This window comes from Pinus tabuliformis, chromosome 2_2 (assembly GCF_031772625.1).
Source record: "Pinus tabuliformis cultivar Carrire ecotype Pingquan chromosome 2_2, CPIR1, whole genome shotgun sequence".
Lineage (NCBI taxonomy): Eukaryota > Viridiplantae > Streptophyta > Pinopsida > Pinales > Pinaceae > Pinus > Pinus tabuliformis.
Genome location: NC_142300.1, coordinates 1,166,099,980 through 1,166,244,158, shown reverse-complemented (window position 1 = coordinate 1,166,244,158; position 144,179 = coordinate 1,166,099,980).

The following is a 144,179-nucleotide window of genomic DNA, read 5'->3' as shown; positions in this document are numbered from 1 at the left end:
GTCAAGACGGATAACCGACTCAGATTTCCGATGCTGGAATGAATGGAGGAGGAGAGCTGATTTGAATCCAAGTATAAAGCAGTTAAACTCTGCAGATTTCCGATGGATTGTGGAATAGCACCGGTCAGCCGGTTTCCCGAGAGAGACAGAAACTGCAGCTGGGGCAGATCAGCGATGGCAGAAGGTATGGAACCGGTCAGATTGTTATTATCCAGAGAAAGATGGGTCAAGGCCGAGAGGCCAGAAATGGCAGATGGGATTGTTCCTCCTATATTTTTCCAGCTAAAAATTATAAACTTGTTGAGATAAGAGAGTTTACCGATGGAGTCTGATAGGGTTCCACTCATGTATTCGTTGCTATTGCTTTGATCTGCGTTGAGATTGAGATTTACCACTCGACCGTTGTGGGTGTCACACAACAGACCGTTCCATTGACAGCAATCGTTGCCGGTCCATGTTTGAACCGTTCCATTGACAGCAATCGTTGCCGGTCCATGTTTGAAGAGCTCCAGTGGGATCCTGAACGATGCCCCCTTTGAAATCTAATAATGCAACCAGGTCTTCTTCAGCACAATCTGCATTTTGGCCTCGGCATAATGAGTTTAATGGCATAATAGGCAGTAATATAAAAAGTTGCAGTAAGCCGGGAATTACTGGACCGCGCTCCTCCATTGCAGACGACAATAGAAAACTAGAAGACCAAATCAAAGCAAAGCAGAACAGAATTTACACTCATACTTCGTACCCTCTGGATTACACAATTTTTGTGATCCAACATTACACAATGTTATTTTTTTATAGAATTGAGTTGGTTGAATAACATGTCTTTTCCCCCACCGATGAGATTTGATTGTAATTTGAAGACGGACCGCGCTGCGATCTAGGGTTGGCGACTGCTGATCCGCTGCCTCGGCCCTCTGCGCGCAGTCCCCTTCCTTCCTTTGGTGATCCGGATCCATCCTTGTCCGATCTGAGCTGCTCTGGGGGCTATGCCCGCTGCTCAAGGTTGAGCTCGGCTGGTTCGAGCAAAATTTTGATCCAATGGAGCCTCCTGCGGCCCCCTCTGAAGCCGAGGCTTTTGTCAGCCTGCTGAGATCTCTTCCCAAAAAGAAAACGACTGAGGCAACGAAATTTGTCAAACGCTTGGATGACATCCCTGAGATCTCGCTTCCTCCCGAGAAGCCGATCCAGGTTGCCCTCTCTCTTGCTGAGCGTGCATTAGTTGGACAGTTCACTGGGCTCTGGCCCTCCCCCAAATCCACAGAGAGTTGGGTCGCAAGGAACTGGGCGCCACTCATCAAGAGCAGAGTTACCTCGTATTTCCTGGGGAAGGGTTTCTTCCTGTTTGAATTCGCTGAAAAAGAAGACAAGGAGCTGATATTCCGCAATGGCCCTTACTTCATGGGCCCTCAAGGGCTGTATCTGAACAAATGGACGCCTGATTTCGACCCAACAGTGGACGTTCCCTCAGCCGTCCCCGTGTGGGTTCGTTTGCCTAATCTGCCAATGCATTGCTGGAACTGGGAATCCCTCATGCACATCGGAAATACCCTAGGTAAATTCATTGACCGCGCCAACAACAAAGATCAATTTGACTGCGCTAGAATCTGTGTTGAAGTTGATCTGGAGATCGGTCTGCCGGAGGCGATAAAGATTAAAGTGGGCAGCTGGTCGCATGTCCAAAAACTAGACTATGAGCAGCTCCCGTTTAAGTGCAGGAAATGCCACGTCTATGGCCACTTTGCTAGAGACTGTCCGAAGAACAGTGATGCAGAGAAGGGTAAGGAGGAAGGATGGACTCAGGTTAAAAGAGCCAAAAACAAAGCTCCAAGATCCGGCAATAACAATACCAAAGCCCCACAGGCCGGCTCAGGGCTTCAAACCCCTCACATGGAGGATCAAGGAAACAAATTTATTCAGTTAAGTTCAGCAACAGAAAACTCCCAAGGAACAGAGACACAAAATGAAGGACCATCTCACAACGAGCCCCAGCCGGAGTCAAAGCAAGCCGATAAAAATACAGTCATAACGGAAGAGATACCCTCAGAAGAGACTGAGGATGGGCAAAGCTCGGAGGATTCAGAAGAGGAAGGAGAAATAGCAAGTGCACAGGCTTCGCCCAGACGGTCAATGAGAGGCCGAAAATCCGCCCGAGAAAAGAGAGAGCAGGAGACATACAAAGACAAAGTGCAAGGAAGTCAGCCCACCCTTGAGAAACTCCTGGCTAAGACTCCGAAGATGACTAGAAACCAGATCCAGAGCTCCAAAGGAGCTCCCCACTCCAAAAGCAAATAATGAAGATCGTCTCCTGGAACTGCAGGGGTATGGGGAGCAAAATAAAAGAAGAAGCCATTAAAAGTCTGATAAGATCCGATTCTCCTGACATACTCCTCATCCAGGAGACTAAAATGGAGGATAAGGCCTTCCTCCACATAGGCAAAAATCTATGGAAAAGAAGTGAAGGGCAAGCAGTCTCAGCCCGGGGTGCCTCAGGAGGCCTGGGAACTCTATGGAACACAAACAAATTCATGAAGGTTCAAGAAATCGCCAACTCTCACTGGCTGTTCACAAAGCTGAAGCATGTGGGCTCAGATGAGACCCTTTGCCTTATTAACGTGTATGCTCCAGTCAACGCTGGAGAGAAAAAGGTCTGCTGGGAATCCATTAGAGGATTGGCAGATTCTGAAATTCTGGAAAACATCATCATTGCCGGAGATCTAAACCTCACCTTATCCTTGGCCGAAAAACGCGGAGGAAGCATAGTAAGGGATCCGACGCGCGAATGGGTGGAGGACTTGCTTCAGGATTGGGACATGATCGACATCAAACCCTCATCAGGCAAATATACCTGGTCCAACAGAAGACTCGGCCCGGGTCACATTGCTGCAAGGTTAGACAGATTTTTTGTTCAAAGTTCTTTTCTTCTTCTTGGTTTAGAATCTAGAATGCACATTCTTCCATGCAGTGTGTCTGATCACAGACCCATCAAGCTAGATCTCGTGGCCCATATGGACCAAGGCCCCATTCCTTTTAAATTCAGCCCCCTGTGGGTCAAGGAGCAGACCTTCATGCAGTTAGTAAAAAATACATGGAAGCAGCCTGTCAACGGCTCAGCCTTCTACGTTTGGGAAGAAAAGCTCAGGAGAGTGAAGGCTGCTCTGAAAACATGGGCTAAACTCCTACCCAATCCAGCAATGGAAAGGAAAAAGATCCAAAAATGCCTAGAGATCCATCAGTTGAAGGCGGAAAATGAAGTGATCACAAAGGAAGTCTTGGATAAGGAAGCTGAGCTTCAGCAAAAGCTTCTAAAAGCAAGCTTGGCCGAGGAAGAGTATTGGAGGGTCAAATCTCGTAGACTCTGGCTCAAGGCAGGAGATAGGAATTCTGCTTTCTTTCACAAGCAATCCCAGGCTCGGAAAAACTTTAACTCCATCTCTGAAATTAAGGAAGGGAATAACACCCATAGAGATATCCAAAGCATAAAAAATGCCGCCTTCTGTCATTTCAAAAGCCTGTATAGTGAAAAAGAGGACCAGGGACAGATGTCATCCTTAGTGGATGAGGTTCCAGTTCTGATTTCGGCCAGAAAAAATCAATTATTGGAAGCAGATGTCACTAATGAGGAAATTAAAGCCGCCCTCTTCGCCATGGAGCCCGACAAGGCTCCGGGCCCAGATGGTTTCACCGCCAGATTCTTGCAAACTTGCTGGCAGATAGTGGAAAAAGATTTAGGCAGAATGGTTCGAAAATCTCAAGCTTGCCAGAAAATAGGAGGAGGTACCAACTCGGCTTTCTTAGCCCTTATCCCTAAGGAAAAAGGAGCCAACACTTTCTCCAGATTTCGCCCTATCTCCCTTTGTAACATAGGTTACAAGCTGATAACAAAAGTGATCGCCAATAGGTTGAAAGCTATCCTTCCGTCCATCATTCCAGAGAACCAGGGAGGCTTCATCCAGGGAAGACAGATTGTGGACAACTTTATCCTGGTCCAGGAGGCGATACACTCAAGCTTGACCCGAAAAGAGAAAGGCATGGTGGTCAAATTAGACCTTGAAAGTGCATTTGATAGAGTAAGGCACAGGTTTCTGTTGGATGTCATGCACAAATTTGGGTTTAGTCCCAGGTTCATCAACTGGATCAAGGCTTGTATCAGTGAACCTTGGATCGCCCCTTTGGTGAATGGAAGGGCCACAGACTTTTTCAAGGCCTCCAGAGGGCTGAGGCAAGGGTGCCCTTTATCACCCTTGCTCTTCGTGATCCAAGCCTCCGTCCTTAGTTTCCTCTTGAACAAAAAGCAGGATGATCAAGAAATAATGGGAATAAACATTGCAAGAGGTGTCAAAAGTATAAATCATGCCCTGTTCGCAGATGATACTCTTCTCCTGGGCGCTGCCTCCCTTCCTTCAGCAAAAAATTTCAAGGAAGTGTTGGATGACTTTTGTGAGGACTCAGGAAGTAATCTCAACAAAGGCAAATGCCACATCTACTGCTGGAATATAAAGGCCAGAATGATTCAAGCTATTTCTAACTGTTTTGGTTTTGCAGCCTCCTCTGCCTGGTCATCCTTCAAGTACCTGGGACTCCCTATCTTCCAAAAAAGAGCCCTCAGTAAAGACTGGTTGCCTTTGCTGGATAAAATCAAGTCAAAAATCTGTTCCTGGGGATACAACTGGCTCAACCTAGCAGGTAAAACAGTGCTAATAAAAGTTGTACTAAATAGTCTTCCTATCTATCAGGCTGCAGTGATGATGGCTCCTCTTGGCATCACAAGGAAAATTGAGGAGTATATCAGGAATTTTTTCTGGAAAGGAGGGAAAGCCAATGAGAAGAGAATACCCTTAATAAACTGGGATACAATCTCCCTGCCCAGAATGGAAGGGGGTCTGCAGTTCAAGAACATTAACAATCAAAATATTGCCTTGGGTGCAAAGCTGCTATGGAGGATAATCGCGTCAAAGCCGGGCTGGGCTCAACTTGTGTTGTGGAAAAAGTACTTCCGTGGGCAGAGAACCCGCTGTCTTGACAATCCTATCACCACCTCTGGAACTATGATCCATAAACTGTGTGACAGAGCCTCTGCTTTAATCAAACAACACTTGCATTGGATCCCTGGGAATGGGAAACGTATTAAAATATGGGAAGACCGCATTATGGGCAGCGACCCCATTGTGGATGACTGCTCTCTGTCCCTGCTAAAAGACTGGATGGACAGCGCTGGAGTCAAAACACTGTGGGATTTATCACAGTGGGAAAATAACAATTGGCAGCGCTGGAGAAACATTGAGGTGCCTTCGCACCTGACTAAAGACTACTCCAATCTCCTTAATCATCTAAATGGCAAAGCTCCTCTAAATATCAGCAAGGCAGATACACGAGGTTGGGGATCGATCCCAGGCAAGTATACTGTCTCACAGGGATATAAGCAGCTCATTCAGAAACCATACGCGCCGCCTGACCCGAGACCCTGGCAGGGGATTTGGTCTCATCCTACGATCCCCAAGATTGATGTTTTCTGTTGGCTTCTTGGTCACCATCGGATCCTGACGGAAGACAGATTGCGCAAAAGAGGATTCAATGGCCCCTCGCGCTGCTCTCTATGTGGAAACTCTGAGGAATCAGCCGCCCATCTGATGCTGTCATGCAATTTCGCATCTGTTCTCTGGGAAGAGGCGCTAAGTCCACTGAACGCTGAATTCATCACGCCCAACCACTGCTCAGATCTGTTTGCTAACTGGTTATACAGGTATCCTGGTGGCACTCAAAACCAGCAGATTAAAACAGCCTGGATCGCTCTGCCAAAAATCATCTGTTGGCACATTTGGTTGGAACGAAACAACAGGATATTTAATGACAAAAAGAGTGACCCTGCAATGATCTGGATCAAAATCAAAAGTCATCTGAAGGACTGTATGGGAGATCAGTTGGACAGAGAAGGCCTCAGTGATCAAGACGCAGCTTGGGGAAATTCTTTGGGCCTTCAATTCATTGACAAAATCAGGCCCCCCTCTCCCCTAAAGCAATGGCAAATCCGCCTCAATACTGAAGATCTAGATGAATTATGCAAAATAAAGGCAAGAAAAACTCTGTTCTTTGACGGAGCCGCAAAGGGCAATCCCGACAATTCTGGAGCTGGTGGGGTCATTAAAAATGCAGATGGCAGAATCGAATCTAGATATGCCTGGGGAGTGGGCTTCAACTCCAGCATTCAAGCTGAAGCCTTGGCTCTCCTTCAGGGACTCAAGATGCTCACCTATCTGGGCATCAAAGATGCAATCATCTTTGGAGACTCTCAGTCCATAATTAAGCTCATGGTGGATAAAACCACTCCATCAGATGTAAGACTAGCAAGACTCCTCAGCAGAATTAGAGTTCTGATTAACACTTTCCAGAATCTGGAGTTCCTGCATGTTAAGAGAGAAAACAATAAAGAAGCCGATGCAGAAGCCAACAAAGCGGTGTTTCTCCCTCCTGGAACGCTCCTAAGAGATGGAGAGGAAAGCTGGGACCCCATACCTTAAATCAGTCTGTTTAAAATGTTTTATTGTCTTTTAATGAAGCAGTTTGTCTGTATTAGCAGTCTAGGAAAGATAGACAAAGTTGTAAGAACTGCAGCTAGTAAAAAATGCAAGCTCAGTGGAGGGGAAATCAAATGGATTCGGATAGAAGAGAAACCTGATCATTGTGCATCTCTATGTAAACCGAATTACGGCTTTCCAGCCAAGAATTAATACAACAACCTACTCGTTTCTGAAAAAAAAAAAAACATGTCTTTTCCCTTAATGGAATAAATTACAGAAGAACACGCAATAATTCACTCTCTGTCGATTCCCGAGTGTATGAGTCTGATATTTGAGTGTAGGTGGACTCCACGTTTACGGGCGAGATCAAGCAACGACGGTTACTCACTCCACCTAAAACGAAATGGTCATAGATTTTTGGAGGGTTTTCCAGCGGTCTGTTAGTGATTTGCTGAAATGGAACTTGCCCCATAGTTTTTCAACCTGCTGAATTTATATATATACTCAAAAATCCATGTTAAACCAAAAAAAACATTAACAAATTATTTTTAACCGTTTCCGACCAAAAACTCCAGAAAGCATAATTGAATTAAAGGCCATTATTGAATTTCTGGAATGTATAAATCTCTTTTATAACAGTCGGTTGTACATGGAAAATGACTATCCCGATCCCTTAGCGAGTGAACTGCGCCTTTTCAGAACACCCGTGAAGCATTTGCAATTTTGTGCAGTTTTATTAATGTGTCATTATTGTTTTTAGTGTATTTTGTTTATATATATATATATATAATATTTTGAATTTATTATAATTTAGTTGTAAAATTAATAGTTGGATATTTATTTTTAGTTTTTATTATTGTTATTTAATGAAAACCATATTTATTGATGGTTTTTAATGGTTTGTAAATAAATAGAGTTTTATTCTTATCACTGCCTTTAAGTGTTGAATTTAAGCTTCTGTGATCTATATTAAGTTTTTTGAGAAGATTTTTTGGCGTTAATGACATTTGAATGCATTTGTCGATGCATTTCAAACCAACTTGTTTTTAGGATGAACCACACTGGTTGGTTCTAAACGCGTCGACAAATGCATTCGAATGTGATTTACTCTGAAAAATCTTCTCAAAAAAATTGTCTTCAAGTCTTAAGCAGTTAACATGGGAACTTTCTAATCCGGTTGAAAAAATTGAGGTGAAATCCTTATTTGTGTTATTTAAACTGTTTTTTATTGTATATATGGATTCAACACCTATATATATATATAATATTTTGAATTTATTATAATTTAGTTGTAAAATTAATAGTTGGATATTTATTATTAGTTTTTATTATTTTTATTCAATGAAAACCAAATTTATTGATGGTTTTTGGTGGTTTGTAATTAAATAGGGTTTCATTCTTATCATTGCCTTTAAGTGTTGAATTTAAGCTTCTGTGATCTATATTAAGTTTTTTGAGAAGATATTTTGGCATAAATGACATTTGAATGCATTTGTCGATGCGTTTCGAACCAACTTGTTTTTAGGATGAACCACACTGGTTGGTTCTAAACGCTTCGACAAATGCATTCGAATGTGATTTACTCCGAAAAATCTTCTCAAAAAAATTGTCTTTAAGTCTTAAGCAGTTAACATGGGAACTTTCCGGTCGAAAAAATTGAGGTGAAATCCTTATTTGTGTTATTTAAACTGTTTTTTATTGTATATATGGATTCAACACCTTGAAAAACCCCTAGGGCACTTCAATTATGCAGGGGTTACCCATCAAGCTTGTAATTTCAATAAATTCCTGCTGGATTTGAGAGAAATTAGAACAAAAAAACCCATTGGAAAAACTTAAATAAATCTCACTAAAGACCACTGTAAAGACCACTGGGTTAACATGTTTCCTTTAATCCAAAGAAAAACAACTCTTACCAGCCAAACACAATTTTAAAACATACTCCAAATCCAATACATTTTTTTTTTTCTAATTATTAAAAAAGCACTCTTACCAACCGAACACAATTTTAAAACATACTCAAAATCCAATACAATTTTTTTTTTAATTATTAAAAAGAAAAAAAACCCTTACCAACCAAACACAATTTTAAAACATACTCCAAATCCAATACAATTTTTTTTTAAATTATTAAAATTATAAATTTTAACAATTAAATTTATATAAATTAAATATTTTTAAAAAATCAAAATTCTAAATTTATTCATATATTTAAAAATATATTTTAGATAATTAAAAAAATAATCTTATTAAAAATTTTATCATCAATTTTTATATTTAAAATATAAAATACTGCACATACTTTAATGTAATGTGTTTATTTAAACTTCATCATAACAAATGTTAATATAAACTTTGATAATCTAATTAACTTAGTCACATTAAATATAAAAAAACCCGTGAATTAAGTTAAAAAGGGCACATGTGGAAAACTAACCCTGGCTTTGATGCCCATCTATCAGTAAACCAAGCGCAATTGTCTTTCATAGAGTAAAATTACCTTTTAAGATCGTCCATTTAAATGGGCATGTATGTTCAAATACTCGAATGTCACAAGAGTATATATAAACTTAAATGCAATCAGCAGCGTAGTTAGAGTGAGTAAAACATCTCCTATTTTATTTGCTTTCTTATTTTGATTCAGTATTCTTTGAGTTTTAAAATTGGAGTATATGTATATGTATATGTATATGTATATATATGTATGTATGTATGTATATAAAATTTCAATATAATATACATAACAAATATATCTAACATATAGTTAAAGCAACGAGAGTTGTCTTTTGGGAAATTATCTTTAGTTGTAATAGAAAACGGACTTAAAACATTTGAATCATAAATTTGAAAATACCTTTGTTAAAACATTGTTTTATACTATATGTGTCCTATAATTTTTTTTTTTTTTAATTTACTAATATATATAATCAAAATACGTGCACGGGAGTAAGAATTGTCTTCTTGTTGATGGTGTTGGACCCGCCAACATATAAGGGGATCTCCCGGGTAAGAAGCCCCAATTAGACTTTAGATCGTTTGGTGTAGGAGTCCCAGCAGTGGGTTGTAAAACAATCCCTTGACTGCGATGTCGCACAGAGGCAAGTAAGATAACTTTGTCAGTAGCAAGGGTGTGACTGCAGCAGTGAGTCAAAGAAGGTGTATGAGAGGTTCCTAACATAGGTGGGTTGAGATGAGTGTGCCATTGGCAACTTGTAAGTGTACTCAACGGGGAAGGGAACACACGAGGGAAGATGCATCACAAGTTGGAAAGTAGGTTAGTCCAGCAATCCAAAGTGATGGTTAAAACAACAACACATCTGCAACAAGATTCATATAATTGCATACAAATGTGTTCATACACAACTACGTAAGTTAAATAACACACATTGCTACAACAACCAGAACAGTCCAACTACAATAACAACATATGCATGAAAACGTGCTGGCTCTTATTATATAAAGGAGTGTAAGTTCCAATCATACAATACATCCATGTAAACCTGCTAGCCCCAATAGTAGAACGTTACAGCCACATTCGCCTACTCCTCCAAAGAGATGAATTAGGTTCGTGTAGTGGAGAAGCCAATGCGCGTTACAATTGTCCAAGCTCTTTTCAATATAGTCTTATTAGAAGCTTGGCTGACCAAAAGCCTATACAATGAGTTATGAGGTCCTATTTATAGCAAAGGTTGGGGTGACCCTTGACATTCCCCTTTGTGACAGTTCAACTACCCTCATGACTCTTCACCTACTCTATGTCTGTTACATTTGACTATTGACACTTGACTTACACTTGACATGATGTTACATTACAATGCACATGTACTCATGTGAGACAACATGGCTTGAGTAAGCTATGCAAGACATCACTTACATTCGGTCGATTGTGATCAGACTAACTCTTTGGCATGCTTGTGATGGTAAAGGTGGTGAGCTAATGCTAAGCTTGGTCATCTGTGATGGTGTGCATGCGCCTCATGCTGACATCTTACTGAAGCAAACTCTTGCCTCCGTTGCAACCTGTGCATTGGTTCGGCTCATTCATCCAACTTGTCTGCTAACATGCGCATGGTCTTCTTGGGTGCGACTGAACTGACAACACACTGATCCATAGTGTTCATGCTGATCTTCAAGTGTGTGTTCGTGGTCATGCGCATCAACTTCCGAAGTACATGTTCAACTCTAGTTGGACTTGCTTCTTGTCTTCGCCTTGGTGAGTGTGCTAAATGGGTTGGATTGCATGCGTGTGCACAATGACATGCATGCTGTTGAATCCCTTGCATGCGATCAACAACACTGCTCACCATGTCTGCTCCGTGCCAACTACTGGGATGGATCTTTAACTTGTACGAGCGCAGTTTCATCTATGAGTGCATGTTGCGCCCACTGTTGTTCCTGTCCTTGTTGCAACTCATTCGTCTGTCTGTGCAACTGCATGTTCTTCCTTGAGTTGCTGCTTCAGCACATGTAACTCCTTCTTTGTTCCATTCTTTGTCTTCACGCGATCTTCATGTCGCGCTGTCACCTCATACCTTGAGTCTCCAAAGTTTCTTTCATCATCAGTGGGTCTGCTTGAGCTTGCAACTTTGTTCCACCTTTGTGTTATCAACAACCTTCCTCTTCCATTCGTTGCATTCATTGCATTTGGTCTGTTGCCTTCAACTATTGTTCATGATGCTGCTCGCCGTGACGCTGCTATTGTCATATCTTGATGTCCTTGTCTACAAACAACTTGATATCTTTGTGAGTAGGCAAGCTCATAGACATTTGATCGACTGCATCCCCAAGTGTGCTCTGATCGGTGTCTTCCACTTTGCTCTCTTGGAAACCATTGTACCTACACTGCTGAGAGGCAGATGAACTCCTGCGATACCTGGAGACATGGCAACACTCATGCAAGCAATATTTCAGTTGAAAACCAAAATGAACCTGAGAAATGACTTGCAACATACCCGTGTGATTGATTGTGAAGGTTGCACAATTTCGGCCGAGAGGTTGGGAGACTGACTGACTGTTGGAACTGCGCAATGCACAGTCCAGTCTAGCTGCTGACTACTGGAATTGCGCAATACGCAATCTCAGATGGAAATGGTTGCAGGTTCAGTGACTGCATTGCGCAATTTTCTGGGCTATCAGTCACTGTCCCTCAGAAATGAACAAAATAGTCATGAAGGATAGTTCCTGGGAAGAAATGCACATTTCTTGAGAGGAAGACAGAGCCTTCCCTCTCAGGATTGCGCAATGCTATCTTGGTGAGGCTCTTGGTGAGGCAAAGTTTGGGCCAAGGCTGCCCAGACTTGCCGATGGGCAACTGAAAGCAAGTGTGGAAGTGAATGCATGGCGATACCAAGTGAAAGTGGAAGTGATTGAATGTGCATGCAAACATTAAATGAAAGATTTAGTAAATGGATCAACATACATGTGGTTGAAGCGAGTCGCCGAATTGACGACTGTTCGTGAAAAATAGTTTCATGCATGAGACATCAATGAGATAGCAACAAAAACTGAAACAATGCTAAGACAAGCTAATATACATGTAAATGACAACAAGCGTTCAAAGAAATCAAGAAAATAATACCCACACAAGCGAAACACAAAAAGCGACAGAAATGCAACACATAAAGTCGGCTTACCCCAAAATAGCTGAGCTAAATGTGCCGACTACCCCTAGATGTGATGTGGGATGTCAGAGCTCCAAGGTTGATGTGAGGAATGAGCTCTGCAGCGTCTGATTGATGAGTTTTTATAACATCAAGGTTGTGATGCGCATTCCACAAATCTAAGGAAAGTGACACTTGGTGGGAGGTTTCTAAAATGATCCTTGCATGTAACCCCCAACTACTAAACATAGATCCCTAAAATAATGGATGCCTTTGCATGCTACCTTGGGAGAAGCAGCTCATGCATGCAAGTCAGGTTTGCTTGGTTCTGGAGGGAACCGGTCAACTTAGCTGCACATGCAAGAGACTACTAGACTGCTTGGAAGAAAATGCGCATTTCTGGCTGGGAGCTGGGCTAGCTTCCCAGGAGATTTGCACAATTTCTGGGCAGAGCAGCTAACTGCTGCCCAGATTTGCGCCAATTCTGGGCTGAGCAGTCCTGCTGGGGAAAATTGTGCAATTTTATTTGTGAGGTTTGACTGGAAAGATTGCACAATTCTGGAGCCCAGTAGGCTGCCAGTCAAGATTGTGCAATTTCTAGAAGGAAGGCTGGTTTCCCTCCAAAATTGCGTCATTTCTTGGGTGAGCTTCTCATCCTGTAGTTGGACCAAGTCCGAGTAATCAGCCTGTGATGGGAATGCATCGAGCGGCGATTCACAGGATGCCTTTGTGCAAGCAAAACACTGAAGCGTGTGATCTTGACGAAGCAAGGCAAGCTGTTGTGAAGGGTGGAAGGGAGGCTCCAAAATGAAGCTAAGGGAAAATCTTGGAGGGTGGTTGTAGTCGCTACAAAACTTGGCAACAAACTGGTAGAACTCCAGCTCTTTGAATGGACCTTGTTCGTGAAAAGAAAGTCTAACACCTTCGGAAGTATTGTTCAGTTCTTAGCTCATCTTGGTTTCACACTAGCTTGATTGTAAGATGTAGCATCTGCCAAGCTCTTGGTCGATTGGCACACATTCCAAGCCAAGACAACACAATTGTTTCGATTGGGGTTGAGGGGTATATTGGTGCACAAGCAGTATAGTCATCAGAGTCTTAGTTTCATCTTTGGTGTTACTCCACTGCGAGCAGGCTTGGAAAGTACCCCAGCGGAGTCACATAGGAACACAAGCATGGATGTGTTGCCAGCAAGCCTGGTCAGTATCTCGACGGAGTTACTGCATCAACTTTCTGCACAGGAAGCCTTTCTCTTCTTTCACCTTATTCTTTTTTCATTTTTTTTTTCAAACTTTTTTCACTTTCTTCATTTTTTTCCTTTTCATCTTCGTAACCGTGCATAACACTTATTCATTTCAGAGGTGGAAGGGGATCTTGACTTATTGAGAGAAGAAGAGGTTGTTCCTGTAGAGAAGTAGTTTATTATACCTTTGACGTGACCATTAAGGTTTTTCCCCTCACCTTACTCTACTTGACTAAGCTGACAAGGGTTAACCTAAAAACAACCGACTAGATTAGGTGACACTAGTTAGCGTGCAAGCGTTGTGTTTTCACCAAGGTTCACTTCGAACAGTACGTATTTTCCTTCGATGTATCATCGAATAAAAATAACAAGTTATTCATACAGAGGCAGGATGACAGATAACCAAGTAGTGATAGCAACACAAGGCCTCTTGTACTTGCCCAGCTTGCTTCAAGAGTCATACATGGCTTCATGTGAAACTAACCTACGAACGAAACAAGTGAACTAACAAGCAACAAAGTAAACCAAGAGTAGAAGCGAAAGTGAAAGCAAATCAAGCAAGCAAACAAACAAACAAAACAAGTAAGCAAACAAGCATGCAAGCAAACAACTCACAAGAAAACACTACTCCTACACCTAAGCTAACATTGCATGGGTCATCTCACATGAAGTGATACCTCCAATGCAGCCACTAGCGCATTGGTTGACCCATGTTGGTGAAGGCATGGTTCGCGAAAAAGATAGTTGTGCAAACCAACAAGCAAGAAAGACGTAATAGTGAAGACCAACACACTTCGAGCTTATAAGCATCCATAGAACAAAGATGAGTGATAGCGCATGACATGCATTCTGTGGAGTTCCATGGTACTATGCTACATTGTGTGCAAATGTTGAGTGTATGCATTCTCTTGACTGTGACATGCAAGAAAACGTGAGAAAGGTAGACCAATTGTGTTGTGCATGTGTGCTTGCTGTGTAGGATTCCTCCAATGCATGAGCGATGGGATCGTGTAGTTCAAGTGGAGGAAGTGAAAATTGGGTGTTTGCTTGATCTTAAATGCAAAGCAGAGAGTGATGAGAAGCCTTGAGTGTTTCAACAATTTCCTGACCAGAAGTGAAACCAACCTCAGGATAGTGAGGGCCTGACATAACCATCAGCTCGGGCTGAAGTGCCTCGATAGTTTAGGGGGTTTCGACCTCATTGACAGATAGATCATCGTAGACCAGTGTTTTGGTCAAATTAACAATGATTGAATCAACATCGTGATTGGATGAGGAAGTGAATAGATCACGACAACCAAGATCAGAAAATTCAAGATGTTCGTCGACATCCTCATGATTTGATGAATCAGGCAGAGGAGTAGATGAGAAGCAAAGATGTTCACCCTCTGTGTTTTCAAGAAAGATAAATGACAAATTGAACATATTTTCTGAGGGAGATGTGTCCTCTCTACACTGTAATGACATACTGACATTTGAGGTGTCCTGTGTATGATCAGAAGTAGAAACATTCGGAAATGGGTTTTCACAGGGGAAATCAATAGTGGCAAAATCACAAGGGATGTCAGGATGAAGTGGATGAGGTACGACTGGAAGGGAGTCATCCTTCACCACGGGTTCTTATTTAGATTCCCGCACACACTCATCATGAATGATGGCACAGGTTGGCTGCATAACACCAACTCCATCGACAACTTGATCCTCATTCACAGCAAGTGAGGAGTCCGGAATGGGAGAACACAACGCAGTACAATCCGGAGGATCAATAGAACATGAGGATAGAGGTCGAGGGAATGAGTCCATGTGACAACCAACATGCTTGCAAGCCAAATATGTGCAAATCTCAAGAGTAGGTGGGGTGGGAGGATGTGATAGTTCAAAAGAGGTGTGTGCATGATCTCCCACATCACTCCACGGCGGTGGAGCTGTTTGATGAGGTGAAGGTGGACAGTCACTTGTGACAGCAACTGTGCCTGCCTGTGATTGCACAACTCCATCATTGAAGTGTGTTGAGTGTGGTTTGGATATGTGAAGAAGATACTCAAATATTTCATCAAGAAATTCCCAATCAATATCATCTTTCGGGAATCGGTATGTAAGATTATAAAAGCCTATGTGAAACTGTTCAATGGATTCATCGGGCGCTTTTCGTAATTCCAGAATTTCTTTGTTGAGTGCTTTATAGTTAAAGTGATTGAAAGTACGGTCTATCTCTGTGACCAGATGACCAAGAGAATGAATAGATTTTTCGGGCAGCGTGGCACACTAGTGAATTCGGTTTCCTCGAAGCATGTAGATGAACAACGCGCAACTCATGTATTCTTCTAAGAATCCATGTCTTTTGCATGAGCCTTCAACGTCGACCTGATGCCTTACCATGGCTACGTAGCCTCCCCCATCAAATGTCTTATGATACAAGTTATTCGAGAGCTTTTTCAGGATGATGAAATCGTTTCCATAAGAAATATATTCCGGAAAAGCAGCTCAGTAGTGAGTCATGATAGATGTGTAAAGATTCATAATAGATGTGAGGACCAAAATGTTGACAGTGCTGGACCCACCAGCATGTAAGGGGATATCCCTGGTAAGAAGTCCCAATTAGACCTCAGACTGTTTGGTGTAGAAGTCCCAGCAGTGGGTCGTAAAGCAATGCCTTGACAGCGATGTTGCATAGAGGGAAGTAAGATAACTCTGTCAATAGCAAGGATGTCATCACTGCAGTGAGTCAATGAAGGTGCATGAGAGGTTCCTAACATAGGTGGGTTGAAATGAGTGCGCCCCTTGGCAGCCTGTAAGTGTACTCAGCTAGGAAGGGAACACACGAGCAAAGATGCATCACAAGCTGGAAAGCAGGTGAGTCCGACAATCCAAAGTGATGGTTAAAACAACAACACATCTGCAACAAGATTCATATAATTGTATACAAAATTGTTCATACACAACTATGTAAGTTAAACAACACACATTGCTACAGAAAACAGAACAATCCAACTACAATAACAACATATGTATGAAAATGTGTTGGCTCTTATTATATAAAGAAGTGTAAGTTCCAATCATACAATACATCCATGTAAACCTGCTAGCCCCAACATTGGAATGTTACAGCCACATCCGCTTGCTCCTCCAAAGAGATGAACTAGCTCTGTGTAGTGGAGAAGCCAAGGTGTTGGGCACCAAATCTGGCTATCATTCTGTCCATTTTAATCATCCTTTTTAACCCTTTTTGTACTTATTTACCCATGTTGCCATGCTAAACTTATAAGGTAAATACCCCTGACTTGTCCGATTGGAATATTTTAATTAATGAAGTAAATTCACGGAGTCTTATCTATTCGTAGCACTGAATTGAATGTTTGACCGCAGCTTGGAGAGCAGGAAACCTCGCTTTAGCATTTTGCAACATATCTAGTAACGGCTAGCCCTAAGGAGGCCGCATCGCTGGAGTCACGATCCCCTGAAACTATTCTTGGGCCTTTTTTCTATCTCGGTTATCTGGTGTTGGTGCCATTCCAACTGATGTATATTTCTACATATGCAGTTACCTCATTTCAAGGAGACATGTTATTCTCCTGTGCTATGTATAAAAGAGAGATTGTTCCTATAAATGGGGGTTCTCCCATCGATATTGTAATCACCTGTTACAGATTAATAAAGTATCACCTGTTTTGTTGTTCCAATCTTCTCTGTGACTAACGCAGCCCTGATCAGAGAGCTGGGCCCACTCTTTTGGTCAGGTGCTGCATCTTAGTGTGTGTGTGTTAGTTCTTAGTTTATACTTGTTGTTACAGTTCTTTACTGTTTATGATTATTTTTGGAATTCTGTAGTTAAATTAATCTTACAGCCATGCTTTGAATCTTAACTACGAACCCTTGGTCGGAACGGATTGCGCTTTGCCCCTGCATATACCTTGCGCGTTGCCTTGAAAGGATACACACCCAGATTGATAAATTAATGTCAGAATAGGGTGAATAAATTGTTCATACCTGGACACCAACATTTTGGCACTATTGCCGGGGAGGCTAACAAGGTGCAAATAACGATCCGAACCAAATAGAGGGTCAATCTGTCATCCTCGGGAGAGAACGAGTTTTCTCACTCTGCTTTAGGTCCTGAGCGTAGGTGTTCTTTTTGCTTGTTTTTTTTTTCTCCCTTTCTGTTGATTTTGGGCCATTCTCTTGTCCTGGGGAGGGAGGAGTCTTTTGACGCCCTACTCCAGGCCCTGAGTTAGATTTATTTCTTTTAACCCTTGCGTGTTTTCTTCTTGGGAAAAACCCTAGCTTTTACCTGGGGAGGGAGGAGTCTTTGACACCCTCCTTCATATCTGGAAGTATTAAGTCTTCCCACGGTTTGTGTTTGTTTTTGGTTCTCGTCTCAGGGAGGGAGGAGTCCTTTGATGCCCTGCTCTGGGCTTGAAACCTTAGATTTTTGTTTTTTAGTTGCTTTTCTTTTTGTGAGTTCTTTCATCTTAGGGAAGGAATAGTCCTTTGACACCTTACTCCAAGATTGAAGCATCGTAGGTTCATACCAAGACCTTCCATCATACCAACTTTTGTATGAACAAAGAATCAAATAAGAGCGGCAGAGGGAGAGCCCCAAAGAGGGGAGGAGTAGATTTGGGAAGAAAAACCTATATCTAACAGATCATAGCAATGGCTAAATCAGAAGCATCCTCTCATGCAGCTGTGAGACCAGGGGCAAGGAGAGTGAAGTATGAAGGATAGTCAGTATAGCAACCAGTGCTGTCTATGGCATCCTTTGGTGATTCAACACAACAGGTTCCTCTAGTAGTGGAAGAAATATCCAGTAGTAGACTTGACCAGGAGAATGTTACGCTGGTGAGGGATCAAGCCATCACGACACAAGAGAAGGAAACGAGGAGATACTTGCATCACCAAGGGACCGAGGAAGTGCTGCTAAAGCGACTCGAGTCCCAGTAGTAAGGAATCCTCAGCCATCCTCCACAGAGCCTGTTGAAATCCCCAGTGACTATTGGAAGATATTTATGGCTCCCACAACCTCCACCATCGATTTTCTGATTGGGGATCTGGAGCTGGTGCACCTACAAAGCATATTCCCTTGGCAGCCTTACCAAACTTTCATGGGCTTGTTTCAGAAGACCCCGACACATTTCTATTTGAGTTCGACATAGTGTGCCGGGGGTACGACTACACAACAGATGCCCAGAAGTTAAAGATTTTCCCTTCTACATTAAAAGGAACAGCTCTGCGATGGTTCATGGGCCTTGGAGGAAAATCCATTTCCACATGGGATGATATGCATACAACTTTTCTGGAGAAATACCAGGATTATTGTAAATCCCAGAACATCAAGGAGGAAATTTTCAAGTTCACACAAAAAGAAGATGAGAGTTTGGAAGATTGTGTGGAAAAGTTCAATTACACCTTACAAAGTTCAGGTTATTTTGACTTGGATAAAGAAATTTTAAAGATTAACCTCCTTCAATCCTTTCGAGAAGACTCAATGGAACTATTGAACATTGTGGGAAAGGGAGATGTCTCCAAGGAGACATTCGAAGATATTTGCAATTTATGTATTCAATGCTCTAGGGGGCTTGCAACAAACAGGCTAGGGATCCACTCAGCAAAGGGGTCTGGTGAAGGTGTTACAAAAGTAGAAATTGGAAACCTGCTAGAAAACTTAAGGGCAGATATCCTCAGTACCCTATCGGCACAAATGGACACTCTGCAAGTAAAACAGAAGCAGCTAGAACTGGATAGGACCATGGAAATATTTTTCCCGAAGTGCAGAAAGAAGCATCCGGAAAGGGAATGTCCACTGAACTCCATAGAGGAATGTGCAATTTGTGAGCTCCACCATGCAACCAGCTCATGCCCCTCCTTGCCTGGCCTGAAAGCAGTATTTCAAGGGATGGGAGAGGACACAGAGCAACTGTACCTCATGGGGTCTAAGAAGCCATGGTAACCTTGACCACCGATGGGAAATCAAGGTATGTATCCAAATCCATCTCAGTATTTCAATAATTTTAATATGAATCCTCAGACCATGCCTTATCCCCCCATGTGGCTGCAATACCAGTTTCCACCTTGGTAGCAGTGGAATCCTCAACCTAGTACGAGCTCTCCATGGGCTCCAACTTGGCGGGGATCCTCTCCTGGGCAGTTTCCCCAGTAGATGCCACAACAACAACTCCAATTGCCCTCTAATGTGCCTCCTGGTAACCAGACTGCCCATCCTCAGCTTCCAATGCAACCTAACCCTAACCCTAACAATAAGGGGGCTCATCAAGCTGACGTTCTTAACCTGCCTTCATATAGTATCTCCACTGCAGAGTTGTATGAAATGAATCTGCGATCAGGGCGGACAGTTAATGTCCAACCTCCTCCAGTTATCATTGAACAACTCGATGGTGAAGGTAAGGAGGCAGAACCAATTAGTAAAGAGCCAAAACAAACTAATAGAAACCAGATGCCTCCTGTGAATCAGCATCAATCTGAACTGCCTTACCCAGAGAGACTAATTATGAGTAAATCAAGCCCTCAAGCTGAATTTGATTTATTAGGAGAATTGCAGAATTTATTTGTTAAAATTCCCTTGTTGCAAACTATGAAGGACGTGCCAATATATGCAAAGACTCTTAGGGAATATTGTTCAAAGAAACCTGTAAAGAAATCTAAAGACCCCCTCACTATTCATGTTATGGGAAAATTATTGGACTTCATGATGGGAAAATCAATGCCAGAGAAGTATGGAGATCCAGGGAACCCGATTTTGACAGTACAGATTAATGGGGTAGAGATTCCAAATGTGCTAGTAGACCTGGGTGTTGTCATCAATGTCATCACCATGGAAACTATGCATGCGCTAGGTCTTCACAAATTGAAGCACACACCTACAGTATTGGAATTGGAAAACCGATCCACAGTCAAACCGGTAGGGAAGCTGGAAGATGTAACAATTTTAGTGGACTCATGGCACTACCCCATAGATTTCCTAGTATTACATACGCAATCTTCAGTAGGTGGTCATCCTATGATTTTGGGTAGACCATGGCTGGCTACTGCGGATGCTTACATTGGGTGTCGTTCAGGGAACATGGTTATTTCTAATGGGCATAACACTAAGAATTTAGTGTTATATCCACCTGCAGAACCAAATCCATCCATCAAGCCAGTAGGTGGCAAGAAAGCCTTAGCTAGGAAAGAACCTGAGATGGAAAATGAGGAAGTGAGACCAGTCCTCAATATTGGATAGGCCCTCTAGTTGAAAATGGAATTAGAAGATGATGTAATCACTTCCTTCATGGATGATCCTTGCTCTGTTTCAGAGCCAAACCAGCAGATCCTAGAATCTATCCTAAGCTATGAAACTTAGGAAATTATTGAAACAGCGAGAGGACTAGAGGAACCACCTGTTGATGCACCTCATGAAAGCGTTCAAGTAGAGATAGAACCAGGAAAAACCCTAAATATTAATCCAAATCTGTCAGAATCCCAGAAGAAGTAGCTAGTAGACGTTCTTCGGAAGTATAAAGAAGTGTTCGCATGGGATTATTCAGATATGAAGGGGATACCTGCCAACCTATGTACCCATCACATATATATTAAGGAAGATTGTCATCCTGTAAGACAAATGCAGAGAAGAATGAACCCTGTGTTGAAAAATGTTGTGAAAGAAGAGCTTCAGAAATTACTAGACGTGGGTTTCATCTACCCTATCTCAGATAGCCAGTGGGTCTCACCATTAGTAATGGTCCCCAAGAAAAATGGTAAATGGCGGATCTGCATAGATTATCACGAGTTAAATAAAGCAATGCAGAAGGACCATTTCCCTTTGCCATTTATTGATAAGGTTTTGGAAACATTGGTTGGTAATAAGTTTTTCTCTTTTCTAGATGGGTTTAGCGGATATAACCAGATCCAGATAGCTCCAGAGGATCAGGATAAGACCACTTTCACATGCCCCTGGGGAACATTTGCATACCGGGTCCTTCCTTTTGGCCTGTGTAATGCTCCTGCAACATTCTAGAGGGAAATTCTGGGAATCTTCTCTGACTTGATAGATGACAGTGTTGAAATTTATATGGACGACTTTACTCCATATGGGGACTCATTTTTGGAAGGGCTGAAAAATTTGGAAAAAGTTCTTGAAAGATGTATACAAGCACGTGTCTCTCTGAGTACAGTGAAATGTCATATGATGATGGAAGAAGGAATCATTTTGGGGCATTTTCTCTCAGCAGAAGGAATCAGAATGGACCCAGCAAAGATAAAGGTAATTCTGCACTTCCCAACACCCAAAACACCCACACAAGTACGCAGTTTTATTGGTTGTGCTGGTTATTATAGGCGTTTCATAGAAAATTTTGCAAAAGTAGCACACCCACTATTTCAATTACTAACAAAAGATTCAGAATTTGTGTGGTTAGGTGATTGTGATGCAACTTTTACAAAGATTAAAGAATTGGTCTGCAGTGCTCCGATCCTTAGGGGTCCAAACTGGGCATTACCTTTCCACATTCATACAGATGCTTTTCAAATAGAAATTGGTGCAGTGTTGGGGTAGCAAGAGGATAAATTACCCTACACAGTCTACTATGTTAGTAAGAATTTGGCTCCTGTCGAATTAAACTACACAGTAACTAAGAAAGAATTCCTTGTTGTCATTTATGCCATCAACAAATTCTGGCACTACATTACCGGGTATCCTAATTTTGTGCATACTGATCATGCAACTATCAAGTATTTGATGAACAAGCCTGTTACCCCTGGTCGCATTACAAGATGGCTGTTGCTACTACAGGAATTTGAAATTACTGTAGTAGATAAACCAGGGAAGGACAAAGTGGTTGCAGATTTCTTATCTAGGATAGAATATGATGGTAAAGGCACACCAATTGAGGATAATTTTCCAGATGAGAATCTTTTTGCAGTTTCTGCTAACACTCTGTGGTATGCAGATATTGCTAACTATCTTGCTACAGGAAAGGTGCCTCGTCATCTGTCATATAAGGAGAAAAGGAAGATCATTCACCAGAGTACCCGATATTCATGGATGGCAGGATATCTCTTCCATATAGGGGTTGACCAACAGATTCGGCGTTGTGTGGCTATATATGAGATCTTAAAGGCTGCACATGATGGACCCTGTGGAGGAAATTTTATAGATAAAAGAATGGGTCACAAAGTGTTTCAAATGGGATATTACTGGGCCTCCATCTTTCGTGACGCTTGGGATTATGTTCGAAGGTGTGATAGTTGTCAGCAGATGGGACAACCTGGGAAAGTAGATGAAATGCCTCTTCAACCCCAGATAGTCCTTGAACCATTTGAGAAATGGGCCATCGACTTTGTTGGACCCTTTAACCCACCTTCTCATCAGAAAGCTTACATCCTGGTCTGCATCGATTATGTAACTAAATGGGTGGAAGCCAGAGCGGTCATGAGAGCAACAGAGCAAGTAGTGGCAGAATTTCTTTTTGAAGAAATTTTTGCTCGGTACGGTACTCCAAGGGAAATTGTATCAGATGGAGGATCATAGTTCACATCTCATATGATAGGAAAGTTGATGCAGAAATATGGGGTCAAACATAGAGTGACAACTCCCTATCACCCACAGGTGAATGGGCAAGTAGAGAGCACAAACAAGGTATTGGAAAATATCTTGACAAAGACAGTAGCAAGCCATCGCCGGGACTGGGCACAGAAACTTCCAGAAGCTTTATGGGCATACAGAACAACATGGTGGAACACAACTGGGTTTTCTCCATTTGAATTGGTCTATGGGAAATCCCCCTTGTTTCCGGTAGAATTTGAAATCAGTACACTCAGAACAACTCTAGAAGTAGGCCTAGATCTATTAGAGGCACAAAAACATTGACTGGAACAGCTAAATGAGTTAGACAAGATTCAATCAGTAGTTGTCCAAAAGACTACTGTTGTTCAATAGAAGAGAATGAAATGGCACGATAAATTTATCAAAACAAAGGTGTTTCATGTGGGAGATTGGGCATTACTGTATGACTCCTGATTTAAGGATTTCAAGGGCAAGATTCACACTCACTGGATGGGACCATACCAAGTAGACGCAGTGTTCAACAATGGAACGGTCAGACTAATTACAATAGATGAGAATCAGACCTCGTTCTTAATAAATGGGCACCGTTTAAAACTATACCACCGTCCAGCCTCTATAGATGCCTTTGTAAAACACCTTTCTGATTCATATGACCTAATGGTTATTGGAATAGAGGACACTCTCACTCTGCTAAAAAAATAAAAAATAAAAATATTTGGTTATTACTTGTTTGTGTTTTGCAGGAATAATAAAGAAATATGGCCAGGAGAAAGGTAACACTCGGTACTGTTACTCCACCAATGCTGCTATTAAGATGTTGTTGTTATTTCACTGGTGGTGTCACTAAGTGTTGTTACTCCACTAAGTGTTGTACTACACTAAGTGTTGTTACTCTGCAATTGCCATTACACTACAGATGTTGTTACTCTGTAGCTATTGTTACTCTGCAACTGCCGTTACACTGTCAATGCTATTACTCTGTGACTGCTGTTACTCCGTAGCTAGTGTTACTCCGAAACTGCTGTTAGACTGCCGATGTTGTTACTCTGCAACTGCTGTTACTCCACGGGTGCCATAACTCTGCAACTGCTGTTACTCCGCTGGTGTCGTTACTCCGATGTTGCCGTTACTCCACCGGTGCTGTTATTCCGTAACTGCTATTACTCCGCCATTTCTGTTACTCCACCGGTGCCGTTATTCGCTGTTGTTGTTACTCACTGTTACTATTACTCACTTTTGTCGTTACTCGTTGTGTTGTTACTCGTTGTGCTTTTACTCGTTGTGTTGTTACTCGCTGTGCTGTTACTCACTGTTGTCGTTACTCACTGTTGCTGTTACTCACTGCGTTGTTACTCCGTCAGATATTTTTGCTGCTACTCCACCATAAGGTAGGTCCGCAGGTACATCTCCATCAATTTTATGGATTTAATTAAATATTCCAAAAAGGACATTAAAACGTGCCGAGGACGGCCGTCATTAAGTTGGGGGAGGAAACCGTCATAATAAATGATGACGTACCTCAAAAAGGTATTCATGACACACGATTCTCACCTAACAGAATCTAATGATTTCGACACTCTGTAATCATACCTTTATGTGTTGGAATGTGTATTCATACGCGCAGAGTCATATCAGTCACCCTTCCAACACGCTGCATTAAATTCCTGAAGTATCTAATAGTCCCACCATAATCTGTCATCATTTTCGAGTGTATGAGTATTATTTCATCCTTTGTCCCCAAAAGCAGCCATGACGTTATTTCAGTTGCCAACGGTTTGGAGCCCTATCACTCTCCCCTGCCAGCCAACTGAAGTCGTCGCGTTGATTCCACCTCTTCAGAAATGGGTGGCCGATATGTGCGACATGAACCTGAGGATACAACAAGAGCTCAGAGTAATTGGGAGGTGTGGCAAGTGTTTGAGAACGCAGGTTGGGATGTTTATTTCGATAGGATAAGAGGGACAAATGAAGAAATCACGGTGGAATTTGCTTTGAAATTGGGAAAAGGAGGCACTCAGTTTTGTGGAATTGAGATCCCTATAACAGAGGAAACCATCGCGGAAGTCAATGGGCTCCCTCAAGTCGGGCAGCGATGGTTTTCGAGGAGGACTGCTCTTCCAGAATTTCCCGAGGTCTTTCTACAAGCATTAGAAAGTATCACACAGAAGGGTCAGGGATATGACAGAACTTCACTACCACATCCATGGGGAGGAGTCATAGAGTTCGTCATAAAATATATATGACTTGCGAAGGTAGATACTCCACCATATTTAAATACCATCTCCGCATACTAGCTCACTTGTGATTTCCACAGGCAGAGGCTTTTTCAATGAATGTGCCCTATTTTCTATTAAGGAGCCTTCACTTAATGGTGCATTCGGCTCAGGGGTCGCGACAGGTATTGGCAGTCATCACTCACCATGGGTTGGTTCAGCTATTAGTAATGAATGCCATCAGACAAATCCCGATTCCGTGGGAACTGTTTCGGGATTCCACAGAGGAAGAAATAGTAGCCGCTGTGGCTGCCAAGGCAGATGAACTTGAAGCCATGGAGGAAGATGTAGAGGATGATGAGTATGTTGATTAGGAGGAGCCAGAAGAGATGGAGATGGAAACTGAAGAACTTGAAGAAGAGACGGCTCCCCAAGAGCAAGCCAAAACTATGGAGTCAATGGAAGATGCGGAGATTGACACAAAGATGCCTACTAGTACCACGGCTGAGGCTGTCCCACAAGAACCAACACTGCCCATGGAACTAGTAGAGCAAGTTGGTAGCATGATGACCATGGAGGCAGACCCACAACAGTCAAGAGTTGATGACTTGGTCGATATTGCGACCGAGGGTACCCCACAGGGATCCCCTGCACCATGGAGCTAATGGAAGAGGCTAATCCGATTAAAGAAGAGGTCATGACCAATCCGACCAAAGAACCCATGGAAGAAGAGGAATAAGGACAAGAAGGGGTCAAAGCTAAGGAAACCAGGGGACCTGTGGCGGAAGCACCGGGAGAACTAGGGTGTGAGGTCGACACTAACCCACAAGAACCAATGTCGACTTCGGGACCAAATGTTGAGGATTCGTTCCAGTTCTCCTTCTTCTCCTCTATTCCAAGAGGGGCGAGGGTAACTCGTTCCCCTCGGTGGAAAGAAGAAGAAAATTTTTCCATTCCTATGGCTTCGAATTTAGCACAGAGGCCACAACCGTGGGGGGTGGTTGTTACTCAGGGGACAGGCACTTCGGAACCTGAGAGGAGAAGAGAGACAGAGGTTCTTGAGACTGGGGAACCGGAAGGGACTCCAACAGGCACATTAGCAAGAGAGAATCTTGCCAGGGCATCACCGGTCACAGAAAGTGCACATGAAGAAGAAATAGCTGTTGGCGAAGAGGAGGGACCAAGCGAAGCGGTCCCGATGATTGAGCCAATGGAACAGCCAGGCGAGAAGGGAGTGAAGCGCGAAATAATGGAAGAAAAGTAGGCAGTGGAGGAAAGCCCGATAGTCGGCACAGTAGAAGCTGTCCCGGGGGATTTACCTCCAGCTGCCGAAATAGAGGAAGTACAGGTGAAGTAGGAATGGGTAGAGTTGTGCGAACAACAATGACTCCTAGTCAGGAAATTGAGAAAGTAGGTGCACAAAATGCAGAAACGGATAAAGAAATACAAGCGGCAAGCTAAGAAGTCCAAGGTCGTAGGGGTCGAAGTAGGAACTCAGGTGGACCAGATAGTCACAACCTCGGCTGCCACTCAAACAGACTCGGTTGAAAGATTGTTTGAAGATCGGGAGTATGCCTTAACGACCAAGGTACAAACTTGGAAATATACTGCGGCCCAATATAAAAATGAGATCAGGAGAACTCAGGAAAGAGCCTCCACAACCATCTTTGGATATGTGGAGTGCATAGATATTATGAGATTAAGGCACGTGAAGCAGCAGCTCAAGATGGAGCAGCTGGAAAAGCAAGTGGCAGAACTAAAGGCCGATAAAGAACAGATGTTCAATCTGGTGCAAGAGGTGATGGCATGTCGTCCCCCTGCTTCTTGTTATTCTCTATTCTTGCACGAACGTTTTCTTTTATTCTGCATGGAAAGCATAAAAAACGAGATTAGTTATGAGATAGAAGATGGTGTACAATTCCTCCGAATAATGAGGAATCATGACGTGCCAACTCAACACTTGATGTGTGAGTTTTACCTACATGGGTATCTACTGCATTTGGATAGAGATTTCAACCTAGTTCCGTATGTAGGCGACATTCGTTTAAGAGCCCTCACCTCTTACGCTTTCAATCAGATCCATTGGCAGAAGGCTTTTAACACTTTTGAATCCAATCAAGTTACAAAGCCATTTATAGTAAGAGGAGAACGTGAGAGGTAAATCACAATGTTCACTAAGCACAACACCTTTTTGGGAATTGAGGGGAACAGAGATAGGATGCTGAGGACACAGAGATGGTGCATTGATATTTGTGTCAAACAGTTAACTACTTTTCAAAATGAGGCCCTTGATTATTGTCAGAAAAGGTGGATGATGTCACCTACAGCTGTCCAGAATAGGGAACCTTTTGGGGCACCCAATTTTTCACGAATGCTCATCAAAGTACCCAGATATGTCGCATGTGTTCAAACATGTGGGGTCCGGTGGATGGGGATCCGGTTTCAGTTTCCTATGATTTGGTTGCCTGTGGAAATTGACACTCCGGCGTATGATGTTCCAACAGATTGGTGGAAGGAAGTTCTCCTTTCAGATGGGTTTAAAGTTCCAGGAACAGAAATGGCCTTCGAATATGATCTCGCCCAACTTCGTGAAACTTACAGTCTGCAGAATACAGACCTATGGAGGTGGTGGATTGCATGAGGACATGCAGAAGACTAGTTGGGGGGAGATGTTGGGCACCGAATCTGGCTATATTTCTGTCCATTTTCATCATCCTTTTAAGCCCTTTTTGTACTTATTTACCCATTTTTCCATGCTAAAGTTATAAGGTAAATACCCCTGACTTATCCGAATGGAATATTTTAATTAATGAATTAAATTCATGAAGTCTTATCTATTCACATCACTGAATTGAATGTTTGACCGCAGCTTGGAGAAAAGGAGCCCTCGCTTAAGCATTTTGCAATAGATATGGTAATAACCAGCCCTAAGGAGGCCACACAGCTGGAGTCACGATCCCTTGAAACTATTCTTGGGCCTTTTTTCTATCTCGGTTATCTGGTGTTGGTGCCATTCCAACTGATGTATATTTCTGCATATGCGGTTACCTCGTTTCAGGGAGACATGTTATTCTCTTGTGCTGTGTATAAAAGAGAGATTGTTCTTGTAAACGAGGGTTCTCCCATCGATATTGTAATCACTTGTTACAGATTAATAAAGTATCACCTGTTTTGCTGTTCCAATCTTCTCCGTGACTAATGTAGCCCTGATCAGAGAGTTGGGCCCGCTCTTCTGATCAGGTGCTGCATCTTAGTGTGTATGTGTTATTTCTTAGTTTATGCTTGCCGTTACAGTTCTTTACTATTTATGATTATTTTTGGAATTCTATAGTTAAATTAATCTTACAGCCATGCTTTGAATCTTAACTACGAACCCTTCGTCGGAACAGATTGCTTTTTGCCCCTGGATATTCCTTGCGCATTGCCTTGAAAGGATACACACCCGGATTGATAAATTAATGTTGAAATAGGGTGAATAAATCGTTCATACCTGGACACCAACACAAGGCACATTACAATACTGTCCAATCTCTTTCCAAGATAGTTGTATCAAAAGCTTTCCTGACCAAAAGCATATACAATGAGTTATGAGGTTCTATTTATAACAAAGGGTGGGGTGACCCTTGACATTCCTCTTTGTGACAGTTCAACTACCCTCATGACTCTTCACCTACTCTATGATTGTTACATCCAACTATTGACACTTGACTTACACTTGACATGATGTTACATTACAATGCACATGTACTCATGTGAGACAACATGGCTTGAGTAAGAAATGCAAGACATCACTGACACTCGGTCTGTTGTGATGAGACCAACTCACATGCTTGTGTTGGTTAAGGTGGTGAGTTGATGCCAAGCTTGGTCATTCATGATGGTGTGCGTGCGCCTCATGGTGACATCTTGTTGAAGCGAACTCTTGCCTCCGTTGCAACCGGTGCATTAGTTTAGCTCCTTCATCCAACTTGTTTGCTAACATGCGCATGGTCTTCTTGGGTACGACTGAACCAAAAACTCACTGATGCATAGTGTCCATGCTAATCTTCAAGTGTGTGTTGGTGGTCATGCACATCAACTTGCCGAAGTACATGTTCAGCTCCATTTGGACTTTCTTCTTGTCTTAGCATTGGTGAGTGTGCTGAATGGGTTGGATTGCATGTGTGTGCACAATGACATGCATGTTGTTGAATCCCTTGCATGCAATCAACAACACTGCTCACCATGTCTACTCCGTGCTAGATGATGGGATGGATATTTAACTTGTACGAGCGCAGTTTCGTCTGTTAGTGCATGTTGCACCGACTGCTATTCCCGTTCCTACTGCAACTCATTCGTCTGTTTGTGCCACTGCATGTTCTTCCTTGAGTTTATGCTTCAACACATGCAACTCATTCTTTGTTCCATACTCTGTCTTCGCACGATCTTCATGTCGCGTCGTCACCTCATAGCCTGGGTCTCCAAATTTTCTTTCATCATCAATGGGTCTGCTTGAGCTTGCAACTTTGTTCTGCCTCTGTGTTGTCAACAACCTTCCTCTTGCATTCATTGCATTCGTTGCATTCAGTATGCTGCCTTCAGCTGTTGTTCATGATGCTACTCGCTGTGATGTTGTTGTTGTCATATCTTGATGTCCTTGTCTACGAACAACTTGATATTTTCATGAGTAGCCAAGCTCCTAGACATTTGATCGACTGCATCCCCAAGTGTGCTCTGATCGGTGTCTTCCACTTTGCTCTCTTGGAAACCATTGTACCTGCACTGCTGAGAGGCAGATGAACTCTTTCAATACTTGGAGACATGGCAACACTCATACAAGCAATATGTCAGTTGAAAACAAAAATGAACTTGAGAAATGACTTGCTACATACCCATGTAATTGATCATGAAGGTTGCACAATTTCAACCGGGAGGTCAGGAGACTGACTGCCAAGATTGCGCAAGGCACATTTTGGGCTACTGGGAGACTAACTGACTGCTGGAACTGTGCAATGCACAGTCTCTTCTAGCTGCTGACTGCTGGAATTGCACAATGCGCAATCTTAGTTGGCAATGGTTGCAGGCTTAATGACTGTATTGTGCAATTTTTTGGGCCAGTAGTCACTGTCCCTCAGAAATGAGAAAAATAGCCTTGAAGGGTAGTGCCTGGGAGGAAATGCACATTTCCTGAGAGGAAGACAGAGCCTTCTCTCTCAGGATTGCGCAATGCTATCTTGGTGAGGCTCTTGGTGAGGCAAAGTCCGGGCCAAGGCTGCCTAGATTCACCGTGTAGAATTTTCTCTACAAGTCAGCTAGCTCACTGATATCATGTAGAAATTTCACCTGCAGATCAAACTGATATATGCAATGTACTAAAGCATAATACTAGATCTACATCTACCATAAACTTTGCGGAAGCTAATCAACCATGAGAAACATCAAGCATGAACACATATAACTGATAAGAAGGAATCACTCATACATAGCACAAAATAATTTATCCGGGAAAAGCACTAGCCTAAAACCCCATCTCTGTATTATCAATCAAGTGGAAATCCTCAACAACATACAAAAAGAATCAGCTCAAAAGCTATCCTGCTCTCTCTATACTCTGATGATAAAGATCATGGACTACCTAGCCCTATATATAAAGGCCGCACCTTAGGTCCAATCTCCTATTTCCTTGCACAGTTTTGATTGGGGTCCAATTACAAAACACATGTAATTTGGCCTGATCATACCTGCTGTCACCTCAGGTCCAACTATGCAGTCATAGAAGGAAGAAGCTTCCTTCCCCATGTAAGGAATACTTACTAGAAATATCCTAGCATTTGATAGTACACTATCCCACATCTGATCTCAACTGGGTCTCTGACGGAAATGACATGCATCAGTTATCTGAAAATAACAGTTGTCACATGCATGCAAGCATCAAAAAACTGTATCTCATTAATTTAACAACTTGTTAAATTAATCTAACTGAACTTGACTAAGTTAAACTAAGTCAACTTATCCTCTCAGTATAGAACTCATCCTTAATTCCTCAACCAATGGAGTAAATCAAGGACACATTCCCCAATTAGTTGAGAAATAATTGCATGTTCTCACAAAGACTTCAAGTTTGCTTTTCCTTAACTAATTAACTCTTGGAGAATTAATTAATTAATATTCCAAACTGCTGGTAAGACCAAATTCGAATTTACTTCCTATAGATAGACCAGGGACTGCTATAAATAGGAAGGGACCTAGAAATGCTATTTTTAGAAGATGTTATTTTTAGCAGTTTCACCTCTCACCCAAGGTGGCCAAAATTCCACACTGGCCAAACTGCTATTTTTAGCCATTTCTTGTTGCACACTTTTCAACACTCCCTCCCAACAAGAAAGGCTTCCTCTCAAACCCGATCCTTTAACTCTGGAATGTTCTACATGCAACACGTCTACCAAGTGCAGTTGCTCCAGCAACACTCAGAACAAAAAAAACTCCCAACTGCCCTCTCTGACCTTTGCATTACTGCAACATCTCCATGCATCTCACACCGTTGCACCCTTCTCTGTGCTACCTTGCACTGTGCAACACACTTGTGCCTCTCGCATTGCTGCAGCCTACATGCTCTGCGCTATCCTGGGATTCCCTGCACTGTAGCTCTCTCTGCCACGCCATCCGCATTTGTCTCTACCCAATTAGTCAGTTCCTGCTACTCCACATCGGGGCTCTCGTAGCAAAGTCAAATAAAAGAGGTTGGGTACCTCAAGGATCCTGCCCCTCCTCCTTGGGACGATCACTCCACATCACCCCACATCCTACCTGGAGGTATGGCTGCGTGTGATCCCTCTACCCACTTGGCTCGAAATTTCCCCCTACTGGAGGTCTTTGCATGAGTGGATGCCTCCACTCGGTCTCCTCTCGGCTTCTTTAGTTGTGGCTACTCCATAACCTCCTGAAGCTGATTCACCAATTGTGGCTCCTCCACAATTGTCTAAGACTTCTTCCGGCGCTGAATGTTGAGAGGTAATTTACTGTCCCTATCAACCACCAAGTATCTAACCTTTACCTTGCACCTCAAGGCTTTGCATGCATCTTGTACCTCAAGTGCATATAGGTTCTTGACCCGTGAACCAATTTGCTTCACCTATCTAGTGATGATGTGTCTAAGGAAAACCTTTCCCTTACTGAAGACTACATCATAGCATTTGTCTTCCAGCATCACGATCGCCACCAAGTTTCTCTTCAGTCCTGGTACATACTTGACATCGGTCAAGGTGAGGCGAGCTCCATGCTCCCTCTAAAAAATAACCGTGCCTACACCTAACACACTATACTTCTCATCATTACCCATCGCTATGAGTATCTGGAGATCTTTCTCCTCCAAAGTACTGAACAAACTGTTGTCACCGGTCATGTGGAAAGAAGCTCCACTGTCAATAAACCAACCACTTCCCACCATGGATGAAACCATGCATGCGAAGAGTGTGAAATCCAACTCAAACTGTGAAGCAAGTGCCTCACCTTCAGATCCTTCCCTGGATCCCTTCTTGGATTTCCTTTGTGGACAATTTGCAGCATAATGGCCCACCTCATGACAACGAAAGCATCGCACTTTCGATTTGTCAACCTTCTTCCCACCATTGGAAGAACTAGATTCGGAAAGAGAAACCTTCTCCTTCCCCTTCTTTTCCTTACTCGCTAAGGCACAGTTCTCCTCATCCTCCATGGATGAAGAACCGTCTCTGGTGCTCTGTCTGATCTCCTCCTGCATCAAATCCAACCATAGTCGTTCCCAATCTGGCAGTTTCTCCCTTCCATTAATCAAGTCCTGGTAGCTATTCCAGCTCTTAGGAAGGCCAAGGAGTGCTAGACTCACCATATCATCATTAGGTGTCACGACCCCTACACTTGCAAGCTCATCCCTGCATGTGATGAGCTTGGTTAGATACATAGAGATTGTCCCATCCTTTTCACACTTGATCTTTTGAAGTTTGTCCTTCAGTTCCATCTTCCTTTGATCACTGCTATTCTGATATAAATCTTTCAATGTTTTCCACATTGCAAACGGAGTCTCCTTCCTATGGAGGCTCGAGACAATGTGATCTCGCACTCCCTCCAAGAGAATTCTCCTAGCTCTAGCCACACACTTCTTCCATTCCGCCAGTTGAGTAGCATCAATAGGCTTAGGGACTTCTTGATCAATGAAGTCCTTAAGGCCGTTATCTTCCAATACTGCTTCCATGCAATCCTTCCAAGCTATATAGCTTGAGCTGTCATCAAGGGCATACTCAAGCCTCAAACCATAGAATGCCATCGGTGAAATAGATGTGATAAGAACTTGAGATCTATATCTCGAATAATAAACTTCGAATTCCTTCTTGTATATTGTTCTTCCTTGATCACCTGTGCTTTGATACCATGTAGAATTTTCTCTACAAATCAACTAGCTCACTGATATCATGTAGAAATTTCACCTGCAGATCAAACTGATATATGTAATGTACTAAAGCATAATACTAGATCTACATCTACCATAAACTTTGCAGAAGCTAATCAACCATGAGCAACATCAATCATGAACACATATAACTGATAAGAAGGAATCAGTCATACATAACACAGAAGAATTTATCCGGGAAAAGAACTAGCCTAAAACCCCATTTCTCTATTATCAATCAAGTGGAAATCCTCAACAACATACAAAAAGAATCAACTCAAAAGCTATCCTGCTCTCTTTGTACTCTGATGATAAATCTCATGGACTACCTAGCCCTGTATATAAAGGCTGCACCTCAGGTCCAAGCTCCTATTTCCTTGCGCAGTTTTTATTGGGGTCCAATTACAAAACACATGTAAATTGGCTTGATCATACCTGCTGTCACCTCAGGTCCAACTATGCAGTCATAGAAGGAAGAAGCTTCCTTCCCCATGCAAGGAATACTTACTATAAATATCCTAGCATTTGATAGTACACTGTCCCACATCTGGTCTCAACTGGGTCTTTGACAAAATTGACATGCATCAGTTATCCATGAGTGAATACACAGTTATCTGAAAATAACAGTTGTCACATGCATGCAAGCATCAAAAAATTGTATCTCATTAATTTAACAACTTGTTAAATTAATCTAACTAAACTTGTCTAAGTTAAACCAAGTCAACTAATCCTCTCAATATAGAACTCATCCTTAATTCCTCAATCAGTGGAGCAAATAAAGGACACATTCCCTAATTAGTGGAGAAATAATTGCATGTTCTCACAAAGACTTCAAGTTTGCTTTTCATTAACTAATTAACTCACGGAGAATTAATTAATTAATATTCCAAACTGCTGGTAAGACAAATTCGAATTTACTTCCTATAGATAGACCAGGGACTGCTACAAATAGGAAGGGACCCAGAAATGCTATTTTTAGAAGATGTTATTTTTAGCAGTTTCACCTCTCACCCAAGGTGGTCAAAATTCCACACTGGCCAAACTGCTATTTTTAGCAATTTCTATTTTTACATTTCTTGTTGCACACTTTTCAACACGCCGATGGGAAACTGAAAGCAAATGTGGAAGTGAATGCATGGTGATACTAAGTGAAAGCGGAAGTGATTGAATGTGCATGCAAACATTGAATAAAAGATTCAGTGAACGGATCAACATGCATGTGGGTGAAGCGAGTCGCCGAATCAACGGTTGTTCGTGAAAAACAGTTTCATGCATGCGATAGTAGTGAGATAGCAACGAAAAGTGAAACATTTCTAGGACAAGCTAATATACATGTAAATGAAAACAAGCATTCAAAGAAATCAAGTAAATAGTACTCACACAAGCGAAAACACAAAAAGCAACAGAAATGCAACACATGGCATGGAAAGCGGTCTTACCCCAAAACAACTGAGCTGAATGTGCTAATTGCCCCTAGATGTGGTGTGGGATGTCACAACTGCAAGGTTGATGTGAGGAATGAGCTCTGCAACATCTGGTTGATGAGTTTTGATAACATCAAGGTTGTGATGCTCATGCCACAAATATAGGGAAAGCGACACTTGGTGGGAGGTTTCTGAAATGATCCTTTCATGTAACCCCCAACTGCTAAACATAGATCCCTGAAGCAAGGGATGCCTTTGCATGCTGCCTTGGGAGAAGCAACTCATGCATGCAAGTTAGTTTTGCTTGGTCCCGGAGGGAACCGATCAACTCAGCTGCACATGCAAGAGACTATTCGACTGCTTGGGAGAAAATGTGCATTTCTGGTTGGGAGTTGGGTTGGTTGCCCAAGATATTTGCACAATTTCTAGGAAGAGCAGCTAACTGCTGCCCATATTTGCACAAATTCTCGACTGAGCAGCCCTGATGAGGAAAATTGTGCAATTTTCTTTGTGAGGGTTGACTGGCAAGATTGCACAATTCTAGAGCCCAGCAGGCTGCCAGTCAGGATTGCGTAATTTCTGGAGGGAAGGCTAGTTGCCCTCCATAATTGCGCAATTTCTTGGGGGAGTTGCTCAGCCTACAGTTGTACCAATTCCGGGTAATCACCCTGTGAGGGGAATGCATCAAGATGAGATCGACACGCTGCCTTTGTGCAAGAAAAACACTGAAGCTTGTGATCATGATGAAGCAAAGAAAGTTGCTGTGAAGGGTGGAAGGGAGGCTCCAAAACGAAGCTATGGAAAAATCTTGGAGGGTGGTTGTAGGTGCTACAACACTCCCTTACCAAACCATCGCTTATCTGCGCACTATCATGTATACATTTTTTTTAATGCTCTACCTATCGGCCTTCCTAAATATGATCTAGTTACCATTAGATTCCCACATCGGCAAGTTCTAAATCTTTTAGTGCCAACCTATGCTTCTTCGTGAATTTCACTGCTAGCATCAGGAGTCCATTGCTCATTGAGGTCCTTCATATGTAATGGGCCTCTTGTATTGGCCAAGTATTATGTCACTCTTTTAGGCGTTATCCTGTTATGAACTATGGTAACGAAGAGCGGGAAAACAAAAGAGAGGGGAGGTAGGCTAGAAAACGTGTGACTATGAATTTTTTGCAATCAAGTTGATAATTAACTAGGAGTCTCCTTTAGTAATAAGTTGATGAAAACACCTCTCCCTTGCTATATTCAACCCTTTGAGTAAGCCCCAAATTTCTACTGCATTGTTGGAGTTCCATCCTAGGCATCTTGTGTGCGTTTATATATATATATATATATATATATATATATATATATATATATATAGCATGAAGAGTTTTTGAAGGCCCCACCACAACTAGCCAATCCAAATTCCCTTTAGATGCCTCGTCAAATATTAATTTAATAAAACCTGACAGATGAGCTTACCACTCACTTGGACTGGGAGGGAGATTTGTTCTCGGTAAGTCTATCGATGAAGCTCATAATAAGTGGAGATCCCAAAGTCTAAAGGTAAAGTAATCCTCTTATGGACATGTCCTATCCTCCTTCTTCTAGTTGTGTATGGCAATTGCTCCTTCAAACACTTGTCCACTCTCTTCCAAACCCCTTCCCAAGATTGGCTCTCATTCTTGAATATTATCTTGTTGTGTTCTTTCCATAATTCCTAGATTATGAAGCTTGAAAATAGCATCCAAATCCTATTGAGGATTAAGTTTTTGAAGGCATGATTGCTCCACTCCTTCAAAGTGTTCTTTATGTGTCCCCTTTTCCTATCAAATTTCTGGAATAGCTATGCTAATTTGTCCCACAATTGTTGGTTGTAGTTGCACATTTCTAGCAAATGATTTTGTGTTTCCTCTTCTAGCCACCATAGATAGTAGAGGGATAGGCCTTGAAAGCCACGTTTTAATAGATTGTCCCACGTGAGAATATTTTTGTTGCCCACCATCCACATGAAGATAGTTACCTTTGGATAGTGGTTGTAGGTCCATATCTTTGCCCATATAGGATCTTGTTGTGGCTACTCATTTGTGGAAATTTTTAGATGATAATCTTCTTTGATGTTGAAAGAGCCCTGTGGCCAGTAGTCCCATCGTAGCATATCTTGGCCATTTGTGATCCTGATTTTGCATTGTCGCATGATCTCCTACGATGATTGGAGGTCTACATGTTCAAGGATGGATAAATCCTCATGAATGTTCTTCCAGGTGTGACACTCTCCAAATGTAGGGTTGTTTTTCCAGTAATCAACTATTGTTTTGGTAAGAGGGTCTCTAATGGCCTCTTTGATCACTTGAAGGTTGGGGATGTCCCAAAGAGGATATATTTGCTGCCATGCCTCCTTCTAGAAGAGAGTTGTATGGCCATTTCCTATTTCCCATAAGATGTAGTCTTGCACCAATGCTCTATTGGTGTGCACAACTTTCTAAATCAAGGACCTTCAGTTAGAATGTTCGCGAGTGGCAATAAAGTTATAATGGAGGCTCAATGAATATTTCCTAGTCCAAAGTGTTTCCTACAACACTTGCTAAATTGATAGCCATCATCACCATATCTTCACCCTTATAACCTGATTTAGTATATTTGGATCTCAAAGGCATAGTTCCCCTCCTTTTTTTGGTCTGCATAAATCATTCCATTTTATTAGTGCCCACTTATGCTTTGTACTGGGTTTGCTCGAAAGAAATTTTCTTTGGATATTGCGGTTGATTTTCAAGATGGCCTTTAGTGTTACCAAATCTGAAAAAATGTAAAAGGCTATAGCTTGAAGAACATATTTGAGAAGAATAAGCTAGCTATTTAAGTTTAAATCCCTAAAAGTCCAAGAGTTAAGGCTCTTGTTGAGAGAAAAAATCAAGTATTCCGAGGAGCAATTTTGTAAATCATTTTTAAAAAGAGGTATGCCTAGGTGTTTTGAGGGTAGATGTCCTATGGAGAATCCAAGTATGCAAGCAAGATTGGATTGAATAATTGTCGAGGTGTTGAAAAAGAAGATCAATGATTTCTTTCTGTTTATAGTCATCTCCAAGGCTAGACAAAAGTAGTCTAGGACAAACTGAAAAGATTTGGATTTTTTTACCATGGGATTTCCCATGAGCATGGTGTAGTTAAAAAAATGGTTGTGGGTATAGGATTCTTCAGTGCCATGAGAGTTGAGTCCTACAAGATTGTCCAACCGTTTCCTAGCTTTAAGGTGCCTTCCCAGACCTTTGGCCATTAAGTGAAAAGGAAAGGGAGAAAGGGAATCACCTTGGTGAATACCTTGGGAGAGTGATAAGGTTTGTGAATGGGAGCTATTGATTAGTAAGGTGACAAAACTTGAGGAGGTCAGATTCATAATTCATTGAACCCATTGATAGCTAAAGCCAAAAGATAGCAACATCAACTTCATGAAGTTCCAATTCAACTTATCAAAAGATTTAGAGAGATCCAATTTAAGGAGCATACCTGGCATCATTGTCGTATTAAGAGAATGGGTTTTTTCATGGGTGAGTAAGACACTATCCATTATTTAGCATCCATCCACGTAGCTTGATTGTTCCGTAGCGATGATATCCAACAATAAAGGCATTAGTCAATTAACTAGAATTTTTTTTAATAGATTGTATATTATGTTGCATAATAATATTGGGATTAAGTTGTTGGGTGTATAATCTTGCTCCCTTTTGGGGGCCAAAATGGTGATAAATATGGAATTGAGTGCTAGAAGAGCCCCTAATTTGTTGTGTGCTTCCTCCATTATCATCCATATCTCTTCTCTCATTATTGGCTAGCACTTAAGGAAGAAGTTTGAGGTGAACCTACATAGCCGCAAAGCTTTGTATAGTGGAGTTTCCCTCATGACTATATCAACTTCCTCAACGGAAATAGGCTACAGTAGCATTGAATTCTATTTTATGGTGACCAACGAGGGGATATTTCTAGTGATTTTTTGAATTGCCTCCCTTATATATACATTTGGCTCTGAGAGAAGATATTTATAATAGTTCACAAGTTCCTTCTTGATGTCTTGTTGCTTCCATAATGTGTCTCCCTATGAAGACATTAGATAGGTGTTCTTGTTGTTATTCCTGCATTGAATGATGGATCTGTGGAAGAACTTTGTGTTCTTATCCCTCTACTTCAACCATTGTATCTGGATTTCTACCCCCATAATATTTCCTCTTGTTTCCATCTATCCGCTATGAGTTGTGTAAGCTTTTCCTCTTCTTCATCTAAGTGGTCCATGTGCCCCTGAAGAGTGAGTTCTTGTTTCACTTGTTCCATGTGCTACTCTAAATATTTTTAAGCTTGAAAGATGTTTCTGAAATATGGTTTGTTCAAATTCTTAAGCTTTTCCTTAACATATTCAATTTATGTTGAAAGTAATACATGTGTGAGCCTATTATCCCATCAACTTACTTCCACCATTTTTGAATATTTTCTCTTGCAAATTAGGATGTCTAAGCAAAAAAAAATTGAATATAAATTGTTTCCTAGCAGGGGTCCTTGATGGATCAAGCCCTAAGGAGATGGGTCAGTGGTCTGGCCCTTCTGCTGACAAAATTTTCATGGTGATGGATAGGCTTATTAGCATTAGTAATTTAGAGATTAGGAATTTGTCTAGATGACATGCAATATGTTGGGCTCCTCTGCTACAGTTGCTTCAAGCTATTGATCCACTGATGAGCATGAGATTAATGAGGCACAATGACATGATGGCATCTTGAAAAATTTCACTATTGTTGTCCATTTTTTTATGCCTCCCACTTTCTCATCAAAAGAGGTGATAATGTTGAATTCTCCTCCTATTATATAGTGAAAGTTTAAGGTGAGTGCTTGCAAAGATTTCAAATTGTTCAAAAAGGCGATATTTTCATGTGGCTATTATGGTCCATAAAAATTAGTAATGTAGCATGTGGTCACATATCCTAATAAAATGAAGACCAAAAAAATCAACCACGAGGTGGAAAATGGTTATTCAAACTCAGAGGTAGAGGTGTTCCGTGATAGCATTAGTCCTTTGGATAGTCCTCTAGTGTTAATCACATATGATTTACTTGAGGGCCAACATTTGGATATAATAGCAGTGACCTTATCACTGGTGCACTTTGTTCCTTGTATCATGATCATGTGTGATCTTTTTGTCTTGATCCTACTTTGTAACAATTTTTGTTTACTCTTACCTATAATCCCTTGCAAATTTTAGGAGACAAATTTCAGTTGATATAAGGGGATTGAGATGGAAAAAATATGTTCGTTAAAAACCCAATTTTCCCATAATTGACCATGAATTCCCATATTTATTGGGTTATTTTTTTGTTTGCATTCCTTCCATTTTCCATTCTTCCTTCTTGTACATTCTTACCTCTTTCAAATTATTCGTCTTGCTTCCAGATTTTTGTGTAGCTTTTCTCCCTATTTTTTATTTCTGATGGAAGAATACCTTGTGCATTCTTGTAGTTTCTCCGTAGGTATCTCTTTGAGATCTCTCCTATGGCATGCATATCCCATCCTTTCCAGGTTGATATCTTCCAATTCATGTTCCACAAAGTCCATGTCAATGTCCGTTATGAATTCTTGAATTGTTGGGATAGATGTGTCCTTTGGGAGCAGATTAGTTCCTTTCCAGGCATTGGACATGATTTTGATACTTCATCATTTTACATGTAATTTTTTCTAGGTTCCTCTTCTTGCATGGTGTTTTCCAATGGGTAATATTGCATCATGTCACTTATGTGCTCCTCCTCTACTCCTGGTAGGTTCTCTGCTAGTATTTCAAATTGGTTTTTAGAATAAAAGTGTTACCTTTTTCGAGCTCCTCGCCTATTGAATTAAGCTAGTTTGAATATAGTCTTTGTTGAATCCATTTAAGAGGGATCTATCTTTGATCATTTATTTAGTGGAATATATCTAAATAGATGGTCCTGTGCACGACACTTTAAGCACCAAAAGAGAATATGTTCATTATCAATTATTTGTATCCATACCTCATCATGCCTTATGAGTATGATCACCATAGAAAGAGGTTTAGATATGTCCAATTTTAACAAATGTGCCTAAGATGTTTCCTATTTCTTTTAGCGTTTTTGGTAGCTAGTAGTCTAGAGGGAGGGAATAAATCCTTATACATACTAGGAAGGAGCAAAATCCTCTTTGTCTAGGTTGAAGTGTTCTGTGTAAAATTTGAGATACAGTCCAACTGAGTTAAATAATTATGGTCCATTCTCAAAGATAGTATTGTAGCCTTCAACATTATGGAAGATTGGGCTTCCAATTGACCTTGATTTGTTTGATCAATTCTTTTTTAGTGGTTCATAGACCCATGAACTTCTCGATCATTGCATGGTCTTTCATATATTACAGACAAACATCCATGCGATCCGAATTCACTTCATAAGTTGGTAAATCTCCTGATTAGCGAATGCATTTTCCTGGATTCCACATGCGTGATGTTGTTGGCTTAAAGGAAGAATCTTTGTCAACAATATCTTTTCCTTTTTCTTATAGAACCATTTTTTTATTTTTTTTTGTTGAATCCAAAGGAGGAAGACAGATAAAATCCTATCTAGTGTCAATTCCCGAGGAACACACATGTGCACGTTGATCTGGGTAGGTAATGTCTATGTAACATGGGTGAAGATATGGAGGAGAACCTCCCCCTCGCCAACAATCTAAGCCATAGAGAGGACCTGTGGCTTCCTAGAAAAGTAGTGGTAGGTGGGGCATTATGGTTGAGAGGTTGAAACCAAGAAGTTTCATCATCCAAGTCCACATATTTGTTCGCACCTAATTGTTTGACTCTATGATGTAAGGGAGACATTAACCACACCTTTTGTGTGATATTTTATTTAAATAGTTATTCATAACAAATTTTGTAATATTTTGTAATTTTTTATTATGTAGTTTTTCTTTAAAAATTATTTTATGGTATTTTTCACACAAAAATTATTAAAAATTGAATTGAAAGAAAGAAGAAATAACACATTGTCCATATAATGAGTGAGAGATTGAAAACTAGATAAAAGAAATACCTAGCAAGAAGGCGAATTATGTGTTTTGTGCTTTTCTTCTCTATTTCAAAAGTGAATACAAAGAAATATGCACACACTATGGAGATGTTGGCATGGACATGTGGGCAATATGACTACTACAATTTCTTTTTTTCCTTATGTTATGCTTGAATGTCCCAATTTCAATATTTTACATCCCTTTGAAATAATACTCAATATGATAATAATGGTTCAACCCTACCTTTCCTAATGGCTAAATATGTAACATAACTTGAATGTCATCTAGGGTTAGGATTAGGATTTTAGCATGTCTCAATTCATAAATAATGTTAGGGTTTTAGACCATTTAGGATATATTGAAAGTTTACATCTAATTAAGTTTACATGTGTGAGTAATGCATGCTAATGTGGCATGCACTTGCTACAATTGTAGTCAATAAGACATGCCATCTTGCAAGAGGCATAACTTCTACATACAGTCTCCATGTAGGTTTTAACCTTGTACAGAAATCACCTGCAAACATATTCTTAAAATAGAGAAAATATACAATGGTGATAACATAAAATATACACAAATATTTTCTCTTGGAATTTAAACTAGGAAAACCAGATTGATTTTTCATTATTATTCCTTTCAATGTTACAATACTTATATATGCATGCCGAAGCATCCATAAACCCCAATCCACTAACCCTAGATTAGAACATAACTATAGTTCCCTTGACCGGATCTACAAAATACCATGGGAAAAAACCATCATGCCCAAAACCATGCATGAAAACCAAGGGTAGGTCCACCCACCCTCTTTGGTTCTGCCCCCCATCCTTGGGTCCACGCGTGGGACTAGTCATGGAAAGAATATAACACACCCAAGACTCCAATTGAGGTGATTTTGCATCCTTGTAAATATCTCAAATTTCCAAACAATGTTGAGAGATTGTAAGTTATGTTCATAAAGTTTGATGCCAAAAACAACCTTTTAAGGCTTAATGTTATTGACCTAACATCTACAAAGCAGCTTTTGCCCCTAAAATGGAGCCTACAAGTCAATGGTTCCAATTTTTCCACTAAAAAAACAAAATAGATGATAAATTGTATGATGATCCAATTTGCATCATACATCCTTGAGAGTTTTTTGGTCCCTAAAATCTTTTACTGTAGATGAATAAATCTTTCCTCTACCCTCTCCTTAGAGTGTTGTTTGGCCTTGCCTAGAAGTTGTTCTTTTATTCAAAATTTCTAGAGTTCATGCTACCCTCGATTGGTTTTTATTGCCTTCAGCTATAACAATGTATTTGTCGGTAAATTTACTTGATCTTCTAGTTCTAAATCCTCTATGGTAAGAAAGACCCATTCATCAATTTTTTTTATCCAACATAAAAGGCTCATAGAGTTTTAGATTATCTGCAACTATTACTAGGTAAATGAGCATATATGGTGTTAAAGTGAATTTGTAGGCATTATCATCCACTCTCTCAATATTTCAAAAATCGCATACTACAAATCCTTGATCTTCTTACCAATACCCTATAACCTTACTTTATTTAGATACAAGCAAACTCTCTCCCACCCTAAATTTTTTCTGAATTATGAGTTGATCATGTTGAGTTTTGTACTTTTCTTATTTAATGTCCTCTATACATGCAAATGGATCTACATGATCTTGTTGAAGATAATTTCATCCTTAAATAATTCTTTTGTGGTTCCTTCCCTCACTCATCCTTGCTATCCATATATAATACTTAAGGGAATCGTGGCAAATACTGGAAACATATCTTAAAATAGGAATTATTGAGAAGTATGCATTGCATTGTGTATGCCTTTTGTATACATCCTAGGTAAAAGGCTCCATGTACATGAGAATTCCCAAAGCTATGATCTTGGACATTGATACCCTTGAAAGAATTTTTTCTAACTTATTGGTGCTACATGTCTTTAATTTGATGATTAGATGAAAATGCTACAAAATTCTTATCCTCTTTTAGTTTATAGTTCATTGAAGCTTGATATGAACCTACAAACATGAAATGACTAGTGATCAATGTGGAGGATTACTTCCTTTCCCATGAAATAATGATTCCATTTCTTAAAGGCTTGAACCATAACATAGTGTTCCTTGTCCTATGTAGTGTATTTTGGGACTCCACCATGAAACATTTTTAAATGATAACATACTAGCTTACCTCTCTACATTAATATTTCTTCCATTATCCACGTGCATTCATCTCCTCCTTGAAAGAATTATATGAATTAACAATGTGAAAATTGGTGCTCTACTAATCTTTCATTTAGCTCATCAAAATATTTATGATATTTATTTCCACACTAGAACTCTTATTTTCGGTTGTTATGGCATGGAGTGGTGTAGCAATATCTAAAAAGGTTGCTATAAAAATTCATTGGTACTATGTTACACCAACAAACATCTTGACTTTAGTGACATTTTTTGGTGTTGGCTTTTGAACATAACCTCCATCTTGGTGGGATATATCTTGAGTTCCCCTATACAAGTCACATATCATAAATACAGTAATCATTGTTGGGAACTTATTAATATTTTCCAATATTTTATGCTTTTTCAAACTCTACAACACCTACATTAGATGTGAGATATGATTTTCCCAATGAGAGCTATAAACCAATATATATCATATAAGTACATTGTTACAAATGAATATAAAAAGGGACAAAAAACATCATTCATAAAATACATAAACATAGCTAGTGAATTACATAAACCAAAAGGAATTACTAATGATTCATATATAACTTGTCTTGTCTTAACGTTGGTATTATAGGTGTCCTAGTTTTTAACTCATACCTAGTGGTATCCCAAATTGAGATCAAAATTGGTGAAGTACTTGGCATGTTAGCACTAATCTAGCAAGTCATCGATACTAAAAAAAGGATATCAATTCTTGAGGGTGAAAGGTTCTAGTTGATACACATTCTCCAAGTCCATGCTTCTTGGGTGCGAATATGATAAGTTACCAAAAACATGAGGTTATTAATCAAATCACTTGCTATGCCAATAACTATTGGAACTTTTCTTCATTTCATCTTATCCTAGGATACATTGTTTATATAATGCAATGTTTGGAAATGGGGATTTAAAAAAACATTTGTATTTCATGCTCCACTTCCTCTTGGGTGGTAATGCTTTAGGCTCCTAAAACATTTCTTTGTATACTTGCAAAATCTCCTCCAACTATTATTTTTGCTCTTTAGTACATTCCTTTAAGGTTGCTTTCACTTTTATTGATTCATCTCCTTGTTGATTCACTTTTAAGAAGAGAAATAAAAAATTCTTACTGAAACTAATCAATTTATTAGAACTTAACTAAGATATCTTAAATTTATCCTTTTCCACATTCATGATGAAGGATTTACCATTTTTTATTGGGTTGTACTAGTTATTTTATCACCTTAAAATTATTGATGCGCTCCATTTCCAATAGTATATTTGAATACACTAGTTTTGAATCCAACGATCATCCTCAACTCCATCCGACCATCATTATAAAACATGCCAAAATCAACAACGTGAACCCTAGAACTTGACCAAAATTAGCTACTGTAGATATTATACTATTAAGTGTGTGTAAACAGAGTAGGTTAAGCCCAAAATGTTGTGTTGTTCCAAAAAATAATGTTTTTGATTATTTATTCACCCCATCACTGCACTTAAGCTCTCATGATGGATGTTAGTTACATGTAGACCATTTCTAAACCCTATTTGTTATTTAAAACTTTTATCTAGTCATTTTTAACTACCCTAAGAAATGCAATGTCAAGGGGGTTTTCCATAGAACAACTCTAAAAATAATGCACTTGAGATCACCAATCTACATTAATCCATTTAAGAAAGGTTATGATGTTGTAATTCCACTAGGATATTGAAAACCCCTTTCTCTCTATTCCATATTATATCCTCTTTACCTTCCTTTTCAACCAAGATTGGAGTTGGAATCACACCACAGGTGAAAATGATCAATCCCAATGAGGGGTTTTGAGCCCATTTTCCTTCAACAAGCTTATTCATTAGGTGTTGTTACTTTTCTTTTTTATTAATTTAATTGAAATTTTACATTATTTACTTCCTTTTTCATATTAAGTATGATATGCATTTGGATTTTACTTATTGTATGGATTATGGTTTAATATATGTAAATAGATCTAGAGTTTTTCATTGACTATTTTTTCCATTTGTCTATGACTAGATCCACAACTATTAAGTTAGCAGTTTTTTTCCAATCCTTACGATAAATACCCACCAATTTATTGGTGACTTCACCAACAAACTAGTCTAAATAATTGTCATTGGTCGTAAATATGCATGTAAACCACCTTCATGTTCAAACTTGAAGTTATTTCCAGTTGTTGTATTTTATTGATTTCTAAGGCAGGTTCTCTATTAAAAAACTATTGTTTCTACCTTTTATATAGAATGGAGACCTCACATATCAATGTCATGTGAAACACAAATTTTGGTCATTCTTTTTCAATTATTTAGTGTAGTTTTTGGCCCTATTTTCTGCACTAAATAAACATAGTTTTTGCTCAATTCTCTAAACTAGATTAGTGTAATTTATTGTGTTTTTTTCACTTGTCTAATGCACTTTTTGGCCATTTTTTGTGTTATCCTTATTTTTCCTTTTTTTTTTTTTTGGATTTATTCTATTTTGAGAATTCTCCTTGTAGGGTCCTCTTCAACTGATAGGTAGTAGGTGTTATACTATAACACAGTTTTATAGAAACATTATAGATACAAAAAAGAATCCCTAGATTTCTATGTATCTTCCACTTTGAGGGTTTCTATTTGTTGCATTGCATTATCTTATTCAATATTCTTATTTCAAAACCTTTGCTTGTTGGAGTAGTTACTTGAATTTGCTTGAAATCAAGAGAGTTTAGATGAAGAAAAGATTCCTTTTTTCCTTCTATTTGTCTCTAATTCCATATATTAATTGACGTATTTTTTGTAATTACTTATATCTTTATCTTTACTTATTTTTCATCATTCTATACTTGTTTTCCAATTACAAAAATCCCTTCATTTAAAAAAAAATGCTAATTAGTTAGAGAAAAGAACACCTCTTGTTTCTAGCATTTGACTTCTTCATTTTCACTTTTCATTTTGAAATCACATAAAAAAAATTAAATCATATTCCATAGTTAATTTGAAATGGATTTTCCTTTCTCGATTTTAATTGAATAATACTCATTTTTTATTAGGAGGTTCATTTGGATAAATAACAAGTATCACTTGATTTTCTATTTCTCTTCCTCTGTTAATATTTCAATTCCAAGTCCTTTTAATTGAAAGAATTTATGTTTCAAGCATACATCCTTTCGAAGTTGGTTACACCATAAATACTCCTATTTATCCCTAATTAAAAATTTGGTTCATATCCCCAATCTCAAATGAAAATCAACCATCTAACTTAACTCATTAAATCCCCACTTGAGGATAAAATAGTTTTATAGAAATGTTAGGATTGTGGCAGTAGAAATCCAAGTAATTTTCCACAACCATTCACATTTGAAACATAGTGTTTGATTGATTGGGGAACTCAAAATCCTTTCCTATGGGATACAATCAAAAACCTTCTTACCAATAGGCACACTCTTTGTAGTGGATAGTTCCAAGGTTTGGAGTAGAGGTTTATTAAGAATCTTAGCTCTTTTAATACTAAATATCCCCTTATTGTTTTAGGTAAGGTAACATGTTTCATAGATATATGAAGAAGTAGCTTAATGGTCATTCTACTATGTTCCTAGCCACATGACTCTCATTATAGGGAGGGCATTAAGGACATATTTCTATGCACCATTAAGATTCCATTACCCTTTTTGTCCTAGCTATAATTATCTCATCCACGACTTCACTAATTTCATGGTGGATTTCATCATATTTCTTGGTAGGTATTTGGAAGCCCTTATTCTTCTATTTACTCTTTTTCTTTGGTGGTCCCTATAACCATTTAGAGAAAATATTTTGGAAGAGATATAGTCTAGGCTTGTTTCAGTAGGTTTAATTTCTCTCTTGGCTAGATTATTTATATTTTATAGAATGGAAGTTTTGTTAGAACATTGACATTGTGATCTAAACACACTTGAGGCCACTTGTTGCATGAATTGAACATGTAGTATCATTTTTTTATCACTTAATTTTTAATTTTTTTCTATTGTGAATTTAATTATTTGATATGTTAATTGCATAAATGGTAAATGTATTAACACCCAAAATCTGTTGTGCGCCATAAGAGACTATGTTGTAGACTCTAAGGCATTGTTCCATTAGGAATTCCTAGATGTGTCTTATCTCCCACTCAATGCCTTAGATTAAACTTTCTAGTCCCTATTTAGGTTGATTTTCTTTGAATTTGAATAGCATGTGTTTTTAATATCTGTAACCCTCATCCCCTTGAAGTAGTTTACTTTAGTCTCCATTTGACTAGTTTTCCGTCGTCTACCTCATCTACAATCCTGATTCCCGTCATGGTGGGAACTAATCAAAGTCAAAATCAACCTAAAATACAATCTCAACCTTCCTGACCTTATATGGCTAAGTTTTATCTCCCATCTTTAAACAAACACATAAATGATCATATTCAACATGATGCTACTTCGCTAACTGTTGGGTCTTGAAATTGTCATACATTTCCATTACACTTTCACTATTATGTCCATTATATCACCTCCATTTTACCTTCATTTCACTACCATGTCACTACATTCATCTCACTCTCATTATCATTGGGTCACATTTATGTTTTTCCAAACTTTATTAATTCTTAGCCTTTTTAAGTGAATTTGTGGTTAAAAATTAGAAAATAATGTGCATATGCTTATACCTAACAAGTGGGTTGAGATTGTTGACATGTGTAGGTCAAAAGGAGGCTTCTAGAAGACCTTTATGTGGCACCCTAAGGCCAAATTCAAATTTGAGTGGAGAGGATCATGGGATCATGAGGATATGTGTCACATTTCCTATTTGTATTGAAACTCTAAGAAGACATGTGTCTTATCATTTCCTATTTTGATTAGGACTCTAGAGGTATAGGGAAAAATTCATGGACTCTCATTAATGAGATGACTTTTCATCTTTTTGTGTAAATAGGAGATTTCTCTCCTTCATTTGGGAGTCTTAGAAAGTTTAGAGCTTGGTAGCTTTTTAGTTTTGGAAAGCTTTTGTAGCTTGGGAAGCTTTTGGAAAGCTTTGGAGAGCTTTGTAAACTTTTGTAATTTTGAAGAATTTGAATAAATATTTGATGTTCTCAACATGGAAGGAGATGTGAAGTAGATGTCATGGAGCATATTAGAATGTAAGGTAGAGTAGATTTTGTTTTGTAGTTTTGCTTTGATTTCATTCAAGTATGTCATTTTATTGTTTTCAAGTTTAATAGTTTATATTTTTCATTAATGCAAGTTTAATTCATGCAAGTGTGTTCAACCGATTGATTGTAGATTTATCTAATTGTGTAATCTATGCTTATCAAAATAGTCCAAGAAAGTATTTTCCAATTGGTGCTTGAAGCATTAGAGCACATAGTAGATTAGTTTTCCTTTACATGTTTTTGTATTTGCTTATTAGAGTAGTCACTCATTGCATAAATATATGTTTCCCCTTTCGTTGATGGATTATCCTCAAACTAAATGGTGAAATTTTGAGTTTATGGATGATATTTCTTGTTGTTTAATACCTTTTTCTTCTTAGTGTAGTCATTCATGATATAAAAAAATATTTCCAGAACATTTCATTGATGATTAACTCTCAAACTAAATGGCGAAATGTTGTGTTTATGAATGAGATTTCTCATTGTTCATTAGTTTAGAGTTAAATAGCTTAATGCCATTTTCTTATCAATTTCGTAACTCATGATTTAAATAAATATTTCCAAAAGCCCTTTGTCGATGGTTGAACCTAAGACTAAGTGGTGAAATGTTTTACTAATGACTGAGTTTTTCCTTGCATTTCATTTTTAGTTTTAGAACAATGAAGTATGGAGTCCCTCAAAAAAATGCTATCACAAGGAGGTAGTTCTCCCAAAATTGTGTAGCAGAGTGACAAAACACTTCATTTAGTTACATGCTTTGTATTTGCTTTCCATTTTAAATAGCATTATCATTTTTGCTTTCATTTCATAGACATTTTGTTGGCTTAGATTAATCTAACTGTTCAAACTTTTGATTTGTTTTTATCTAATGTTCATTTCCTTTTCTCCTTTCTTTAGAAATTAGATTTTAACATTAAGGGTCATTAGATTTAGTTGTCCATTAACATTTGGAGATTTCATTTAGAAGCATAACTTTTCTTTCTTAGATTAATTTCCTTAAGCATGAGAAACAAAACCCCCCAAAACAACATAACCTATAAAACAATGAAGTAAGAGAAAGGTTAACTAAGCACATATAGTGCACCACACTTCATCAGTTTACGATCCTCGAATTGATAATTTATGTAGAGCAATTTAGGACACTAAATTGACTAGACACTAACGATGCTAACCAAGTTTCTCTATGATATCCCTAAGTTTGAGGACCATATCGGAGAGAAACCCTCAATAATCATATCATGTCATTTCACATTTGGTTCTCATCAAACAATATCATGTAAAACTTATTTAGACTTAGGTTATTTTAATGCACCATCAAATGTGTATCCCTTGAATGGTATATGGATTAGCCTAGAAATATCGATAACATTTTTTGTTCCATTCCCAAAATATTCTTGAATATTAACCTTTTTCATCTACCAATTCACCATGATAAAATATTTACTGACTTCATGAGAATTATGACCTCAAAATGAGAACTATATCATTACAAACCCATAAGTTTTATAAAAAAGCACCAAATCCAACCTCTAATTTAAAAAGTGGTGCCACTAGTAGCAATTTTTTTAATGGTTAATATCACTACCTTTTCCAAGCCCGACCTTAATAGCATTGTAATGTTACCTTAAAATTAACCCTTGAGTTGAAAAGTGTTACTATAAGTAGAACCAATTTTTGTTTAAGGTTAAAAATGAAACTTCACATTTTTTTTCAATGTAATCTACTATCTCCAAATTGATTTCCATATACATGTTTTCTAATCTTTGGAAATATGATATATTTGTGTAACAACGTTGGTTAAAAATCCATGTAAAAATATATAAGACCACGGTCATGGGATATGTATTCCAAGCTGAATGTTGGGAAATACATCCTAGTGTGGGTGTTCATTCAGTTTATTATGGCTAAGGAAATTGGCAAAGGCAATGGAAAGGATTTGGAAAGGCAAGAGGCATTAATTAGCATTTTATTTAGGAAAATAATGGAAATAGGAGAAAAGGAAGGTGAAGAGTCACAAGTTGCATGTGAGGAGGAAAATGAAGGAAATTAATGGAAATTGAAGAAAATAGAGGCCTCATTGATAAAAATGCTTCTGAGGATCAGTTGGGAAGCTTTTACTCAGGATTGGTTAGTGTAACCTTTTGTTAGTTCAATTTTGGAGCTCTCATTCTACTCTCTCTCTCTAAAATACTCTTGGATGCTTAGAGTTTTCTTGGAGCACTCTTGGAGAGTGTGTCATACTTGGATTCTGGGAGAAAGAAGGCAAAGGAAGAGCATTAAAGCGCAACATGACATCGACATAAGAAAATACAATGGGTTTTGCTTGCAGGTACCGAGTTACATGTATGTTTTGCTCACTAGTTTTGGCATGCATGGCATATGCATGTGGTTTATTGGTCACGATCTGTAATTGGCATGGAGGATTGCCTAGATTGACAGTGGCTTTGCCTAGCCTTCCTATTTCTAGGATAGCCATGGTGTTGTGGGTTCATTTCTTTGTTTTTCTAGTTGGTTCTCATGTTTCCTTTAGATTGGGTTGAGTTGCTAGTTGTTGGAAGCCTTGGTTGGAAAAACGCTCTAGAATCCCTGTAGCAACTTGGGTTGAGTTACTCGTCTTGGAAGCCTTGGTTGGTCAAAGACTCTGGAAGACCGAAAGTAGCTGTGAGTTGAGTTACTAGTCCTGGAAGCCTTAGTTGGAACAAATGCTCTGGAGCCCTGGAAGGCTTTGGTAGAGACCAATCTGGTGATGGTTTGTGATGTTTGACTGTGAGGTGGAATCATTGTTTGATGGGTTGAGGTGTTTTGGCTTTTGGAAGCCTTGGTTTGGTTTTCATGGATTGTTCCATGAGATCCCACATTCATGCTTGGAATATGGCATGTGGGTGATTGGATGAAAGAAATATTTGACTCAACTAATATATGGTCAGGTGGTTCGTGGAAGTCCCAAACCTGGTTGGCCATTGCATCATTAATATGAGGTTATTTCTCCTTGTTATTTCATTAGTATTATATTGGTTCATATGTGGAATATACGGTTATTGTTTCCTTGGTATTTCTGTTTTTATTATGCTGGTTATGAATATGTATTATGACAATGGTGATGTAGGGTTCTCATCATGTTTTGACTTGTAAATGAATGAACAATGTATCTATGGCCTAATAGATGATAATGCAACTAATGTGATAAGGAAACAATGCCTCATAACAAATCTTAGATAAGTATGAGACCCCTATGCTCAACTCTACTGTTAAGACCTATAGATTTCATATTTGAGATATGTTTGACGAAATCACTGTCATGGCTAGTAGGGATCCAGTTTAGTCCTTGTCAATTTTTTTGCAAATGTATCATCGTTCTGTTGTGTAAATTCATATAAGAAGGTGTCATTGAGTTTTGGGCAGTGACCTGGGCTCTGGACCTTAAAAAGTGGAAAAAATATCGGAGTCGCATGCACAACACCAGGGAGAAAAGTACCTAGAAGCACCCTTTCCCTTGCTATGGGAGCTTCTAGAGCCTCCCAGATGCATTGTTTTCCATATCGATGGAGCATTCATGGGTTTGATGCACTCAAACTTCAGTTGCTATCAAGGGCTAGTTACTTGAGTGGTTGGGATGACTCTTGGGAGTTTTATTTCTTATATGGAAGGTCTATGTGATGTGTTATGTCGATTCCACTTCCTTAAATGACACATAGGGAGTTGAATCATATCATAGTAACTTCTCCTCACATGTTTACCCCGATTGGTATGTTACTTGGGTAGATGTGGGAGGAGTTACAGAGTGACATCAGAGCATGGTTCACCCCTCACACTGGATGGGTGGTGTGCTGGTCATGCATTCATGTCAGTTGTATATGTGTTCCTTATGCTTGTAGTGCATATGCTTGTTGCATCTACATGGTGTTGGTCATGGTTGTAGTGATGTTGCCATGTGAAGGTTGATGGTGTTGTTGTGGGATGTGTCGTCATGAGTGTATTCTTGTATATGCATTTGTTATGCAAGTCGGTGTCTATATGTTGTTATGCATGCATTTTCATGGTGAAGGTTGTTGTGCATAAGGTCATTGTATGCAATTAGGTCATCATGATGATATTGGTATGTATGATGTTAATGTGTTGGATGAGATAGAGAAATAGATGAAGATCATTAAAGTGAAGTTGCAACAATGGACTTCGGGGTAAGAGAAGATCATCATACAGGTTTGTATGGTGAGCATGCAAGTATGTTGGTTAATGTTTGTTATGAGCATTAGGGTTATTGATATGCTTGTCATTCTATTATTAGTATGGTTACATGTATGATAAATGCTAGTTTATTAGTGTATTCATATGCACATGTGTCAGATAGTCATCAATGATAGTAACCATGGTTGTATGCATTGTTATTGTTGTTTTATGATAGTTAAATTGATGATTATGTTATATGTTGTTGATGAGCATGTTATATGTTAACTTGTTGTTTTTATATGTTAGTTAATGATTAGGGTTATTGTATTAAGATATTGAAGTTATATGTATCATGCTAAATTGGATTGGCCTATGGAGATGGTTAGGGTTATGACATTAAGGTATGAGTTTGAATATGTCATCTATTTGATGTTTGAGTGTTTGATTATGTCATCTATTTGATTTATTTAACATGGTATGTTTGCAAGTTGGTTGAATTGATGAATTGCATAATATGACTATGTATATGTAAGATTTCTCGAAGGAATGATCTTGTTTTAAGATGGTTTTACTCACACATATGTGTTGAGATAGTTGATATGTACTTGAGTGTAAGTAGGTGATAGTTGTAGCATTATGTCTAATGACTACAAGTTGACTATGGATTATGACATGATTGTTAGTATTGGTAAAGGTTGATTTCAAATTAGTAGATATGTTGCCTTGATCTTTGGAACATGTGGTTGACATGTGTGTTCAGTTACAAGGCAACATGATTGGCACAACAAGGTAAGATAATTGGTATATTGTTACATTTATTTATGCACTGACAATTATGTGTTATGGAAGTATGATACAGAGAATTGCATGGCAAAGAAATTTCCATGGAATCTTGAAGAAGGCTCAAGTTGAGATTTCCCTTGGAAGCACTGGGAACCCATGGGGATTGAGTCATGGTGTCTGTTGAGAGTCTTATGCTTTCAGTACCTTATCATTTTCTTTCGATTGATTTTCAGTTTTGTTATGTCTAGTGCATGATCATGCTACTTTGTTTGTGGTTTCGTATTGTTATTGGTTTTCATGATTTTCTTCTTATTTGTTTCTTGTTCTTGCCTTTTATGTTTTGAGGGTCTTAGGAATTGGATGGGAAAGATGAAAGTTGATGGAACTCTGGGAGAGCTGTGTGGAACCCAACAAATAATGAAAGACTCGGATGAAGCTGGTGCATGTGTAAGGGAATCTAAAGGTAAGAGTATGATAGTCGGTTAAGTTGGTTGGTTCCATTAGTGTAAATGGATGGTGGCAGGAAAATCATGAGAAAGCTAACAGGAAAGGTAAAGTGAATGGATGTGAGGCATCTGATTCCTTGGCTATGTTGGGAACGATTGTTCTCAATGTTGTTCATGTTGTGCATGGATAAAAGGATTTCTCTTAACCTTGACCTTATGATATTTGATAATTATGTTGTGATCATGTTTATGCTAATGTTTATATATATGCATGTATGTATGTCATTGTCTGACATGATCATGATTTTTTTATGTTGACGTTTATATATATATATATATATATATATATATATATATATATATATATATGCATACCGTTGTCTGACAGGGTCATCAGAAATCGTTCTTGTGGAGGAATGATTGCTTATGCAGGTGAATGGCATGAAGAGATTCTTGGTTCATGAGGAATTAAGTGGGAAGAGTAGCCTAACAGATATTTGAGGTTAGTATCAAGTGGATATGAATTTATATTATGTGATTATACTATGTATATGTTTATTTTATGGGTAGGCTAATGCTAAGAGATACATTAGTGGAATGAAAAAAACATGATCCATGACGTGCTAGGATAAGCATGGATGGAAGAGAGACACTGGAGGCAAGGTTGCTCGGTAGACACAATGTGGTCTTGGATGTGCAGTGCTATTGTTGTGTATATTTTGTGCATATTCTATATTCAGTGATTATATCTATGGTGTTGTGTGCATATTGAATATGCAGTGTTCGATATAGATGGTTCTATGTACATGTTGGATATGCAGTGCTATGTACATATTGTACTATGCGCATGATGGATATGCGGTGTTGTGTGCATATGGTGTTGTGTGCATGTTGGATATGAAGTGTTGTGTACATATGATGCTATGTACATATGATGCTATGTACATGTTGTATATGCAGCGTTATGTACATATGGTGCTGTGTGCATGTTGTACAAGTGGTACTCTATACATATGGTGTTGTGTGCATGCTTGTAGTTGTGTTGTGTGCATGTGGTGTGTGTACATGTTGTACATGTGGTGCTATGTGCGGGGGGTGTTGTGTACATGTTGTGTCGTGTACATGTCATGCATGTGGTACTGTGTACATGTGGTATTGTGTACGTGTTGTACAGGTGGTGCGATGTACATGTGGTGCTATGTACACATTGTGCATCTCGTGCCATGTACATGTGATGTTGTGCACATGTTGTGAAGGTGATGTTGTGTACATGTGGTACTGGTGTACATGTTGTATTGTGCACGTGATGTACATGTTGTGTTGAGGGCATGTGGTACTACGTATGTGCATTGTGTAGTCGTGGTATTATGACATATGTATTCATTGTATTGTACATTGTGTACGTATTTGTGTTGTGTTGTACACCGGATGTAGGTGTATTTATTGTGTTGTGGTGTACACCAGATGTAGGTGTATGTATTATGTTATGTTGTACACTAGGTGTAGGTGTATGTGTGGTATGTCAGGTGTAGGTGCATTGATTGTATGGAGTTGTATGTCATGTGTGGTTGCATGTGTGTGATGCACACTATGTGTGTGTTCACATGGTTGAGGAGAAGGCACTGGGTATTTGTCGGGTGTGGCAACCGATCCGGTGTGCGTACAAAATAAGGACAAAGGTAGAAGCGAATGATTGATTAAATGATAAGTATCAATATTTTATTTCAGTTTTATTATGCATGTGATTTATGATTATGGTTTATGATGATTACATGTGATCTATGATTATGGTTTATGATGGTTACATGTGATTTATGATTTTGATCTATGATGGTTTTGTTTTGAGCTAACCTGATGTGATATATTTATACATTCAAATATGCTAGTTTGACTTGTTGTGATAGGAAGCGAATAAAATTGCAAGTGTACCTTGTTGACGGGTCACCAATGAGGTATGATTTGAAGTTATTTCAAATTATTTTGAATATAATGGAAATTATGTGCTTGGTATAGGAAAGAATGAAATGCTTGGTTGGATGGTTGAGACTGAAAACAAACATTAGAAGCAACAACAAAAGGAATTGGAACAGGAAGTAGAATCCTGGTAAAGAATTGAGCAGGGCCATTGTGGGACACTGGTACCCATAGTGTCCATTGATTTCCATGAACATGCTATGACCAGTATGATGGTTTTAAGGTAGGCATATGGCTTGGTTTTTGGACCTTCAGATGCAAGGAAACCTTGTAGAGAGATGGACTGCATGGATGGAACTTGGAAGGTGTGTGACTGCACGGATGGGGGTGACCAGATTTCCTGGGGGACTGTGTAGAAGAGAAGGGAAGATAGGGGATATATCTATTTTAGTCATTAGAATTTCCAGATGGAATCAAATGCACATTAGGAGTGTGCCCTAGAATAATGAGACGGTAACTGTTCAATGAGAGGAAAAGTGGTGCAGGATTATAGCGCTAGACACTGGATGCAAATTTGACTTTGTAGTGGATTTTGGACTTCCTGGGAAGGAGGTGAATCTTGGTATTACTTTTAGGGTGGAAGTGTGAGCCCCTGGATTCCCTTGTTGCAGATGCAGACATCATATCCTTTTATTTGTTGGTCAAGCAAATGTGCAAATGTGTGTATTATTGTAAATACTATATCAAGCTATATCTATAAAGCTCCATAGATAGTATGATTATTTTCTGGGTGAAGCAAATGTGTATTTGTGTATATGTGGTTATTATTGTAAATACCATAATGATTTGTGTAATAAAGCTCTAGTAAAAGGTATGTTTGTCATGTTTTAGCAGATGGTCATTGTAAATACTGTAACATGCTACGTTATAAAGCTCTATGGGCAGTATGTTTTGTTTTCAGCGGTCTTCCTAGTTATAGGTGTCATTGAACACCGAGGATGGTGTTCCCCCAATGGGGAGGGTTCTGTCACAACCCTTGTTAAAAATCCATGTAAAAATATATAAGGCCAGGGTCATTGGACACATATTCCAATTTTAATGTAGGGCAAGGAATCCTAGTGTGGGTGTTCATTTAGTTTATTATGGCTAAGGAAATTGGAAAAGGAAATTGAAAAGGCTTTGGAAAGGAAAGAGAGATTAATTGGCATTTTATTTATGAAAATAATGGAAATAGGAGAAAAGGAAGGTGAAGAGTCATAGGTTGCATGTGAGGAGGAGAATGAATGAAAATAATGGAAATTGAAGAAAATAGATGTCTCATTGATAGAAAGGTTTATGAAGATCAGTTGGGAAGCTTTTACTCAGGCTTGGTTAATGTAACCTTTTTTCAATTCATATTTGGAGCTCTTATTCTATTCTATCTCTCTCATACTCTTGGATGCTTAGAGTTTTCTTGGAGCACTCTTGGAGAGTGTGGCATACTTGGATGCTGGGAGAAACAAGGCAAAGGAAGAGCAGGAAATCACAAGAGGACATTGGGATCAACAACTACAATGAGTTTTTCTTGCAATTACCGAGTTGCATGTATGTTTTCCTCACTAGTTTTGGCATGCATGGCATATGAATGTGGTTTATTGGTCATGATTTGTCATTGACATGGAGGATTTTCTGGATTGACAGTGGCATTGCCATTTCCGAGATAGCGATGGTGTTGTGGGTTCATTTCTGTGTTTTTCTGGTTGTTTTGCATGTTTTCTTTAGCCTAGGTTGAATTACTAGTTCCTGGAAGCCTTAGTTGGAAAAATGCTTTGGAAGCCCTGTAACAACTTGGGTTGAGTTACTAGTCCTAGATGCCTTGGTTGGAAAAATGCTATGGAATCTATGTGATAGTTGTGAGTTGAGTTACTAGTCCTGGAAGCCTTGGTTGGAAGAAACTCTCTAGAGCCATGGAAGGCTTGGGTAGAGACCAATTTGGTGAAGGTTTGTGACATCCGACAATGAGGTGGAATCATTGTTTAATGGGTTGAGGTGGTTTTTCCTTTGGAAGCCCTGGTTTGTTTTTCATGGATTGTTCCATGAGATCCCACATTCATGTTTGGAATATGGCATGGGGGTTATTGGCTAAAAGAAATATTTGGTCCAGCCAATCTATGGTTAGGTGGTTCGTGGAAGTTCCAAACCTGGTTGGTCGTTGCATCATTAATATGAGGTTATTTATCCTTGTTATTTCATGATTATTATACTGGTTCATATGTGGATTATATGGCTGTTGTTTCCTTGGTATTTTTGTTGTTATTATGTTGGTTATGAATATGTATTATGATAGTGGTGATGTATGGCTCTCATCATGTTTTTACTTGTAAATGAATGAACAATGTATCTATGGCCTAATAGATGATAATGCAACTAATGTGATAAGGAAATAATGACTCATAGAAAACCTTATATAAGTATGAGGCCCCTATGCTCAGCTTTGCTATTAAGACCTCTATATTTCATATTTGTGATATGTTTGATGAAATGCCCGTCATGGCTAGTAGGGGGCGAGTGTAGTCCTTGTCAATGGTTTTGAAAAAGTATCATTGTTCTATTGTGTAAATTCATTTATGAAGGTGTCATTGAGTTTTGGGCAGTGACCTAGGCTTTGGGCCTGAAAAAGTGGCAAAAATCTCGAAGTCCCAGGCATAGCACTGGGGAAACAATTCTCCATAAGCACTGTTTCCCTTGTTGTGGGAGCTTCTGAATCCTCCCAGACACACCCTTGTCCATATCAAGGGAGTGCCTAGGGGTATGATGCACTAAAAATGTCGTTAATCTGAGGGGTTGGTTACCTGAGTGGTTTGGAAGGCTCCTAGGAGTTCTATTTCTAACGTGGAAGGTTTGTGTGATGTGTTTCGCCGGTTCCACTTCCTTAACTGACACATAGGGAGTCAAATCATATCATAGTAACTTCTCATCACATGTTTACCCTGGTTGTCCGGTTACTTGGGTAGATGTGGGAGGAGGGTGCTTTAATTTCCATGTTGAATCATCTATTTGGTGACATTTTCTCAAGTTAGTTTCCTATGGAAAAATCCTATGTGATTCCCCTCATTTCGAAGATGGTATCTAGGGTAGACCCTAGAATCTTCAAGGCACAAGGCCTATCAAAAGTTGGGCTTGAATCCTTTGCAACAATATGTTTTTTAAAATATTAATGTGTCACTTGTAAGAATTGAAATTGGGTGGGGAGGAGAACAAACATTCCTCCCAACCACTTGACCTAGACTAACTAACATCATCTAGCTAGTGAGGGAATCATGATTGGTTGATATTTATCATAACCTATCTTCTTAGGTTATTCTCGTGAACTACTTTATGTTTTCAAAAGTGACTTTACTTTCAATAAAGTGATGACATATTTCTTTATTATACCTACCGCTAGGCAATGTATATTCCATTTAATTTGTCATTGACCTCCAATTAGTTTATAGTTGATGATGGCATATGTGAATTATAACCTAAGTTTTGCAAAAAACAAAAAATGAAATTATTTACAACTATTGTTTTAGATTGTTATTGAATGATACACTTGAGCTATTACTCTACTAGTGATGTAATCATTAGTAATATCACAATACATTAAACATTGACTGGAATTTTCCTACTAATTGTTTTGCTAATATAAATAAATTTCTCCTCCTCCTGAGTTCACCATGCCCTTTCTCCTCCTCAATAGGTAAGATACTTGTTAGATAATTTATTTCCATAAATTGTGTAATGTTTTATTATCAATTTGGAGTACATAAACTTGTGAAATGCAAACATAATATGTGAAGAATTAGATTATTCATAGTATGATTTGCTTAAATTTATTAATGCTTATTCTACTTATTCTTAAACTTGTGAAAGCAATCTAAATGAAATAAATGAAAAAAAAAGAAAAATCCATCACTATATTATATCTTACTATATCTACAAGTGTTGTAAATTAGGTTGTAGTTAATGTTATAGATCTGATACAAAAATATAAGACAATGCAAATAAACCCAAGAAATAACAAGATTTGAATAGATAGAAATGCTTCTTTATTAATCAAACCCTTAAGGTAGGGCAACACCATACATTCACTCCTTAAGGAAGGAGAACACTCCACAAGCCATAGGCCTGTTCATACAATAATCCTTGACATCTCTCAATGGGGAGTCTCTAGCCTCTATATAGGCCTCATACATGCAATACCATGGGTCATTACCATGGTTCCCTCAATACCATCTATCTAATACCATGGGCTTATTACCTTATTGCTAACTACTTGTGGTCCCTTACATGATACGGGTTAACCACCTTATTTATTACTATGGCCCATCCCATTATGACATTAATCCCTTGGGTACCTCCCTTTGTACCCCATATTATCCCCCCTAGGTATACTACAGTTAAGAATTCAATCTTTAGATCTAAATATTCTAAAGTAATACTCCATTTGTTATCTTTATGCATATAATTCAATGAATATATATTAATTGTGAAAATGAAACACACCACACTTCATGAATCAAAATAAAACTTAATCATTCCTGACAATGATCATGTACATGAACATTGATAATGCTATGTGGACCTTGATGTCACCATGTTATCTCTTGACATTATTTAGGAATTTCTTATTTCTATGAATCATTGACATGAAAAGAAAACTATTCCATGAGCTTAAAAGAATCATTACATAAGGAAGCATACTTGCATCAATGTAAAGACAATTATGAAATCTACTTGCATAAATCAAAATAGAGAAATATATCACTATGGTCTCATGAAGTGAGCTCTATCTCCAAAAATCAAGGTACAAAATTATACTATAGCATCTTAAAATTAAATCAAATCATTATATACATAATACTATAAAATGATAATTCATGTGAAAGAAAATCTTAAGAATTTTTTTTCTATTCCATCTTAAGTTAGACATATGCTCCAAGAGTCCTCATTTAGAATGAAGAAGGCACTTTTATTTTTACATAAAGTGTTTTGAAATTGATATAAAAAATGTTAAATATAGACCTGCAAGTTTCTCATGTGGTTACAACAATTTTCTAATAGTTAGCAAGTGAGTAATATCACCGTGATCTTTGCTAATAATTCACAAATAATATCATCAAAAGCTCCAAGATTCTTTCTGTATCCAAGATAATTCATTATTGATATTAAATCCATGAAATATATGTAATAGTTGAAGATGAATTTCAAATTTGGAGAAAGTGGTTAAACTATCCTTTATTACAAGATCCATCTATTTCTATAATCACATACAAACTAATCCAATTTTCAAATATAAGTGAAAGTGTGCTATTTTTCTAGTATTTAGTCATAAATTCACTTAAAGTACTAAAATGAATGAAATGTAAAATACATTGAACCTAATTCTGCATAAAGTATTAAAATAGACTTAATACAAGGTTATGGGAAAGCATAACATGATTAACATCAAGGGAAAGGTTGTGAGAAGATGGCAAAAATATGTAAAAAGATGATAATTTTTGTGGCCAACAATTGTCTGCATGGATAACACTATATAGATGGTATATCCATAACCTCTCTCCTTCCTTTGTCATCCTTCGTAGTGAAAATATCAACAATATCTCAATTATAAATCTCTCAAGCTCACCCTTGTTCCACTTCTTAAAAACCTCTACCATATCTGCTAGCTCCTAATTTCTTAGCCCCCTAACTTGCCTTAATATGTCTCAAGCCTTGGATGATACTTCTCTTACTAGGTTGATCTCCTACTTCAATTTTAGCAAAATATACTCAAGTTCAAACCCCCAATGATTATAATATCTATGTCGAAGAAATCAATTCCATACAAATTAATATACAAATTAAGCAACACTTGGAGTAGAATCATAGACATGTATATAGGTGTTTGAAGCATCTGGATAAGTAACAACATTGATAGTCCTTTATTACAATAACAATTGTAACACCTGCCACCATATTTTTATATGAGCATAAAAACCAAATATTGTCTACTAAATGCCTTCATATTTTAGTGTTATTCATGCAAGTTATCATGAGAAAAGACAACACTTCATACCTTTTCAAGGTTTGAATATGATTAATTCTACTATTATCCAAATTCATGGCAAGCGTTTCCCTACCACATTTTTTGTTGCAAATATTTCAAAATTGATATGTATGCATGAAATTAGAATTACCTTATTGAAGATGGAATACTTGATGAATTAGTGTTTTAAGTATTTGTCTTAGAGACCACTTTACTTTTAGAGTTTGCATATAAATTTCTATGTTTTCTTTCATGTGTGTGTGTGTGTGTGTGTGGGTTGGTCTTCCACCTACATTGAGATTCATCGAGTAAAAATTGTTTGAAGTAGGTTTCCTTTGAGTTTTCATTACAATTTTAATATGCATGTCCTTATTCCTCTTTGGTGTGGATTCCTTTGCCAAGTTTCCTCTCAAAACAATATGATCCTGATTCATTTTTCATTGTCTTGTTGCAAATTTTTAAACACCTTTAGAAGTGCAATGTGACTAGAACAAGTATTCAATGAAACTGACATACATTGGATTTGTTGAGTGATACCTAAAATAATGTATTGAATTAGGCCTTTGAGCTTTATATATTCTTTTCTTAGAGCCTTAGGGCTTTCCCTCTTCAATTTTTCTATGGAGAAATTCATCTTTTGGTTATCAGGTGTACCACAAAAGCTAGTTGTTCTAAATTCATTTATATATGTAGCTTTGTAGTTGTTGATGGTATTGTAGGGTTTACAACTATTGTAGGATTTGTGACTCAACATGGAGCTAGAATAGGAACTATTGACTCACATATTCTTCTAGTCTATATAGTCTATATCACAGTGTTATGAATATAATTTATAGTAAAATAATAGAAAATAATGTAAACAATAATAATAATAATTAATGATTTTTTAATTAAATAGTTTGTAAGGAAGAGGTACGTCCATAAGGACATAACCATTGTGAAGAGATATATACCTAAGGTATATAAGCAGGCCCTCACCCTCATTGTAATCATCTTATATCAATTCTTTAATATAATATTCAATATACAATTACTTGTCCTACAATGGATGTTTTTGTCTTCGAAGTATTATGAAGATTATTATTATGTATACGAACTTTGTTTGTTACATTAGTATCAGAGTTGTTTGATTCTATGGTTGCTCCACCATTACACAAAGTCATTCAGATCAGGCCTTTGGCCATCAATTTTCGTCAACCTTTTTGTCATCGCAATTCAAGCGTTTCACTTCACAAGTAATAGGAGGTTCTCCATTTCGTTGTCAAACATTTTGCCATAAAATAAAGGTCACACACACACACACACACACACATATATATATATATATATATATGAAAAAAAAGGTCCAAGAGAAGAAAATATAAACAAAAAAAGAAAAAGAAAAAAAGGAAATAAATTAAAAAAAGAAGTAAAAAGTTATATATATATATATATATTTTTATATAAAAGAAATATTGAAAAATATTGTATATAATTAAAATAATAAAAATAAAAAATTAAAAAACCAAAATTTACCTGACCTTCGTCTGACTGGTAGTATGACAGTCAGCCAAAAACACTAGCGTCGAACACAACCCTAGTCGCTAGCCCTCATCGATTCTGCTGCATAGCCTCCAGCCATAGGGATTCGCTAGCCTCGTCAAAACCTCCACTGTCGGGAAACCATACTAGCAATGCAACCACCACGAGACTGTAGCCGAAAGGAGACCATACATTTCTACAAGGTCACTGTCTAGTTGAAACTTCTCTTCCGCCAATCAAATAAAATTGTTCACCGTCTAAATTGTTGTCATTCACTACCGTCGGCATCCAAGCACCACACATATCACACACGACCACTCCTTCGTTGTTGGATCACTATTTTCATTCCCTTCTGCCCACAACCACCATTCAAACACCCTTGTTCCCACAGGAAAACACCTCTTGCAACATCTATCATCGTCACAAATTCTGCTCCTTTTCTCATGCCATCAACTGTTGTCGAATTATTTCCATGTGAATCAGTGAATTCTTAGGAAGTAGGGATTGAAAATAAAACTAGATAAATAGAATTAAAAATACAAATCCTCCTTTCCAAAAGTCTCACCTATATAAAGATCGATTAGTCAATTCGTTACATCATAGAAGCTCTCATCATCCATTACAAAACCATCACGCTCTAATTTTGGTAGTTATCCAGGAAATTAACTTTGCCATAGATAGCAAGGTACTAGGGACAAAAAATCGTTGTTTGTTGGAGAGCGCACTATCAGTCAAGAATGTCATACTATGAAAATAAAAGTGAAATTTCAGCCATGGGTTTACAAATTGTTAGTTCCATTGTTTTGGGTTGTGAAAATTGTTTAAATTTTACTAGTAATTCCATCGGTCAAAGAACAATCGATCATGTTTTGAAATTGTTCTCATTATATTAAACTTAAATAGTTAAATACCAAAAAAAAGATTCAAAAGAAGAGAAAGGTGTTTTATAAAGTATCAATATTGAGCAAGGCACTTATAAATGAAATACAAAAATATTTATTAAGGTAAAGGATTACCAAGTGAGAAATTGTGAAGTACAAGTATATTTGGAAACACAAAAAAGGGAAAAATTAAAATAAAAAAGAAGTTATTTAAAAACATTATATATAAAGGGGTTCTCTTTATAAACCCTGAGTTTATACTTAAAAGAAAACAAAAGAATTAAAATGGAGCCTAATTCAAAAATGAGGAAGGAAGAAAATACCAGTTTCGTGAACAAGTCAATATTTTCAACTTGATGCCCATTTTGTAAAACACAAATTGGGTATCGGTGGATTCATAAAATTTGTGAATTATGTTTTCCATCATGTGGGAAATTATTTAATACAGAAGAATGGCTAGGTGAAAAGCATATGGAAATGAAAAGATTAGAAGAAGAACTTGTAGAACCTCAAAAACAAAATGAAGCATAAAAATATCTATAAAGATCTTGAAGATCGGTTTTATGAAGAATCAACAGAAAGTAACGAATAAATTTGGCATCTAAGGGACCATAATAAAAAATTACTCGATAAGGTCAAGAAGTCCAAATATGATCAGGTGCTCAAAATTATGCTCAAAAATCAAAGTTTTCAAAATGTTGTGGAACCTGAACGACCGAGTAGTGCTCGTTATCCTGAATCTAGTGCAACTCGTTTCACGCGAAACAGACACCGTGTGCTCCCAGAAATGCGATTTGTTCATTTTCCCAAACAAGCAAATTTGGTGCAAGAGCTGACAGGGATGCTGACTGGGCATCCGTACAGTCCAGTCAACAAAAAGAATATTCCTTGGAATATTTTATGGAATATCCTTATAATATTCCTTGCAGGTGGTGAATCGGAAGGTGACAAGTGTCAGAATTTCATTGGTCCATGTGTTTTGGGTTTGGACCAATAAGGAGGTGACACATGGCTAAGTCAGAGGTCACCACGTGTCCTCCTAATGGTCGATCAAAATTTTATTGGCAAGACAAGTCAGAGGCCAGGTTCGACCCTGCGACCTCCCACACAATAGACCAAAGGACTAACCACTTCGCCTATGCATTGTTTCTTAACTAACATATCACAGGCGGGTTAACTATTAAAGGATCGACGGCAAAGCAAAGCCAGGGTGTGATGCGATAATCACAATCACACATCGCAATATGGAAAGGTTATAGAATCAGCCCCGACAGGATTAGGTTGTGATTGTGATATCGCAATCGCATATCGCACAATGCAAGTTCCATTATATGAATTACCCTGGCTTCGCCGATTGCGATATATCCCGGATGTGATAAAGATTATGTTGTAGTTGATAGTTTCGTCGGTCTGCCCCTTATCGCAATTGCAGATCACCCATGACGCATTCAAAAACCATAAGGCCCACCGATTTTCATCGATTGCGATTTGTGATGGAGTTGCTGAACCATTGCCTTAACCGTCAGACCTAACCACCTTACATGTGACCACTCAGCCTTAACAGCGAGATAGGCGAGGAAGTTTGCAGGACCGCCAGTTTCGGAGGAACTACCAGAATTAACTCTAGATAATGAATTTAACAGGCAGTTAGCCAAATTTTAAGGAGGAAATTGTGGAAATACTAGCAGAAGTCGTAACTAAGGCAGTTTTGGACCAAATGAGGAGGAAAACGAGGTTAGGGTACCATTTTTGAACATCTTGGACTAATTGGAGCAGGTTTCAGAAGCATTCGAGCATTGTAAACACATATTTTTACACTTTTGAGAATAAGAGAGAGGCCCAAGCCACTGGAAACTGGACCAAGGAGACGAAGCCCAGGAGGGGTGAACTCCGTTATCATGTTCCTGCTGTAATTTATTTTTGATGATGTTCTGTACATGTTTATGCTGATGTTCAGTCTCTTATTTATGTTAAATATCTCTTAAAATTAACATAAAAGCTCATAATTTCACTTGCAAAAATTCATGAATCCTTAGGCACAATGAAATCATTTTGTTTCTAATCTAAGGAGGATCTTAGCACAACAATATAATATTTTAAATAATATTATTTTGGTATTAGAGCTCTAGGTTTTCTTTGTGAAAGAAGGATTTAACTATTTGCAAGTTTATGTCATGCTTACAAGGTTAAAACTCAAAAGAGGAGAAGGGACGCTGGTTGGAAGCCCTGAAGTTGGTTCAAGGGGAAGGAGAGAAAGGTTTCCATAATCTCTAACACCAATTCAACCTCGAGTTGCAGTTGAGACTCCATAGATCATGTCTCATGAAGGAGAAGCTACAAAAATGACAGAAGATGAAAAGACCTTCAGAAAGGATTTCTTTGATATGACAGAGATGGTGAAGTTCCTCTATGAAGAGAGGAATACCAGGTTGCAAGGGGAAAGTTCCAAACCTCCCAAAGGAGAAGGCTCTTTAGGAGGAGGTAATGGAAATGGAGACAAACCTCCACCCTCTCCACCATCTTCTTCAACTTCTTCTTCACAAGCATCTTCACCCTCTTCCACTAACACACCCCTTACTCATACTCATCATCATACTTCAAAAGGAACTAGTAAATCACCTTTTTTAAAACTTGATGTTAAATTTGAGCCGCCCATGTATAATGGTGAAGTGAATGCAGAGAAGCTCTATAATTAGATTCTTTAGTTGGAGGTCTATTGTAGGATTCAAAACCTTTAAGAGGATGCCATAAAGATTTAGTTAGCTTCCTTGAGAATGGAGGGTGCAACACTAGTATGGTGGGAATCAAAGACCCAAGAGGAGATTAAAAAACACGATAAGATCTCAATTTCTTGGAATGATTTCATTGCTACAATCAAAAAACAATTTGAACCTTTATCTTATATGTAGAAAGCCATCATGAATTGGTAGAACTTTAGACAGCTTAAAGGTCAAAATGTGCAAGATTACAACCAAGAATTCAAAAAAAGGTCTTTGATGTTAGGTGTAGATTTGCAATCATAGGACACATTTATGAAGTACATAGGGGGTTTACACAGTTACCTTAGGCATACTATCTTAATGTTTAATCCCAATAATCTAGATGACGTGTGTGTGCAAGCCACTCATCTTGAGGCAAGAGGGAAAAACACTCCAGAAGAAGGTAGTAAAAATCCATTTAAGGGTAAAGAGAAAGAAAAGGGTTTCAAGGGAAAGAAAAATGCATCCATTAAAAAGGAAGAAGAGAAAACAATATGTAAACATTGTTCCATAGAGGGTCACGATGAAGCTCGTTGTTGGAAGCTTCATTCCGAAATGAAACCAAAGAAATTCAACAACAAAGTAAAAGAAAAGGCAGTTGTCATCATTCAAGAGGATTTGGGATCCGATTTGGGTGATGAAATTAAAATTAAATCCATGGGGATAAAAGGAAAATAATCCATTGCTACCACTAGCATATAAAATTGTCACACTAGTACTCCAAATGAAGAAACAAGGATTGAATTATTTCATGTGAGGATAATCTCAAAACATACAAAAATTGACACACTTTTTGATAGTGGGTCTGAAGCTAATTTGATATCTGATGAATTAGTCAAGAAACTTAATCTTGAAACCATTTTACATCCCAATCCATATGCATTGGGTTGGATATGCAAGGACACAAACTTACAGGTTACAAGAAAATGCATTCTTTAGTTTGCAATCACAACAAACTTCATTGATGAAGTTGAATGAGATGTTGTACCACTTGATATATCAGAAATTGTTTTGGGTAGTCCGTACCTTCATGAAAAAAAAAAATATCTTCCATAGACATGAAAACAAATATCATTTATTCAAAGATGGAGTAGAATATATTGTGAGAGGTCATCACAAGAAACTAAATCTTTCATTAGTTAATGCAGGGAAAATGAAAAGACTAGTGAATTCAAGCAAGAATTTAGTGCTTCTTATGATCAAACCCAATGTTGGTATTGATTATGAAGCATTTTATGGTTGTAATTCAAAATTGAAAATTGATTTGGTTGATGTAATTAACCATGATGATGAGGCGTTTTAGAAAGAAAAAGGCTTTCCTTCCAAGAGGAGAATGCAACATGAAATACCATTGCAGCAAAAGTGTCTTCTTCCTAACATTGACATGCACAGGATGTTAAGAATGGAAAGTGAAGAAATAACAAAAAAAGTCCAAGGATTATTGAATGAAAGGATCATTCGACCTTCTCCTTTACCATATGGTGCACCTCTTGTTTTGATGCCCAAGAAGAATGGTAAGAATTTCATTGAATGGGATTCAAGAAATGGTTTTCATCAAAGTAGAGTTGTTGAAGGAGACATATGGAAGACGACATTCAAAACCAAGCAAGGTTTGTTTGAATGGCTTGTTATTATTTTTGGTCTTTGCCATGCTCCTACTACTTTTATGCATGTGAAGAAATATGTATTGCATCCATTTCTAGACATGATAGTCTACTTGGATGACATTTTAATTTTCAGAAAATTTCATTATGAACATGTCATGTATGAGAAAGAAATACTAGATGTCTTATGTCAAGAACATTTGTTATTGAAGATGTCAAAGTATATGTTGGATAAAACTTCTTTGATGTACTTGGGCCATGATATTGGAGAAGATGAGCTGAAGTTAGACTTCTCCAAGATTGATGCCATTACGGATTGGTCAATGCTCAAGATAGGTATTTGGATAAGAGGTCTTTTGGGAGAAGCCCAATGTTGGAGGAAAGATTTTTTTATTTTTTCTTCTATTGTAGCTCATTTCCATTCTTTGGAAGTTGTGCAAAAGGTCTTCCAGTGGGGAGGCGAACAATAAGAGGAATTTAATGCTTTAAGACAAAAGATCAGTTCAGCCTTTATACTTGTTCTTCTAAACTTGAAAAAGTCATTTAAGTTTTAGGTTGATGTATGCGACTATGCCATGGGTGTAGTCTTTATGCAATGTGGTAAGCACATTTCATTTCATTCATAAATTTTCGATGGTGAAATGTTTAATTTGTAGTGAAAAAGGCACTTCCATTGGATGGGTTTTCTTCTACTATTCCACTCGGTCAAAAGGTATAAGAAAGGTAAAAGCGACAAGTTTGTTGATGTACTTTCTAGGCCTATAGTTTGTATAACTACTTTCCTCAAGCATCATGTTGTTTTACATGAAAGTTATTTTAAGAAGAATACATACTTTCAAGATGTATATTCAAGCTTGAGACAAAGGAATCAAGTAGAGGAATTTGTTTACCATTTTCATCATAACGTGTTGTATGATCTTGGTAAGAAGGATGTTTCTACTGATAGTAACATGGACAAAGCCAAATAGTTCATTGAACGACTCCAAATGGTACATCAAACAGTGCAAGATCAGCTTAAAAATGGAATATGCAAGTACAAAGAAAGGCACGACAAGCATTGTGTAGATCACAAGTTCCAAGCCAGTGATAAATGGATCGAGATTGGAAAGGTGAGGGAATTGTACCCTCACCTGTTGGACAACTGAAAATGATCTATTAGTGTCCAAAAGGTTTCTAGTGGGGAGGAGTGATCAGGTGCTCAAAATCATGCTCAAAAAACAAAGTTATCAGAATGGTGTGGAACCTGAATGACCAGGTAGTGCTCGTCATCTTGAATCCAGTGCAACTCACTTCGCACGAACTAGACACATATGCTCCGAGAAATGTGATCTATTCATTTTCCCAAAGAGGCAAATTTGGTGTAGGAGCTGACAGGGATGCTGATTGGGCATCCGTATAACCCAGTTTTGAAGCCCCAAAACTCAGGTCTACAACAAGGGGGATACCCACCCGGTCCGAACCTTGGTTAGCAGCTCCTTTTCTGTTTGGTATAGTAGGTCCGACTAGGGATATGGGACCGGTTTCCCAATTTATGTGTGTGTGTGTGTTGGACTGATATTTCTCTTTCTAACAGTTTCTAAATGGAATACTTCTACTCTAATTCTAATCTAATAATATGGAAATTGTATTCTAATAAGCAGAAATATCTAAATCTACACTTAACCTGGGGTGTAACCTTTCTTTTCTGTGATCTAAAATGATTTCAAATAACAACTGGTAATAAAGATAATTCAACTGTTATGAGAAAAGAATTCAATAAAGATGAACCACTTCATATAAAAAGTTAGACGAAACAGTTGTGAAAAACATATCACATAATAAGCTATTCATACATTAAGCATAAATAAATAGCTATCATCGTACAAAAGTGCCAAATGATAACTCAGGCATTCATACATCAATATATAAATAACTAAACATGAAAATCACTTTAACACAAGAGCAGAAATAGTTAAGAGATAGAAATACCATTTATAACTAGTCCTACTCATGAGCTTCAAGTGATAATGATTTATCTCTTCTTGATCTAACATCCACTAAGAGTACAAAAGTGCAACATCAGTAGCAGATATTCAAATGCAAATATCAATAAATCCTGTTCAATTCATTCATCAAAACCTCCTCAGAGGGTACAGAAGTGCATGTTCTGGGGATAAGTTTTTTATAAATTTCAGAACCCTTCTCTAAATGCATGAGAAGGGTTTAAATACTACTAACTAAATCTAAAAATAAATTATTACAAAAATGTAGGATGCGGTTTAAATGACCGTCCTCATTTCAGGAAAATAAAACAAAATTAAAACTAAAATTGAATCTAAAATTAAAACTACTTCTGTATTTGGTCCTTGAAATCGCACACATGCAGCATCTGTTTGAGAAGAGTCGGGTGGCTGACTTCCGATTTTAGCTGAGCTAAGAAAACCGAATCGACAAGAGCTGGTGCCATCTTTTCGGCCGAATTGATGATACACTTAAGAGTCATCCACTGGCTATGTGGCTTTACCAAGTATGCCCAGTAATAATCCCAATTCAACTTGGTTAACCCTTGGATTGCTTCTACCTTTTCTTGAGCTTCCTGCTTCCAATCTAACTCTATCGTTGCTTTCTTGCAATTTTCGGGGCTTGCAGGTGATTGGGCAATTATCAAATTCCTTTTTGAGAAATTTTTCTCAGCGATCGCGCATCGGAAATTGCCTCTGTTTTTTTATCCGGGTTTCCTTGAAGCATTTTTCTCCTTTTGCGCTTTTTCCTTCTAGCGGATATAAAGTTCAAAATTTGTAAAAATAATAATTCCGTAAGCTCTTGACCCTGAGTCTTAAACTGTCTATTTCTGATATCAACGTTGTCCAGTATCCACTTAACCATGTCCGTGTATGGGAGAATTTTGGGTCTTGCTGCTATCCGGTGTAAGAATGAGCAAGCTAGCTCTGTGATGGATGCCTCAGAAGAACTATTTGAGCCCGCAGTAGCAGTAACTTCCATTACTCTGGGGTTATCCTCTTCAAGTAGATTATACATGCATTTCCACATAGCAATTCCTGCGTCTCTATTACAGGTCGTGTCTGTATACAAGGGCGCCATTTCTTTTTCTTCAGAGCTTGGAGCTTTGCTTTTCTTTCCATTTTATCCTACGTAATTCACAAGTGAAGTGAAAATAATGACAAGGAAGGGTGATGGGAAAGTTTTAAATGCCGAAGATAGATAAAGTATACCACCTTACGTGAGATGATTTTTCGATAAGCACAAAACCATATTCCATTAATAACTGGCAACTAACTCATTTATTAGCATTAAAGCGCATAACCAGGTGTTAGTTTATGGAAAATACTTTTTTGAACCACGCGCCCGAAAGATCTGCGATGAAGCGATTTTGCGATTTGCTTCGCAATATCGCAGATCACAACATCGCGAAATGATAACGTCGCAGAATCGCAACATCGCAGAGTTGATCGCTCGTGACATCGCATTATCGCATTGTCGCTGATATCGCGAAATCGCAATATCGCAATATCGCAGATCGCAGGAATGTGATATATGACAATCTTTGTTATTCTGTTTCCTGCGAAATGCGATTTGCGATCGGCATCATCGCATATCGGCAAATTAAAGTGTTTCATTGTAAGTTGTGCTTGATGTATGCGATGCGATATTATTATGGCGTATTGCGATCTCGCAATGTTAGAATTCGGCTTGTATCCTACTTAGAGAAATTTACAACTTTTCAAAGAAAATCCATTTCCACACTTTTTGCTTTCATTTTCTTTTTTATTCTTAAAGAGCAATGTCTTGGTTTGGTAGCCAATTCATGACATAGTCATTTACTGATTTATAACTTTTCTGAACAAGTTGGTTCGTGATGGGACCCCTTGTCTTTTGATTTTAACAGTCTTGAGTCATTGCCCTGTTGTGGTATGCAGTATTGGCAAAGTCAGCACGCTATACATCTATGATCATGATAAGTCGGCTCGTGATGAGACCTCTTACTCTTTAATTTAAAGTGTATCTTTGGTTCATTCTCTGAATATTGTAGTTTCCTAGGTGGGGAGGAAGTCATTTTTTCCTTAAGACAGCTCTAGACGACAATGATAGAGTTTTTGAAAAGAGCCTTTCTACAGAGAATCTTCATTTTGTTATTGATACCTTTCATTTGACTGAAATAAAACAATTTCTAACTCAAGGTGGCTTTTCATCAAAATTTATACAGTTGAAACTAATATCATTTCTAGGTGTATGGTATTTAACTGTATCTTTCAATAGTAATGATTAATTTTTCAGAAAGAATTATATTTATGCAAGCGAAAAACAAAATCTAGAAGATAATTTGTGTCTTTTTCGTGAATCTCAAATGTAACCATTCACAACCGATTTTATTATGGAAAGAGAAACAACTACTCTACAAAAATAGAAGCATGATCTTCTATGGAAAATATTTTTTAAGGATTTGACCATTAACAGGTAAAGAATCTCTTTTCCCTGTTAAATCTTGTAACATGAAAGTAGACAAACCTATGACTTCTATGATTTGAAAAGGACCAAGCCACATTCTTTGAAATTTTGTATGTTTCCCCTTTTCCTCATGAGCCTTGTCCCATTTTAAAACTAGATCTCCCATCTGAAAATCTTTTCTGGATATCATATTGGAATCAAAAGAGGCTTTCACTAATGCTTGATGATGAGCATGAGTTATCTTAGCCCGTTCTCGTTGTTCTTCTAATTTAATTAATTCCAGCTGCCTAAGTTGTAAAGAAGAAGTTGGTGCTTCATCAATATATTGAACCAAGGCTAAAGAGGGAATTTCCAGATGTGTTGGAAGAACCACTTCTTTCCCATAAACTAAATTAAAGGGAGAAGTGCCGATAGAGGCTTTCTGTGTTATTCGATCTGCCCATAAAGCATATATTAAAGACTTATGCCAATTTTTATGATTTTGGTCAATGGTTTGCTTAATGATTCTGATTAAGTTCTTATTTGTAGATTCAGCTAACCCATTCCCTTGTGGGTAATAATTGGCCGACTATTTAAGCTTGAAACCCCTTTTGAGTGAAAATTCATTCATTGCATTACCAGAAAAATATGATGCATTATCAAACATTAAAGCGGAAGTCAATCCAAACCTAGTGATTATGAACTGATCTATGAATTCAATGATATTTTCAGCGTTGGCCGTCTTGAGTGGGACTGCTTCTACCCATTTAGTAAAGTAATCTGTTGTTGTAAGGATGTATCTATGTTGTTTAGAAGAGTGAGGAATGATCTCACCTATTATGTCCAATCCCCACTAATCGAAAGGTTGTTCAATGGTAACTGGTTGTAGTGGCAAGGATGGTTTCTTTTGTCTCCCAGCAACAGTTTGATAGACTTGACATTTCCTTACGTAGTTATGTGCGTCTTTGAATAATGTGGGCCAGTAATAACCTACGCGTAAAAAATTTTGAGCAGTGGCATCTCCAGCATAGTGTCCGCTTGCTGGCCCATCGTGGAGTTCCTGCAAGACTTTTTCAGCTTCAAATTTCTCAAGACATCTAAGGAGAACAAAATCATAATTTATTCTAAAAATAACGTCATTCACGAGTTGATATTGTTTGGATTTTAACCTTAGAGCTCTTTTCTTGGTATTATCGAGGTTTGAAGGAGCATATCCATTCTTTAGATAATAAATAATATCAGCGTATAATGACTCAACATTGTTTAGCCTTACCTCGTACACTTTTACCTCTGTAGATGGGTTTTCGGATATTAGCGATGCTCCTGTCAGCATTTTTCAAAAGCCTTGACCTTTTACAATACTTGCTGGTTTGATTTCTACATCATATTCCTGTAAGGCAGTAACCCAATTGGTCCTTTTCTCACCCACTGTTGGGTCCCTATAATACTAGTGATTACTCCATTACTATTGTAGTTATACCCCTTAGGTTGTGCCCCTATTACCCCCATTGTTATTTCTGTGCCCCATAGAATCCCTCTATTGTTATTTTTGTGGCTTTATATTATTATTGTTAGGTCAGCTGGATTATATTGTGACTCCTTAGACTCCTATATATAGAAAGGAGGTTTGGTCATTTGTATCATCCAAGAATTGTTCATTTATGTGATGTAAAGGAGGTTTCCCCCTCGAAGGGGCTGAATTCTAAGGCGTTGATATATCTCTTCTATCTTTTCTTGAGCTGGTTTCATAACATTTGGTATCAGAGCTTTGGATTCTAGGGTTTCGCTGCTCCAAACAAGTCATCGTGGAATTTTCGCTATAACTTTTTTTCTATGACGTTTCAGAAGTCTAAAAAAAAACCCATTTGAGAAGAGATCGCACTGAACCTTGGGTCCTAAATTCAGAGCTTTTTGTGCGATATTTGTAGAGATATGATCTGAGGAAGTTGGTCTTTTTGCAGACTCCTGAATTACATTCAAAACAGGTGACCTGGGGAAAATCGTCATAACTTTCTCTCTGAGGATCGGATTGAAATTTTGTAAGAAGGAACAAAAAGAGGACAGACTATAGTTTTTGGTATGCATGTTTCAGATTCAAAGGTTGAAACAGTGACTTGTGGCACGTCTTACAAGTTCGCTCTATTGAACTAGTCTAAAAGCAAGTCACTGTGGGAGATTTCACATAACTCTTCCTTGGAGAATCCAATTTGGGTCAGACTTGTGGCATTGGAAAGAGGATGCAGAAGGCTACTACAAGTCGCAATTTTAGAACTGGATGATCCGAAATTACAGAGATACATCAGATTCAATATCAGGCTTCTATAAAGTGAAAAAAGGTGTGTAGTTTTTTTTAAATTTTTGTGTAAGCTTGGTTTAACGGAATTCAAAGGGCATAGTAAAGCATTATTATCGGTAACTGATGCCCCGAGGAAAGAAAATGCAAACACCTAGTAAGGAACCTGAAAGCTCTAGCATGACTCATGAAGAAGAGGAAGAAATGCTACATGATATATCAAAATTACAAGAACAAGTGCAACAAATGTCACGCTCACAAAAGCTAACAGAAGCTAAGATGAATGGCGTGGAATCTAAGATAAATGGCGTGGAATCTAAGATAAATGGCGTGGAATCTAAGATAAAGGGCATGGAAGCTAGATGGATGATTCGAAGATAGATTTGAAGAGAGACATGGCAGATTTGAAGACAGACATGGCAGATTTGAAGACAGATTTGACAAATTTTCTACAAGAAATACTTACTAATGGTGAAAAGGTTGTAAAGGAAACTCATGATGTGAACAAAAGTAATGTTAATCATGATTCCATAGACGCTAATGTTGGATCGAAGACCCACCATATTCCAAAAATCGATATGAGGAAGTTTGATGGCAAGGATCCCGCCACATGGATATTACAGATGGAGCAGTTCTTCGATCTCAATAATGTGCAAAACACACAAAAGGTACGTATGGAAACTGTATATTTGGAACCAAATCAGTTTGTATGGTATCAATGGCTTTTCTCTCGTAAAAAATTTATCACTTGGGCAATTTTTACGGAAGAATTGATAGCACATTATGAAGATACAAAAAGCAACACTTTTTTTAGCCAATTGATAAGTCTCAAACAAAAGGGTTCAATAATGGAGCACATTGAGGAGTTCCAAAAATTGAACATAAGGGTAAAAGATATTCCAGAGGAGCATAGGATTGATGTGTTCATAGGGTCTTTAAAGGATAATATCCAACATGATGTTCGCCTTTGGGAACCTGATTCATTAGAGAAGGCATTCAGGTTAGCAAGAAAAATGGAAAGCAAAATTATGGCAACCAGGAAGCATACCACTCACAACTATAAAGACGGAAGTGTTGTTGCCCCTAGTCTTCCACAACCTATAAGGTTGACACCACAACAATTGGAAGAAAAAAGAGCAAAAGGGCTTTGTTACAGTTGTGATAGCAAATACACTAAAGGTCATAAGTGTGCTGAGAAGAAATTATTCTACATAGATTGTGAAGAGGAAGAAGAAAAGGAGCAAGAAAGGTCAAAAGAAGAAGATATACTCCAGGAACAAAGCCTAGATGAAGAACAAATAAATCCGACCATATCTTGTAATGCATTGGCGGGAATTACCACTCCTCAAACCATCAAGATAGAAGGACAAATCAAGAAGAAAAAGGTAATAGTGTTGATTGATTCAGGAAGCACCCACAATTTTATTCATTGTAGGGTAGCAAAAGAATTGAATTGCTTCCTATATCCAGCACCAGAGTGTCAAGTGATGATTGCAAATGGAGGAACAATAAATTTCTCTGGAAAGTGCCATAATATCAAGCTATCCATGGGAGAATATGTATTGACTAGCCCAATGCTTTCCATTCCAATGGGAGGTGCTGATGTTGTACTAGGAGTCCAATGGCTACAATCCTTGGGTACAATAGCTTTTAATTTTCAAGAACTTTTCATCAAATTTTCTACGGAAGGAAAGGAAGTTGAATTAAGGGGTATTGCAGGGAAACCAGGAAAGATAATCAGCTCTAATGGTATGACAAAGCTTCTAAAAAAGGAGCAAAGAGGTGTAATTGCACAATTATGTTCGCTAGATGTTTCCACATTGGAATCATCTATTTCTCCAGATCTCCAAAAAGTCCTGGACAATCATTCCAAGGTATTTGAGACTCCCAAAGGTCTCCCACCTATGCGTGATCATGATCATGCTATTCATCTGATTCCAGGAAGTGTTCCTCCAAACATCAGGCCGTACAGATATCCCTATGTCCAAAAAAGTGAAATTGAACGTATGGTTGCAGAAATGCTAGAGGCTGGTATAATTCAACCAAGTCAAAGTTCTTTCTCTGCTCCAGTAGTATTGGTGCACAAGAAGGATGGATCATGGCGCATGTGTCCAGATTATAGGGAGCTCAACAAGCTCACTATTAAAGATAAGTTCCCCATTCCTGTCATTGATGAATTACTGGATGAATTGCATGGATCAATTTACTTCACCAAGTTGGATCTTCGTTCGGGATATCATCAAATCAGAATGAAGATTGAAGACATTCCAAAAACGACATTTAGAACTCATGAGGGTCATTATGAATTTTTGGTCATGCCTTTTGGCCTTACCAATGCACCTTCAACATTTCAAGGTTTGATGAATTCAATTTTCAAACCATTCCTTAGAAAATTTGTGTTAGTATTTTTTGATGATATACTAATCTACAGCAAGTCTTGGAAGGATCATGTTGAACATGTTGACAGGGTGCTACAACTATTGGAGGAGAAACAATTATATGCAAAAAGATCCAAATGTTTCTTTGGAGTCCAGGAGGTGGAATATTTGGGTCATATTGTATCTCATGAAGGAGTTAAGGTAGACCCTAGCAAAATTAAAGCCATTAAGGAATGGAAAATCCCCACATCCATAAAGCATCTGCGAGGATTTCTTGGGTTGACAGGGTATTATCGCAAGTTTGTTAAGAATTATGGGAGAATAGCAGCACCTCTAACAACATTATTGAAGAAAGATGCATTTTCATGGACTCCGGAAGCAACAAAGGCCTTTGAACATCTTAAAGAGGCAATGTGCCAAGCACCGGTCTTAGCTACACCGGACTTCACAAAAACCTTTATTGTGGAATGTGATGCTTCAGGAAATGGAATTGGTGTTGTTCTAATGCAAGATGAAAGACCCATTGCTTTTGAAAGTCGTCCAATCAAGGGAAAGTTTTTAAGCAAAGCTATTTATGAGAAGGAAATGTTGGCAATACTCCATGCACTTAAGAAATGGCGACCCTACCTAATGGGAAGACACTTCAAGGTAAAAACGGATCATGATAGCCTTAAATACTTTTTAGAACAAAGATTATCCTCTGAAGAGCAACAAAAGTGGGTCACAAAGATGTTGGGTTATGACTTTGAAATCATCTACAAAAAAGGGAAGCAAAATGTGGTGGCAGATGCACTCTCAAGAAAGGATGAGGATGTGGAAGCATTGTTGTGCACCATTTCTATTATCCAACCAGATTGGATAAACGAAGCAAGGGAGGAATGGAAGAATGACGAAGAAGTGTGGGCACTTATTCGAAAGCTACAACAAGATTCCAGTACATCTGATACATTTAGCTGGCAAAATGATTCGTTATGGTACAAAGATCGCTTATACCTCTGTAAGAATTCCCAGCTAAAACAAAAGATTCTTATGGAATTGCACACTTCTCCCTTAGGAGGGCACTCAGGATTTTTAAAAACTTACCACAGGGTTAAGAAGGAATTTTTTTGGGATGGCCTTAAATCAGATATTCAAAAGTTTGTGGCGGAATGTTTGGTTTGCCAACAAAATAAAGTTGAAACAATTAAGACACCGGGTCTATTACAACCTTTATCCATTCCAAGCCAACGTTGGGAGGAGGTTTCAATGGATTTTATCACAGGTTTACCCAAGTCTGAGGGAAAGAGTGTCATCATGGTGGTAGTTGACAGACTTACCAAGTATGCACACTTTTGTGCATTATCACATCCATTTAAAGCCAGTACAGTTTCTACTGCATTTATGGAAACAATTCAAAAGCTACATGGAAACCCAAAGATTATTGTAAGTGACAGAGATCCCATTTTCACTGGAAATTTTTGGACAGAATTATTTTCTTGTCTTGGTACTCAGTTAGCTCATAGCTCATCTTATCATCCTCAATCTGATGGGCAAACTGAGATAGTAAACAAATGTTTGGAAGGATATCTTCGTTGCTTTGTATCTGATAAACAGACACAATGGGTCAAATGGTTGCCTCTGGCTGAATGGTGGTATAACACTTCCTTCCATACAGCAACAAAAATGACCCCATTTATGGCACTTTATGGGTATCAACCACCATCCATCACATCATATTTAAGAGAAAATTCTAAGGTTCAGGCAGTGGAACATCACATCGAACATCAACAACAAGTCCTCCAACTCTTAAAGGATAACCTCGTGTTGGCACAAAATAGAATGAAACAACAGGCAGATCAACATCGCAGTGAAAGAAGTTTTGATGTAGGTGATTGGGTATTCCTACGGCTACAACCATATAAGAAAATGTCCCTAAAGCAAGCTAAGAAGGATAATAAATTATCACCAAAGTATTATGGTCCGTACAAGGTGTTGCAAAAGATTGGTACTATGGCATACAAATTGGAGCTTCCTGCAGCTTCTCGATTGCACCCAGTTTTCCATGTTTCATGTTTAAAGAAGGTTATAGGCGACAAGCTCCCAGTTCAAACAATATTGCCAGAACTTGACGAGGAAGGAAAAATTATATTGGAACCGGAAGCAGTCACAGAAACAAGAACTCGACAGCTACGAAATCGATCAATTTCAGAGTATCTTATCAAGTGGAAGAACTTATCCGCTGAAGATTCCACATGGGAGGATGAGAATTTTATAAAGAAGTATCCAAAACTACTCAAGCGTTGAGGACAACACTTTTTTGAAGGAGAGGGGCATGTTGGGTCCCTATAATACTAGTGATTACCCCATTACTATTGTAGTTATACCCCTTATTTATATTGTTGTGCCCCTATTACCCCCATGTTGTTATTTCTGTGCCCCATAGAATCCCTCTATTGTTATTTTTGTGGCTTTATATTATTATTGTTAGGTCGGCTGGATTATATTGTGACTCCTTAGACTCCTATATATAGAAAAGAGGTTTTGTCATTTGTATCATCCAAGAATTGTTCATTTATGTAATGTAAAGGAGGTTGCCCCCTCGAAGAGGCTGAATTCTAAGGCGTTGATCTATCTCTTCTATCTTTTCTTGAGCTGGTTTCATAACACCCACATCCTTCTGTACTAGAAGATTTCTTACCACTGGAAACGGTACTATGATTTTGGTATGTGTTTTGAGTAAAAAAGGTCTGAAATATTTAATTGCTTTGAAAACAGCATAAATTTGTTTCTCCACATATGAATAATTGAACTCAGCACCTTGTAAATTGGAACTGAAAAAAGTAATTGGGGCTTCTGCCTAATCTTGATTTGCTTGAGTGAGTATCGCAGCATATGACCTATCTGAGGCAAATGTATACAAAATAAAAGGATCGGAAAATTTTGGAGTTGCTAAAGATGGAGCATTAATAATTGCTTGTTTGATCAGATTGAATGCCTCATGTTCGTCTTGGCCCCATTTAAAGTTTGCGTTCTTTTTAATCATGGCTTGTAAAGGAGACACGATTCTTGAAAAATCTGGAACGAATCTCTTTACAAAGTTAATCTGGCCAAGGAAAGATTGCATGGCTTTCTTGTTGTGAGGTAGGGGTACTGTGGAAATTTCCCTGATTCTGTCAGGATCTATGTGAATTCTAGATTTTGACACTATGAATCCTAGAAGTTTTCCTTCACTTAATGCAAAAAAAGATTTTTTGGGTTAAGCGAAATCCCATACCTTAGACAACATTGGAAGATTTGTTTTAAATCTTTGAGATGGTTGTTTCGTTTCTTGGAATAAACAGTTATATCATCCAAATAGATTACCACTGATTTATTAACTAACCCCTTGAATTCGATGTCCATGGCTCTTTGAAATGTGGCACCCGCGTTAATCAATCCAAATGACATATTTTGATATGCGTATGTGCCCCACTTAGTTCTGAATGTAGTTTTTAATTGATCGTCGGGATGTACCAACACTTGGTTGTATCCTGAGAATCCATCCAAGAATGACATTAATTCTGAGCCCGCAACTGCCTGCAGTATTTGTTCCATGGGGGGCAAAGGAAAATTATCCTTTTGGCAGGCCTTGTTAAGGTTTCGAAAGTCAATGCAGATTCTAATATCTCCGTTTTTCTTTCTAACAGGTACCATATTGGAGACCCATTTAGAATGTCTAACAGGAAAGATTATTTTGGCTTTCAATAACTTATTGAGTTCAGTTTTAATCTAATTTTCTAAATTTGGATGGATCTTTCTCAACTTTTGTTGGACAGGTTTTTCATTATCGATCATTGGGATAGTATGTTGGATGATGGAGGTGTCGTATGTTTTGAGTTCATCGTAATTCCAAGCAAAGACACTTTTGTATTGTTTCAAGAGACAGATATATGCTAATTTTTCTTCAGGGGCTAGGCCAAGGCCTAGGTTGATATTCTGCAGTTTGGCATCAGTTCCTAGATTTACTAATTCATAATTCAAAGTTGAACTTTGGAGTTTTGAATTGGTAGATCTTTTTAATCGATCTTTCAAATCATAAAGATCTTCTAATTTGACTACTGGTTTAGGTATAGCATTGTTAGTACTATCCTGTTGCAATTGTTGGTCATGTTGGTCTTCGTCAATTATTTGATTGGTGTAGGATCCTTCAGATGTGAGGAAACTCACGATATCAGGATCGTCGTTGAAAATTCTCCAATTGGTAATGTTATCAGGAATAGATGGTCTAAAAATTAACTCAATTGAAAATCGGTCAGGGCTAAAATCTTCTGAAGGAATGAGCTTGGAAGCTACGTTGGCTAAGAGGTCTGCGCTAGCATTCTGGAGTCTGGGAATTGATGAAATATTAAATGCTATAAAATGTTCAGTCATATCTTGAACTAAAGATTGGTAATGCTTTAAATGACTTGATAAACAGTGTATAGTATTACATACCTGTCTGATTACAATTTCAGAATCTCCAAAAACTTGCAGGTATTTGACGTCTAGTCCGATTGCTTTGTATAACCCTTGGATTAAAGCCTCGTATTCTGCGGTATTTTTTGTGCATTCAAATTTGAGTCTGCAAGTTAGCATGGTTTTATCTCCCTCTGGGCTTACTAACACGCATCCTGCTCCTGCTCCTTCGTTAGACTTAGAACCATCAAAAAATAGTTTCCAAAACAAAGATTTATTTACAGGACTATCTATAAAATTAATGCATTTAGAACTATCTGTTTGAGAGAAATTTTCTACTTGAGATAAAACAAAATGTTCTAAGTAAGGTGAAGTATGAGCATTAAAATTTCCTAGGAAAGAATCTACTGAATAGTTGCCTATGATGTTAGAATTATATGCTACTGGTTCATTTTCTCCCTCGAGTTCTGTTACTATGTATTTCTGATGTCGTTCGCATTCAACTTTTATTTGGTTTGGTTTACCATTGTAAGGGAGCCACATATGCGACCAGTCAGTTGCAAAATATCCATGAAGTTTTTCTGACCAATCTCTGCTAAGAATTAAGCCATAAAATTCTGGAATATCAGCAACTAAAATGTCGATAACCTGACATACCTTTGGGTTGGATGACAACCTTATGGTAACCTGATTTGATTCACCAATCACTTCGACTTCCGATTGATCTAGCTAAACTATGCGCACAGCGGATTTCTGTGGTTCAACATTCAATTTTGCACATATTGATCTTGGTAAAATATTTGATGAAGCTCCAGAATCAACTAAGCAATTATGCACGTTTTTATTGAAAATTTCATAAGGAGAAATGGGGGAGTATGAGATCACGATCTTCCTCCAATTAAGGCAATATCATTTGGATCAACCTTATTCATCGTATTAGTTGGAGGTCTTCCCATATCATGGGAAGCTTGAGAGATTACAGCAGCTGGTAAAGGTGCAACTGGTACAGCATGTAATTCTTTCAAAAGTACTTTTTGCTGGTGTTTTAACTTGCTCAATTCAAAAAGAGTAATATTGGTCCTAGTCTTTTTCATATCTTCTACGATATTATACTCCATTTCATCCAAAACCATTAGCGTTTTAGATGGATTTGATGTTTCTGTTTGGACTGGGCTGGTTTGAGTCGTTTTAGGTGATGTTTTCTTGGTTGCGACTTTATCCTTAGTCATCGAGCTTACGCTCTTTGGCTTAGGTGTAGGTTGAGGAGGATCAAGTTGATTTTTGCTGCGAGTACTAACCGGGAATGCCTCTTGATCCTCTTCATCTGGGAGGATGAAATCCCACATACCTTGTAACTCTACAACTTCTTCTTCATTGGTATGTTCTTCAATAGCATCTTCCTCTTCTTCTTCTTCTGATTTAGCATTTGTAATAGCGTTAGGGGGTTTGTAATCAGTTGAAGGATTTCTTTTAAAAGGGTTGTATGGCTTTTTAGAAGAAGTTTCTACTACTTGTTTCTTAATGTCAACCATTTCATTAGACATGGTCTTCAAAACTTTTTGTAATCCTTCTAAATCGAATGGATCTTTCGGTTGTTTTTTCTTGGGATCTTCTTTGAAAGACACCTTCTTAGATCTTCATTCTTCTATCGCATTTTTCTTTTCTAGGGCCATAATACGTTTCTCTACTGCTATTGCTTCTTTCATATTTTCAACTAAGGTTGTTTTGTTAGCCCTATCAACAAAGATTGCTAAGTTTGATGGTAAAGCAGCAATGTACCATTCACTTCGCACTTCTTCACTAGGCTGCGAAGCAGTAGGAATTTTGTTTAAGATTTTATTGAAACGTAAATTGAAATCTTTGATAGGTTCTCTTGATTTAGCGTTAAGGTTAGACAAGTCATTGATCAGTGTCGTTGTAGACCTGTCATCACCAAACTTGGTCAGGAATTGTTCTTGAAAGATGTTCCAACTAGTAATAGATCCAGATGGTAATGAGAAATACCATGATCCAGTTGTTCCTTGCAAAGTATAAGGAAAATGTCAAACAACAGCATCTTCATTAACAACTCCATTGAGATTTATGGATAGCATAAAGTCATTTATATGTTCTTCCGCTAGCATGCCTGCCTCAGGATTAAACTTAGGCAGCCATTTTTCAGGATGGGCCGGTAACTGACTCAAGGGTGCAGGCATTAAGACTGCCCCTGGGTTATTCCATGGAGATTGGGCCATCGTTGAACTACTAACAGAGGAAAGTGCAGAAGATGATCCCTGCGGTTGAGAGAATGAGGATATTACGACTCCAGATGGTTGAGAAGGAATTGTGGAAGTTCCAATAGGCTGATGGACAATGATCTGAAGTGGAGGAGTGGATGGTTGACTTCGCAGTGAAGAGGTTGAGATGGATGATGATGATGAAAGAGTCTCGCTATCGGATCCTTTAGGAGACTTCCTTGCTCTCTTCCTAATAGGTAGAGATAATTCGGTTGGCTGAACACCAAACTTTTCACTTTTTAACATAGTAAGAGGATGAGCAGGGTTATATTGCAAAGTCACGCTTCCTTGAGATTTATCAGATTTTTGAGGAGATATAGAAAATCACTGAAGTTTGTGAATCAAAGATTCAACTTCAGGAGGTTAAATAGTAGATTGTTCTAAAATGTCAGGGTTTGTTGCAGCGGCTGTTGCTCCAGCGACTTTTAACTCTGGATTTAAAGATTCTAAATGCAATGGAGAAGTCGGAGGAGATGGTGAGGGTGATTTACTCTCAGAATGGTATTTAGATTTAGATTTTCTTTCCATTCACAGTTCGTGGCCCTCCTTCTAGAGCCAAATATGTTGAAGCCCCGAAACTCGGGTCTACAACAAGGGGGATACCCACCCGGTCCAAACCTTGGCTAGCAGCTCCTTTTCCGTTTGGTATAGTGGGTCCGACTGGGGATATGGGACCAGTTTCCCAATTTATGTGTGTGTGTGTGTTGGACTGATATTTCTCTTTCTAACAGTTTCTAAATGGAATACTTCTACTTTAATTCAAATCTAATAATATGGAAATTGTATTTTGATAAGCAGAAATATCTAAATCTACACTTAACCCGGGGTGTAACCTTTCTTTTCTGCGATCTAAAATGATTTCAAATAACAACTGGTAATAAAGATCATTCAACTGTTATGAGAAAAGAATTCAATAAAGATGAACCACTTCATATAAAAAGTTAGACGAAACAGTTGTGAAAAACATATCGCATAATAAGCTATTCATACATTAAGCATAAATAAATAGCTATCACCGTACAAAAGTGCCAAATGATAACTCAAGCATTCATACATCAATATATAAATAATTGAACATGAAAATCACTTTAACACAAGAGCAGAAATAGTTAAGAGATAGAAATACCATTTATAACTAGTCCTACTCATGAGCTTCAAGCGATAATGATTTATCTCTTCTTGATCTAACATCCACTAAGAGTACAAAAGTGCAACATCAGTAGCAGATATTCAAATGCAAATATCAATAAATCCTGTTCCATTCATTCATCAAAACCTCCTCAGAGGGTACAAAAGTGCATGTTCTGGGGATAAGTTTTTTATAAATTTCAGGACCCTTATCTAAATGCATGAGAAGGGTTTAAATACTACTAACTAAATCTAAAAATAAATTATTACAAAAATGTAGGATGTGGTTTAAATGACCGTCCTCATTTCAGGAAAATAAAACAAAATTAAAACTAAAATTGAATCTAAAATTAAAACTACTTCTGTATTTGGTCCTTGAAATCGCACGCATGCAACATTTGTTTGAGAAGAGTCGGGTGGCCGACTTCCAATTTTAGCTGAGCTGAGAAAACCGAATCGACAAGAGCTGGCGCCATCTTTTCGGCTGAATTGATGATACACTTAAGAGTCATCCACTGGCTATGTGGCTTTACCAAGTATGCCCAGTAATAATCCCAGTTCAACTTGGTTAACCCTTGGATTGCTTCTGCCTTTTCTTGAGCTTTCTGCTTCCAATCTGTCTCTATCGTTGCTTTCTTGCAATTTTCGGGGCTTGCAGGTGACTGGGAAATTAGCAGCTTTCCTTTTCGAGAAATTTTTCTCAGCGATCACGCATCAGAAACTGCCTCCGTTTCTTGATCCGGGTTTCCTTGATGCGTTTTTCTCCTTTTGTGCTTTTTCCTTCTAGCGGATATAAAGTTCAAAATTTGTAAAAATAATAATTTCGTAAGCTCTTGACCCTGAGTCTTAAACTGTCTATTTCTGATATCAACGCTGTCCAGTATCCACTTAACCATGTCCGTGTATGGGAGAATTTTGGGTCTTGCTGCTATCCGGTGTAAGAATGAGCAAGCTAGCTCTGTGATGGATGCCTCAGAAGAACTATTTGAGCCCACAGTAGCAGTAATTTCCATTACTATGGGGTTCTCCTCTTCAAGCAGATTATACATGCCTTCCCACTTAGCAATTCCTGCAACCCCGAACTTCAAACTTTGAATTCTCTTATTTGTATACTGTTCATAGCTCCGATAAACTTGGCTCTAATACCATGTAGAAATTCTCTACAAATCTCACTCTGAGACCATGTATAAAATCTGACTGTAGGTTAACCCGATAATGCAATATAAATCAAAGCAGAATACTATAACCTACTTCTACTATCAATTTGCGGAAGCTTAAAGATCGAGTTAAACAATATAACTAGAAGAAGAAAAATCGATGCACAATACACATGAAAATACTTTGGGGAAAGCCTCAGCTAAAAACCCACTATCTATATTATCATATAAGGTGGAAATACATAGAAATTATACAAAGCCTTAGCTCTCACAACTAGCCAGATCTCAGTACAATCCCCACAGATGCTCACAAGCAATCAAAGCTTCTCTCAAGCCTTCCTCTCTACCCTCCAAGCTCCTATTTCCTTGAGATGTTCCTTGTGGATGATCTTCACCTCACCAAGTGGATGACCTCTCTCACAGACTGTTAAAACTGCACAATCCTCAAGGAATTATTCCTTCTACATGCATGAGTTTTCTTTATAGGAAAACATATACAACTGATAGTACATTGTTCTTGACTTTAATCTCAACTGGGTCTTTCTCAGAGTAGACATGCATGAGTTTCTGATGAGGGAATCTTCAATTAACTGGAGTACACTAGTTGAGTGCATGCATGCATCAACTGACTGTTAACTCACCATCAGTTCCTTAAACAGTTTGGAACTAATTTAACTGGACTTAACTCAGTAAACTAAGTTAACTAATTACAACTCAAATATAACTCAATATTATCTTCTTAATTTAAGGCTTATCTCCTTAATTTAAGGGATAACTCTTGCATGACTTCAGAAAGATTTCTAACTTGAATTTCTCCAACTAATTAACTGAAAATGAATTAATCAATTATTTTCAAGTAGCTGTTAAGACTAAATTCGATTTTAATTCACAATTTAATTCAAGGACAAATTAAATTGGAATATTCTTGTTGCCACATTTCAATAGTGAAAACGGTTTAGACTGTAGGCGTGTCAAGAAGAAATTTATGTCGGTTGGTAGTGTGCAATACTACAAGCAATTTGGAGAGAGCAATGGTAGCATTATCGCAGGTAACCCTAGTCAATAGCTCATTTTGTTGGTTTTTCATGGGTGACTTGGAGCGCATGTTTAATATGTTTGTTAAGTTATTTTGGAAAAGGTTTATATGCTCGATGTGAGGGGTTCTGGTGTGTAGGCTCTTCTCATTTAGGGTGTCTGATGAGCCTCATCATTGGGTAACTATATGGACCTTAATACACCTCCTAGCTTATTCAAATCAACTCTTCTCATAATTTCTTACATATTTTGATTCTATTTTGCTTAATGATATGAGTCAAAGTCAGATATTATGCCTAGTGGACTAATGTGCATTGATTGCAGGTTTTTGAGAGCAATTCATGGAAATTTTGGCTAATTAAGAGCTGAAACTCGAATGAGACAAGGAAGAGAGATTGTAGGGGATAGATCCTCCTCGTTTACTCCTCACTCATTTGAATCTCCATCAAATCACACTAGCTCGGAGTTACAAGTAGCCAAGTCATGAAGATCAAAAGGAAGCCGAGCCAGTGACAGTTAAAGAGCCAGTTCATCTCGAGTTTGGGAGCTGAGCCTCCCTAGATTTAAGGAAGTCATTGGAGACTTCAGTTGTATAAATAAGGAGGCTTAGAGCCTCATTAGGATTCAAATTTTTGTTGTAAAAACACTAGGCATTTTCGAGTTCAAGACTTGTGGAAGACATTGTTATGTAATTTTCTGTTTTGATAATGAGAATGAGCATTTCCTTGATCCAGCACTGAGTTGACTCAGAGGGCTGAAGCTCTTGGGTTAGGGCCCAACCCTAGCAACAAAGGCTCCTCTTCTTGTATTTGTATGCTTAGTTGATTTCATAAATTAATGGTTGAATTGTCTTTAGCATTATTTCATTACAAGTAGTTGTGGATTTGATTAGTTTGCTTCCATTTGTGCATTGCTTCAACATTAGCTTAGGAATATAAAGGAATATCAAAAAGTTGCTAGTAGGTGGATTTGGGTTCACTCCTTCCTTTAAGGACCATGGTTTGAGGAAACAACTCCTATGCAGCCCCAAAAAGACAAAACTCCGATTTCTCATGGAATTTAGGGTTTTCTATTACTTACGTTAGCATTTTACTAGTTTTCAAGAATAGGATTTAATTTTCATTTATGCTATCTTCAGTCTTACATTAGATTTCATCAAGGTTTCATATTACCCTGCAAGTTTTCCCATGCATGAAATAGGTAGCTAGCTCATGAAATTTTATTTTCCTTAGTTAATTGAAATCCTTCTTGTTTACATGATTTATGAATAAATGTCAATGATTGATGCAGTGCAGGAGTTTCAACAGTGCAGGGATATTTCATGATCAGCAACCCCATCCTAACCTCATCCATCCATGGTTATCACTTTCGTTCACTAAATCCCTCACTAAATTCATCATTCCACAAGAATATTTCTCCAAGCTTGTTGAGCAAATCCAACCATCTTAAAACTCTGTTTTTGAGTTTTGAAGGAGTCCTTGGCACTCCCTTACTTCATCTCACCCACCATTCACCTTCCCTACGCCTGACATCACCTTCCAAATCCCTCCACTTTCTCTCGTCTGTATCCTGTAGGAATACAAGGGATCATGTAGGAGCATTAGGACATCTTCTAGGTTGACTTGTAGTGGCCTATTTTGAGGCCGAATTACAGAAAAAGCCCCTAGGGAGCTAGAAAAGGACCCTTACTTGCCTCCCAAGCCATCTGACCATCCACCATAATTCCTAATTCACCCGCCACATCACCAAAAGTAGTTAGCTTTCACACTTTTACACAAAAAAGACAAAAGAAAAAAAAAAGAGTTATTTTGTTCATTTACATGCACAATAGTAGAATGTTTGATGTTTCAAATTGCATGCCTATGACAATAGGATTTCACATATGATAATTTAGCATTCTCTTGAAGTAAAGCCTCTTAACAGTTGGATTAGATGAATGGTGTGTTTGAGCATTTGATTTCAATCTTTTTTCCTTACTGCAATAGACAATATTTCTTTTAGTGTAGATTTCCCTTTTTCCTCATCGGTAATCAAGCTTCTTCTAAATCAATAGAAGTCTGGTTTGGAAGACCTTAATGGTCTACTACCAGCTTAACAATGACAAAGAGCGGACCCATCACATTTACTTGTGTATACAACACTGTCACCTCCAAGTTTGTATGAACCTCAGGTTGATAAAGTAAAGTTAGCAGCCTCAAGAGTTGCCGCATTCTTGCTGCAATACTAGTGCTCATCAGTGTGTCCCCTATGGGGATTATTGTGGCTCCTTGTGCCCAACAATGTGCTAGGAATGGTCATAGGTGGTGGTGATATACAAAAGAGGCTCATTAGGCAGGTCGTGGTACTAGAGAAATTGTGAAGTTTCGATTGGGAAGGAACCATGCACTAGGGAATCTTTGTTGTTTAATTTCTTGGCTATGAAGTGCTCGATCAGACAGGTGGTGCGTACAACCTTTGGTCTCTGGTTCTCTTGCCTAGTTCGAGCTACCTAGTGTACTTTTGTTGTGGGTGTGGTAAAGTTTCTAGTGACACTTGTTTACTTGCTCAGTTCGAAGCCTATGAGGTGGAGGGGGCATCGGGCTGTTAGGGGTGTGGTGAGGAGTTTCTTAGTGGGGTATTTGCATTATCGTTGACGAGGATCGGTGGGGCCATGGTGACCGCCCGCAAGGTCGCCCAATATTGGATGAAGGTGAATTGGAGTAGCCTCTTGGCGGTTGGCCAAGGCAAGTTGATTTACCTCTCCCTTTGACTCGATCGAAGCTCAAATTCGTATGGTGCAAGCAACCATGGAACAACATATCCAAGATTAGCACAATGGCCGAAATGAAGTAATAAGCTTTCTCAATGATATTTAGCACAATTAATGGCATATCCTGGATCGTCAAGACTCTCTCCGACACAACCAAAATAAACTCCAAGATCGAATGGACAGTTTTGAGGGGTGTATGGCCCATATGGAGTCCCATGTTCATGATGCATTTTTCTCCCTGGGCAAGGATAGTAATGTTGCTCAAGCGCCCATTAATGCAAATGTATAATGAACCATGTTGGATGTATTTTGGTTTTTTCTCAATTTTGGGTTTGTTGGGCCATTAACATATGAGCTTCTGGTTTTATTAAGTTGATATCAGTTGGTTTTCATTTGTATATATTGGCCAACAAAATTTGTTTTTATTTGTATATATTGGCCAAAGTTGAAGTAAGTTTGAAAAAAAAGTCTATCGCGATATGATCTAAAATTTTTGAAAAAAATGACAATTTATAGGGATTTTTTATATTCAAAATTATATGAGACTTTTCGAGATGCAAATTTGACAAATAGGATGGTAACATATAACTATTTTCGATAAACACGCAAAATATCACTTATTTCGTTGATGTAAATTTTGAACATTATATTCCTCATATAAATATAATTAGCTTTTTCTTTCTGAAAAAAATAAATGAAAACAGAATTTTGTTTAAAAACATTTCGAGAGCAGAGGACGTAATTATGGTACGATTTCATGTAATAGAAACAATCGATGGGTAGCAATAGAAGATTCAAATTGAATAAATGAAACCAGAATTGAATAAATGAAACCAGTTGGGGATTCCCAATAGGGGAATCGTTCACGTACAAAATTGTTGGAGCTACCTCTCTCCTTCATTTCTGGAATATATAGTTTGGCCTGCAAAGCAGATGAGACAATATTTATGGAAATCAATTTACACATGACAAATACTTCAAATTCTTTAGGTTGATTATATTTATATTAAATTAAATTTTTATTGTTCATAGGCTTGGACTATATTGGTCTTAAATCAAGTTTTATTATGTAGTGGAGAAGAATACTAAATTTACATAAATTTATCGTGTATCAAAAAAAATTAAATATTTCGAAATAAAATTCTCTTAAATTAAAATAAATTTATTTCTATTTTTATACATATTTATTTTTTTAATTTATTTTTATTTTATATGTATAATTTAATATCTATTTTCTAATACTAAATAAATTATATATGGTTTTTTATTATAACATATCATTAAATCATTTCATTAATAAATATTGATATATTTTATTTATAATGAATATTAAATTATTTGTTTAAATATTATACATCAATTTTATATTAAAAATTATATAAAAATATATTTTTATGTAATTTTTATTTATATAAAAATATATTTTTTACAACATTATTTATTACGTTGAATATTATATATTTATAAATATGGTGAATTTTATTTATAGAAAAGATTATGACAAATGCACACAAATGAGTTATAGAAATAGATAATCATTGCAATGTCACGGAGTTGCAATAACTTGTTATTCATGATTCATAATTTCAAAAACATCCAAAATATCCACATTTACAGAGATTTACTAGATACAAAGGATTGGGACACATAATTACGAAATTGGTTTATTGACAAGTTGCCCATTAATTAAAAACATTTAGTTTTTTTCTTAACTGGGTATTCGAATTGACTTGGAAATCAACAAATTTGTTTTGAGGTCTTCACAAGTAGAGCCATTCAATCTTGTCGTTCATTTTTTCAATCAAAATTATAATTTTGCTAAGAATAACTTCTAATTAGAAATCTCCAACATTTATTCCAAATTGTATGTGTCTCAATATAATAAACTAATCCCTTAAAACAAAAAAAATTACTTGAATGAAATGTATGAATTAGGATAATGTTTTATAAAAGAATATATACTTCTACTAAATTAAAAAAATTCCTAATTACCATACATGCTATCTTTCAATTATTTTTCCAATACAAAACATTACCCCACTACAATAATCTTCCATACTAAATATTACATATTAATCAATTTATATTTAATAAATAATTTAAAAATTTAAAAATATTAAATTTTAACCAATTAGCCTACCCTAAAATCTTTTGGGTCAATGCAAATTCCAAGAACTATATATTTATAACTTATTTAAATCTCCTATCCAACAAAATTTGTAATTTTTTACTTAATAGAATATTTAACTTCAATAATCTTCAATGAAAAAAAATAAAATACAAATTTTCTCTCATCCAATTGTTCTATAATAAAAGTTTTAATTAAACTTCCACTTCAATGTTTTACTTTATTTTAATTTTATTAAAAGATAAAAACAATTTTTTTTTAATCTAATTTTCTGTTCCAAACAATTTATCTTATAATAATGTTTAAAAACATATATTTCTTCCTAAAAAGTCACAAGTTTAAAATCAAAAGAGTAAAATATGTATGCCTTAGTAAATTTAGCAATCAAATCACTATGGGAAATGAAAATGGAAATAAGTCCCCCACCCCACAAACAAACATCTCATAAACCAATTTAAAATCTAACTCATTAAATTATTATTATATAATATTTAAACACCTTCCCTAACATCGACCTTGAAATTAGACCATTATTATATAACATTTAAGCCCCTCGCGAAGGTCGGTCAGGTTTCGACTTTCACCAAAATCAAATTGTTAAAGTTGGGGGAATTGATTGACTGGATTGCGTTGATGTCCAGAAATCCAGTCTAACTATGTAACAGATTCAAAAACCAGTCACGCGTCAGTTACTTCACATGTTTGGTTTGGTTTTGGCCCCCAAATTCTGCTCTGCTTCGCTTTACTCTCTGCAACATCCTGCCCTGTGTAATGGAGAAACGCGGAGGAGTAATTCCAGGGTTGTTACTCCTGTGTATACTGTCATTAAACTCATCATGCCTAGGGCAAAACGCGGAATGTTCAGAAGAAGACCAGGCTGCATTATTAGATTTCAAAGCAGGCATCTCGGATGATCCCACTGGAGTTCTTGAATCATGGACAGGCGACGATTGCTGCCGATGGAACGGTGTGCGATGCGACGGCCTCAGTGGGAGAGTGGTGAATCTCATCCTCAATGCAAACCAAGGCAACAACAGTGAATACATGGGTGGAACTCTGTCAGAGTCCATTGGTAAGCTCTCTCATCTCCAGACCTTTATTGTTTTAAGCTGGAAAAATATCGGCGGACCAATCCCATCTTCCATTTCTAACCTCTCGGCCTTAACACATCTTTCTCTAGATAATAACAATCTCACCGGCTCCATACCTTCAGATATTGGCTCTCTGCAGGGGTTACAGTCTCTGTCTCTCTCAGGAAACCTACTTACTGGTCCTATTCCAGAATCCATTGGAAATTTGCAGAGTTTAACTGCCCTGTATTTGGATTCCAATTGGCTTACGGAATCCATTCCTTCAAGCATTGGGAATCTGAGTCGATTGTTCGTCTTGACACTCAGAAGCAACCTGCTCTCGGGTCCTATTCCGGACTCCATGGGAGCTCTGACAAGCTTAACCAGTCTTGATATGTCAGACAATTTTCTCACAGATAATATCCCTTCCTCATTTGGAAATCTGGCTAGGCTTTCGGAGCTGTTGGCAAGCAATAATCGTTTGAGTGGAAATATTCCAGAATCGCTCGGCTTGCTGACGAATAATTTGGATAAACTGTGTTTGGACGGGAATTTACTCTCAGGCCCTATCCCAGAATCCTTCCTCAACTTAACAAACCTTTACTACCTGGATCTATCCCGAAACATGCTCACAGGGAGCATCCTCATTTTTCAAAAATCCTCCAAACTTCACACCCTCATTCTTTCAGAAAACAATCTAAGTGGTGACATCCCTCCATGGTTGGGCAGCCTGCCAGGCCTGCGCTCGATTCAGTTATCGTTCAACAATTTCACAGGCCAAATACCCAATTCCTTTGGAGGTAATTCTCTTCTTGACTCTGTTTTCATTTCAAACAATAAGCTCACTGGTACCATTCCTGAATCAATTGTTGAAATGCAATATCTGGGATCCTTGGATCTCTCAAACAATGAGCTCACAGGCCCCCTTCCTCAATCCCAGGCTATATATAACCTACTCTTCCTTAATCTCTCCAGCAATAGCTTATCAGGCCCGCTACCAGAGTTGGATAACATTGGTCTGGAAACTCTTGATCTGTCTTACAATAATGTAAGCTTCGAGGTCATCCCAGACTGGATTACAAACTCCAATTTTCTAGTGGATCTGCGGTTGGCTGGTTGTGGTATTTCAATGCGTTTGAATGACTGGAATCCTGCTGCTCCTTCTCTTTATACATCTCTGGATCTCTCAGACAACGACATCACAGGGGACACAGACAATCTGTTCCAGAGCATGGTCGCATTAAAATATGTGAATCTGGCAAGCAATCAATTGGGTGGGAGTATTCCATCGTCCATTGGAACTTTAAATGGCTTGGAAGCTCTGGATCTATCCCATAATGAACTGAATGGAACGATCCCAGAGGAGATGACCCAACTGACGAATCTGAGGGAATTGAATTTGAGCTACAACCATCTGTGTGGGAACATTCCAGAGGGCGAACCCTTCGACTCATTCCCTGCTTCTGCATTCGATTACAATGACTGTTTATGCGGATCTCCCCTTCCTATGTGCAATTAGATTTACAGGGGTTACATCCGAACCCTGTGTAATTGGGATACTATTCTCTGAAATGAATCTTTTAAACCCTGTGTAATTGGGATACTATTCTCTGAAATGAATAACTCTTAAACCCTGTGTAATTGGAATACTATTTTCTGAAATGAATCTCTTATTCTGGTGATAGGATTCCATGACAATTTACTTGAGGGGCATGGATTGTAAATCTGGCAGGAAGATCTGGTAGGGTCGAGCAATCGTTTTGCTTTACAGCACACAGATGTAAAGAAGATGAACATAAAGTTGAGATGACACCCGTTTTCCTCGATACAAGCAAAGGTCACTTTCACTGAAAAGAAAGCACTTAAAAGTTGTTAGTAAGCGCCACTTGCCGGTTGGAAACATCGACTCATGATTGATGTGGAAGAATCAAATCCATTCACATCACGGAAATCTAAACACATATCATCTAAATTTTGAATTTTATTTTAAAATACATGGGAATTTTGTGATAAATACTTTAAAAAATATATAAATATTATTTTAATATTGATGTTTTTGACAACCAGAAAGACTAATTGTTGTTTTTTTATGAACAATTTATCATAATCAGTATTTTTTTTACTTGTGAGAATTTTTTTATTACTTTTTCATAAATAAAGTTGGTGTTAATCAGTGTTGAAAATAAAATGAAATAAAATAAAATATAAACAAATCTCAAGTAAAATAGTCTCAACTTACCATCTCAACTTACCATCATAATCAATATGTTGAAAATGATTTTAAATTTATTTAAAATTAAAAATTATTATTCAATCTTAAAATTATTAATTTCACTTTTTCTTTTGAATCCAATTCTCTCCAATAACATAGAAAGTTAATTATTTTAAAATTATTAATTTCACTTTTTCTTTTGAATCCAATTCTCTCCAATAACATAGAAAGTTAATTATTTTAATGTAATTTTAAAATTGTGATATCATAAATCAAAATATCTTAATCTTGTCAATCTTAAGTTAATTATTTTAATGTAATTTTAAAATTGTGATATCATAAATCAAAATATCTTAATCTTGTCAATCTTATCATATTGGGGTGAATTAGTTTGGAATACTCTCCAATAATATACAAAGTTGATTATATTCTCTATTAATGTCATTTCAACATTGATTAAATAAATCTTAACCTTGTCAATCTTGTCATTTTAATACTGGGCGAATAAATCAAAACATCTCAATCTTGTCATATTTTAATGGATTAATTTTTATTGTGATTTTGAATTAATTTCTGGAAAAAACAATAATTGAAAAAAAATTTGAAAATTTATATGAAAACCATATTTATAAGGAACATTTTTTTTCCCATTGTATATGTTTAATCAGTCCATCTTGGGTTTTTTTGAATAATGTGTAAGGTTTGAAAATCTTCTGGTCTTTTCTGATCTATCCCTCTTGACTTGATCTTTTCAAATCTTATGTTCCCAATTGTATTTTATATTGACTTAATATAAATCTATTTGGTTTTTTCTTCGAAAAAAAAAGAAAAGAAAGAAAAAAAAAGAAAAAAAAGAAAAGAAAAGAAAAGAAAAAAGATTAAAGATTAAAAGGTTTAGTAATAAAAAAATAAAGAATTTTTTTATTAAAACTTTTTCTAAACTAATAAACCTTAATAATCAAAATTGATTAAAAAATGTAAGAAGTATGGTTAACATAGCAATATGAATTTTGATATATTTGATATATTTTAAAGCATTGTTATCATATCATTATGAATTTTGATATTTGGATAGACAACAAGATCGTTTTTCATTGTATTGACTAAAGTGTATCATTTTGATATATTTTAAAGCATTGTTATCATATTATTATGAATTTTGATATTTAGATGGATAACAAGATCATTTTTCATTGTATTGACTAAAGTTTTGATACAACGAAGATGTGGATGATGAAAACTTTGTATAATTTGGTTAGATAGAATGTGCAAGATATAGTCCTTACAAATCTATTTTTGTTAAAGCTTTGACATGATTATGTTGATGTAAGAGATGGTGTAGAATTTGAGTCATGTTAAATAGTAGTAGAAGGATTGGGACAATTGGCATATAGAAACAACATCTCAAAATATTCAACCTTGCTCACATTAATTTCAACTTAGGTTGGATGTGGGTGGTGACTATTTGTCCATACCTTTGAAACCACCACCTACATATCTAATTTAACAAAGGAATCTAAAACCAAACCCTTTAGTATGCTTCTTAAACTCACAACAAAATTACTTATGAGTAGGAACAATAGTACCACATAAGAAGTGGTATTAAAAGTCTTTATAACCTCATCTTTTGTGTATATTTTTAACCCAACATTAAAAGGAGAAGATGATATGAGTGACCACAAGTGAAGAAACACATCTAAGTTGTTCTTCAAGTTGAGTAAGACCTTAACTAAGGCTTTACAAATCCTAGATGGTCTTGTCTTCTCCTCTCACTATGAAAGAAACATATCATATTAATTAGGTTTTAAATATTGATATGCATTAAAAAGATCACCATTATATCTTGAAGTGGAACAAGCTCCGTTCGAGTTAAGAAATAGTCTTGCAAAAAATTGATTTCATCTCATAGTAAATAATAATATCTTATAGTGAAGCATTTTCATTACAAAGAGCTTTTGAGGTAAAAGATAAGCCTCAAAACAAAAATGTCCAACAAGAATCAACTTTATAAAAACCAATGGGAGTAAATATGATGATGTCAACCATGGGGATGCTTCACAATTTTTGGAAAAAAAGAAAGAAAAAAAAACTACGTTTTCAATGCGTATTTTCAACTTATCTCCCTGTTAGCCTCCTATTGCAATAGGTTTCATATTTCATGATTGACTGTTTTACATGCCAAATATGTCATCTTTTCATGCTGTAAGGTTCCATATTTCCAAGAAGTTCCATTTTGAAGAATCATACCATTTTTGAAGAGTTTTACAGTTAAGGGAAAGCCAAACAGCTTAATCTTGGCTTCCCTAAGTTTAAATTGCTTGTTTTAGAAGATAGAGAATGAATCTCTGTCCAAACAGCTTAAGCTTGGCATATGAGTAGCTAGGTAGAGAAATGAAGGAACCCAACTGCTTAATCTGGGCCCTTGGAAGATATAAGGGTACATTTAGATAGGAGGGCAATCAAAAGAAAAGAAGATAATCAGGGTCTGCAAGTTTAAGTGCACCCAATCAAATGGAGAAAAAATGCTAGGTGTATTAGGCTGGGTAGGTAGTTTGAGGTTGCAGAAGCAAGGTTTTGATCACCTCATGTATTGTCAATCAGAGCTCCTCTCATCAATGACAGAAGTGGCAAGGCAGTTGTTTGATGGCAGAAGTATGGAAGCATGTCTAACTCCCTTTCACCCCCCCCCCAAAGTTTCTTACTAACACCCCTGAAGGACCTTGGGATCTGCCCAACAAGTCCTGCTTTCAGTTCATTTTTGTAAAATACTAAGTCAAGCTTTGACTTCCTTCAATGAAAAGAAGCCACATTTCTTGTGTAAAATCACTCCTCCACATTCCTTTCTATTCTTATGTCTAAGTTTCAGTTCACAAACTTAGCCTCTCCCCTACACTTCACCTCACAAATTCATATTAACTCCTAATTCTATTATGTAGCTCCCTAACTACTTTCCCATCCCTATTGCTACAAAAACTATGTAAAAAACCCCAAAAATATATTTAATATCCCACCTTATAGCATTATAGCTATGTATATATGGTTTTGGGAAATGATAGTCCATCTAACGCTATTATTAACCCATCCGCGTCCTAAACCTGGGATTAATCTAACCTCTGGTTGGATTAATAACCTATACCTACTCATCTACTCACCAAAACCCTATAATTTTGCCCCTCCGCAGCCATTTTCCAAATGTTTAATGTTTAATAGTTTTGGACAAGCATTAAATTAATTCATACCTGCATAGCACCCCATAACCCGTAAAATTCACATTTCCAAGGTTTTAGACCCCCCCTTCGGCACGTAATTATTTTAATATATAGCAGGCCCCCGTACATTAACCTGCTGCCAGCTCCGCGCTCCGTCGGCCCTCCGATCCACCCTCCCAGATCCAACGGCCCAGGTGGATTTCGGCGTGCCTCCGACGTCCCACGGTTAGCGTCCGATGGCACGGTGGTTTTGCCGTTGTACAAAGGACGTGTGTCCGCCTTTTATTGCATCGGGAGGGCTCTGACTGCCCCCGTACAGAAGGCGGTCCGATAAAACCACAAACCACCTTTTGTCTCTCCACCCTTGACGTCAGCGCCATGTCACCGCTCACGTCACCTCCGCGTCAGCCGCCACTGCTACGTGTCGCTACCACTGCATATGCCTCCGTCCCTACCCCGCCACCGTATCCTGTGCCACGTCGTCTCACTAGCGTCACTGCCACGTCACCTTGCCACGTCACCCTGTCGTACCCGGGACCCGTCGATGATGTCATGCTGACGTCATCACAGAAAAGGCGCAAAGGGCGAGTCAAAGAATGCCTGAAACGAGAAACAGAGGCAGTTTTCGATGCGCGATCAGCGTTAATCGCGCATCGCTAGGAAAAATTGCTCAAAATGGAGAGCTTCCTATTGCTCGGTTACCCGCAAAACCCAAAAATTCGCAAGAGGCAACGCTGGAAACAGAGAAACTAAAGAAAAGACAGCAGGCCCAAAAAACGCAAATTAAAAGCCAGCCTCAGCCCAACACAGTTATCAGGTTGCATTCCTCCGCCATTATTTGACAGGATTTCTTCATGTATGTTCATATTCAATCGGCCAACGCCGATAGCATTCTAGAGGCCACGAAAAGCATTTGCAGTAGTTATTTTTGCCTTGAAAGGGCAGAAAAGGGGCGATTTGACAGTTTCAAGCATATCAGAGGAAAGATAAAGCCCAGATTAAATTAAAGAGTATCAGTGAAGCGACAAAGAGTATCAGATCGGCAATATCAAAGCAGGTGAACATTAAAGGCCTCCATCCAAGTCAAAGAAGCAGTAAAGGCCATTCAAAGCTCATCAGATCGAGATTAGTGCACATTAAAGCCACCTAAAAGCAGCAGAACCGCCTAAGAGGTGCAGATAAGAGATTAAAGGCACAGTTATTGCAGAAACACTGCACCGAGCCACCAAGGACACCATATTAACTCATTTTGATGCAGCTGCCTCCAGCGCAGCTCAAATAGATATCTTCTTGCATTAATTTCAGGACAAGATTAGATTAAAGAACTCATTTCCCTCAGATCTGTTTAAGATCTGCTGTAATAGATATTTTTGGATATTTTCCCTATATAAACCACCCTGATTCATTGTTTAAAGGGTTGGTTGGTTGATAATCCTCATTCTAGACTTGCGTTGTATACTTTGAGAGCTCTATAATCAAAGACTGCTGGAATGCTTTGGATGAAGAACTGACTGTTGTGTTATTTAATGGCCAAAGAGTGACTGTGGAATTCATGTGCTACTACATGGCTCAATAAGTGTTTTCTTACCTCTGTTTATAGTTCATATATGTTTACACCACTATTGTGTTACCATCTAAATAGCAAGAAAGAAGAATAGCTTAGGCTTTGCTTGACTGCACTCTATGCTCAGTTCTTGTTATTTCTATATGTTTTCTTCAGAAATGGTTATGAATATGCATACTTAAATGGTCATGTTTACCCTACTTCTTTCACATATGGTTGTTATTTAGGAATTCTTGACTGCTCCTAGACAAACTTTCATTCACCTTCCCTCTCTGTTAGCTAATGAAAGATTCTTAGTTGCCTTTCATCTCTGACCTTCATTCCACCTTTATTCCAGCCTGATATTGTTCTATGTGTAGCTATCCTGCTCTGTATTCCTCTTGTGACCAAGAAAACGCAATAGCAAGCCCTAATCCATGACTTCATGCCCAATGGTTTGAACTTCTCACACTATGCATCCCAACTCTGCTTGAAAACATCATCCTTCCCACCAAAATAAAAACAAAATCCATGTACACCATAACTAGCCTAAAATCAACCCAAAACAAAGCTAAATTCTAAAGAGAGAGCCCTTTCTAACTGCAGGTGGGCTAGGACCTGCAACCCAAATATTGGTTTGTGGTTACCTCGGCCGTATCCCTTAAGGAGCCAAGGGACAACCTGAGTGATAACATCATTGGCGACTCCACTAGGGACTTATTTAGAAAATTTCCAAAAACCAAGCTAGAAGCTGGCTCCCAAGAAGAAAACACGTAATACTAGGTCAAATCCAGACCCAAATCCACCAGCTGTTTTTGAAAATCCCAATTTAATCTCTAAAAACCTTAGCAAACAAAAACAAGAAAAGTTGGTTGATTCTAGTCCTGAAACAGTTCAGCCAAGCTGTTTTCCAACCCCTGTTAAAGTTTTTTTTCATTCAACCCCTACTTCCCCTTGTTCGTCATCCACCTCTCCAAACACCTTTTCCACACCTCCATTCATTGCGCATACTACCACTACCACCACTGTTATTACAGCTGTTCCAGTCGTTCCACTTATCCCTTTAAATATGGCTAATAGATATGCACCTTTACAATTACCTGCAAATCCAGGGGCTATGCCTCAGGATTATCAAACCAAAATCACATATTTCGAGGGTACTGGTTCTGGCACAACCCTGCAACATACCAAGAAAATGTAGGACTATTTTGAGAGTTATGAAATAGATGATGATAGTGTAAGAATGAAGATTTTTGTCCAAAGTTTAACAGGAGATGTAAGGCCCTAGTTTAGAGCTCTTCCTGCAAATTCCATAGCTGACCCAGAGGCCCTTTACCAAACATTTCTTAACAGATGGGAGAAGAATAAGGACCCTCTGCACATATTATCTGAGTATGACACTATCAAAAGAGGCCCTCAAGAAGCTGTCTTAGACTATTGTGCCAGGTTTAACAATGTTTACAACGCTATTCCACAAAACCTTAGACCTCCACCTAATCTTGCTTTATACAAATTCCCTGATGGATTTGATTCAGACATGGCTTATCAGTTAAGGGAAAGAGCCCCTCAAACCTTAGCAGACATGCAGAATGTAGCTGTTAGTGTGGAGGCAAATCTGATTGCCAAACGAAATAGAGCAAGAGCTCAGAGAAGAACCACTTTTAAAGATGAACCTTCAGCCTTTGAGCAAAAATTGGACACAATCATCAAAGGTATGGACAGCTTTGAAAATAGAATGGGAACTATTGAAAGAAAAGCCTCATGGGAAGGATAGCAAAACAATCCTATCGGAAATTCAAACGTTGGAAGGGCAAGTCATGACCATGATATAAGACCTCCTTTTCATGAAAACTATGCTGAAGCATCCACATCTAGTGAGCAGATAGAGGACACTCACATAAACTTGATGGGTTTGAAGAGTGAACAACAAGTATTTCTAACCCAAGAAGACCAAGATGACCATGATATAAATCAATTTCAGACCAAGTCTGGAGAGTCATTTGACTTCAAACAAGGCTATGATTCAGTTGTCTACGAAGTCCATAAACAATACAAATTGAGAACAAGAACCATTGATGTGTCTGATCCCATCAAGCCAAAGGATGCTAAGCAGCCTAAGAAAGTGAAAGACAAGGCAGCTATCAGAGAACCTGCTGATAAAACAGACCCAAAATTAAAAGAAGTGGCCATAGAGGATGTATCTGACATGCAACCCTCTAATAACCAGCCTTTTGTATCCTTTCCCTCAAAAGACAATGTAAATAGCACTCCTCAAAGCCTTCCCAAAATAGAACAATCTCAAGAAATCACTGATAACCAAGAGAAGATCACTGAAGATACAATTGAAAAGGGAAAATCTGCCAGTCACAATACTAAAACACAGTCAGAAAAACCTTTTGATTTAGAAGCAGAAATTGGTAAATTAAAGATATCTATTCCTTTCTCTGAGCTTGCCAAACATGATGTGTACATAGAGCAAATCAAAATATCACTGCAAATGCCAGAGAACAGGGATGATGTTAATGTTTTAGATAATCAACCTGAATTACTTTTTGGTCCTGAAGTCAATGGTAAATCAGGACATGGCGCTGTTCTACCCTTTTATGTCAGTTTGCACATTCATGATAAAGTGTTGCACAATGTTATGTTTGATTCAGGTGCTTCACACAATCTAATGCCCAAAGCTGTAATGGAGAAGCTAAACCTTGATGTCACTAGACCCTACAAAGACTTATTCTCATTTGATTCTAGTCAGGTCAAGTGTTTAGGCTTAATCAAAGACCTTTGTGTGTCTTTAGTCCAATTTCCCAACAAAATGATCCTAATGGACGTGGTGGTTGCTGACATTCCACCAAAGTATGGCATGCTCTTATCAAGATCTTGGGGAGAAAAACTCCAGGGATCTCTCCAACTAGACCTCTCCTATGCCACTATTTCAGTCTTTGGGAAACCAAAGAGACTGTATAGAGAAACACTGATGAAGTATGTGGTAAGTAGTGAGGAAAAACCCCAAAATTTTCCTGCAACTAGCATACAAGAAGAACCACATGAAGCACAAAACCTAGGTCTGACCAATCCTAAAATGCCTGAAACTCTTAATACTAACCACAAGCAAGAAATCACATGGTATTTAGAGTTTGATGGTTCTTTTAATAAGCTAGGAGCAGGGGCAGGAATATGGATTCACAATACACATAACAGCCATGCAGAGGGTCATGCTTACAGACTAAACTTCAAATGCACCAACAACATGGCAAAGTATGAGGCTCTCCTTTTAGGCCTTAAACTGCTCAAAGCTCTAGGAGCTGCAAAAGTGTCCATTCTAGGTGACTCTGATTTGATCATTCAACAGATGAAAGGTAACTTTGTTACTAATGAGAATAGGCTAAGAGCTTATAGGTCTGCTGCCACATAAATACTCAATTCCTTCATCGAATCCAAGCTTGCTAAGATTTCTAGAAGCCATAACAAGCATGCTCATAGTCTAGCCACTTGTGCTAGCACTTACAAGCTGCCCTTTGAGCCCAATCACCACTTTACTGCTGAGATAAAGCACAGGCCTACTGTCCCTAACAATATCAAAGATTGGCAAGTGTTTGAGGATGATGCTCAAATCAACAATTTTCTTACCTTACAGCATGAATTCTCAAGCTTAAACATTGATGAAGATGCCATGGATGACCCACAACAGCAAATGAGCCAAAATGAGCAAACTATAACAGCTGAAGCAGCAAATCAAATGCTGCACCCAACCATTTTTGATGAGAAAAACATGCAAGAGCTGAAGCAAATGCATTTAGATGAAATAGCTGAAGCAGAGGCCGAAGTAATTGATTTAAAAGAAAATTTTCTACCTGCTGGCCTCACTCCATTAGAAGACATATTTGATTCAAACGATGTCCCCAAAAAGCCAAAGATGCAACCCTTAAACGCTGTTGTGGAAGACTGTAATATTGGGACAGCAGAGAAGCCCAAAATGATTAAACTGTCCAAGTCTTTGCCTCCCGATCAAAAACCAAAATATGTTGATTTATTTAAAGAGTTTCAAGATGTATTTGCCTGGAGTTATGAGGACCTTAAGTCCTATGACACCTCTGTTATTCAACATACCATTCCCTTAAAGCCAAATCAAAAGCCCTTCAAATAGAAACTAAGGAGAATCAATCTTGTGCTTCTCCCTTTGATTGAGAAAGAAGTGAAAAGAATGTTTGAGGCTGGTATTATAGCAACCATTAGATTTTCAGAATGGGTATCCAATCTTGTTCCCCGCAAGGAAGAAAAAAGGGGAGATAAGACTATGTGTGGACTTAAGAAATCTGAAACAAGTCTCCCTTAAAGATCACTACCCACTGCCAAAAATGGACCACATTCTACAAAGAGTAGTGGGGTCTTCAAGAATTTCTTTGCTAGATGGATTTTTAGGTTTTAATCAAATACTTGTTCACCCGGATGACCAAGACAAGACATTGTTTACAACACCGTGGGGAACCTTTAAATATGTGAAAATGCCTTTTGGACTAAAGAATGCAGGTGCTACCTTTCAAAGGGCCATGGACATTGCATTTTCCAAGGAAATCCATGATTTCCTAGTGTTTTACCTTGATGACCTTACTCCTTTCTCAAAATCTGATCAAGAGCACCTTAAACACCTAAGGCAAGTGTTCCTAACCTGTAGGAAATATGGCATTTCCTTAAATCCTAAGAAATCTCTCTTCGGCCTAGAAGAAGGCAAATTGCTAGGCCATATCATTTCAAAAGATGGAATTAGAATAGATCCGGAAAGAATCCAAGCCATTTTGCAAATCCCTTATCCGAGAAACACAAAGAATTGCAAGCATTTCTAGGAAAGATCAATTTCCTAAGGAGATTTATCCCAAACTTGGCTGAGCTGATAAGAATGCTAAATAACATGTTAAAGAAAGATTCCAAGGTAAAATGGACTTTGGAGGCCAAGCAAGCCTTTGAGGGCATAAAATCTGCCTTAACCCAAGCCCCAGTCCTCACAAGTCCTCAATTTGATAAGGATTTCATCATTTTCTCATTTGCATCTGAACACACCATTGCTGTTGTCCTTTTGCAGAAAAATGATCAGGGAAATGAAAAGCCAATTGCATTTTTCAGCTGAGCCCTTAGAGATGCACCCTTAAAATATCAGATTATGGAAAAGCAAGCTTATGCCTTGTTAAAGCAATCAAATATTTCAGAATTTACATTTTATATTCACATGTGATTGCTTATGTGCCAAATGTTGTTGTAAAAGACATATTAACTCAAGAGGGCATAGAAGGCAAAAGAGGCAAATGGATTGCCAATATCCTTGAGTATGACATTGAGATAAAACCCACCAAGCTGATAAAGGGACAAGGTTTAGCCAAACTGATGTCCGTAACCAATTTTCAAGCCTTAGACATTAATCAACTGGACAATGAACAGGAGCTCGCGACTCCACAAATCAGTGAAGCTTTTTTGCAATCCCCATGGTATGTTGATATATGTTTTATATTGTTAAACCTGCGTGCTCCTCTAGGGTTGTCCAAAACCAAAAAGAGATTTTTAAAAATGAAAGCATCATAGTTTTGTGTCTTAGATAGTGCCCTGCTTTGGAAAAATCATGAAGGAATATTGTTGAATTGTCTAACTATGAATGAAACTGATAGTGTCATGAAAGAATTTCATGCAGGGGACTGTGGAGGGCACTTATATTGGAAGTCCACTGCTGATAAGATACTAAGGGTTGGTTTCTATTGGCCCTCTTTGTTTGCTGATGTGAGGAAGTTTGCTATTTCATGCCACAAATGCCAAATCTTTGAAGGCAAAAGAAAGCTTCTGCCCTTGCCCCTTAAGCCCATTTCAACCGAGAAGCCTTTTCAACAATGGGGTCTTGAGTTCATTGGAGAAATCCATCCGTCCTCTTCTGGCCAGCATAAGTGGATTCTAACAGCTACAGATTACTTTACCAAGTGGATTGAAGCCATCCCATGTAGGCAAGCCAATGACTCCACCATCATCCAATTCCTTGAAACCAACATTTTGTCCAAATTTGGCTGTCCTGAGAAGATCATTACGGATAACGCTGCTGCCTTCAAATCCAAGAAAATGATCAGTTTTTGCCACAAATTCCACATTACCTTAGGTCACTCCACAACCTATTACCCTCAAGGTAATGGCTTGGCCAAATCATCCAACAAGAGTCTGATTAACATCATTAAGAAAGTCTTGGAGGAGAACAAGAAGAACTGGCACAAAAAGATTGTAAATGCCCTATGGGCAAACAGATTGTCAACCAAGAGATCCATTGAGATGAGCCCATATGAGTTAGTCTATGGCATGGAGGCCAAGTTCCCCTCTTCTTTGGGAATCCCTGTTATCAAATTGTTGCAAGAGATTCAGGCAGAGCCAAATGATATCTAAGAAGAATAAACCAAACCATCCATTTGCAGTAAACAAGAGAGCAAGTGTACGACAGAGCTCAAATTTTACAAGAGAAGCTCAATAAAATGTTTGACAAAATAACCAAGGCTGAAGATTTCTACATAAGAAACAAAGTCTTAAGATGGGATTCAAGAAGAGAGGACAAAGGAAAGCATGGCAAGTTTGATTTCATGTGGAAAGGCCCCTTTATTATTTCTGCTGTTCAAGGCAACAACACATATTTTCTGAAGAGTTTGGATGGCAGCACAGCTGAAGAAGGCCCTGCCAATGGTCGAATGCTAAAGCACTATCATGATCCCTTTTGTTGAACGCAACACAGCTCTGTATACTATCTATACATTAATATTTGTATTTTCAGCATTTTCTCTTATAGCAGGCCAATAAGAGCGAACAACGCAGCAAATTTTGAAGGAAAGATCAAAGAAAACTCTATTTCAGATCTCTATTTTTGAAATAATTCCAAAGAAGTGCTCAAGCAGATTTCAATATGTTTACAAGCACCCAAAAGGCAAGAAGCAGAGCTGTAATTTTTCTGCAATTCAGCTCAAAAGGATACTGCATATCAGCTTATAAGAATTCAGACAAAGGCATTGATAAGAAGGAGAATTTCAGTTTACAGCAACAATTGAAGATCAAGGCATTCTGACCTGTTGTTCTTGGCTTTTCATCTTGAAAAACCATCCCCAAGTGGAGCCACTGTTAGTCTCCTATTGCAATAGGTTTCATATTTCATGATTGACTGTTTTACATGCCAAATATGTCATCTTTTCATGCTGCAAGGTTCCATATTTCCAAGAAGTTCCATTTTGAAGAATCATACCATTTTTGAAGAGTTTTACAGTTAAGGGAAAGCCAAACAGCTTAATCTTGGCTTCCCTAGGTTTAAATTGCTTGTTTTAGAAGATAGAGAATGAATCTCTGTCCAAACAGCTTAAGCTTGGCAGATGAGTAGCTAGGTAGAGAAATGAAGGAGCCCAACTACTTAATCTGGGCCCTTGGAAGATATAAGGGTACATTTAGATAAGAGGGTAGTCAAAAGAAAAGAAGATAATCAGGGTCTGCAAGTTTAAGTGCACCCAATCAAATGGAGAAAAAATGCTAGGTGTATTAGGCTGGGTAGGTAGTTTGAGGTTGCAGAAGCAAGGTTTTGATCACCTCATGTATTGTCAACCAGAGCTCCTCTCATCAATGACAGAAGTGGCAAGGCAGTTGTTTGATGGTAGAAGTATGGAAGCTCCGCGCTCCGTCGGCCCTTCGATCCGCCCTCCCAGATCCAACGACCCAGGTGGATTTCGGCGCGCCCCCGACGTCCGACGGTTAGCGTCCGATGGCACGGCGGTTTTGCCGTCGTACAAAGGACGCGTGTTCGCCTTTTATTGCATCAGGAGGGCTCTGACAAATAATGCCCACGTACAGAAGGCGGTCCGATAAAACCACAAACCACCTTCTGTCTCTCTGCCCTTGACGTCAGCGCCACGTCACCGCTCACGTCACCTCCGCGTCAGCCTGCCACTGCTACATGTCACTGCCACTGCATCTGCCTCCGTCCCTACCCCGCCACCGTATCCTGTGCCACGTCGTCTCACTAGCGTCACTACCATGTCACCTTGCCACGTCACCCTGTCGTACTCGGGACCTGCCGATGACATCATGCTGACGTCATCACAGAAAAGGCGCAAAGGGCGAGTCAAAGAATGCCTGAAACGAGAAACAGAGGCAGTTTTCGATGCGTGATCAGCGCTAATCGCGCATCGCTAGGAAAAATTGCTCAAAATGGAGAGCTTCCTATTGCTCGGTTACCTGCAAAACCCAAAAATTCGCAAGAGGCAACGCTGGAAACAGAGAAACTAAAGAAAAGAGAGCAAGCCCAAAAAACGCAAATTAAAAGTTGGCCTCAGCCCAGCACAGTTATCAGGTTGCATTCCTCCACCATTATTTGACAGGATTTCTTCATGCATGTTCATATTCAATTGGCCAGCGCCGATAGCATTCTAGAGGCCACAAAAATCATTTGCAACAGTTATTTTTACCTTGAAAGGGCAGAAAAGGGGCGATCTGACAGTTTCAAGCATATCAGAGGAAAAATAAAGCCCAAATTAAATTAAAGAGTATTAGTGAAGCGGCAAAGAGTATCAGATCGGCAATATCAAAGTAGGTGAACATTAAAGGCCTCCATCCAAGTCAAAGAAGCAGTAAAGGCCATTCAAAGCTCATCAGATCGAGATTAGTGCACATTAAAGCCACCTAAAAGCAGCAGAACCGCCTAAGAGGTGCAGATAAGAGATTAAAGGCATAGTTATTGCAGAAACACTACACCGAGCCACCAAGGACACCATATTAACTCATTTTGATGCAGCTGCCTCCAGCGCAGCTCAAATAGATATCTTCTTGTATTAATTTCAGGAAAAGATTAGATTAAAGAACTCATTTCCCTCAGATCTGTTTAAGATCTAATGTAATAGATATTTTTTGATATTTTCCCTATATAAACCACCCTGATTCATTGTTTAAATTCATTGTTTAAAGGGTTGGTTGGTTGATAATCCTCATTCTAGACTTGCGTTGTATACTTTGATAGCTCTATAATCAAATATTGCTGGAATGCTTTGGATGAAGAACTGACTGTTGTGTTATTTAATGGCCAAAGAGTGACTGTGGAATTCCTGTGCTACTACATGGCTCAATAAGTGTTTTCTTACCTCTGTTTACAGTTCATATATGTTTACACCACCATTGTGTTACCATCTAAATAGCAAGAAAGAAGAATAGCTTAGGCTTTGCTTGACTGCACTCTATGCTCAGTTCTTGTTATTTCTATAGGTTTTCTTCAGAAATGGTTATGAATATGCATACTTAAATGATCATGTTTACCCTGTTTCTTTCACATATGACTGTTATTTAGGAGTTCTTGACTGCTCCTAGACAAACTGTCATTCACCTTCCCTCTCTGTTAGCTAATGAAAGATTCTTAGTTGCCTTTCATCTCTGACCTTCATTCCACCTTTATTCCAGCCTGATATTGTTCTATGTGTAGCTATCCTGCTCTGTATTCCTCTTGTGACCAAGAAAACGCAACAACAAGCCCTAATCCAGGACTCCATGCCCAATGGTTTGAACTTCTCACACTATGCATCCCAACTCTGCTTGAAAACATCATCCTTCCCACCAAAATAAAAAAAAAACCCATGTACACCATAACTAGCCTAAAATCAACCCAAAACAAAGCTAAATTCTAAAGAGAGAGCCCTCTCTGACTGCAAGTGGGCTAGGACCTGCAGCCCAAAGATTGGTTTGTGGTTACCTTGGCCACATCTCTTAAGGAGCCAAGGGACAACCTGAGTGATAACACTCCCTACCATTTTACTCAAATTTTGAGTAGGAATGCTCCTTGGATGCGGAATTTTTTTTTAACTCGTATTTTCAACTTATCTTCCTATCATTTTACTCAAATTTCGAGTAAGAATGCTCCTTGGATGCAAAATGTTTTTTTCAACTCGTATTTTCAACTTATCTCCCTACCATTTTACTCAAATTTCAAGTAGGAATGCTCCTTGGATGCGGAAGTTAATTTTGCATCGAAAGAGTACCCATATTGCATACTTTCGATGGACCATATTACACGAAAAAAGTGGAATACATTAAAAAAATGTGGTTGCAATCAGTTTTTTTCATGTATCCATTGAAAGTATGCAACATGGGTACTCCTTTGGATGCAAAATTAAATTCTGCATCCAACAAGTGCTCCCACTCGAAATTTGAGTTAAATCATAGGGAGATAACTTGAAAATACTAGTTGAAAAAAGTAGTTTTTTTCATTTTTCCCTCTAAAACTTGATGAGGTAATCTAATCTTATTTTATTATTTCCACTGTTATTTTTATAATATTCCTTAAGAGACTCATCTTAGACATCAAAATTTCTCTAATCAGTGGAGATCCTCATTAACAATTTGCAAGGTGGAAACTTCATGACAAAGTTGCTTATCTGATTATTGACCAAGGCTTCATTAGCGACAAGAAACTCCATGAAAAATTTGGAATTTTTATAATTTGATTTTTGGTAAGAAAAAAATTGTGAAGTTCTCGAGTAAGCCATGGAGAGTTAGGGCTCCTATTAAAATAAACATTTTCCTCTCACAGTTTAACCTCATAGATAAAAAACTAGACTTATAAACATTTTCCTCTCACAGCTTAACCTCATAGATAAAAAACTAGACTTATAGACATTTTCCTCTCACAGTTTAACCTCATAGATAAAAAACTAGACTTATAAACATTTTCCTCTCACAGCTTAACCTCATAGATAAAAAACTAGACTTATAAACATTTTCCTCTCACAGTTTAACCTCATAGATAAAAAACTAGACTTATAAGTATAGTGGAAAAGTGTCTCATCACATATTGCGCAATATCACACTAATAAATATGTTCTTTATTTAAGACGAACTATTTTGACATTTTGATCAAATTTAATGTTTTGATGGAAATTAGTAGTTTATTATCAAATATCTTTTTAATTTTTTTTTAAGAAAGGTTCACCGATGTTCATCGCATTTCTACAATACTTACATTGGTTGTACTTGTAATGATATGTTGTCACAATGCAACAATATAACATCATAATTCTGATGATAATATATTATTGAAATATGTGATGACATATGGTTGCAATGCAGCAATATACCATCGCAAGTGCAATAGAATTAACCATGGTCGCAATTGTGATGCACATCATGGCACCCACTAAACAAAAAATAAGAATTTGACTTAACAGAAAGTCTATACTTTGTTTACAATCAATAAGTATGTTTTCGATGAATTTACTATATATCACTGTGTAAAACTTATTTTTGGGAGCAAAAGGAGGATAGTTGTTAGAGGTCTCTTCTATAAATACAAGCCTCTCTTCTACTCCAAATCATCGTGAATGGGTGAGATCATTTATTCCATGATGAAATTATTTCTCATGAAGCATTGGTGTTAACTTTTCAAATTTCTTTCTCTTCGTTATTTCTACAATATTTTCAAAGGCATTATTGTGATATCTCAATACTATTATAAGGATACTAAGATCGATCCATTGATTGGAAACTTTGTTACTTGGAAGGAGACATCAGGCCTTTGTTCTATCACTTCTTTGTTGTTCCTGTGAGGTAATAATTTAATCTCCTTTGTAGGCTAAACCCTAGATAGTTCCTTAGCAAGGTTTTTTTTTGTTTTGTTTCATGCCATAATGTACTATATATATTTGTATATCTGATAGAGTTTTTGACGATTTATAAGTTGTACATGTGACAATTGTGTAGTGATATTTAGGTTAATTTTCGATGCAACAAAAAACAATTTTTTTCTATTTTTTAGTTTCACATCTAGTTCTTGATCTACATAGCCCATCAAATTTCCTACATAATTGTTGTTCTTATAGCTATGTAATTATTGATTGGTTGATATGTTCACATATGTAAATCATTTGATTATTCAATAATAAATTTCAAAGTTACCATAACATTCAAATTAAGATGGCCCTGAAGGTTAGCTCAATTGGTAAAATTCATGTTGCTAAAGCACCTCACTAATGGGAGGTCACATGGTCAATTCTCCTTGACGTCCTCAGGGTTAGGCTTTGGTAATAAGCTGATGGAATGTGATCCCTTCGGGTGGATTTGCCTAGATATTTCCTTAGAAAAAAGCATTCAAATTAAGATTAAATTCATTATTTTAGTAGTTATAGTTGAAAATACCTCAAGTTAATGAAGACGCACCACTTATATTATGTATATGTAAAAATTTCACATGCATTATGGAAATACTTGTCTTTCTTATATTTTCTATTATATCATGTATTATTTTATTTGGCTTGTAGAAATACACTTAAATTTGTGAATTTGGTTAATGAATGTATGCATATATTGTATTTACATTGCAATGTTGTTTTACATTGTAGTAATAGTTAATTATAATGCCATATAACATTACTCCGGAAGAAAATCAAAGGAGGCTCACTATGTTATTTGTTGCATTGGAGGAAAAAGGTGATAGGAAATGTTATTTCGTTTGCAATAAATGCAAAGGCCTTAATATAAGAAGTCTTTTAATAACAAAAACTAAAAAAAGTTGTAGAAAACTTGGGCATGTTGAAAGGGGTATGACTATTGTCCCATTTTAAGTTAGTAATAATTTTATATATTTGTATATTTGATTGTATTCGTGAAAAAAATAAAAAGAAAATGCTTTAATTTTTGTTACATGCAATGCTAATTTTCTTTGGTTCTAATTTGAGATTATAAATTCAAGGCGTCCTAAGAGCAAGCTTGGGAATTTGCAAAGTGGTAGCAGAAATCAAGTTGTATATGTGAGGGAAGAATATGGAAAAAATATTAGAGATCAAGTTAGTCATATGGAAGAAGATGGCATTGATAATACAATAGAGAATGATGGTATAAATAGATTGATCCATGACACCTTTGCTCTAATGGATGGAAATTCATTATTTACCTCTAATTGAGTTGTCACAACAACCCCTTTATGAAGGCTCGAGGAAAATTCTTCTCTCTTCTATATTTTTGTTGGTGAACTTGAGGGTATTGAATGGTTTGTCAAATTCTTGTATCACACAAATCCTAAGGTATGCAATATAATTTGTCAAATATACATAAAGGTCTAATTTTTCCATTTTTAGTGTTAACGAATGTCTAAATTAGGGATGCAATATTTACTATTAGTATCCTTTGGCTTAATGTAATAGTCCTTTTTACTAACCCTTCTTGTAAATGTTATTAGGAATTCTAACTCATGTAATAATATGGAAAATGTGAAATATGGTTGAGCTAGAGGAGTGGACACATATTCAAAGAATGAGGAGGATGAGTTTCTTATGCAAGTGTTTAAACCCGGACCTCTTCATTTATCCCCCACCTAGCTTCCTAGAAAATTAATTGGTTTGTTGGTGCAAACAGTAAAGCATGTATGGGTAGCTTTCACAAAGGATGAGCCATGTTGATCTCGTTCTCATGGGAGGTGTTGAAATTCAACACACAAGAGAGAACATGGGGCTAGTGAGTAGCAGGAAAGTGGGAATGGAAGGAGTTATGAACACATAGAGATGTGTTGGTGTTGGCGAGGAGCGACTGGGAAAGGAGTTCCCACAATCATTTGGCTAATTCTTTGCATGATGTGAGTGGGGGAAAAGGTTTGGTCGTCACATGAAAAAATAGGGGAGCATAGACATGGGGCGTGGAAACATTGAGAAGAGGCGATGGTAGAAAACCCTTGCAGTGATTAGGTAAATGGTGTTCCCAACATTCTGGTTCTTGACCCAGAGAGTGTATTTGTGTTGGATTAAGCCGAGAAAGTTCAGTGGAAAAATTGATCTTCATCGGGTGCTTGACTTAGGGCTGAGAAAACACCCTTATGAGTGCAGATCCGGTTCCTTTACTAATAAGGCCTTCCCTGATCTGGGGCTGAGTTCCTTTGATTCTCTGCTGAGAGGTTGAGTGAACCACTATGGTGCTTATTGCTTGAGAGCAGTTGCTAGATCATCTAAAAAACGGATTCCTCCTCTTAGCTACCTATTTGATTGGTTAATGGTGTGAATACCCTTGAGAACTCAACTCCTCAGACTCTGAATCCAACTCAGGGGTCATTATTTCCAAGAAATATTATAGTAGAGTTAGCCTACAATTGGGTGGAGAGTTGAAGTCCCTCCTCTAGTTGTGAGGCTTACAAGTTAATCAGATAAGTGTTTATTCTATACATATGTATATATACATGTATGTTGTGCCAATAATGACTAATGTGCAACCTATAATGTTCACAGAAGAATGTTTGATTAATTATTAGTTAAATAGGCATGTGTAGTACTCATGAGTTATTTGACTGATGCGGTTGTAACATTCTTAGCTGATTGCAGGACGTTTGTTATGTCCCTGAATGGTGACATGAAACCACTCAGGATTAACTGGGATATTTTGAGTTCCAGTTACCTTTATGTATTTACAAGTTGGGAAGCTCACTGTTATGGTCATGTCAGTGGGTGATCCCACTAGTAATCCAACTCAAGTGTTGTGCGTGTATGGATTGGATTTTCAAGAGAAATGAATACCTTTGTGGGTTGCAATGCAAGGGGTTATGAAGGATATACTGAATCATAATTTTTTTTGATTCCCATCAATGGTGATGTATTTGTATATGCATATGTTAATGGTCATATAACATGTAGACTAGCTAATGAGCCCCAGTATTTCAACAGGAATGTTGCAACTCCTAAGGCTACCAACTTAAATTATCAACTCAGGGCTTGTACAAACATAAGAGGTGTCGACACTATATGTGCAACATACAACGTGTCCTTATTTCATTTATCTGATGTAATGGAGTGAATTTCATGAAATCAAAGCCTAAAATGATTGCAGAAATGAAAATGTTACTTTGAAAATAAATTAATCCTAGGCAAGAACAACAATTTGTAATTGAAATCCTAAGAGCATGAATTCAAATAAATATGCCTAATCTACTCTATAAAAAGGCATGTCCTAATTAGTGTTTATTCTTCCTCAATCATGGATTTGGAGCCTAGGGGTCATTATTCATCAAGACTAATTCAAATTTGTAGTGGGGATCAAAATCGGTGAAGAAAAATGATGCTACAAGAGTGCTACAGGCGAAACATAATTGCTATAAGCAAAACAGAATTGCTACAGGAGGAGATAATTCATCAAATGACCAAGTAAATCAAATGAAAATGGGATGGGGATTTTTTTTTTATTATGTAGGATTTATTAGGACTCCATTTCAAGTGGAATCACCCCAAAATACCCCTGCTAACATGTGCTAAAAAATAGCAGAAAATTACTACTCTAAAACTGAGAAATTCAAGAACTAGTGAGCTAGTTAACTTATCCAATGCCTAACCTAATAAAGTGAAAATGAATTGCGGTAAATTTGTTTATTAACTTGATTGTTTTTATGACCTAATCCAAGTGTAATAAACTCAAATGAAGCTCATTAAAATGTTCTAAAAAATAGCATAAAATTACTACTATTTTGCTACAAGGGACTTCCAAAAATTCTAGATTTGTGAACTAGTAAACCAATCCAAGTAGCTCAATGATGAAGATGAATTTTCAAAGTTGTTATAAGGATGAATTATTCTTGTGAATTTGTAAATAACCTGTAAATAACTTACTTCAACCATTTAACCCAATCCTACAACAAAAGAAGCATCAATACTAAATGTAGGAATAAGAAAAACAAGAATAAGAGATCCATGTGAATAAGAAGTGAAAAAAAGAAAACAATATTATAAAAAAGGGCTCTGAGGTTCCTAGGATGGCTAAGACCAAGGATAATCAGAGTCCTATGAAGGAGACCAAACTTTAGAAGCTAAAAATGGCACCAAACGTCATTATTTGAATCAATCCAAGTACATCCTTGCTAGAAATGAAAGTGGAGCTGCAAAAATACAAGTTTTCTCCAAAAGAACACTAAAAAGTACATACTCTAGAGGAAAATTCAAATTGGTACTTATACAAAATGATGAGGGAGAATTATCCTTGAAAGGAGGAAGATTTCCTCTCCAAAATCCATCAAATATTGGATATGGTTCCCAACACTAGGAATCTACATTAAATGACAGGGAACACATTCCTAGATTTTCTAAATCATTGGAGCTCTAGAATTTATGAAATAATTTTATAATATTATGTTGATTTATTATCCAAACTTAGTCCTCCTGTAGTAGGGAGAAAGTCCCTAGATTATCTCCTCTCAAAATCTTCATAATCTGCCCAATATTCTCACAATATTCTACAAAAATAAATAATATTAGGCACAAATATGAAATTATCTCTAAACCTTCCTAATGAACATACTAAAGCTAAAAATGTGTCATCTAATGAAAAAAAAGAGGTTTAATGTGTTGAAGTATGGTCAGATGGGCCTTAATTTATGTCTAATTTGGAGGCCCATCATCCTTTGACCAACTTAGTGACCTAATTGTGCCTCATTAATTGCCCTAGTGGCCTCCTTAACATCCCAAGCTACCTTAGAAGGAATTTTGGCACATCTTCTCTTGCTCCATTCTCTTCATCTTCTTCTCCAACTCCTTCTTCTGTAGATCCATCCTTTTCTCCAAGTTCTAATTAGGCTTGTGCTTGTGTCTTAAGAAAATTCTCCCTATTAATGGCCACAATGTTTTCCCATGATACAAGTTTTTGAACATTCTCCACAACATATGTGATAATTAGCATCCTTGATGAGTCTGTGGACTCTCTTTAATTGAAACCACCCCCCATGATTTTCACTGTGATTTTCCAAAGTTTGGAAAACCAATACTCTCAATATGCTACAGGGGTAAAAGAGAAATTTTATCCATACTGGTTAGAGGAAGGAAAACTTCAGACTCAACTCAAAAACAATTCCATTTCCTTTCTTATCTTTCTTAACTCAAAATAAACATTGTCATTCAATTTTTTTTATTCTCAAACTGTTGTTAGAATTTTGGTTGAAGGAATGAGAGGTTTTGTAGGTTTCTTGTCCACATATGGCAGAGAAAAATGTGTACTTTCCATTCTCTTAGATGTACCTCTTCAAATCTAAGGTAAAGTTGCTAAAGATCAAGATTTTAGAAGCTCTTTGGATTTTCCTATAGCAGATTGTCTTCTCCTATAGCAAATACGTTTCTCCTATTTCTCCTGTAGCAGTACTATTTTCTCCTGTAGCATGGAAGTTTGTGCTTTGAGATGCTTAGATGAGGCTATTATAGTGGTTGGCCTTCTCATGGATGTCAAAAGTTTCTTCCCATTTGTTTGAAACCTCCCCCTCATGGCTCCTACTATTGTCTCCTTAAATTATTTGAAAGGAATTTCCAAGATTTTTCTTTGAATAGTATAGGGTGTAGAGGTAGAGATAGGGTGGTTGATTTTTGTTCAAAGAAAGAGAAGAATGATACCCCCTTATCTCAGTGAAAGACTTCCTCTTCTCTTTCCTTACCTCTCTTATATAAGAAAACCATTTTTCCAAAGGAATTTACCTCTTTAGGTTTTTGCTATGTTAGTGTCAGTCTTTCCAGCCTTCCTCCAGTGATCAAATATGCTCTTACAAAGTGGTCTCAGAGTGTCAAGGTCAAATTTTGTCATTTCAAAGAGTTTTCAAGCAAAATTTGGTCACTAGGCATTAGGTCTAGGGTTTGCTTTAACTCCTTCTAAAGTTGTCCAAATGTCGGTCCATGTCACCATTCAGCTGAGTTTATCATCATTCATAGGGTTGTCATTATCATGTCAGTGTCTAATGAGTCATTTTACACCTTGTTCATGCTTCAGTTGCGCCCAAGCAAGGTCATTTCCCTCTCCTAGGGTTTTGAAGGCAATTTCTCTTGGACGGTCAAATCATCGGTAAAACTTGTATCCTGATGTTCATACACCTTCCCCTATCCGTAAAGTACCTTACCAAATGCTTTCCATCACTGAGATCCCCCAAATTCCTCATTTTTGCACAAACCCTAGTTTCTAGCTACAACCTGGCAATTTTCTAGGTTTGGCCTGTGTTTCGCCCTTTTGGACCCCTTCCCCTCGCTCAATCTCTGAGATTCCACTTTCCCCTGCTTCCTAACATCCCTCCCCACTCCCAAAAATTTCCCCAAGAATTTAGAAGCTCTCTATCCCCTTCATTTCGCTTCATTTCCACAAAATTCCTTGTTTCACACATCGGGACAAGTCGCACTCAAATGATGTTTCAGAGCAATCAAAAATGAATTTTGGAAAACTGAGAGAGGTTTTTGTCCACAACAGGCCAAGGAAGAAAAAAATCCTTCACTTTTTGCACAGGTGTCATGGTTTTAGAGAAATGTCAAAATTACAATCGCCGGATCCAAGGAGGTTGGCCAAGGCACTAAAACGACGGAAAAGGCCCGATCCACTCCAAAATTTGGCCAAAGCCTCTTTGACTGAGCATGATACTTGATTGGGGACTCCCAGCCCAAATTTCAAGAAATTTGGAGAAAATTTTGTCAATTGTGAATTTTTTGTGCCATACACAGGTTTTTGCTCCTAATGGGTCGCGTGCCGCGCACGACCCTTTCGTTTGGCAACTCCATTTTGGAAAAACTCAGCATTTCTGGATTTGTCATGGAAAGTTACACTTGCTCAGCCATTACCAAGAAATTTCACCAAGTTTTGGGCTTCCAGAAAGTCAAAAAACAAACAAAAAATGACTTTCTGCCACATTTTTGACACACAGGAAGCAGTCTTGGGAGATTGCAATTTTGGAGGGGCAAATGACCACCAAATTCAGAAATTCCACTTGGGTTGGAAATTAGACATCCAGACCTTTCCAACAAGCCCACTGTTTCCTCATTTGGACACCTGGAAGTGCCTCAAAAGTGCCTCCAAAGGCGTGCGACCCATCCAGGAATTGCACGCGACCCATCAGGCAGTTTGCACAGGAATTCAACCTACAGCTCAGCAAAACGCAGTTTTGACTCGATTTGACTTTTTGGAGTTGATTTTCATCCTCCTTGTTGTAAATGATGTAATTTTATGATGTTTAGACACTTATTTACCTATTCTAGAAGATTCATTCATGAAATAGCAAACATTTAATGAATGAATTGGTTTCCTAGCTTATAGAGGCAAGTTGTTTTGACTGCCTAGATTTTAGTGCTCAATTTAGAATTGGTTGAAATAGCTCCTAGAAGGATGAGCTCGACCCCTAGAGGCTAGGGAATGGGTTGGCTTGGTCTATATTATGTATTTTCTCAATCATTTTCATGGTTGGAGAGGTTGGACTCTTGAGGGAGAAACTCTTATTGTATTACTCACTGTATCTCTGCAATTTTTGGCAAAGGAAGACCAGGGTTTTGCAGTCCTTTTTGGGATTCTTGTGGTCACATGTGTTGATGGTGTGTTTCTCTTTGTACTTGTAAGTGTGTTATGTGAATCATTTCCTTACTTTTCCTTCTGCAAATTAGGCAAATGAAGTGTTAAAGTAGAATTCATGACTGTCATGCTCTGCTTTTAAGTTTGCTTAATATCAATGTTTTCAACTGTTTAAGGGGAATTCAAGGTTATTTCTTGCTCTCCTTAACTCCTCACCGGTCATTCTCATCCATCCACCTCTATCAAAGGCATCAATACTGTTTCCTACCTCGCCCCAAAGAACCCCCTGCAGAAACTGTGTCCAATCCACGCACCAAAATTTGCTCTTCCCCAACTTTCCACCAAAACCCTAAAAATCCCAAATTAAACCTTTTGATCAGTTTACTAGCCTAAAATCAGTGTTTCCTCATTGGCTATCTCGCCCGTTGAAGATCTTTACCGAGATAGACCGGAGAGAGCCCTCTCCTGCCCCGTAGGGCTAGCTACGAGGCTAAGTGGTTTGATGTTGCCTTGGAGTTTACCTTTTTCAGCCTGAGGTGAAATTTCAAGCGCTAACATGCTACATCATGCATGTATTATGTAGTTGTATGGAAAGTGAGGAGGGAGGATGCTACTTAAATGGTTGAGGGTGACCGAGATTGTTGACCCATACTTCGTTTATAAAACATCACCTCTTATGCATTGACAACAAATTTGTAACCATAACATGCTTAAGAGAAGAGGTGAAGAATATTGCATACATGTACCTACTTGTGATATCAATTTGCTGGAGATGCTTGCATGTTGGAGCTAGACTTCATAATATGATGATATTGAAGGTGTTGGTTTCCTTTGTTTTCTTCTGCACAGATCTTCTTAGCTTGATGATCCTTTGATTGATAAAATTATTGTGTGTGCAAGTTTCTTCCCAGTGTCCCATTTGATGCTAGTGGATTGGATGGACTGCTTCCTAAGGAGGATGTGTCCATTCTCAACTTCATAAATGGCTTCATGATGCTCAAGGTGGCTGGATCTTCTGCTTTGTGGGTGGAAAAATTGATGTTGAGTTATATTGTAACTGTACAGGCTGCTACAGAAGGAATCATCTTCCTGTAGAAGTCATTTAATTCCTCTTCGAGACCTCATTACCACATGTGGGATTGATGGAAAGTCATAGGAGTTATAAGGACAAGGTTAAAATCATCAATAAGTAGTGTAGGCGATGGAAAAGTTGATGGCAACTTTTTCTGATTTTTTCATGTATGGCAAAGTGGAATTTGAAGATGAATCTTGGCTAGATAGACAGAATGAGTGATGAAAGTGGCATTAGGGGACCTCTCTCAACCTTTCCTAAAGAAGACATGACCTTTTGAACTTTTCCTCCAATCATATTTGCCTCCTGTAGCATTTTGGGCTCCTCCTGTAGCATTTTAGACAACTCCTATATCATTTTAGGACAATCTCCTATAGTAGAATTGTCTTATGCATATCTCTCAATTGGTAGAATGGATTGACATGAAATTTTTTTAACATGTTTCCATCATCCTTATGCACCTCCCTCATAGAAAAATATTTTCCAATGGATGCACGAATCTTGAGAAAACTTTAAAATGGTTGTAGGTGATGGAGGCCAATTTCTCAAAAAGTGTGCACTCGAATTTGCTAAAATTTCTTGAGCATGTTACCATCATCCATATGCATCTCCCCATGAAACAACTCAGTAAGTGGATGTACAATTTTCAAGATATGATAAAACAATTTTCTCCTATATGTATTTTGGCCTCCTATAGCAAAACATAGCCCTCCTGTAGAATTTTAGGACAACAAGGAAAAATGCATGAGAAAGGTTTGGGAATGATGGGAAATGTCATGGAAATGGATGAGGGTGATGGTTTTACATGTTCTTGTTCCTTCTTGAGCAATTTTCACAAAAGGTAAGAAGCCCAAGGTTGATTTTTTTTGACTTTTTGCTTGTCTCATTGCTCATTTCTTTCTTTTTCTCTTTTTGTGGCGCTGACCTATTTATTTTCCTTATGGAGGTGGAGGAGTACCTGCATGCATACTTATTGGCAACTAGAAAAACATTTTTTTATTTTTTTTTATTTCATCTTTTTTCTCTTCTTTTTTTCATTGCCTCATGGAGGTTTTCAATCAACAAGCCAATCTCAGGTGCCTCAAGGGAGGTTTTCAGCTAATATTTTATTTTTCCTCTTATTTTTTCATTTTTTAATTTCTTTTTCTATCCTACTCTACTTGAAAAATAAAAATCTCTTTCAAGTATAGGAATACTTCCAATAGAGCCATGTGCACATCAAGATTACAAATAAACTCATGTGTAGGCTCCAAATATATGCTTTGATGTGTACTTGAATTTTAGAGACTTTGACTTTGATGATATCAAGTACTGTTGAAGAAGAGAGTGATGCACCATCTTGTTGATTTTAGGGAACCAAACATCAATATAGATTCGATTCCTTTGGTTCACTTGCTCATCTGGATCATTCTTCATGTTTTCTTCTACCATGACATTTGAATCTTCCTCTTTTTGTAGATTATTCTCTTGAACATATGGAGGATCTGATGGTAAACAGGAGGGAACTTTCTCAATCTCTGATTCTGATGTCTACTCTTCATCAAGTGCAACCCATGATTCTTTGGTCTTCTCATTTGAATCTTTTTTTTTTGATGTTGTCCTTCAATGACATTAAGAGAATCTCCTTTTTTCAATACTCTTCCCAAGTTAAGATGAATACCATTGAGATCAAGAGGATATGTTAGGAAGTGTTTTACCTCAACAATGTAAGTGGGTTGAGCTACTTCCTTGTGTGGGTTTGGAAATGGTGGTACAAGTGGTTGAGTAGGAGTGGATCTGTAACAGTTCTAGTGAAAATTCCACATAATAAAAGTTAATAAAGGAAAAATCATAACCACAGTTGATGGGACACTTATTCCAAGTTGAATGTTGGACAAAATCATAGTGGCGGGGATCACTTGTGGTTGTTCAATGGATAAGGAAATTGGCAAAGGAAATGATCAAGGATTTGGAAAGGCAAATGAAATTTTTAGCACATTTATTATGAAAATAATGGAGATTAGGAAAAAAGGGAGGTGAAAGGTCACATGTTGAATGTGAGGAGGAAATTGAAGGAAAATAATGGAAAATGAAGAAAATAGAGGCCTCATTCATAAAAAGGCTTCTAAGGATCAGTTGGTAACCTTTTTCAGTTCAGTTTTGGAGCTCTCTCATTATTCTCTCTCTCTTACTCTTCGATACTTAGAGTTTTCTTAGAGCACTCTTGGAGGGTGTGGCATACTTGGATTTTTGGAGCAAGAAAGCAAAGGAAGAATGTGAAAGCGCGAGAGGACATCAGGATCAATACTTACATCAGGGTTTTCTTGCAGGTACCAAGTTTCATGTATGTTTTCCTTACTAGTTTTGGCATGCATGGAATACGTATGTGGATTATTAGTCATATTTATCACTGGCATGGAGGATTTCCGAGATTGAAAGTGGATTTCATAGCCTTTCCATTTCTTGGATATCCATGGAGATTGTGGGTTCATTTACTTGTTTTTTTTTTGTTGGTTCTCATGTTTCCTTAGCTTGGGTTAAGTTATCAGTTCTTGAAGCCTTGGTAGGACAAACGCTCTGGATCCCTGTAATAGCTTGGGTTGAGTTACTAGCCCATAGCCTTGGTTGGGAAAATTCTCTGGAGCCCTTGGTGGGTTGAGTTACTAGTCTTAGAGCCTTGGTTGGACAAATGCTCTAGATCCCAGTGACAATTGTGGGTTGATTTACTATTCTTGAAGCCTTGGTTGGAAAAAAATCTCTAGATCCCTAGATGGCTTGGATAGAGACCGATCGGATGATGCTTTTGGTGATGTCCAATCGTGAGGTGGAATCAATGCTTGATAGGTTGAGGTGGATGACCTTTGGAAGCCCTTTATTGTTTTGGATTGACATTTTCTATGAGATCCCACATTCATGCTTAGAATATGGCACGGGGGTGAATGACTAAAGAGAGATTTGGCTCAGCCATTCTACGGTCAAGTGGAACATGGAAGTCTCATCTTAGGTTTGGATTTTGCATCATCAATATGAGGTTATTTCTCCTTGTATTTCTATGAGTATTATATTGGTTTATATGTGGAACATATGGTTGTGATTTCATTGGTAAATTTGTTGCTATTATGTTGGTTATATATATGTTTTGTGACAAAAGCTATGTATGGCTTTCATCATGTTTCTACTTGTAAATGAATGAACAATGTATCTATGACCTAATGGATGGAGTGACACTTTATGTGTTGAGGAATCAATGCTTCTTAGCGATCCTCAGCTAAGTATGAGACCCACATGCTCAGATTTTTTATTTACACTTGTAGTTTACATATTCATGATATGTTTGACAAATTATTTGCCGTAGCTAGTAGGTGTCTAGTCAAAGTCTCATTCAAGTGTTTGCATTTATACCATCATTTCCTTGTTACTTTATTGTTCTGAAGATATCATTCAATTCTGGGCAGTGACCTGGGCTATAGGTCTGAAAAGGTGGCTTAAATCTCGGGGAGATTGGCACAACATTGTGAAAAATAGTCCTCGGACACTGAGTTGCAGGGATGTGAGAGCATCTAGAGGTCCTTGGACGTTGGCATGTCCATAGCATGAGAGTGTCTAGAGGTCAATTGGACCAAAATCTCAGTGGGACCTAGGGGCTAGTTGGAAGAAAGGTTGGATTGGTTCCTGAGGGTCCTAATGTTGATGTAGAATGTTTGTATGGTGTTGTTCCTTCAGTTCCACTTCCTTAACATGACTTAGGAGGTTGAATCATATCATAATGACCTCTCGTCGCATGTTTACCCCGACAAGCCGGTTGCTTGGGTAGATGTGGGAGGAGGGTGTTACAAGATATTTGAGATGGATGTGATTGGGGTTGTGGTTGTGGTGGAGGTGGATGGTAGAAATAGCATGGAGTTGGATATGGGGGATATTGAGGAGAATATTCAGGATATTGTGGATTTCTCCCATAAGGTTCTTTCCAACCTTGTTGCTAATATTTTTCTTTGGGGTTGAGATGACCATGGTTTCTAAGGAAATGGTGTGTTTTAATTAATTTGAGATGGATGTGCATAACCTTGAAATTATGAATTAGGTTCTTGCAATCAAACTAAGTTGACTAGGCTGCCATGGTCTTCTTGGAGCTACATAACATAATTTCTTTGGTGTTTGACTTGATCCATTGTCCTCTTGGTAAAATTCCTTCAACCTTGGTAATGATGGGAAATATTTAATAATATGTGATTCTGCATCGACAACACAAATATCATCATCTTATTTTTCCTCATATTGCATTCTTAACATTTATACTTGTTCGCTTATATTGCTAAGAATTTATGTTTTCTAGTCAAATAAATTTCCAAGTTTAGTTTGGCTTATTGATATTGATGTTGATTTACTTACTCTTGCCCTTCCTCTTGATATGTGTTTCCATGTTTCAAAAATTTATTCAAATGATAATTGCTATACATCACCTCTACTCATGAGATGAAGGAGATCAATCCACTCATCCCTAATTGTTCTAAGTAAGAGGGTTCTTAGTGTGTCAGATCCTAAATGATGTAATTTTTCCCTCTTAACATTATACATGAACTTCTCTATTAGATCCTCAAGCCTCTCATCTTATTTTTATTCATTCTAAATATTTCTTCTTTAAGATCACGATCTTTATATTTTTCTAGAAATATCTTTTTCATATCATTCCATGATCTTATTGAATTAGTCCCTAAACTCATGAACTATTTAATAGCTATATCCTTCAATATTGTCGAAAAAATCTCAATTTTGAGTGTTTAGTAAGTAACCGTAATATCTACAAGGGATTTCAAATTCAAAGAGAAAGGTTTTTGGATCCTCTAACCTCATACCATGAAAGTTGGGAAGGAAAGATGGAAGGATGCTCTTCATATGAACACTGATATCAATATCTTGAATGGAAAATCCAAAAGGATCTTCTTCATTGTCATAATCTCCATCCATTTCTTCTACCTTCTCTGCCACCCCTTCTTATTCTACATATAAAAGTGGATGGTGATGTGGTTCTTACTGCACGACGTGATCAAATTGGGAGGTTGGTGTTGGCATTTTTTTTTTCGAATAATATGCTAATGCAATGCAATTTTCTGTTCTTGAAATGAAATATGCCTAATGAAATTTTTGTTCTTGCGGAAATTCAAAGAAATGAATAAACTATGGTAGAAAATAATGCATACATTGACATATCCCTGACAACAACGCCAAAAAGTGATGAGCCCCATTATTGCAACAAGAATGCTACAACTCCAAAGGCTACTAACTCAAATTATCAACTTGGGGTTCGTAAAAACTTAAGAGGTGTCAAAACTATATGTGTAGCATACAATGTTTCATTCCTTCATTGATCTGATGTACTGGAGTGAATATCATGAAATCTAAGCCTAAACTAATTGCAGAAATGGAAATGTTAGTTTGAAAAGAAATTAATCCTAGGCAATAACAACAATTTGTAATTGAAATCCTAAGAGCACGAATTCAAATAAATAGGCCTAATCTACTTTATAAAAAGGCATGTCCTAATTGGTTTTTATTCTTCCTCAATCATGGATATAGAGCCTATGGGTCATTATTCATTTATACTGTTAGGTCCCTATACAACTAGTGTAACCCCTTATTGTTATTATTGCAACCCCCTTATTATATAGTTGTGCCCATGTAGTTCCCATATTTTTATTATTTTTCCCCATAGAATCCCACTATTGTTATTGTGGTGCCCTTACATTATTATTGTTATGTTGGCATTGATTACATTATGACCCCTTAGACTCCTATATATAGAAACGAGGTATTGTCATTTGTATCATCCAAGAATTGTTCATTTGTGTAATGTAAATGAGGTTTCCCCTTCGAAGAGACTGATTTATAAGGTGTTGATCTATATTTTCTATCTTTTTGTGAGTTGGTTTCATAACATTTGGTATCAGAGATTTGGATTCTAGGGTTTCGCTGCTCCAAACAGGTCATCGTGGAATTTGCGCTATAACATTTTTTCTGCGACGTTTTAGAAGCTTAAAAAAAAACATTTGAGCCGAAATATCTCTAAACCTCAGTTCTAAATTTCATACCTTTTCTCGCTATAGTTTCTGAGATATGATCCAAGAAAGTTAGGGTTTTTGCAGAATCCTGAATTATATCGCAAACAAGTGACATGGGAAAAATCGTCATAACTTTCTTTCTGAGCATCAGATTGAAATTTCGTAATAAGTTACAGAAAGAGGATGGACTGTACTTTTCTATGTATTGTTTTTAGGTCCAAAGGTTGAAACAGTAACACATGACACTTTGTACAATTTCGCTCTACTGAAAATGTATATAAGCATGTCATATTGGGAGAGTGGGCATAACTCTTTCTTGAAGAATCCAATTTTGATTAGACTAGCGGCATTGGAAAGAGGACGCAGAGGGCTACTGTAGGTTGCAATTATAGACCTTGGAGATCCGAAATTACAAAGTTATATTCATTTCAATATCGAGCTCCTAAAATCAAGAAAAGGTGATATTGGGAAGTTTGATGGTAAGGATCCGGTAAATTGGATACTACAGATGGAACAATATTTTGATCTACATGATGTGAAACGGTTACAAAAGGTGCATATTGCATCTTTATATTTAGAATTGAATCAATTTTTATGGTATAAAGGGCTTTATTCTCATAAACCACTTGTCACTTGGTCAATTTTCACAGAGGAAATGATAGCACATTATTAGGATACAAAGAGCAACACCTTCTTTAGCCAATTGATAACTATCAAACAAAAGGGTTCAATGGTAGATATCATTGAGGACTTCCAAAAATTGAATATAAGGGTAAATGATATTCCAGAGAAGCAAAGGATTGATGTCTTCATAGGGACTTTAAAGGATAACATTCAACATGAGGTTCGTCTTTGGAAACCTGATTCATTAGAGAAAGCATTCAAGTTGGAAAGAAAAATTGAAAGCGAATTATGGAAAAAAGGAATCCTACCACTCACAACTATAAATATGGAAGTTTTTTTGCTCATGTCCTTCCACAAACTACAAGGTTTACACCATAACAATTGGAGGAAAAAAGATAAAAAGGCTTTGTTACATTTGTGATAGAAAATACACTAAAGGCCATAGGTGTGCTGAGAAGAAATTATTTTACATAGATTGTGAAGAGGAGGAAGAAAAGGATAAAGAAACATCAAAAGAAAAAGATATACACGAGGAACCAACCACAGAGAAATAAGAAATGAATATGATCATATCTTGTAAAGCATTGGAAATAATTACCAATCCTCAAACTCTCAAGATAGAAGAACATATCAAGAAGAAAAAGGTTTAGGAAGTGAAAGATCACATCAAGCATCAATAAATGAATCCGACCATATATTGTAATGCATTGGTAGGAATTACCACTCCTCAAAATATCAATATAGAAGGACATATCAAGAAAAAAAGGGTAATCGTGTTGATTGATTTGGGCAGTGCCCATAATTTTTTTCATTGTAAGATAGCGAAGGAATTGAATTGCTTTCTATATTGAGCACCAGAGTGTCAAGTGATGGTTGCAAATGGAAGAACCATAAATTTCTCTGGAAAGTGTCGTAATATCAAGCTATCCAACGGAGAATATGTTTTGAATAGTCCAATGCTTTCCATTCCAATGGGTGGTGCTAATGTTGTACTAGGAGTCCATTGGCTACAATCTTTGGAGAAATCGGGAAAGATAATAAGTTCTAACAACATGAAAAAGCTTCTAAGGGAAGAACAACGTGGCTTAATTGTATGATTATGTTCGCTAGTGGTTCCCACGATGAAATCATCTATTTCTCCAAATATCCAAAAAGCCTTAGACAATCATTCCAAGGTATTTGAGACTCTGAAAGGCCTCCCACCTATTTTTGATCATGATCATGCTATTCATTTTCAAGGAAGTGTTCCTCCAAACATCAGGCCTTATCCCTTTGCATAAAAGAGTGAAATTGAATGTATGATTGCAGAAATGCTAGAGGCTGGTATAATTCATCCTACTCGAAGTTCTTTCTCTGCTCCAGTAGTATTGGTGCACAAGAAGGATGGATCATGGCGAATGTTTTTGGATTATAGAGAGCTCAACAAGCTCATTATTAAAGATAAATTTCCCATTCCTCTCGTTGATGAATTATTGGATGAATTTCATGGAGAAATTTAGTTCAGTAAGTTGGACCTTCATGCAGGATATCTTAAATTCATAATGAAGACTGAATACATTCCGAAAACAACATTTAGAACTCATGAGGGCATTATGAATTTTTGGTCATACCTTTTGGCCTTACGCACCTTCTACATTCCAAGTTTTGTTGAATTCCATTTTAAAACCCTTCCTTAAAAAATTCGTGTTATTATTTTTTGATGATATACTAATCTACAACAAGTCTTGGAAGGATCATGTTCAACGTGTTGATAGAGTTCTCAGAATATTGGACAAGAAACAATTATATGAAAAAGCCTCCAAATGTTTCTTTGGAGTACAAGAGGTGGAATACATAGGTCATATTGTATCTCATGAAGGTGTTAAGGTAGACCCTCAACAACAAGTTCTTCAACTCTTAAAGGATAACCTCACTTTGGCATAGAATCAAATGAAACAATAGGCAGATCAACGTCGCAGTGAAAGAAGTTTTGATATAGGCGACTGGGTAATTTTAAGAATACAACCATACAAACAAATATCCCTCAAGTAAGCTAAGAAGGATAATAAATTATCACCAAATTACTATGGTCCTTACAAGGCACTGCAAAAGATTGGTACTATGGCATACAAATTGGAGCTTCTCGCATCTTCCTGAGTGCCCCCAGTTTTCCATGTTTCATGCTTAAAGAAGTTTATGTGACAAACTCCCAGTTCAAAAAATATTTTCATAACTTGACGAGGAAGGAAAAATCATATTGGAACTTGAAGCAATCATGGAAACAAGAACCAGACAGCTACAAAATCAATCAATTTCAGAGTATCTCATCAAGTGGAAGAAATTACCCGCTAAAGATTCCACATGGGAGGACGAGAATTTTATATAGAAGCATCCAGAACTACTCAAGCGTTGAGGACAACACTTTTTGAAGGAGAGGGGCATGTTAGGTCCCTATACTACTAGTGTAACCCTTATTGTCATTAGTGCAACCCCATTATTATATTGTTGTGCCCATGTAGTCCCCATATTGTTATTATTGTGCCCCATAAAAGCCCACTATTGTTATTGTTGTGCCCTTAAATTATTAGTTTTATGTCAGCGCTAATTACATTATGACCCCTTAGAATCCTATATATAGAAAGGAAGTCTTGTCATTTGTATCATCCAAGAATTGTTCATTTGTGTAATGTAAAGGAGGTTTCCCCCTCGAAGAGGCTAATTTCTAAGGTGTTGATCTATATTTTCTATATTTTTAAGAGATGGTTTCATAACATGTACTAAGTCAAAGTTTCAATTGGGATAAAAAATGGTGAAAGAAAGTGATGCTACAAGAGTGCTAGAGGAGGTTGCTACAGGCAAAACATAATTGCTACAGGCGAAACAAAATTGCTATATAAGGAGATAATTCACCAAATGACCAAGTAAATCAAATGAAAATGGGATTGGGAAATTTCTTTTATTAAGTAGGGTGTCTTAGGACTCCATTCCAAATGGAATCATTCCAAATACCCTTGTTAACATGTGCTAAAAAATATAAGAAAATTACTACTCTAAAAACTAGAAATTCAAGAACAAGTGAGCTAGTTAACCTATCAAATGCTTAACCTAATCAATTGAAAATGCATTGGGGTAAATTTTGTTATTAAAATGAATTTTATTATGACCTAATCCAAGTGGAATCAACCCAAATGAATTTAATTAACAAGTTCTAAAAAATAGCATAAAAGTACTACTATTTTGCTACAAAGGACTTCCAGAAATTCTAGATTTGTGAACTAGTAAACCAATCCAAGTAGCTCAATCATGAATATGAATTTTAAATTTTTTTCTAAGAATGCATCATGCTTTTGACTCTATAAATAACCTGCAAATAAATTACTTCAATCGTTTAAGCCAATCCTATAGTAAAAGGAGCATCAATACTAAACGCAAAAATAGAAAGAACATGAATACGAGATGCATGCGAATAAGAAATGAAAAGAAGAAAAGAAAATTGAGGTTCCTAGGATGTCCAAGCCAAGGATACTCGGAGTGTTATGAAGGTTATCAAGCTTTAGAAGCTAAAAATGGCACCAAAATTCATTATTTAAATCAATCCAAGTACATCCCTGCTAGAAATGAAAGTGGAGCTGCAAAAATACAAGTTTTCTCCACAAGAAGACTTAAAAATATATCCTCTAGAGGAAAATTTAAATTGGTACTTATACAAAATGATGATGAAGCATTCTCCTTAAAATGAGGAATCTTTCACCTCCAAAATCCCTTAAATAGTGGATCTGGTTCCTAACACTAGGAATCTACATTAAATGACAGGGAACACATTCCTAAATTTTCTCAATCATTGGAGCTCCATAATTTGTGCAATAATTTCATAATGCCCTGCTGATTTATTATCCAATCTTGATCCTATTGTAGTAGGGAGAAAGTCCCTAGATTATCTCCTCCTCCAAATCTTCATAATATTCCCAATATTCTTACAATATTCTACAGAAAATAAATAATATTAGGCACAAAAATGCAATCATCTCTAAACCTTCCAAATGAACATATTAAAGCTAAAAATATGTCATCTAATGCAAAAAAGAAAGGTTTAAGTGCTGAAGGATGGTCAAATGGGAATTAATTTATGTCTAATTTGGAGGCCCATCACTAGCTATGTTGGTATATTTCCCTTTTTAAGCTCATATGAGTGCTTGCTTGATTTTGTGTAAAATATTGTGATAGCTTGTGATTAACGATTAGACAAATGTCGGTTAATGTACTCTTGGGAATAACACAGTGAGTGTAGGTCTCATGATTAGGAGGTATGGAGGCATGAATGCCATGTGTGAGATCCGACGAGCTCTGTTTTTATTAGCACAAAAGGGCAAGAGGCAAATTAAGAAGGCTAAGTACTAGTGGGCACTTAGCAGGATTTCTTTCATGTCACTTAACCAAATTATTCCCCATTTCATGGCCCAGGAGAAAGGCCACCTTATCATTCTGTAGTGGCCCTGTTAGATTAGAATCACAAGACGAAGGGTCTGGTAGAGAGGTTACTATCATATGACGTGAACTATGTGTTTGTAGACCTTGAGGGAGTTTCCCTTTGGTGTTACAATGAGATTTGGTCGGGACACGAGTACATGGATTCCCATAGGCTAGGCTCCATAATCGAAATGGAATTTGATACAACGGGAAATTATCGCTCTATATGCAGAGTCAGGACCCCATTAGGAGACAGACCAAATATTAGGTCGCAGATTGATGTAGAGGAGACAAGGACATGGCACATGAATGGTGTGACACATGGTAGGTATAGGAGGCCTTTTGGAATGGCCTTGTGACTTCTAAATGGGTGACACGTAGCACTTGAAAAGTTGGCCACAGAGTGGTGTGATATCAACATGACATCATCATGGGAAGATGTTAGTGTGATGCTAGCATGATTTCACCATGATTAGAGGGCTTTAGGTTGATGCTCCTTATGGTTTAGCCCACAATTGACAGAGCCAGGGAGGTAGGGGGTAACCCACCAGTAGTTAACGTAACCTATCTCATTCACACGTTGAGGTATGGAAAGTAGGTACTAACACATTGCGGTCCCTGGAGACAGGAGTCGCAAGACAGAAGAACTTCCCATCAAACAACATATAATTCACATCACAAGCCCCTCCTAGGCATGACTCCTTTGTGTTCCAGTGTGGAGGGGAATGGCACAATGATGTGGCACAACCCGTCCATGTGGAACTTACATGGAGGATGAGGCTGACATGGTAAAATCAAATGGGCTACATATTAAGCACCACGTGGCAGCATTACTAGCATGGTAGTGTCATTCGGCCAAAAATTTAAATGGCTATAACTTTTGTTTCGTAAGTCAGATTTTAATAAAGATTATATAATTAGAAACATCTCAATGAGATGAATGCAATGGTGTAGTATAAATTCAATTCCACTAGCTTTGGAAAGGGAGGAATTTTGTAACCCAATTTCCATAATGAGACCTTGGAAGTTGGGTTAGGGCAAAAGTAACACCTCCCATTCAACTTCTAGAGACCTACGAGCTGAGAAGGAGTGTTACAATGTGGTATTAGAGCATACAAGTTCAAAATTTGGACTGGAGGGGGCCAAGATGGAGGAAATGAAAAGAACAAAGGTTCTTCAGTAAACCTTGTGGATAAAAATTGGGACTCTATTATAGAGTGCAATGTGTATAACGATTGTTGTTATGTGTAAGTGGGTGTTAGTTGTAGCATTGTTATTGATGATTGTGTGCTGATTGCAAATTGCAAATTATGTGTTATATGCATATTTGTATTTATATCAAGATTATGAAAATATAAGAATAGTTGATTTTGATATGTTGGTTTGTGTTCTAATTGTCTTTTAGGCTTGTAGTTGTTTTTTTTGTTAGCCATGATAAAAAGAAAAAATGCATATTTTATGATGACATCAATATAAATATATGTGTATGCAATTTTTATATGTTGCTGACATGAGTTTTGGCTGTGTGAACAACAACAGATAAGCATGCTTCAGATCGACATGCCTGATGTTGGCATGGAAAGGTAACAAGTCAATATTGAATTACGCTAATATAACTAATAACTATATGTGTATGACACATAAGAATATCAACTGCAATAAGAAATAAAAAACATGGACAACAACATGATGCAATATAACATAGACCAGGTCCATCATGAATAAGAAAGAGAAAGTTCCCCTGATAGAGCAAAAAATTTCATGAGCTTGAAAGCTGAGTTGGAGAACTGCAAAGGAAAAAATAAAATTCTCATTAGGAATTAGAAAGAGTAGGCAAGGCTAAATACAATGCCGCTAGAACAATTTTCATACATCCCAATCTATGCCAGAAGGTGATTTATCCACAAGCAACAAGTTCTTCGACCATCCCTAAGGATGAGGTCATGTTGTAACAAGTCCCATGCGAGATTTACAAGTAGTCATTAACACCATAATGAACATGACCTAGATGTATCTAGTTCCTTTAACATTTCAAGGGAAGAAGTCATTTCTAACACATTTCCCACAACACTAACACAAACATTAGAAGTTTCATCTTCCCCACCAACTAAACTAAGGGAGGAGATACTCCCAACCCTGGTTGTTGTAATCTATGGAAAAGTATAAATGGTTACTAATAGTGAGGACATCAATCATTCACATATAAAAGCACATAAGTAAAGAGAAAGAGAAGAGACACAAGTAGTGGAGAACCAATGAAAGCACATATTATATTATATCTCTTAAAATCCAATCATAAATGACACATTGATGCATTGGCATATATTTATACCACATCGAGACAATTACAACAATCTAACTATGATCAAACTCTACTTTAATATGAATTTAGTTATCAACTTAACAAGCTTGTTGGTCATCTTTACAATGTATTCTTTATGATTTAACTGGATCAACTAGCCCCTCCAGCATCTCCCTCGCTCTCAAGTGATACAAAAAATATAAAATTTAGTAAAACAAAATCATTATGACTTATACAATTCATTTTCACTTGCTTCCTCTTCCATGAATTTTCTAGTTGAATTTTGATTTGATCTTCCAACATCATGTAGTGCATGCTTGCCACCTGATCGTAACCTCCTTTATGGAATGCCAAAAGATTTTTTTGATGATTTTAGTTGATGGTTGATGTATGTATAATGATGATGGGACTTGTGGAGTATGTGGGGTGCCATGAGTAAATTGATGCATTTGAGTATTTTGATTTTTAAATTTGATTTTTGTCTTTTGTGAGTTTTGTTGTCAAACTTGCGTGCTTGGTATTTATTCACAATTATTTTTTTGATATTCTCTTCTGACACATGATCCAAGCCTTTTTCCTAATTATATTTCCCGTCAAAATATTTTTTATGGACATTTTCTGTCGAATGGTTCTTTTTTTCCTTAGGTTAGTTTCAGGCTTTCTCTCTCGGTTTGTATGTTGAGTCGAATATTTTACTATAATAGTCTTCGAATCTTTCTCTACGTTCTTACCATCGTTTTTCCTTGGAATGATGTCGATCCATATTCTATTTAGCTTTTTTATCTAAGCGATGACACATATCCACTTCTTGTTTCATATTTCTATCATGTATGTCCGCGGCATGATTCTTGCTACCTCTATTTTTAATGAATCCCTAATTGTTATTTCAGTTACCTTATTGCTAATTTTTAACTTCTTTTTGTAATGAACTTGCTAAATTCTAATTAAAAGAGAAAATTGTTAATTTTACAAATTGCTTGGCTAGCTAGCTTGCCACGGGGTAGTTTTCAAGCTACCCCATGTTCCTAGCACCTTAGAAAAGGTTTTCACCAGGAACGTGCCATTATTGTTAAGAGACATACTTCTTGAGTTAGGCACCATTGACAAGTGACTTGAACAGGTGCCCTTGCAATGTCTTCAACTGTACAACTCCTAAAGGACGTATGTCTTCAATAACGAAGAGTCCCAACCATGCAATCTCTAGTTTTCTTGGTTTACTCTTCACTCAACTGTCATATAACAAAACTAAATCACCAACTTTGAAATTCTTCATTTGCAAATTTCTATCATGCCATGCCTTTTGTTGGTCTTTACTAGCTTGCTGGTGATAGAGTGCATGGAGTCAGTCTTCCTCTAATTGTTGTAATTGTTGGAGTCGTTCCTTTTGCATTTTTGTATTATACTTCAATATAGTTGATACATGTGTTACATTCACCAAATAGTGAAATGGGATGACTACTTCCTATCCATAGACAAGTTTAAAATGTGTCAATCTTGTCGACTACTTGTACGTTGTGTGGTATGCCTAGAGGATGGATGGTACATTATCATCCCAGTCATCTCTATCTAGATTTACAAACATTTGTTAGTCCATTGTGTAAAAGTTTACTAAATGATTTGATGGTGCCATTTGCTTGCGAATGGTATGCAATAGTCTTCCTATGCTCTATCATTAGTTTCTTTATTAATGTTTGAATTGTAGTGTTTACAAATTGAGTCCCTCTATCACTAATGATAACCTTAGGATAGTCCAATCGAGTTACTATATTTTTCATATATGAATTTTCATACTACTTCTTTTGTACACGATTCGACTTGTTCTGCTTCTACCCACTTTGATAGATATTCCACTATTGTTATGGTGTATTCTTCTCCCATACATTTATATCTTTTCGGAAATAGTATGATGAAGTCGATTGTCCAAATATCAAAAGGTAGAGGTGAAACAATTTAATGTAATGGCATGTGTTGTTTAGGTAGTGGTCACCCAAATCTTTGGCATATATCACATTTTTGTATGTGTAGTCGGCAGTCTAGAAATATTGTTGGCCACCACAACCCTGCTTGCAATATTTTCCTTGTGGTCATGTCACCTTGATAATGACCTCTAGCTCCTCATTTATGTGCCTCATTGATAATTTCCTCCCTCTGATGTTCCATGACACATCTCTGAAGTAACTCGTCGATACCAAGTTTATATAATTTTCCATTTATCAATGTAAATGACACATCTTAAATTGCAAGAATATTTTTTTTTCTTTTAAGATAATCCCTGAGTTTCCTTTCTCATGTGTAAAAATTATGCTATATCAACAAGCTCTATAGGGATCGATTCAATTCTAAACAAGTGCGCATGTAGGAGGTTATCTTCAATATCCGTCGGTTCTTCTCTAGATTATGGTCGAGATAAAGGGTGAGGACCAACATTCTTTTTACCTAGTCAAGCAATAACTTCAAATTCAAATTCTTGAAATAATAATAACCAATGACAGAATATGTGACCTTAATGAACTGATTTATTAATGAGGTATTTCAGTGCTTGATGATCACTATAGAATATAAAAGGGTTCCCGGGGAGGTAATGTCATGATATAGATCTCTTGTGTTATCAGAATTAACAAATATATTTTACTTATGTGATGTTAGCGGAATTGCATGTGAAAGATCATGAAAAACCACAGGTGCATACTTTAAAGAAGAGGAAACATAATGATGACCATTAAATCAAACGACACATACACATTGATAACGAAGTTCACCCAATGTGGGTTATGTTTGCGGGATCACTGTCAAGATTAGGGAGGCCACTTCATCAAATGTTGCAAGATGATGACAAGTACATTGTACATTCTTTATCGTTACGAGGATAAACTCCCTCAACTAGAGTGGCATGCCTCTCCATGAGACGTTCTCGTATAGGAACTCTCAATCATATGGGACCTTCTTTAGCATGACAAGATGTGAAATTCTCACATGAAGTGGCATACGAGTATCCTCCAACAGAATGGTAAAAAAGTATCTCAACAACAAAATCATCATCTCAACAAATCAAAGAATAACATGGCATCACTGCATCATATACCTCCACTTCTGGGAATGGTCTGAAAATGCACAACTCTGATGAAGAAATGGACTACATTGTTGAATTCGTTACGTGAAATCATGTTGAATGATTGTAAAATCGACCCCTTTCTAACATCGTCAAAATCTGGACCCTCAGGAATCTTGAATATTCCCCAAAGATTCCTTCTCGCTAGTTGACTGGAGTTTTTTTGTTCAAATGAGGAAACTGATTGCTCCATTAGATTCCTTATGGGAAATTGATAAAAATGAGTACAAACTTAACATACTTCTATTACCTTCAAAAATTACCCCAAGGGAATCCCCAAGATTCCTTAAAGAATCTGCATAAAGAATATACTATAGAATATTCCTTTAGAATATCCTATGGAATATTTTTCAAAATATTCTTGCATCAAGAAATGTGCACATGCAGACCCCTCTAGTCCCGAATCCGACTCGTGCTCAGTGGCCTTCCGTTGCTCTCCAACGCTCTGGTCACAAATGATCCTTAAGTAATGAATCTTGGGTGGAGTTAACAAAGGGTGTTTCTTGGTACTGTAGTTGGCGGGAAGTTGTCAAGATGCTGGCAAAGAATGGTCATGGTTTCAAACCTCTGGACTCATTACAATTTTGGGTATTGGCGGAGGTATTTGTTTGGTGATTTTTTTTTATATGGGTTCGCCCATTGGGCGGGCCAGCCAAACCATCGTACAGGTTTTTCAGGGTCACTAGAAAAATTAAAGAGGCAAAAAAATTTCGCATTTCGACAGCCAAAATCTGTGCATTGGTAAATGCCAAATTGTTACCTCGTTAGTAGCTACCATTGGGCCTAGTTTGACCAAAACTTTGACTGGTCATAACTTTCACATACGTACTCAGATTGAGGTGTTGTTAACAAAGATGGAAATCTTGAATCAATATCTTTGATTGACCCTTATTCTACTTCAATCCAATGACTTTTATTTTTGAATTTTTCCGAAGCCACTTTTGAATTATGAGCGCTTCTAGAGCCACCTAGCTCATTCCTCCCCACTGAGGAGATTTTGGTCCTCCAAAAGCATGAACATAATCTGAAACTGTTGTGTTACATTTTCTTCATAACAAGTGTACTAACAGGCCACACTTCCTTCTCCTTCACCCTTGTTCTTCGGAGCCATAAGTGATGAGCCAACACTTGCATCCTCTGCAAACCTGTAGTACATTCTTTGAAAACTACATGTTCAATTACATGAACAATCATGACCCAAGAATACCCATACTTTCCAAGATTTTATAACACACACTCTTTGGTCAAGTGTACATCATAATAGAAATTAATACCCCAACTATGAATAAAAAGGCTGAAAACATCATCGTTGCTTTAATAAGCGATGGAAAACAAATCATCATATTTACAATTATATCACAACACATGATTTACAAAATACATCCATGACATGATACTATAGCTAGTAAAACCATCTATCACTCATCAAAGTGAATGGGTCATCATCTTGGAGCTCATTCACTTATTCAACAACTTTTCCAATTGGTTCCTACACGGGCGCTTTATCCTTGAGACACTTCTATGGATGGAGCCTCCAACATGTGGATATTTGATTTCCACCTCTATTGCAATGATTGAAAAAGGTATTCTTCCTCTAGACCTACTTAACCTTCTTCCTTCTCTAATGTGGATAATGCCTTTCATGTCTCGTCCTCTTTCTTGTTGCCATTCTCTTCAAGCACTCGACAACCACATTATTATGAAAGCCACAAAAACTACATGGTTTTCCATGCCATGATTTCTGCTCATCATTAACAATATGTTTGTAATAAAAAAGAACTTTAGAATACTGATGCTTTTTATACCTCTCTTGGCTGTCTCTGGTGCAATATGGGCGATGAGAGCTTGCCTTAACTCTTCCTCTGCAATGTGCACTATAATGGGAGGATTGTGATGTGTTCCAATAATCCTTTTTTCCTAATGGCTTCGATAATGGCTTGGAAGCTTCTACTATCTTCGAGCACTCTCGTTCAGTGCATCCCATGTTGGTAAGGATTCTGAGGCCGGTTCCTGAAATGGGTACCTCAAGGCTTCCAACAGAAATAATATCATGTGAAAATGAAACTGAAGAATGATAAACATTGTTTACCTCAGTTGTCGATTCTAAATCAAGTGATGATGGCTTCACTAAGAATTTTTCATGCTTCAACTCTTCCAAGGCCTCTTCCGTGACTCGTAGTTGAAGTTGCAATCTCTGCTTCTCCTCTTTTTCTTCTTGTAGAAGTCTCCTCAATTCAACATTCTTTGCTTGAAGGCTCTTATTGATCTCCTCATTTGAATGATGAGAAGATGATGAAGAAGAAGAATGTTCACTCGAGGGGGTAGATTGAGGATTTTCCTCTTCTCTTTCCTTCTCTCATTCCTCTCTTGTCATCTTCTCCTAATATTTTGCATACATTAAATCTACCACTTTTGACATCCTATAGAAGGCCTAGTAGAGATCTTTGTAATCTTCCATTTTATTTATAGATGTAAGTTCAATCATTCACACTCACAATTTGCATCAACAAGAATATCCTTCTGATACCAAACTTGATCTGAGATCTCTTCAGTTACCAGAATTAACAAAAATATTTTACTTATGTGATGTTAGCAAAATTGCATGTCAAAGAGTATCAAAAATCACATGTGCATACTTTAAAGAAGAGGAAACATAATGACGACCATCAAATCAAAGGACACACACACATTGATAACGAATTTCACTTAGTGTGGGTTACCTCTTCGAGCCCGATGTCCAGAGTGGGGAGGTCACTTCATTAAATGTTTCAAGATGATGATGAGTGCATGGTACATTCTTTGTCATTACAATCATAAACCCCCTCAACTAGAGTGGCATGTCTCTCCATGGGCTGTTGTCCTATAGGAACTCTCACTCATATGGGCCCTCCTTTAGCATGAAAAGATACAAAATTATCACATGAAGTGGCATACAAGTATCCTCCAACATAATGGTAAATAGTGATCTCAACAAAAAAATCATCATCTCAGCAAATCAAAGAAAAACATGGCATCATTACATCTTATACCTCAACTTCTGGGGATGGCCTGAAAATGCACAACTCTGATGAAGTAATGGACTGCATCGTTGAATTCGTGGTGTGAAATCGTGTTGAATGATTGTAAACTCGACCCCTTTCTGACACAGTCAAAATATGGACCCTCAGGAATCTGAAATATTCCCCAAAGATTCCTTGTTGGCTTGTTGGGGCCTAACCTAGGTTCAGAGATGATTTAGCCAAACAAGTCTTGGTACTACTGGCCATTTCAGCAATAGCCTGGAGAGTGCGGACTGAGATCACACCCAAAGTAGTATGGGAGGGTGCTAGAAACAGGTCTCTGCACCCTGGGGATGTCTGATGGGTTCGAGTGGTCCGCGTTTTGACCCTACGCGCACATCACTACGCGAACTTATCAGTAACTCTCAACCGGTGATGATGCCTTCGCGCAGCCCTTCTCGGGGGCCAAACAGTGTTATTACCCAAATTCTTACTAGAAACGCGGCCATTTGAGTTGTGTGGACATGGTCCCTGGGTCCGCGCTCCCTTCTACTATTTCTATGTCCTCTGCCTCCTACCCTGAGGACGTTGCTTGGCCCTCCTCTGCCTGTATCATTTCGGCCTCTGCTGTCTGCGTTGTTGCTACTACTTCTATGGCCTTTTGCTGCTCTGTGGCTTCCTGTGCTGCTTCGTGGACTGCTCTTACCTCAACTATTGCTTTTTCATTCTGCCTTCTCGCAGCCAGTTCGGTGACGTGCAACTTGGCATCATCCTTCTTTTTCTGTGCTGCAGCTTTCTCCAATTCTGCCAAATCTGGGGCACGCCACTCGGGAGGCCATGTCTCCAATACAGTGAAGATTGCATCATCAATGACTAAAAATTGTAGCTTCACCCACTGCTTCGCAAGATCCTTCTGCGTCCTGATGTATATGTTGTGCATATCTGCCTTGAAGTATACAAAACTCTGCAGACTATTGTGTACCGTAGGTGACAGGCATGACCTCCTTTTGATCCACATTTGGATGCTTGCCTCCATAAGCACCCAAATTTTTTTTATATCGTGAATCTGTTTCACATCCTTGGTGGCCCGAAGTGAAGCATACTTTGTGGCCTCTGTTAAGTCTCGGTTAATGTTTGGGAAATGACTATCCTCCGGCCGTTCGCCTGCTACCAGCAAGATGGATAAGAGAAACCACGTGTAGTGGAAGGTCTTACCCTACTCCTGGGATTGGCGACAATTTAACAAAAAATCCTCGTAGAGGAACTCAGCCCAATTGAATTGGACCCCCTCTGCAGATTGTTCGGCCAACGCAACCATCGGCGTTGGTACCTCATAAGCGTGGAGTTTTATCATCACTTTACCGACCAGGAGTTGGGTGGCTATGCACACCCTCTTATCCTTGATGTTGGAGATGGCATAGCCCCTGTTCTTTTTCTCCAGCTTATACTTTGCCTTTATGGCCTCTGTGAGATCCAAATCACTACTTTTCCCAGAGATCGTCGCAGGGTCCTTCCCCTTACAGGGAAGCCAAGAAATCCAGTGGATGAGGTCCTCCGTGATGGGAATAAGCTCCTCTAGCCATAGATAACTATCATGCACTAGGCAGAGCATCTACTTGATGACGCAAATGGTGATGTGCCCGTGGTGGAAATGTGGAATCCATAACAAGTGTAGAAACCCGACCTTTTCAACACCGCACAACCATTTTCATGGCTCTAACGCTATCACCGACCCCTCTGTATTCTACTTCATCAGATTTGTCGTCTCTAAGTGCGGGAACTTCTTGCTGTCCGCGAGGTCCTAGTCTTCAAATTTCATGGTGAGCACGCGACCTAGGTGTGAGCCCTCAAATATAATTCCATCGGGGAGGAGCGGGGTCTGGAGTGAACTCGTTGTTGCATCCAGATCCTTTGGTACTTCGGCTTTCCCTTTCTACGGAGGGACATACGCGAGCAATTTCACTGCAGAGTGCAATGGTTGGATGTCCTCCTCCACATCTTCTTCTTCTCCTGTGGTGGCAATCAGGGCTTGCAAATTTTCTTCCTCATCATCTGTTTCAATCCTGACTGCCTTTCCTTTTTCTTCCATTGATAACTTTTTGTGCTGCGGATTCCTCGGGGACATGCGTACTGGTCCCATTGCCTGCTTATCCTTCTTCGGCCTCGACGTCCGCGGTGATTTGGGGATTTTTGTCACAAACCAAGTGCCTTCGAGAACATCTTGTACCATGGTGGTCTACGTGGCCTCACTGACGGTTCCTTCCTCAATTCCCAACCTATCCTTACTGGCTGTCATCATCTATACAAAGTAATTTGTTCTCACAAACTCAGGGGCTCTATTATTGCTCGGCTCTCAACACTCTGTGCTCTGCTCAACCGCTCAATGCTCAAATGACCAAGTGTTGTCCGTTGGCTAAGCCTTTGAGTTTTATAGTGCCTTTTGAATTCAAATTTGACCATTCCCTCGCATTTCGGGCCATCAATGCTTCCTTGGCGGCATATTTTCCCAAATCTGGCCCATCAATTTTATCTTAAATGCCCGTTGCCCGCTCCGTTTGGCCTCAAAACAAACATCTCGTCATGAACAGTGACACCAATGGTCAGTTCCCAGCCGACCTGCACGGCAGCGCAACCCTCTGTGCATGGTCGCAAACCCTATGACATCATGTTCCTACGTGCATCTCTCATATCGCGCAGCCCCCAGGCAGAATATTTTATAGTCCCGTGCTCCCTTTCAACTGCCTGGAGCACTAATACTGTCCTTCCTATGGCTAGTCAGGTGGGCGCACCACCCAGGCGGGGCTTCATCTCATCCTC